The sequence below is a fragment of the Rattus norvegicus genome, chromosome X, assembly GCF_021556685.1.
Source record: "Rattus norvegicus strain SHRSP/BbbUtx chromosome X, alternate assembly SHRSP_T2T, whole genome shotgun sequence".
Classification (NCBI taxonomy): domain Eukaryota; kingdom Metazoa; phylum Chordata; class Mammalia; order Rodentia; family Muridae; genus Rattus; species Rattus norvegicus.
Window position 1 is genome coordinate 47,342,219 of NC_141554.1, and position 144,179 is coordinate 47,486,397.

Consider the following 144,179-nt stretch of genomic DNA (forward strand, 5'->3'; position numbering starts at 1 on the left):
CTTACAATTTAATGAAAATGAAGGTACAACATACCCAAACTTATGGGACACAATGAAAGCTGTGCTAAGAGGAAAACTCATAGTTCTGAGTGGCTGCAGAAAGAAACAGAAGAGAGCATATGTCAGCAGCTTGACAGCACACCAAAAAGCTCTAGAACAAAATGAAGCAAACACACGCAGGAGGAGTACAAAGCAGGAAATAATCAAACTCAGAGCTGAAATCAACCAAGTAGAAACAAAAAGGACTATACAAAGATTCAACAGAACCAAAACCTGGTTCTTTGAGAAAATCAACAAGATAGACAAACCCTTAGACAGACTAATCAGAGGACACAGAGAGGGTGTCCAAATTAACAAAATCAGAAATGAAAAGGGAGACATAACAAAAGACTCAGAGGAAATGCAAAAAATCATCAGTTCCTACTACATAAGCCTGTATTCAACAAAACTTGAAAATCTGGAGGAAATGGAAAATTTCATACACAGATACCAGGTACCAAAGTTGACTCAGAAACAGATAAACCATTTAAACATCCACATAACTCCTAAAGAAATAGAAGCAGTCATTAAAATTCTCCCAAACAAAGAGAGCCCAGGTCCAGATAGGTTCAGTGGAGAATTCTATCAGACCTTCATAGAAAACCTCATACCAATACTATCCAAACTATTCCACAAAATTGAAACAGATGAAGCACTACCGAATTCCTACTACGAAGCCACAATTACTCTTATACCTAAACCACATAAAGACCCAACAAAGAAAGAGAACTTCAGACCAATTTCCCTTATGAATATTGATACAAAAATACTCAATATAAGACTTGCAAACTGGGGGTTGGGGATTTAGCTCAGCGGTAGAGCGCTTGCCTAGCGAGCCCAAGGCCCTGGGTTCAGTCCCCAGCTCTGGAACAAAAAAAAAGAAAAAAAAAGACTTGCAAACTGAATCCAAGAGCACATCAAAACAATCATCCATCATGATAAATTAGGCTTCATTCCAGGGATGCAGGGATGGTTTCATATATGGAAAACCATCAACGTAAACCACTATATAAATAAACTGAAAGATAAAAACCACATGATCATTTCACTAGACGCTGAGAAAGCATTTGAAAAAATTCAACACCCTTTCATGATAAAAGTACTGGAAAGAACAGGGACTCAGGGCACATACCTAATCACAGTAAAGCCATATACAGCAAATTAGTAGCCAAAGTCAAACTAAATGGAGAGAAACTTGAAGCAATCCCATTATAATCACAGACTAGACAAGGCAGCCCACTCTCTCCCTACTTATTCAATATAGTTCGTGAAGTCCTAGCCAAAGCAATCAGACAACAAAATGAGATCGAAGTGAAACAGATAGGAAAATAAGAAGTCAAAATATCACTACTTGCAGATGATATGGTAGTATATTTAGGTGATCCCGAAAGTTCCACCAGACAACAACTAAACCTGATAAATACCTTCAACAAAGTGGCAGAAATAAAATTAACTCAAATAAATTAGTAGCCTTCCTCTACACAAAATCAAACAAGCTGAGAAAGAAATTAGGGAAATGACACCTTTCATAATAGTTCCAAATAATATAAAATACTTTGGTGTGATTTTTTTTCTTTTTCTTTCTTTTTTTTTTTTAATTAACTTGAGTGTTTCTTATTTACATTTCGAGTGTTATTCCCTTTCCCGGTTTCCGGGCAAACATCCCCCTAATCCCTCCCCATCCCCTTCTTTATGGGTGTTCCCCTCCCCATCCTCCCCCCATTGCCACCCTCCCCCCAACAATCACGTTCACTGTGGGTTCAGTCTTAGCAGGACCAAGGGCTTCCCCTTCCACTGGTGATCTTACTAGAATATTCATTGCTACCGATGAGGTCAGAGTCCAGTGTCAGTCCATGTATAGTCCTTAGGTAGTGGCTTAGTCCCTGGAAGCTCTGGTTGCTTGGCATGGTTGTTCATATGGGGTCTCGAGCTCCTTCAAGCTCTTCGAGTTCTTTCTCTGATTCCTTCAACGGGGGTCCCGTTCTCAGTTCAGTGGTTTCCTGCTGGCATTCGCCTCTGTATTTGCTGTATGCTGGCTGTGTCTCTCAGGAGAGATCTACATCCGGCTCCTGTTGGCCTGCACTTCTTCACTTCATCCATCTTGTCTAATTGGATGGCTGTATATGTATGGGCCATATGTGGGGCAGGCTCTGAATGGGTGTTCCTTCAGTCTCTGTTTTAATCTTTGCCTCTCCCTTCCCTGCCAAGGGTATTCTTTTTCCTCATTTAAAGAAGGAGTGAAGCATTCACATTTTGATCATCTGTCTTGAGTTTCATTTGTTCTAGGCATCTAGGGTAATTCAAGCATTTGGGCTAATAGACACTTATCAATGAGTGCATACCATGTGTGTTTTTCTGTGATTGTGTTAGCTCACTCAGGATGATATTTTCCAGTTCCAACCATTTGCCAACGAATTTCATAAAGTCATTGTTTTTGATAGCTGAGTAATATTCCATTGTGTAGATGTACCATATTTTCTGTATCCATTCCTCTGTTGAAGGGCATCTGGGTTCTTTCCAGCTTCTAGCTATTATAAATAAGGCTGCTATGAACATAGTGGAGCAAGTGTCTTTTTTATATGTTGGAGCATCTTTTGGGTATATGTCCAAGAGAGGTATAGCTGGATCCTCAGGCAGTTCAATGTCCAATTTTCTGAGGAACCTCCAGAATGATTTCCAGAATGGTTGTACCAGTCTGCAATCCCACCAACAATGGAGGAATGTTCCTCCTTCTCCGCATCCTCGCCAGCATTTGCTGTCACCTGAGTTTTTGATCTTAGCCATTCTCACTGGTGTGAGGTGAAATCTCAGGGTTGTTTTGATTTGCATTTCCCTTATGACTAAAGATGTTGAACATTTCTTTAGGTGCTCCTCAGCCATTCGGCATTCCTCAGCTGTGAATTCTTTGTTTAGCTCTGAACCCCATTTTTAATAGGGTTATTTGTCTCCCTGCGGTCTAACGTCTTGAGTTCTTTGTATATTTTGGATATAAGGCCTCTATCTGTTGTAGGATTGGTAAAGATCTTTTCCCAATCTGTTGGTTGCCATTTTGTCCTAACCACAGTGTCCTTTACCTTACAGAAGCTTTGCAGTTTTATGAGATCCCATTTGTCGATTCTTGATCTTAGAGCATAAGCCATTGGTGTTTTGTTCAGGAAATTTTTTCCAGTGCGCATGTGTTCCAGATGCTTCCCCAGTTTTTCATCTATTAGTTTGAGTGTATCTGGTTTGATGTGGAGGTCCTTGATCCACTTGGACTTAAGCTTTGTACAGGGTGATAAGTATAGATCGATCTGCATTCTTCTACATGCTGACCTCCAGTTGAACCAGCACCATTTGCTGAAAATGCTATCTTTTTTTCCATTTGATGGTTTTGGCTCCTTTGTCAAATATCAAGTGCCCATAGGTGTGTGGGTTCATTTCTGGGTCTTCAATCCTGTTCCATTGGTCTATCTGTCTGTCTCTATACCAATACCATGCAGTTTTTATCACTATTGCTCTGTAATACTGCTTGAGTTCAGGGATAGTGATTCCCCCTGAAGTCTTTTATTGTTGAGGATAGTTTTAGCTATCCTGGGTTTTTTGTTATTCCAGATGAATTTGCAAATTGTTCTGCTAACTCTTTGAAGAATTGGATTGGAATTTTGATGGGGATTGCATGGAATCTGTAGATCGCTTTTGGTAGAATGGCCATTTTTACTATATTAATCCTGCCAATCCATGAGCATGGGAGATCTTTCCATCTTCTGAGGTCTTCTTCAATTTCTTTCTTCAGAGTCTTGAAGTTCGTATTGTACAGATCTTTTACTTGCTTGGTTAAAGTCACACCGAGGTACTTTATATTATTTGGGTCTATTATGAAGGGTGTCATTTCCCTAATTTCTTGCTCGGCTTGTTTCTCTTTTGTGTAGAGGAAGGCTACTGATTTATTTGAGTTAATTTTATACCCATCCACTTTGCTGAAGTTGTTTATCAGCTTTAGTAGTTCTCTGGTGCAACTTTTGGGATCACTTAAATATACTATCGTATCATCTGCAAATAGTGATATTTCGACTTCTTTTCCGATCTGTATCCCCTTGACCTCCTTTTGTTTTCTGATTGCTCTGGCTAGAACTTCAAGAATTATATTGAATAAGTAGGGAGAGAGTGGGCAGCCTTGTGTAGTCCCTGATTTTAGTGAGATTGCTTCAAGTTTCTCTCCATTTAGTTTAATGTTAGCAACTGACTTGCTGTATATGGCTTGTACTATGTTTAGGTATGGGCTTTGAATTCCTACTTTTTCCAGGACTTTTACCATGAAGGGGTGTTGAATTTTGTCAAATGCTTTCTCACCATCTAATGAAATGATCATGTGGTTTTGTTCTTTCAGTTTGTTTATATAATGGATCACGTTGATGGTTTTCCGTATATTAAACAATCCCTGCATGCCTGGGATGAAGCCTACTTGATCATGGTGGATGATTGTTTTGATGTGCTCTTGGATTCGCTTTGCCAGAATTTTATTGAATATTTTTGTGTCGATATTCATAAGGGAAATTGGTCTGAAGTTCTCTTTCTTTGTTGAGTCTTTGTGTGGTTTAGGTATAAGAGTAATTGTGGCTTCATAGAAGGAATTCGGTAGTCCTCCATCTGTTTCAATTTTGTGGAATTGTTTGGATAATATTGGGATGAGGTCTTCTAGGAAGGTCTGATAGAATTCTGCACTAAACCCGTCTGGACCTGGGCTCTTTTTGGTTGGGAGAGCTTTACTGACTGCTTCTATTTCCTTAGGAGTTATGGGGTTGTTTAACCGGTTTATCTGTTCCTGACTTAACTTTGGTACCTGGTATCTCTCTAGGAAATTGTCCATTTCCTACAGATTTTCAAGTTTTGTTGAATATAGGCTTTTATAGTAAGATCTGATGATTTTTTGAATTTCCTCTGAATCTGTAGTTATGTCTCCCTTTTCATTTCTGATTTTGTTAATTTGGACACACTCTCTGTGTCCTCTTGTTAGTTTGGCTAAGGGTTTATCTATCTTGTTGATTTCTCAAAGAACCAACTTTTGGTTGTGTTGATTCTTTCTATGGTAATTTTTGTTTCTACTTGGTGTGATTTTAACCAAGCAAGTGAAAGATCTATATGATAAGAAGTTCAAGCCTCTGAAGAAAGAAACTGAAGATCTCAGAAGATGGAAAGATCTCCAATGCTCATGGATTGGCAGGATTAATATAGTAAAAAATGGGCATTTTACCAAAGCGATCTACAGATTCAATGTAATTCCCATCAAAATACCAATCCAATTCTTCATAGAGTTAGACAGAACAATTTTCAAATCATCTGGAAAAACCAAAAACCCAGGATAGCTAAAACTATCCTCAACAATAAAAGGACTTCCAGGGGAATCACTATCCCTGCACTCAAGCAGTATTACATAGTAATAGTGATAAAAACTGCATGGTATTGGTACAGAGAAAGGCAGATAGACCAGTAGAATAGAACTTAAGACCCAGAAATGAACCCACACACCTATGGTCATTTGATTTTGTCAAAGGAGCCAAAACCATCAAATGGAAAAAAGATAGCATTTTCAGCAAATGATGCTGGTTCAGCTGGAGGTCAGCATGTAGAAGAATGCAAATCGATCCATTCTTCTCACCCTGTGTAAAGCTTAAGTCCAAGTGGATCAAGGGCCTCCACATCAAACCAGATACACTTAAAGTAATAGAAGAAAAATTGGGGAAGGATCTCAAACACATGGGCACTTGAGAAAACTTCCTGAAGAGATCACCAATGGTTTATGCTCTAAGATCAAGAATCAACACATGGGATCTCATAAAACTATAAAGCTTCTGTAAGGCAAAGGACACTGTTAGGAGAAAACAGCAACCAACAGATGGGGAAAAGATCTTTACCAATCCTACAACTGATAGAGGGATCATCCAAAATATACAAAGAACTCACGAAGTTAGACTGCAGGGAGACAAATAACCCTATTAAAAAATGGGGTTCAGAGCTAAACAAAGAATTCACAGCTGAGGAATGCTGAATGGCTGAGAAGCACCTAAAGAAATGTTCAAAATCTTTAGTCATTAGGGAAATGCAAATCAAAACAATCCTGAGATTCTACCTCACACCAGTCAGAATGGCTAAAATCAAAAACTCCAGCGGCAGCAGATTCTCGCAAGGATGGGGAGAAAGAGGAATACTGCTCCATTGTTAGTGGGATTGCAGACTGGTACAACCATTCTGGAAGTCAGTGTGGAGGTTCCTCAGAAAATTGGACATTACACTATCTTAGGCCACAGCTATACCTCTCTTGGGCATATACCCAAAAGATGCTCCAACATATAACAAAGACATATGCTCCACTATGTTCGTAGCAGCCTTATTTATAATAGCCAGAAGCTGGAAAGAACCCGGATGCCCTTCAACAGAGGAAAGGATACAGAAAATATGGTACATCTACACAATGGAGTACTACTCAGCTATCAAAAACAATGACTTTATGAAATTCATAGGCAAATGGATGGAATTGGAACATATCATCCTGAGTGAGGTTACCCAATCACAGAAAAACACACATGGCATGCACTCCTTGATAAGTGGATATTAGTCCAAATTGACCAAAATATGAATGCTTCACTCCTTTTTTAAAGGGGAACAAAAATACCCTTGGGAGGGAATAGGGAGGCTAAGTTTAGAACAGAGTCTGAAGGAACGCCCATTCAGAGCCTGCCCCCACGTGTGGCCCATACATATACAGCCACCAAACTAGATAAGATAGATGAAGCAAAGAAATGCAGGCTGACAGGAAACAGATGTAGATCTCTCCTGAGAGACACAACCAGAATATGGCAAATACATAGGTGAAGGCCAGTAGCAAACCATGGAACTGAGAAAGGGACCCCGTTGAAGGAATCAGAGAAAGGACTGAGAGAGGTTTAAGGGGCTTGAGACCCCATATGAGCAATAATGCCAACCAACCAGAGCTTCCAGGGACTAAGCCACTACCCAAAGACTGGATTGACCCTGGGTTCCAAGTTCATAGATAGCAATGAATAGCCTAGTAAAGGCACCAGTGGAAGGGGAAGCCCTTGGTCCTGCCAAGACTGAACCCCCAGTGAAGGTGATTGTTTGGGGTAGGGCGGTAATGGGGGGAGGACAGGGAGGGGAAGCCCATATAGATGGGGATGGGGAGGAGTTAGGGCGATGTTGGCCCGGAAACCAGTTAAGGGAATAACAATCGAAATGTAAATAAAAAAATACCCAATTTAATAAAGATGGAGAAAAAAAAAGATCACCAACAAACATAATTCTACCTATAACAACAAAAATAACTGAAAGCAACAATCACTTTACCTTAACATCTCCTAACATCAGTGGACTCAATTCCCCAATAAAAAGACACAGACTAACGTTCTGGATATGTAAACAGGACCCAGCATTTTGCTGCATACAGAAAATGCACCTCAGTGACAAAGACAGGTACTACCTCAGTGTAAAAGGCTGGAAACCTATTTTCCAAGCATATGGTCCAAAAAAACAAGCTAGAGTAGCCATTATCATATTGAATAAATCAAGATTAAACCAAAAGTTATCAGAAAAAAAAAAGAGAAGGAAACGCTATACATGTAAAAGGAAAAAATCTACCAAGATAAACTCTCAATTCTAAACAACTATGCTCCAAATAAAAATAAGGGCATCACCATTCATATAAGAAACTTTGCTAAATCTCAAAACATACATTTGACATCACACAATAATAATGGACTTCAACTCTCCACTATTATTAATGGACCGATCATGGAAACAGAAACTAAACAGGGACACAGTGAAACTAACAGAAGTTATAAACCAAATGGGTTTAACAGATATCTATAGAACATTTCATCCTACAACAAAAGAATATACCTTCTTCTCAGTACCTCATGGTACCTTCTCCATGACAGTATAATTGGTTAAAAAGAGGTCTCAAGATATACAAGAAGATCAAAATAATCATGTACATACTATCATATCGCCATGGACTAATGTTGGTCTTCCGTAATGACAAAAGCAACAGAAAGCCCACATCCACATGGAAGCTGAGCAACAATCTACTCAATGATAACTTGATCAAAGAAGAAAGAAAGAAAAAAATTGAGAACTTTTTAGAATTTAACGAAAATGAAGGCACAACTAACTCAATGCACAGTGAAAGCAGTGTTAAGGAGAAAACTCATACTTCTGAGTGCCTCTAAAAAGAAACTGGAGAGAGTACACATTAGCAGCATTAATAGACACCTGAAAGCTCTAGAACAAAAAAAAAAGCAAATACATCCAAGAGGAGCACAGAGCAGGAAATAATCAAACTCGGGGCTGAAATCAACCAAGTAGAAATAAAAAGAACTATAAGAAGAATCAACAAAACCAGGAGCTGGTTCTTTGAGAAAACAACAAGCTAGATAATCCCTTAACCAGGCAAATCAGAGGGCACAGAGTCTTTATCCAAATTAACAAAATAAGAAATGAAAAGGGAGACATAACAAAATAAACTGCAGAAATTCAAAAAATCATCAGATCTTGCTATAAACGTCTATACTCAACAAAACTGGAAAATCTGCATGAAATGTACCACTCTCTAGGGAGATATCAGGTACAAATTATAAATCAGTATCAGATAAACCATCTAAACAGTTCCACAACTCCTAAAGAAATAGAAGTAATCATTAAAAGTCTGCCAACCAAAGAAACCCAGTGCCAGATGGGTTTAATAGGGTATTCTATCAGACATTCAAAGAAGAACTAATAGCAATACTCCTCAAACTATTCCACGAAATAGAAACAGAGGGAAAACCACCCAATTCATTCTACGAAGTCACAGTTACGATAATACCTAAACCACACAAACACCCAACAAAGAAAGACAACTTCATACAAATTTACCTTGTGAATATCTATGCCAAAGTACTCAATAAAATTCTTGAAAGCTTCATTGAACAACAAATCAAAACGATCATCCATCATGATCAAGTAGATTTTATCCCAGGGATACAGAAATGATACAATATATGGAAAGCTATCAATTCAATCCACTATATAAACAAACTCAAAGCAAAAAATAAACCACATGACCATCTCATTAGTTGCTGAGAAAGCATTTGACAAAATTCAACACCCCTTCATGGTAAAAGTCTTGGAAAGATCAGGAATTCAAGACAAATACCTAAACATAGTAAAAATAATAAACAGCAAACCAGTAGCCAACATCAAACTAAATGGACAGAAACTTGAAACAATCCCACTAAAATCAGGGACTAGACAGGGTAGCCCACTCTCTCCCTTCTTATTCAATATGGTGCTCCAAATCCTAATAAGAGCAATTAGACAATGAAAGGAGGTCAAAGGGATACAAATTGGAAAGGAAGCAGTCAAAATATCACTATTTGGAGATGATATGATAGTATACATAAGTGACTCCAAACGTTCCACCAGAGAACTACTAAACATGATAAACAACTTCAGCAAAGTAGCTAGATATAAAATTAACTCAGACAAATCAATAGCCTTACTCTACTCAAAGAATAAACAGGCTGAGAAAGAAATTAGCAAAATGATACCCTTCACAATAGTCACAGATAATATAAAATACCTTGGTTTGACTCTAACCAACCAAGTGAAATTCTGTATGAGAAGAACTTCAAGTCTCTGAAGAAAGAAATTGAAGATCTCAGAAGATGGAAGAATCTTCCATGCTCATAAATTGGCAGGATTAATATTGTAAAAATAGCCATCTTGTTCAAAGCAATCTATAGATTCAATGCAATCCTCATGAAAATTCCAACTCAATTCTTTATTGAGTTATAAAGAACAATTTGCAAACTCATTTGGAATAACAAAACAATGAGGATAGAAAAAACTATCCTCAACAATAAAAGAACTTCTGGGGTATGGTATTGGTATAGAGGCAGACAGGTAAGTCAATGGAATAGAATTGAAGATCCAGAAATGAACCCACACATCTATGTTCATTTGATCCTTAACAATGGAGCTAAGACCATCCAATGGTAAAAAGACAGCATTTTCAATTTTTTTCCTTTTTTATTGGATACTTTTTATTTACATTTTAAATGTTATTCCCTTTCTTGGTTTCCTGTCCATAAGCCCCCTATCCAATCCCTCTTCCCTTCTTCTATAAGGGTATTCTTCCTCCCCAACCACCCCCTTTTTAGCTTCCCCACCCTGACATTGCCCTATACTGGGAGGTCCAGTCTTGGCAGGACCAAGGGTTTCTCCTTCCATTGGTTCCCAACAAGGCCATCCTCTGCTACATATGCAGTTGGAAACATGGGTCTGTCCATGTGTACTTTCTGGGTAGTCGTTTAGTCCCTGGGAGCTCTGGTTGGTTGGTATTGTTGTTCTTATGGGGCTGCAAGCCATTTCAGCTCCTTCAATCCTTTCTCTAATTCCTCCAACAGGGACCCTGTTCTCAATTCAATGGTTTACTGCTAGCATTCACCTCTATTTTTGACATGCTCTGACTGAGCCTCTCAGGCTCCATTCAGCATGTACTTCTTGGCTTCATCAACAGTGTCTAGTTTTGGTGGCTGGATATATATGGGCTAGATCTCCTGGTAGGGCTGGCTCTGAATGACCATTCCTTAAGTCTCTGCTCTAAACTTTGTCTACAAATCCCCTCCTATGAATATTTTTGCCCCCCTTTTAAGGAGGACTGAAGCATCTGTTATTTTTGTCATCCTTCTTCTTGAGCTTCATGTGGTCTGTGGATTGTATCTTGGGTAATTACGGCTTTTGGGCTAATATCCACTTATCAGTGAGTGCAAACCATATATGGTTTTCTGTGACTAGGTTACGTCACTCAGGATAATTTCTAGTTCAATCCACGTGCCTATGAATATCATGAAGTCACTGATTTGATAGCTGAGTAGTACTCCATTGTGTAGATGTGCCACATTTTCTGTATCCATTACTCAGTTGAAGGGCATATGGGTTCTTTCCAGCTTCTGGCTATTATAAATAATGCTGCTATGAACATAGTGGAACATGTAAAAAGACAGAATTTTCAACAAATTGTGCTGTTTCAACTGGATGTCAGCATGCAGTAGTATGCAAATTGATCCATTCTTATTGCCTGATACAATGCTCAAGTCCAAGGGGATCAAGAACTTCCACATAAAACCAGATACACTGATACTAATAGAAGAAAAATTGGGAAAGAGTCTAGAACACATGGGCACTGGGGAAATTTTCCTGAAGAGAGCACCAATGGCTTTTGCTCTATGATCAAGAGTCAACAAATGGGGCCTCATTAAATTGCAAAGCTTCTGTAAGTAAAGGAAACTCTCATTAGGACATAACAGCAACCAACAGATTGGGAAAAGACCTTAACCAATCCTACATCTGATAGAGGGCTAATATCCAATATGTACAAAGAACTCAAGAAGTTAGATTCCAGAGAATCAATTAACCCTATTTTGGAAATGGGGTACAGAGCTAAACAATGAATTCTCAACTTAGGAATAGCAGATGGCTGAGAAGCACCTAAAGAAATGTTCAACATCCTTAGACATCAGGGAAATGCAAATCAAAACAACATGAGATTCCACCTCACAACAGTCAGAATGACTACGATAAAAAAGTCAGGTAACAGTAAATGCTGGCTAGGATATGGAGAAAGAGGAACACTCCTCCATTGTTGGTTGGATTGTAAACTGGTATATCCACTCTGCAAATCAGTCTGGTGGTTCTTCAGAAAATTGGACATTGCACTATCTGAGGACCCTACTATACTACTTCTGGGTATCTAACCAAAAGATGATCCAACAAATAACAAGGGCACATAATCCAGTATGTTAATAGCAGCCTTTTTATAATAGCCAGAAGCTGGAAAGAACCCAGATGTCCTTCAACAGAGGAATGGATACAGAAAATATGGTACATCTACACAATGGAATACTACTCAGCTATTAAAAACAATGGCTTCATGAAATTCCTAGGCAAATGGATGGAACTAGAAATATCATCCTGAGTGAGGTAACCCAATCACAAAATTACACACACTCACTGATAAGTGGATATTAGCCCAAAAGCTCTAATTGCCCAAGATACAATTACAGACCACTTGAAACTCAAGAAGCAAAAAGACAAAAGTGTGGATGCTTCAGTACTTCTCAGAATGGAGAACAAAATACTCACAGGAGGAAATACAGAGACAAAATGTGGTGCATATGCTGAAGGAAAGGCCATCTTGAGAGTGCCACACATGGAGATCCATCACTCGTGCAGTCACCAAACCCAGTCTCTATTGTGTTTTCCAAGACTTGCATGCTGACAGGAGCTTGATATAGCTGTCTCCTGAGAGGCTCTGTCAGAGCCTGACAAATACTGAAGTGGATGTCTACAGTCAACTATTGGACTGAGAATGGGATCCCCAATGGAAGAGTTAGAGAAAGGACTGAGGTAACTGAGGGGTTTTGCAACCCCATAGCAAGAACAACAATATTAACCAACCAGACAACCCAGAGCACTCAGGGACTAAGCCATGAACCAAGAAGCACACATGGAGTGAACTGTGGCTCCAGCTGCATATGTAGCATAGGATGGGCCTTGATGAACATCAATGGGAGGAGAGGCCCTTTGTCCTCTGAATATCCAATGCCCTAGTGTAGGTGAATGGCAGGGTGGGGAGTTGGGAGGGAGTGGATGAGTGAGTAGGGGAGCACCATCATGAGGCAGGGGCTGGGAGAATGGGATGGGGGGATTCTGGAGGGGAAACTGAGAAAGGGGATAACATTTGAAATGTAGATAAAGAAAATATTCAATAAAATCAAAGAAAAATGAAAAATAGTAAAACAATACGTTTTCAGTAAAAAGTGTCTGGATGAATGTTGTGATACAGAAGGTGAATCATTTGATATTTCATTGCATATTATTTCATATAATTTTGTATATTAGGTATACTATTTCATTAATGTTATTTTAATACTAAGGCAATATAAAACACCATTGCCTATTGTCAAATTCCAATCTCTGGTTCGGGAGATGGCTCAGCATGTAAGATTGCTTTCTCTGCAAACATCTGGGCCCAAATTCAAGTCCCTATCAACAACATTAAAGATAATGTCAGTATGATAATGTTCATATTTACTACTCCAGTGCTTTGTAGGGTAGAGATGGGTGGCTATGTGGATCTAATTGGAGAGACCCTGATCTTTCCTTTGGTAGAGAAATGATAGAGAAATACACCCAACATCCTCATTTTGCCTCCATGTATGTACATATACTTGTACATGCTACACACACACACACACACACACACACACACACACACAGACACACAATTTCCAATGTCACATTTTATTCAATCTTTGTATAAACCTAAGTGTCTAGTGTCTATTGATGGATCTAGAATGAGAGTTAAACAAAGATAATGGAAGAATGTGATCTCATATACTACAGTCTTTTCATGGATTCCTCCACCCCTACCATGAGGAGAGAAATGAAAAAGAACTTTTTTTTTGCATTCCCCTCACTTTACTTTTGAGAGATACTTAGTAATTATGATGGGGTCATTATCTTTTCTTTATCAGTGTCTCTGTTGTTTTTGTCTAAATCTACCTGACCTGAGTGTCCCTTGTGAGGTACAAATTCAAATATTGGCTCTGTGAAGTAAGAGAGTACAGATTCTTCAGAGGGTAAGGTCTTATAACAGAAAAGCCTGCTGAAATTGGCCTCTTTCCCACTCCTCCTCAGCATCTTCCCCTTGGGGACTTGATAGTGGTACTCTGTCACAAAGTTGGCAACCCTCTTTAGGGTGGTAGTGAAGTACCTTCTAGTTTTCTTTGGCACAGGAGACTCCTAAGCATTTTGCCATGGTAAAGAATGAAAATGCTAACTGCATGTGACACTTTGCCCCTCAGATAGATACATGAAAGATTATATTATTTTCTAATTGTGCTAACTCTGCTCACTGTAGACTTGTTGGAAGGATATGAGTTGAATGTGCTATGGAAAGGGGAGAAGAAAGAAAAGCTTGTCACTTTCCTATCTCTAATTCTTCCATACTGGCTTTATGCCCCATAGTCATATTTTACTTTAAGGGTAAGGCAAGAAAATAGGAAAGAAATGTTGGCACCTGATCCACTGAAACAGCGTTCTCAGTAGGCAGCCCTTAAATGCTATTCCTAGGGACTAGTAATTCTCTGAACTAAAAACACTGAGGACTTCTGCTTTTTGTTCTCACTTGTGAATTCTAGTCAAAATTCCAGGGAAAAGCCTACTTTGCACTTCACACCTTGACTCTGAAAGGATTTCTTTGTCACCTGAAGCTTTGACATTTTGGAGCACTGAATTTGATTTTTGGCTGTCTAATCTGTGGGGTATCTCCAAGGGAATGATAACAGTACCTTATCAAAAATGTGACTATTCTGTACAGATAATTCTTACCATTCAGTCTTGGAAAGTAGCTGACCTTTGAGCATACAAAGCTGAATTTAGAGCACTTTTACTTTTGATTTTTTTAATCTAAGATAAACAAAAAAATCAGGGATGTGTCATCCATGAGACACATACTTAGAAAATGTCATGGAACTGAATCAAATTATTAACAAGGAAAGAGTTTTAGTTGCAGTGATAATGAACCATCCACAGAGCACTGTGGGAAGAACTTTGGATACTGCTCAGCAGGGGAAGGATAAACAAATGAGAGTAATGGGAAGATATAATAAAATGTATTTACATGCATGATAGTGGTAAAATGAAACTGATAATTTATATCATGAGTATACACTAATAATAGAAAGATATATTTTAAAATATTTTAATATTTTACTATGGAAGCATATCTGGGGAAAATGTAAACAGGGCCAAAATCTATATTGTAAATGACTATTAATATATAAGAATTACATATATGATATGTATATTAATATACATGTTTATTTGTGCATTTTTCATATATATACCACATATAATCATATGTGCATACATTTATGTGCATGTGTGTTTATAACAGCTTTTTTACTGATAGAACTCTGTAAGTTTTAGTTCATTTTTTCTTTGTAACATTTGTGTTTTACAAATATCTACTTTATGTGTATTGATAATAAGATGAACAGTGAATAGATATGTTGATTTCATACATCTGACAAATGTTAGGGTAGACATGTGCATGCATGTGTGTGTATGTGTGTGTATGTGTGTTTGTATCACTTAACTTTTTTTAAATCAAACAATAAAGTTGAAACTATGATTTGTCTTCACTTTATAGACGAGAGTTTCCATTGTACTGCTGAAAAAGTAGAATGACTAACCGGTGGTAAAGCCCAGTCATGAGTCTGGACCTGTCTTACTCCATGTTTGCTTTCTTTCCATTGTGCCATCTAATTGCACAACTGATGTGAAAAGAAATTAGAGGAACCACAGATCACAAATGGTTCAATAATGAACCACACATTCAGGAGTTTTAGTCTTATGAAGTGGGATAAAATGGAAGGAAATATACACTCCATTTTAAGGCAGAACTAGAAACAGGAAAAAGAGATGAAGAGACAGTGACTGTAATATTGGCTTTATTACCCCTACAATATAGTAGAAATCATGGTAGAATAAATAAAGAGGAATAATCTGGATACATACTGGAGACTGTACTGAGAGAATAGCTGTCAACTGAAGGGCATTGATTTATGAAAACCTCACTTACATAGGTTAGACTTTGAAACTTCCTATATTCGTAGTAGCCAAGATCACCCCAAATTTACTTTAAAGGCCTTTTCTAAAGATACTCCAAAAATTTAAACGTTAATCATATCAGATATACAAGAAATTTCTGATATCCTTCAAATCAGAGTGTTCATAAAAAGCAGCAGTGAGTTACAAACAGCAAGACACTGACAGTTAAGAAAATTCTATCAGGAAAAGCCAAAGGTTCTTCTAACCTACACAAAAAGGTTAGCCTTCCCCAGGGAAGAACACAACAAACATATATGCAAATAGCATTATATGACCAAACTGGTTATATTTAGGCGTGTGTGTGTGTGCATGCGTGCGCGCATGTGCACATGTACAATAATGGTATGGTAAAATGGGTCCACATATTAGAAGGAAAGTAGGGAAAGTTATATGTGAGGGTTTGAAGGTGGAAATTGGAAAGGAGAAATATTGTATTTATGTTACAATATCAAAAATGAAAAACTATATAAAAAAGAAGACAGACAGAAAGAAAGAAAAGAAAAGAAAAGAAAAGAAAAGAAAAGAAAAGAGAAGAGAATCTATCAGATCTGAGGAAACAGTGATCACTTGGCAGGCAAAAGAAGTATATAGGAAGAAAAGTTGGACAAAAGATAGACCCATGTAGCTCCTTCATGTTTCAGCAGCCCCTAATAAAATAGTGTCAGTGCATTACAGAATACTACAGGACAATATGGCACAGGAGAGAATTATCACAAGAAAGAAATAGGGAGGTAATTGGTAATCACCTAATGCCTTCCTAATTCATAACTAAGTACCACAATGCAAGCAAAAAAAAAACCTATTGTTCCTCATAAACACCATTTTGAGTCACTGAGAAGAAATAATGTTGATATAAGACATTATGCTTATGAGGCTACAAAAATAAATGTAATAGCATTTATGCACACAAGCTCCTGGTTTCTGAGAAACATTTTTTTCTGAAATAATTTGCTCTTTGATGAGATCAGATATATGAGTCATTGTGATAAAACCTGAGAATGATATTATTGGGTGACGTTCAACTGTTTCAAAATCTACTATCTCTTTTCAACTTCACACTTCTTACAAAATTTTCAGGATGCATAATTCATACTATCTTATTGCTTTATTTGCCTCAGCAGCAGTTGAGTTTAACAGAACTATCATTAATATTGGGGTCTCCAAATGAATGACTCTAGCTATTTTCTTCTGTGCTTTACCATTTGACAGTGTCTTTTGAGAAAGCAGCTAATAATGGAAGTGAACTTGGTAACTAAGAATAGCTGGTTATGTGACATCATTTATGCACATATTCAACAAATATTCATTAAGAATTTGAAGCAGACTCACTCCTTCTTTAAAAGGGGAACAAGAATACCCTTGGCAGGGAATAGGGAGGCAAAGTTTAGAACAGAGGCAGAAGGAATACCCATTCAGGGCCTGCCCCACATGTGACCCATACATATACAGCCACCAAACTAGATAAGATGTATGAAGCAAAGAAGTGCAGGCTGACAGGAACCGGATGTAGATCTCTCCTGAGAGACACAGCCAGAATACAGCAAATACATAAGCGAATCCCAGCAGCAAACCACTGAACTGAGAACGGGACCCCCCATTGAAGGAATCTTAGAAAGGACTGAAAGAGCTTGAAGGGGCTCAAGACCCCATATGAACAACAATGCCAACCAACCAGAGCTTCCAGGGACTAAGCCACTACCCAAAGACATGGACTGACACTGGACTCCAACTGCATAGGTAGCAATGAATAGCCTAGTTAGAGCACCAGTGGAAGGGGAAGCCCTTGGTCCTGCCAAGACTGACCCTCCAGTGAATGTGATTGTTGGGGAGAGGGTGGTAATAGGGGGAGGATGGGGAGGGGAAGCCTATATAGATGGGGAGTGGGAGGGGTTAGGGGGATGTTGGCTCAGAAACCTGGAAGGGGAATACCAATCGAAATGTAAATAAGAAATACTCAAGTTAATAAAGATAATAATAATAAAAAAGAATAGTCATAGCAACCTGTAATCTGTGCAGAGAGAAATCTTAACATTCACACAATTTCTCTTGGCTGCCTTCTCCTTGCTCAGGCTTCCTCTGCCTCTCTAAAACATTTATTTTACCCAGCATTTCTTCTCATCCAATGACAGCCTCTTTCTATCCTGTGCCTGCCTTCACCTGCATAATGACATCAACCTACAACTCTCAACTGAAGAATATTGAATGGTCAAGAAGCACCTAAAGAAATGTTCGATATCTTTAGTCATCAGGAAAATACAAATCAAAACAACCCCGTGATTCCACCTCACACCAGTCAGAATGTATAAGATCCCAAACTCTGGTGACAGTAGATGCTGGCCAGGATGTGGAGAAAGAGGAGCACTCCTTCATTGCTGTTGGGATTGCAAGCTGTTACAAACACTTTGGAAATCAGTCCAGTGGTTCCTCAGAAAATTAGACATAATTTTCTGAAGACCTAGTTATACCACCCCTGAGCATATACCCAAAGTATTACAATATATAACATGGACACATGCTCCAATATGTTTATAGCAGCCTTATTTTGTAATATCCAGAAGCTTGAAACAACCCAGATCTCCCTCAAGAGAAATAAAAGAATTTGAAGCAGATATTGCTATAAAAGTGCTGTATGAAACACATGAAGTCACATTCATTGTACCCTCAAATGTCCATGTTAAATAAGGTAATTAGTAATTAATAAAGACTCGGCTATGCAACTCTGCTGATTCCACAGGAGGTAGTCCAATCTGCCCTGCCTTAGTTCTGTTCCTAATGTCTCTCATTCTCATTTTAGGATTAGCGTGTATACCAGAAACACAAAGATAGCTATCATTTGTTTTCTAATATATGTGGACTTTAGACTTTATGTACGCATGTGTGTATGTTGGCACGTGTACACATGTGCACACATGTGTGACATAAAATTGAGAAACACAATATGAAAGAAGTGGCCTAATGCTAAAGGGATAGGGAACAGGAAATAAGAGAATTCAACATTAAAGCAGACTGCTTGGGGAGAGAAGAAACTAGTAGAAGCAGGGACTGGAGAAATGGGGAAAACAAAGATGAAGGAAGTATAATAATAAATGCATGACTTTTTGTAATAGAACCATTACCAAAATATGTGACTAGTAATGTATCTCTCTCATAGCCATAGCTGAGGCACAAGGTAACAAGTTCTTCTTACAAGCACCTTTTGATCTTCTGTTCTCCCCTTCAAACTACTGACCTACTGACACCACCTTTGCCAAAGCACAGACAATTTAAAAACAAGGAAAAGAAACATAGACTCTCTTTTTCTTATAGTACAAACTTTAGATTCAGTTGTCAAAGGATGTGAACAAAGAATGGGGCCTATTAATGTAACTTACTACAACTGTCACAATTTCCCAAGTAATGTGCCAAACACCTTAGGCATATTAGGCACACTAGGGAGACACTGTCAAATATGGCAGATGCTAAACTCCTGGAGCCTACAATGAAAATAGATAACTAGACATATGAATTTCACTAAAGCCTGGTACAACTGCTATCAAAAGGTATTAATGGAGGTAAATCAATGGTTCTTACCATACATTTGTGTGAGGAATATGTTCTTTGAGTGATCATTTTGGACTCCCAAGCCTCAACATATAACAAAGACACATGCTCCACTATGTTCATAGCAGCCTTATTTATAATAGCCAGAAGCTGGAAAGAACCCAGATGCCCTTCAACAGAGGAATGGATACAGAAAATGTGGTACATCTTCACAATGGAATATTACTCAGCTATCAAAAACAATGACTTTATGAAATTCATAGGCAAATGGATGGAACTGGAAAATATCATCCTGAGTGAGGTAACCCAATCACAGAAAAACACATTGTACTCATTGATAAGTGGCTATTAGCCCAAATGCTTGAATTACCCTAGATGCACAGAACACATGAAATTCAAGAGGGATGACCAAAATGTGAATGTTTCACTCCTTCTTTAAAAGGGGAACAAATAGGGAGGGAATAGAGAGGCAAAGTTTAGAACAGAGGCAGAAGGAACACCCATTCAGAGCCTGGCCCACATGTAACCCATACATATACAGCCACCAAACTAGATAAGATAGATGAAGCAAAGAAGTGCAGACTGACAGGAACCGGATGTAAATCTCTCCTGAGAGACACAGCCAGAATACAGCAAATACATAGGCGAATGCCAGCAGCAAATCACTCAACTGAGAACGGGACCCCCATTGAACATTGAAGGAATCTTAGAAAGGACTGAAAGAGCTTGAAAGGGCTTGAGACCCCATATGAACAACAATGCCAACCAACCAGAGCTTCCAGGGACTAAGCACTACCCAAAGACTATACATGGACTGACCCTGGACTCCAACTGCATAGGTAGCAATGAATAGCCTAGTAAGAGCACCAGTGGAAGAGGAAGCCCTTAGTTCTACCAAGACTAAACCCCCAGTGAACGTGATTGTTGTGGGAACGGTGTTAATGGGGGGAGGATGGGGAGGGGAACACCCATAGAGAAAGGGAGGGGGGGTTAGGGAGATGTTGGCCCGGAAACCGGGAAGGGGAATAACAATCGAAATGTAAATAAGAAATACTCAAGTTAATAAAGATGAAAAAAATTCACAAAAAAGAAAGATCAACTGATACGATTTCGTAGTACGAGAAAATCATTAAACAAAAACCAAAAGAATTGTACCCCTTGCTTTTTTCACTATTTCTCAGTGTAAGTATCAGAAAGAAATTCACATCTAAGTAGCAAAGGTCTTCAATCTATTGCTCTGTCCCTTACAAACATCTTGTTATCACTTCTATTGGTATTGTAAGACACTACCTAACTCAAAAAATTTCATAGAGACACACCTATGTATCAGGCTTTTGAAGTGATTCGTTATCTAAGACACATCTACTCATGATAATCTTTGAGAAAAACTAATAAAAGATTTAGCCCATATTCAAGAAGCAATTATTTTAAAAGTAGTAAATATGCTAGGCACTGGGGCTGCCAGAAAGGAAATACACACATTTCTGGCTCTCCAATGCTTACAATCTATTATGAGAGACAAACTTGTAAACAATACAATTAAAATATAATGAGGTAAGTGCCTTTACAGAAGACAGTATACTTTAAAATATTATGCAAATGTAAGGTATTATAATTAGGCAGAACTGTAGGTCTCAAAGAACTCATCCTGTTTTCAGAAGTGCCTAATTTATCTAGAAGAAAATCTGTAGTGCTGAGATAATTTGAAGTGGAGGGAGGAATACCGATTCCAAAACCATATGCCATCACTGTTTCCACTTTCTGAGAAAAAATATGATTCAAAGGGAGAAAAACATGATTTTGTTTGTCAGCCCAGCAGATAAATTACAAACTTTGAAGATTCAAGGGAAGACGGAAAGAGTATATGGGCCCAGTACAGTGATAAGAAGATAAGGAAAAAAACAGAAAACCAATATATTGAAGGGACCTAGAGCATCACCTAAAAAATTGGACATGAAGCACAGAGTGACCTTCCCTGGGCATCACCTCTAACTTGTTTGATAGGAAATCAATGCCTGTGAATTCTAGTTACAAACAGGAGTTTGTTTATCAACTTTGGTCCTTTTGAATAATTGTTTAAACAAACGACCCACCTAAATGTTTTTGCTCTTCTCCATTCAAAATTTTCTGTTCCTTTATTTTTGTTTCATTCATAAACATCTCCTTAAATAAAGCATGTTGGTTGTCAGAAGGTACATGATGATATCAGCTACTAAATCTGCTTGTCATATCCAAAACTTTCACTGAGAGATATAAAATGGTTTTAATAAAGCACATACCCTCAGACATGAAAGGAGTTATTTATCACAAATTATAAACACCTAGAAGCCCAACCCTGGTGATTAGAGATGCTACTGGGAATATCATTGCCACAATCTCAGTATTGCTTTCATTAAATGGCATTGCCAAAATTATAAAACTTTCTTAATCCCAAGAAAAATGGATGTCTCTCACAATAACATGTATAATGAAGCAAATATTGCTATGCAGCTGGAAAATTCATTTTCATCTGCACCAGCTTCAAAGATAAATTTATATGTGTGGATCATACAAAGCCTTCCAGCATGTTAATTAATTTTAAAGTGAACTAAGGGTTTAAGACCTAATTAAATTTCTCGAATTAATCAGAATAAAAATGTTTTGACTACTAACAGTCAAGTATTTTATAAGGGATTATGAGGGGAAAGTAGTCATCTGTTGCTTGAACTGAAGTTTTCCCTTATGTTCATATTAACTCTTTGTCTCTGTCAAACCATTATATTCCAGAACCCTGTTACAATTAATGGTATATTTAAAGACAAATCAAAATTATATGAGTCCATTTAATTTAACATGCAAAATGTCTTCCAGAAATGCAAGATAGAAACATTGTCCCTGACATTAAGTACTTCCTATAGCCTTCTTTTTTTTTTTATTTATAGGCAAACATGAATTTATTCAACAACATCTTAAAATGGGGAGTCAATGAGTTCAATGTATATAGCCTTAGGAATATAGCATATTAATTAAAAAAACTAAAGTTAACAAATAAATAACAAAATTTCAAATGTATACAAAGAAAACCAAATGCAAAAAACAACCACACTTTAAACAAAAAACCAAATAGAGGAGGTAAATTAGTCAGCATTCAATTGCTGCAGATTTTTCAACATGTAACTCCAGCCTGTTGCTGGCCTTGTAAACATTGTAAAACGGCAGGTAAGATGGTAAAAATCTCTTCAAGAGGAATGTAGACATGCCTCATTCGGGGTGGTTGTTTGTTGACAAGTCATCAAAAGGTTAAACATGAGGCATGTTCCATGCGATATCTCAAAGTCTTTCAAATGCAGCCCAAGATTGGTATGGTTACAAGGACTGAGATGTGAAAGGTGGTGTCAATCTTTGCACCCTCAGTGCTCCTGGTGGACAGTTCTGTCTCTGAGAGCTGCAGGGGGGGAGGGTGGTAATGGGGGGAGGGTGGGGAGGGGAAGCCCATATAGAAGGGGAGGGAGAGGGGTTAGGGGGATGTTTGCCCTGAAACCAGGAAGGGGAATAATAATCGAAATGTAAATAAGAAATACTCAAGTTAATAAAGATAAAAAAAAGTTAAAAAAAACTGAGAAAATATGCAAGCCTGTGGGCCTTTGGAATCTCTTACCCTTCTCTCTTGGGCATGAGAGAATGACCTCAGATGAAAGATCATCCTGGATTATCCTGCTGAATTGTGCTGCTGTGTATGGGATAAGTGACATGGCAGGTCCTCACCAGGCCTTTTCTACCCCTAGGTCTGAAACACTCCAGCAGAAGCTTGCACAGGGCCCAGACCAGGACTACAGCTCTCAGAGACAGAACTGTCCTATAGCCTTCTTATTGGCATTTTATACAAAACTCTTTTCCCATACAGAAGACAAACAAGGAATCCACAAGGTTGTCAGAATGTACAGCTCCCTTCTGAACTACTTCCAAGTAACTCACCCACTCAAACTTCCCATGTCCATAGCAAAGGTCTAATTTGGTGAATCTCCCTGACCTTTCCACCCTGACCTTCTGCTAACCTGACAGATCTTGTGTTGATCCTATATTCAGTGCCCTGACATAGTCTGGCCTCCCCGACTGTACCTCAAAAAATCTCTAAGAATTCTATTAGACTATCTGCAGCCCAAAGGACTCTCCCATGACATATTCAACCATTCCACCCAGCCATATCTATCACAATACTCAAGACTTGAGCAAGGAATTACATACTGTGTATCATCTCAGCCTCTAATGTTCACCTGATTTCATTCCACTCAAGCCATTTTTAATTCTAGGACTAACCTGGTTGAAAGTCTCTCTTCTTCCCCAACCTGCTCTGGCTATAAAAATTCATAACTAACAAAAGAAACTCACATGCCCAGATCTCAGTCAAAAATAAAAATAATTTCAAAATTCAAGCCAATATATACTCTCTAAAACTTACCAGTACAAAAAGCACACAGAACACCAAATGGACAATAATGAAAAATAAAATCCCCACAATACAGTATAGTTAATATACTATGTATATGAAACAAAGGCACTGTATTGAAAGAGAAAAATACAAGATACATATAAAGGGACACCCATCAGAATAACATGATTTTTCAAATGACACCTTGAAAACCAGAAGAGCACAGAGCAATGAGTTTCAAATCCTAAAAGACTATTAAGGCCAACCTAGACTAAAATACTCAGTAGAGTTATCTTCCATAATAAAAGGAGGATTTTTCCAAAAACATAGTAGCAACCCCCCAAAATATGTTCAATTAAACAATATCTAAAAAATTACAGGAAACATTATTTCAGGCTGAGTGAAAATAAGGGCAATCAAGAAAATACGGGAAGAAATACAAAGCCATAATTATTGAAACAAAATTACCACTGGGAACAAAAATAATAACACCCAATTCAACAAAATGATGACCACAATTAACATACACACTTCAATAATAACTTTAACCATTAGTGATCTCAATTATCTAATCGAAAGACACGAACGGTCAGTGGATCAAGAAACAAAAACCATCTATCTGTTGTCTACAAGAAGCACATTTCAATTTTAAAGTTAGGTGCCACTTTATAGTAAAGGAATAGACAAAAGTATGATAATCAAATAGGACTGGGAAGCAAGTAGATATCAGTATTCCAATATTTAATAAAATAAAGTTAAAACTAAAACTAATCAGAAGAGATAAATAGGGTCACTTTATTCTAATCAATGGAACATTTAAGCAAGAAGACATTACTATTCTAAACATATAAGCACCAAATTCTGGGGCACCTTCAGACTTCATAAAATTTCTACTACTATATTTAAATATACAGATAAATATCAATCCAATAAGAGTAAGTAATTTCAGTACCCCACTTAATCTAATCATCAGGTTAACTAGACAAAATGTAAGCATAGAAATAATCAGAATTAATTGACATCATATATCTAAATAATTCTCTACAAAAAAAGCCAAAAAATGCATATTCTTCTCAACAGCATAAGGAAGTTTTTCTAAAATGAGCTACATACCAAAACACAAACCACATATTCATGATTCAAAAAGACTAGAATCACTTCTTGTATTTTATCTAAAAACAATGTTAAAAAGAATTTAAGAGAAATAAAGAGAAAGAGGAACACTCCTCCATTGTTGGTGGGATTGCAAACTGATACAACCACTCTGGAAATCATTCTGGAAGTTCCTCAGAAAATTAGGCATTCCACTACCTGAGGACCCAGCTATACCTCTCTTGGACATATACCGAAAAGATGCTCCAACATACAACAAAGACACATGCTCCACTGTGTTCATAGCAGCCTTATTTTTAATAGCCAGAAGCTGGAAAGAACCCAGATGCCCTTCAACAGAGGAATGGATACAGAAAATGTGGTAGTTCTACTCAGCTATCAAAAACAATAACTTCATGAAATTCATAGACAAATGGAATGAACTAGAAAATATCATCCTGAGTGAGGTAATCCAAACACAGAAAAACACACTTGGTATGCACTCATTGATCAGTGGATATTATCCCACAAGCTCGAATTACCCAAGATGAAATCCACAGATCATAGGAAGCTCAGAAAGAATGATGACCAAAATACAGATGCTCCCACTCCTTCTCGAAAGGGGAAAAAATATCCACAGGAGGAGATATGGAAGCAAAGTTTAGAGCAGCGACTGAAGGAACGGCCATTCAGAGCCTGTCCCACATGTGGCCCATACATATACAACCACCAAAACTAGATAAAATTGATGAAGCTAAAAAGTGCATGCTGAAAGGGACCGGATATAGATGTCTCCTGAGAGATACATCCAGAGCATGTCCAATACAGAGGTCAATGCTAGCAGCAAATCACTGAACTGAGAACAGGATCCTGTTTAGGGGAATTAGAGGAAGGATTGAAAGAACTGAAGGGGCTTGCAACCCCATAAAAACAACAATGCCAACCAACCAGAGCTTCCAGGACTAAACCACTACCGAAGGACTATACATGGACTGACTTGGGGCTCCAACTGCTTATGTAGCAGAGAATAGCCTTGTTGGGGCACCAGTGGAAGGAGAAGCCCTTGGTCCTGCCAAGGTTGGACCCCCAGTGCAGGGGAATGTCGGGGGTAGGAGGCGGTAAGTGAGGAGAATAGGGGGAACACCCGTATGCGGAACGGGGTGGGGATGTGGGCTTACGAACAGGAAACCGGGAAAGGGAATATCATTTGAAATGTAAATAAATGTATCTAATAAAATAATTCTTTAAAAAAACCTTAAATTCAACAGCAAACAAATCTCTAGTAAATGTACAAATTGATGGAAAAATACTCACTACAATACTCACAAACCAAATCCAGAACACATCAAAAACAAAAATCCAACACTGCTTCATGTTAAAGTCTTAGAAAGATAAGAAATACAAGGCACATACCTAAACATAATAAAAGCAATATATAGCAAGACAATAGCCAATGTTAAACTAAAGCAATTCCACTAAAATTAAGGACAGACTGCCCTCTCTATCTCTTCAATATAGTACTTGAAGTTCTAGGTAGAACAATAAGACAACTAAAGGTGGTCAAGGGGATAAAAATTGGAAAAGAAAAAGTCAAAGTATCACTATTTTTGTATGACATGATAGTATACATAAATGATCCCAACAATTAAGCTGGAGAACTCTTACAGCTGATAAAGAACTTCAGCAAAGTGGATATAAAATTAACTCAAATAAGTTGCCCTCCTTTATACAAATGATACATAGGCTGAAAAAGAAATTAAGAAATCAACACCCTTTACAATAACCATGGATAATATAAAATATCTTGATGTAACTCTGATCAATCAAATAAAAGTACTACATGATGAGAACTTCAAGTAAAGCTAGATTTTGGATGCTCCCTCCAAAAATTGAAGCTGAGGAATCATGGTAACTTTAGTGTATTTAAAGCCTATTTATAAAAATTGTTCTTAAAGTCTTTAACATCCTTTTTACCTCACCACCCACTAGAGGTAGGTGAAAAGAAAAGATGTGGAAGTGGGGGGACCTGTTTAAAAAGTTTCTTTAGAGCAACTCCCGTCTGTCTTGTCTAGAAATCAGCACTTCAGTTCACAGGAGTCAGCAGTGGCAGCCTGATCCACTTGCAAATATTTCATGGATATACAAGCAGTTCGGTTCAGCAGTCAGATGGCAAGCATGAATCAACTGTGGTGGCACTACCTAGCAGAAGCAAGTCAGTAGTAGGGACCCTGGAGAACAGAAAAGCCTTGTAAAGTTCTTGGCTGTACCTCCCTCAGTGAAGTGAAAATCTATTAAGCCTTGAGACCAACAAACTTTGCACCGCTAGCTCTATAAGCAAGCCTATCTCAAACTCAATTACTATCTGTATAGTTCTATTTATATCCCTCCAAACATCACATGTCCTCAACAGGTCTTGAACAGTACATACATCTGTATGTACTGACATTACTCTGCCAATCACCTCAAGTACACTGAAGCAACAAGAAACTTTAACATACCACCAGAAGTTTATTGGTGTGTTTTTCTTTATGGAGTCCTGACAAATGACAAATGCAGCTCAACTATGCAATGTAAGGCAGACCAATACATGTATGTCATTAGCAAAGAACCCCTCATCATCTCTCCTTTCATGCACTTGCTTTAGGAGAACATCCTTTCTCCTGTGTCTGCTTCAGTGAAATATTCCTTCACAAGACTACTTTAGTGCCTGTTTCCACTTCAGGGAAACACTCCTTCATACTTTTGCCCCAGCAAAACTCCATCCAACACAACTGAGTTTCCAAAGAACCCTTAAATTTCAACTACCAGGCTAAGGAGATGGCTCCTATGCATGAGTTGAGAGCTCCAACTTCCAAGTAAAAAGAGTGTACATGGCAACATACCTTCTAATAACCTCAGCACTGGGTAACTAAGAAAGGCTTGTCTAAATAGATCATCAGCTATTCAATTTAGCCCATCAGAAAGCTGCAAATTCATTGTAATTTGGTCAAGCAAGCTACCTTTAGGTTCTCCATGTGTGCGTGCGCGCGCGCGCGCACATACACACACACACACACACACACACACACACACGTGCATGCATATAACACATATGAAAAAAGACGTTTTAAAATAATAAGAAAGCAATTCTAGACACAACTCATTCCAACATAGATCATTGTCCAGAAATTAATTTAAGTGTCTTTTAAAAGTCATTTAGAAAACTGGAAAACACATTCATATTGGCTTTTACACAGGAATTCCATAATTATGTTGTTATATCTGTAGGGTATCTTTATTTCTCTAGTGTGTTGGTTATACTGTATTTTGATTAAATATTAACCAATGAATATTTCAAGAAATGTACGGAGATGATCCCCTAAGTAAATATTTTTAGTTTTTTTTAAGTTCCCTTATAAAATTATTAATGAAATGAATCAAGGTGAGCACTGGAAAACTAAGCTTGGGCAGGTATGGAGTGTAGCATTTAGCTCCCTTTTCTGAGCATCTCTAAGCCCCTCATGCCCAGAGCTAATATGACCTCGAGAAAATGAAGGCAGTTTTTAGTTCAGTGATTTCCGGGCAGTAAGGAAAGTTGGGAATAAATGCTAATAATGGTGTTCAGTCAAAACCAAAGCAAAATACAAGCCAGCCAAAGCAAATATTTCCTTCCTTATGCTTCCAGTTGACATTTGTGTGGCAGGATAAGGCCTACCATGATAAATAATATTTTTAAGTTAACAGCCCCTGCATTAGTTTACCTTTTAGTGGGGGGAAAAGCATGAAATCATATAAAGGAAATGGAGCATAAGACAAATGTTTCACAGTGGTTCTTTTTTATTTACCAATTCTACAAGCAGGCTGTTGGCTTATTTTAAATGCTGCTCTCTCCCACCCAGCCTGGCCTCTACTGCACACAGTGCACAACCTTGCCCACATCTACAACTCTGTACTTTCGTACTTGTTCCATTATTTACCACTATTTTAAACTCTAATTTGTCATAAGACTTTTAAGTAGGTTTGACCCCATAACCCCTAATTTATAGGGCAACTTACATTTATTATAGCCACTCTTCAATTATATCTAAAAAATTAGAGATTGGGGAATATATTATTGGGTGTGAATGTGAGTGCATGTATGGGGGGATTACTGATAATTGAACTCAGGGCTTCATATGTGCTAGACAAACACTCTACTGCTACACAGTCAAAACTTTTAATTTAAATATTTTCATATTTGTGTTGTCAATGGTTGTGTGGTGACATCTTTAACATGTTTTAAACCTGCCCCATACATACTGAAGGTTTTAAAGTAGACTAGAAAAGGGACTAGTGTTGATCTATATAAACTAACAATTTGCATAGAGAGTGAATTCCTTTATCTACTTGTTTGTACTTGAATATAGGCATATCCTGGAAGTTTATTATGTAAGTTCTGTAGATCTGTCTTAATTATCCTAAAATTATAATCTTCAACCATTAGAGGTTGTTCCCAAAGTTCTCTCTCTCTCTCTCTCTCTCTCTCTCTCTCTCTCTCTCTCTCTCTTTCACACACACACATACACACACACACACACAAACATGTACACACCTACAGAGACAGAGACCACAGATACACATGTGCACATGTACACAACCACAGAGAGAAACAGTAAGAGAGAAACAGAGACAGAGAGAGGGACGAAGGGGGGGAAGGAAGGAGGGAGAGAGGGAAAGAGGTAGCGGGGAGAGAGACCTTTGGTAAAATAGTTGTTGGCACTCAACCCACATGATTTAGTTCATTACTAAACAACAGGTCAGTCTGTCACCAAGCCAGGCTGTAACATGAACTATAAGAGGTGAAGTGAACCTGACATGAGGGTGGGATCAGCATGAGCTCTGTGTAGTCATTTCTACTTCATTTTGTTCTTTGATCTGTAATATCTCGAGATAAATCCTCCCATCTCATCTCAAAGTTAAAAAGCAATCCCTACGTAGAGTAGCACGTTTCAGAAATCATACAAATAGAATCAGGACTCAAGCACCAGTTCTGTGTGTGCCAAAGTCTACCTTCATCATACTCTCGGACTGCTTCCTAAGGAAGAGATTTAGGTCTTAAGTAATTAAAAGGAAATTTTGACAGTAGAAAGACAATGGAATAGAGAAATGTCATACAGAGAAAGTATTAGAGTTCACAGACAGGTCCACATAACTCACCATCTTTCCAAGATCAGTGCCACCAAACACAGCAGACTCCAGTAGCCGTCCTTCACTTAAAACCTTCTGCCTGCCCATTTTGTAAAGAAATGTTAATGTTTTTTCCTTCTCATATCCCACATCTAATTCATTTAAACATATTATTGGATGTGCATGCAAATTATCTCTAGGCTCTATCCACAACATCTACCTGAGCAATTATATCCTGTCTCATGGATTAAAGCTTATTCATGCTTCCCTCAAAAATTCCTATGTGGAAGCTCTGACTTCCCATGTGATAGTATTTGGAGACAGGACCTTTTGGAATTGATTAGGTTTTTATGAGCTCATGAAAGTAGAAATCACAGTGTTAGAATAGTGTCCTTATAAAAAGTAAAGAGGCTCCAGAAGTTCATCTTCTTTCTTCCAGGTGAGGGCACAGCAAGGACACCTTGAACTGAACTTGCCATTATCTTGCTTTTGGATTTATGGTCTTTAGACCTATGCAAAGTGTGTGTTCTTTAACCCACCCATGTTTTGGTATTCCATTATGGAAATCAAGACTACGATAGTCCAAGTCTCCACAGCCCACCCAAAGCAGCCTACTTCAAGCTTTTCATACTCTACAGACTTTCTTCACACAGCAGCCAGAGGGAACAGTAGGTCGGGATGGCAGTCACTGCTGATGAGGTAGCTTGCCCCTTTATTAAACTCTGAAGTAACTTTCAACTTCATCCAGACTAAATATTTCACTCCTTACTACAGCTCCCAATCTCCTGAGATTTGAGTCCACCTATTCTTCCAGTCCTATTTCCTGCTCTGTTCCATGCTGATCTTGCCTTCTTCCTCATTATTTGCTGCCAGTTCGGGGCAACTTTATTTTTCAGTCCTTCTTTCTGGAGTGTATTTACCCAGATTTTTGCCCAGCAACCTGTTTCTTATTTAGCTCTCAAGTCTAACTTCCCTTCCACAGAAAGACTTTACCTAACTGTCACAACTAAGGAATGCCCTTGTCCCCACCTTGCTGATCATTGGCTACACATTCAGTAATTATTTGGTGACAAGTAGATATGCTTTCAGGAAGTCAAACTAAGCCTAAAGCCAGAAAGATTGTGATTCTTCAATTGGAAATTTTATTCACCATATTGCTTGACATGCTCTTCAGCCATAAACTCTCCACCAGTTCTCATTCCTTGGTTCTCAAAACAAGAATAATGATTCAAAATCGACCAGTAATTGGATACCAGGTGCCATTTCCAGAAAGACAGAGGACTCAGAGCCAAGATCTTCCCTTGTACCTTTTCCTTTACATTTGATGCTAGCTTTTCATTTGCATTTAGCACATTGAGGTAAGAAACAAATACATATTACACTTCCTGACATTCTGTAAATAGTCACTAGATGTTGATCAAGAATTGTTGAAGCAAATTAGCATGATTAAGTGTCACAGGTTCAGACTAGACTATAAGTCATGTCATCTCCTGCAAGATAGTAATGTCTATTGCAATAAAAAGTTGCTAACACTGGGGGCTTTGGGAGATGCCTCAGTCAGTAAATTGTCTGCTGTGCAAGCATAAGGAGCTAAGAATAGGATCAAAAACACATGCAAAAATCTTGATGTGGTGACATTTACCTGTAGCCTCAGCATTGGGAGTGTAGAGGGAGGAAATAGAGACAAGCAGGTCCCTGGAATTCATTGGACAGCTAGCCAACATATATCAATGAACTTCAGTTAGAAGGAAAGACAACCTATGTCAATCTCAGATCCTACACATACACAATGCAAGCAATGAAACTTAGACCTAGAAAATGTGACGTAAGTCTAGCTGCTTATGTCATATTCTCTATGAAATGGCAGATATTTCCTGGGACCAAGGACAGAGCTGACCCCATATTTGATGTTTAGTGTTTTGCTCATCTTCCTTGATTGCACCATAGCATGGCTCTATTTACCCCTCTATCATAAAGATTTATGGGTAGAATTCAAGGACTGTATAACTTGAATGGGACATTTTTAGGTTTCTATTTGTTCAGTCTCTATCGACAATTTGGTGTTTGCTTTGATTCAGCATGGGTGTCAGGCTATATAGCAATGTCTGTGACTTTGTAACCAACAAAATCCCGTTATTTCCCTATCATACTTCAGCTATTAGAGATCACAAAATGAAATCCTGTTAAAAGTCATCACTCCTTCCAAGTTATAACATTTATTAGACTCATCGCTAGATCTTGTTCCATAGTACGTTAATAAAGAAGTATTCGTATTACTCTACCCCAAGCATAGCTTTTACAAATATATGTTGATAGTTGTATTTCAATATAATGTATTTCATATCTTCTCCTATGTATTTTATTTTGTACATTTAAAACGTTTTCTGGGAAAGAATTTACAGACTTTAATGGTCTGGCAAAACTGTCCATGGCAGGAGATCATACATTAAAATAGAAAAACTTACTGGAAAATCAGAGAAGTTTCTAGCCTACGTAACTTTACAAACAGATGATACTTGACGATCTTCCATTTGTTATCTATAGCTATCTTCCATTTGATATCCCATCTGCCATTTGTTATCATAGCTACCAGTGTTTGTCATCTTTTAGGAGTCAACGCTACCATCTCTCTAATAAGCACTCATACACACCTTTAATACTTTCTCATATGCAAAATAAATACTGGTATAAAACTGCTCCCTAGGACAAAATAATTCTTTACGTTATAGTATCCACTTGTCAGCTTTTTGTGCCCCTCTCTTCAGTCTCACCAGCAGCTGAGGCAAAGAATACATGCCCTAGCAGAAGAAACTAGAAATTGTCCTTGATCTTGGCTCTTCTTCCACTCCACATCCTCACCATATATTTCACCATTTCACTTGCTAATCTCCTGTTCCTAGGAGAATCTCAAACTTAGTCATATTGGCTTCTCCTTGTGTTAGAGGTAAAGAAGAAGGTCTCATTGATATGGTATAGACAAGATCTTTTTTTCTACTTTAGCACTGAGGTTTTTGGAAAACAAGTTTCACCAGGGCACTAAAGGGAAAGGCAGAAAATATGTAGAAATGCAGAAGTCCAGCATCGTTTGCCTTCAAAGATATATTTTTAATATTTTAATTAAAATATAATTACATCATCCTCCCCTTCCCTGTCCTCCTTTCAATTCCTTCCATGGCTCCTCCTGTTGCTCCCTCCTCAAGCTCCTTGCCAAAAAATACAGTTTTTATCCTAGAACTACTCCTGTCTGGTTTTGCACTGGCTGGTCTGGGACTGATCACCTGATACTATTGTTGCATTTCTCCTCTTTGTCTGGCAAGGGCATGAGACTGGTAACTCTTAACCCTACCCAGAGAAAGCTAATGGTTACCGCAGAGGTGGGATCTGGTAGGCGTTTAAGGTTCTATCAATGTCAGCTTGCTGAGTTTCTTCCAGGTGTGAGCAAAATGAGGAGAGGCCAATGGCAGAATCCCAGAGAAGGCATTGATTTCGAGAGGCAGGAAAAGGATATAGAGTGGGCAGTAGTGGACAGAAAAGAAATGGTGGAAAGGAATTATTCCAACAGTCAGAAAATGAGTATTTGTGTATCTCCCAGCTGTGTGGCCTTCTCTTTGCTTCCCCCTTGAGGCTATATTTGGTACTGCATCTATCCCTAAAACTTGACCACAACTAATCCCAACATTTCCAACAGATAGACAACCTAGCTCCTTCCTGGTCCTCCCTACTCTTACTTCTACCCTCCTCCGAGCTCTTCTTGCATTCACCCCTCAAAAAATAATGAAAGGAGAGTTGGGGAGATAGCTATGTCAGTAAAATGCTAGCAGTGCAAGTACCAGGATGTGAATTCTGATCCCCAGTACCAATATAAAAAAGTAATATGTGGTAATGTGTTCTAGTAATCCTTGCAAGAACAGATGTCTGGAGCTCCATGGCCAGCCTCTCTAGCTGAATTGATAAACTATTAGGTCAATAAGAGACCCTGTATCAAAAAGCAAGTTAGAGCACACAGTTGAAGACACTTGATATCAATCTCTGGCCTTCATTCTCTTCTGATTAACAGTATCTAGTTCTGCTAATACTGGATCATAGGTTTGTTTCCTCACTCTTACTCATTACAAAAAGCTTGCATGATGCAAATCATCTGATCTGCACAGCTTTGAACATAAACTTTCCAAATTACAATCTCCTTCTTTTAACCAACACTAAGTGGCTCTTCCCTCCATCCATGAATTTCACTTCTGCTGTACTTCTGTGTTAGTGTTGAACACTTATGGCATTGACAGTCATTGCCATTAGTAGTCTTCTATCACCAGGATGACTCTCTGACTCTCAGTCTTGGCTTGATACATTTAATATCAGTTGTTAAAATGCCAGTGAAGACCTCATCATATTTTAATCATGTGCTGGCAATTGCTGTTCTTTTTGATGAACCTTCTTGGGATAGCAAAGATGGTTTATGTGTCACTTATTCAGGTATCGAACTGGGTCAAACACATATTAGTTGCTTGAATATCTGTTGATTGAACAAACTCCAAACTAACTCTCTCTCTCTCTCTCTCTCTCTCTCTCTCTCTCTCTCAAGTTCAAGAAAATGATTTGCATATATATATGATATATATATATCATGTATATACCAAATCATAAGATGGAATACCCATGTATAAATACATACAATATTAAACCAAGTGACGTTAAATAACAGCTTACCCTGACAAAATTTTCTCATCAAACTGCCAGGTAGAAATTCAGACCTCTGATTGTTCCTGAATCATGCAGATATACTTTTAATTATTTTTCAACTAACATTCTCTAGAAAGAGATTATTCGCAATTAAAAGTGGGTCAGAAGAGATGACTCAGCAGTTAAAAAACTGTCTGCTCTAATAGAGTCTGGACCTGGGTTCTTTTCCAGCACCCACATGGCAGTTCACAATGATTCTTATCTTCAGTACCAGAGTATCTAATTCCCTCTTCTAGCTTCCACAGATACTGCATAGACATGGTGCACAGACGTACATACAGATAAAATATCCATACACACAGAATTAAAATTAATCAACTTAAGAAATAAACTAAGAAAAGAAGTTAGGCTGGCAAGATGGCTCAGCATGTAAGATTATTTTCCCTGCAAGATAGGTGACCTGAATTTACTTCCTGAACCCTAATAAAAGCAAAAATAGATAACCAACTTCATAAAGTTGTCCTTTGACTTCCATTCATGTGCCAAGGTTAGTGCATGTGCATGCACATGTGAGCGCACATGCACACACACATACACACACACACACACACACACACACGCGCGCGCGCGCGTGTGCGTGGTGGGGGAATATTTTTGAAAGAAGCCACTTCTAAAGAAACTATCAGTTAAATCACAGAAAAAATGGCAAGACCTCTTAGGCCAGGTACATTCAGACAAACAGATCTTAGAGCATTGTGCACAAAAAGCTTATGGCCAGCAAGACATTACTAGCACTGATGCTCAAGACAGGTGTAAGGGGACTAAAGAGATCGCTCAGTGATTAGGAGCACTGGCTACTCCTGCAGAGGACTTAACTCCAGTTCTCAGCATCCATAAGGTAGCTAACAACTCTTTGTATCTCCATGTGTGGAAAATCTGTTTCCCTCTTCTGGCCCTTATGGGAACTGCATGAATGAATATACATACATACATACATACATACATACATACATACATACATACATGCAGTCAAAATATCCATATACATCAAGTAAAAATATTTTTAAAAGAGATGGAATAAGTTTGTAAAGAACAGTTCATTATTTACAACAAGAGGATGGTTTTAACCCAAGTATTGAAAATATCATTAAAATGAGGACATCAATTTTCTTTCATTCAGGTAAAATATGGTAGCCACATAAAACTGTCAATTCCAAGCAGGAAGTCATATACTGTTAAAGCTATGGCACAGATGACTGTAGCTATACAGAAAATAAGCCAGACAACTAAAGCATGTACTTCAAGCAAATCAGAAAGGATGATCTGTAGAGAATATCTTGTGTATTATATGGATGCATCACCTGTCAATTAAAAAAATTATTGCCTATGGCTTAAGCAGAAAATAGGAGATTGGACTTCTAGAGGAAAAGAGATTTCTGGGATAGAGCCAGGCTCAGGAAGATCTGCCTGGGAAGCTGTAAGGAGACAGTACATGTACAGTACCTGAGTAGAGGTAGACAGTCATGTGGCAAAATGTAGATTGAAATAGATGGGTTATCTTAAGTTATGATTCCCAGTCAAAGAAGAGTCTAGCTATATGGCCAACATATTTGTAAATAAATTTTAATCTGTATCTTATTTCTGGATGCACAGGGTTGGGAGGAGGAACTAGATATGACATATCATCTACAATGATCCTGAAAGGGCTTCTGTAAAGTTCTAGAAGTGATTGGCATACTGCATGTAGAAAAGCATTGTGGTGTTGGTGGTGGTGATGGTGGTGGTGGTGGCGGCAGCGGCAGCAGAAGTGATGGTAGTAGTAGAAGAAGAGGGGGCCAAGGAGGAGAGGGAAGAGGAAGAGGACAGGAGGTAGAGGAGGAGGACAAGAAAAAAGAAGAGAGAGAGAACAAGCAAGTGGATATTCTACCACAAAAGTCCAAGTTGGACTAGGAATCATATGAAACATCTAAAGAAGGACATTACAATCTTTAAGCCTAGAACAGACCCAAGCATCTTGTGTGTGTGTGTGTGTGTGTGTGTGTGTGTGTGTGTGTGTGTGTGTGTGTGTGTGTGTGTGTTCATCCAGGAATGGGGGATGCAGGTGCACACTTGTAACTCAAGCACTCTGGAGGCTGCAAATATGACAACAGTGACTGAAAGATGCCTACTTGGGCTTCATATTAAGACCCCATACCTGAGAGAGATTTTGCAACAACTCGAGTTCCTCTTTGACTCTTCAAGTTCCTAATTGTAAAGCAATTTTTAATATCTGTCCTCCAAAATGTTAATGCAAAAGAAGCATGAATCAAAAAGTATTAACTTTAAAAAAATAGGATTATATGTTTCTAGCATCCAGTTGGCAGCAAATTTATGAAAACTGGATTACTCTTTCCCTTTGATGTACCTCCACCCACAAACACCCAGTCCAAAATGCTTTTGTCACAGCTTCCAGACTGTTTGACTTCTATCTAGGTCATAGAGGTCTCTTAATAGATTTCATAGGTTGAATTGTATCCCCATAACATTCGTATGTTAAAGACTTAATGTATATTTCAGAATTTGGAAATAGGCTCATCTTTGACACAACTAGCTAAGGTCATAGAGTTGTTCTGCAGGCCCTAAAAACAGTATGACTGTTGTCTTTAAATGGAAAATTTGAACATTGATATACACACATATGTGCACATTTGGAAACAAAACATAATGTAAACATCAAAGCTGAGTTCAGCATGACATACCTATAAGTCAAAGAAAGTCAAAGATTGTAGTTCAAAGCCCAGAAAGAGATACCCTTTGAGAGCCCTTACAGGAAGCTACTGACCCTTCCCATGGTCCCCCTCACATTTCAGACCTATCAAGCTGGGGATTTTTAAGCTGCCTGGTTTTGAGCCTTTTTATATAAGCCCTAGATTTTAGCACACTAGATGAATAAGCAAAACCTCTGATCCATATATTTTCAAGTGCATTCTCTTCCCTGGATAGTTTTAACACCACAAATGAATTACCACTGTCTTTCAGTTTTCAGCGTTTCTTATATAGGTTGCCTTTTGCCATTGGATACTTCTTATGTATTTACTTCCTTCCCACAGTTAGAAAAATCTGTGTTTACTAATTTCTAAGATGGTATTGATGCAAAGCCATCTGTTCAATGAAAAATATTCCCGCATATATGAGATAATCAGCAAACATGGTTCCAATTAATGACTTCTTAAATTACTGTTTACATGTTGACTTGGATGATGACCACATAATGTCAAAATAACTGATTTGGATGTGAATGTTTCTAACAACTCTCTGTTTTGTTGATGTGATAATAATTAGTGTGGTTTATTATTGTTCTATTTGCTGACTGACTAGATTGACCACTGAAATTTGGTGTCATAAAGCAAGGCTTAGATTCCTTTACGATTATCAGGAGAGCAAGCCAGAGAAATAAAAAGGTCTTTCTTTTCTTTAAGCTCTCATGGCTTATTAATAATAAAATATTATAATGCCGGAAATGTTCCATTTAGGAAGTATCACTTAATAATATTAGTTAATAGTCCTTCCTGTGGGATTTTGGCACCACCTTATTTTATCTTTATTGTTCTATTGGGAAGGTCATTACTGTGGCTTAGGTGATGCTGTTTTAAAGAGATCAAAGTGTTACTATTTTAGGTGAATCACACTAAAAATAAGCCTATGGGACTGAAAAGAAGTAGGGGAGAACAAGCAAAAAATAGGGGAAGGGGAATGAAGATATGTGTATAATCTTACTTTCCACTTTTTCCCATTTCCTAATTTTGTTTACAGATATCACTCACTAATGGTGGTGACTAAATGGAGAGACTTAGGGTAGAAATAGATGAAAGAAAATGAAGAGGATAGTTTGAACTGGAGAAAAAGGAGGATGTAAATTTGGTCTGTTTATTAGCTGTCTTTATAATGAAATATGTGAAGTGATTAAGTTACAAGAGAAAAAGCTTATCTGGGCTCACCACTTAGGAGGTTGCATTACAACTTTTCTTAAATCTACTGCTTTGGAGCCTCTAGTATGTGTGCTAGATAGTAACAACATGGAATTTAGAGAAGACCATCCTGCCCACCTCATGAAAAGATAGCAAAAGCTAGTAATAGAGGATAGGGTGCCTTAGGTCAGACCTCTTACAGGTACACCATCTTCTAGAGATCCATGTTGAGGACCAAATATTTTTCTTTGTAATTTTAATTATATTTTGTGTTCATGGGTGTTTTGACTGCTTGTGTGCCTGGCTTCCCAAGGAAGCCAGAAAAGGCTGTGGTGATTTAAATAAGAATGTCCCCCATAGGTTCACATATTTAAACATTTTAGTCATCAAGAAATTGCACTCTTTCAGAAGTATTAGGTGATATGGCCTTGTTTGAGGAACTGTGTTACCAGCAGTGGGTTTCAACCTTTCCAAAACCCATACTAGGCTCAGTTTTCTCTTTTCCTGCCACCAGCCAATTAGGATATAGCTCTCAGCTCCTGCTCCAGCACCAGCATCTCTGCCATGTTGATAATGGACTAAGCCTCTAAAACTGTAAGCCAGCTCCCAATTAAATGCTTTCTTTCATGAGAGTTGCCTTAGTCATGGTGCCTCTTCATAGCAATAGACCAGTGACTAATAAAGAGTATCTGATCCTTCTGGAACTAAAGTTAGAGATGGTTGTGAGTCAGGGTGTAGGTGCTGGGGATCAAACTCAGGTCCTATGGAAAACCAGCCAGTGCTCCTAACTGCTAAGCCATCTCTCCAGTCCCAGGACCAAATCTTTAATGCATAGATTTTTAAGGGCATTCATCATCCAAAATACAGCACTGGGCAGGCTTCAAACTGAGTACAAATCAAACACTGCTGTTACTAAAGCACTGGATTTGGGGATCCCATCAAACTTTGTAAGTAATGGTTTCAGCCTTCTCACAGATTTCTCTGATTCTTTCATTTTCTTCTGGCCATTTTTTCCTTTTTGGTGTAAAATGAGAGATTATCATCACGGTCTCTACATTCCATCACTGATGCCCTGTGGCCTAAAAGAATCTTTCCAAATTGGAGGTTTTGTAGAAGGTTTGTGCTGCCACAGTCTGATATGGACACAGCAATTGAAATTCAGGATTCCTAGACAATGGTCTTCATATATCTATATAGGTAATAGATTAGTAAAAAAATTAATGCCATCATCTCATTTATATTGTGAGATTTTCAGGTAATATTTTAAGATACTAAAAAACACCTTTTCATCACTAAAGAGAATTTTTTTAAAAAGGACAAATCAAGAATCAGACTGTTAGCTAGGCATGGTGCTCATGCCCGAAATCTCAGTACTTGGAAGGCTGAGAGATGCAGATTTCTCTTATGATTTCCAGCTCAGCCTGAACTACATAGAAATACTTCATCTTGGGGAAAAACTAAAGGAGCCAACAACAGCCAGGCCTGGTACCATGTTCCTGTAATCCCAGTACCTAGGAAGTTAAGGGAAGATGATCATACATTCTGTGACATCCTAGATTGTATCATTAGTTACAGAATGTCCTAGGCTACAAAACCAGTATGAAAAAAAGTAACAGTGGGACTTTCTAACAGGAATAAAAGTACTTCATTAATATGCCTTAATTTTACAAGTCCCCATACAGGTGTCAATGAAACTGCTCACACTGTAAATTGTTGCTTTTATTTTCATCAACTTCATTGATGGGTAAATTGAAGAGTGTGTGTGTGTGTGTGTGTGTGTGTGTGTGTGTGTGTGTGTGTGTGTGTGTGTGTGTGTTTGTGTGTCCCAACAGAAATAAGAGCTGCCACTGAGGTATGTAGCTTTGTGGGTTTTGAATAGAGTATATAGTCTTTATTCATTTTAGGACTAGATCCTTTTAAGTCAACGAATGAATATTACCAGGTACAAAGGAAGATGAAATTAATCAAAAAGATGTTTTCCAGAAAATCTTGCCCACTAAAATCATACGCAAATCCCCATTCTCCCACTTTTTTTGCTTTGTCTTCTTCATCTGTTTACATTATGTATTTAAATGAAGTTGACTCACCCAGGCAACTAGACATAAAATCTAATGAAATTCTTTTCAGAGAAAAGACATGTATTAATCCATACAAATCTCCTCATTATTGATTTGACCTGAATAATGGTAGCAGCACCTCTGTGTGTGATCCATCAAGCCACTAGCCCTTATGACTAGCTCTCATACCCATATCATTTCATTGAAATCCCATGTGTCATATAGGTTGACACAAGTCTTGCATCCTCATCTTGACAAGAAACTCTAGAGAAACATTGTAAGAATAAACTATTACCTCTGAGGTTGGGTATCGTGTGACATACATGTCTGAAATAGTAATGTGTCTTCGAAAAGTGCAACGTATTTCTTTGCTTTCATTTTGCAATCATGGAAGTCCTACCATCTAAGTCCATGTTCCTAAAAAACATATGTATTTAACCTTTCTCCCCATCCTACTACCTTGATATAATTAAGATCTCTTCTTGTCATAATTAATTTGGTTTATTTTTTATCATAATTATTCTCATGAGTATACAATGGAATCTCACGGTTTTTTTAAATTTGCATTTCCATGATGGCTACATATATTGAACATTTTTTAGTGTTTTTCAGACATTTTTATTTCTTCGTTTGAAAAACACTGTTTAACTATGTGCACCATTTTTTATCTTTATTAACTTGAGTATTTCTCATTTACATTTTGATTGTTATTCCCCTTCCCGGTTTCCGGGCCAACATCCCCCTACACCCTACCCCTCCCCTTGTATATAGGTGTTCCCCTCCCCATCCTCCCTCCATTACCGCCCTCCTCCCAACAATCACGTTCACTGGGGGTTCAGTCTTGGCAGGACCAAGGGCTTCCCCTTCCACTGGTGATCTTACTAGGATATTTATTGCTACCTATGAGGTTGGAGCCCAGGGTCAGTCCATGTATAGTCTTTGGGTAGTGGCTTAGTCCCTGGAATTAATTTGTTTTATAAACTAGTTTACTTAGGTATAACTTACATTTTATTAACTTCACTAGTGTTGACTAACCACTAACATTTGAAACTCTATTTTGATGTCATCTCCTATTTTTAGTTGTGTATTCCCAAAACAGGTCACAAAACAGAGATGAGGATGCAGGTGTGTTTTTCTCCTTTTTTCTTTTTCTTTTTTTCTTTGAGATATAGTGTAGTTCCCAGAAAAAAGAATGATAAAGAAAACAGAAAAGCCAATAAAGGGATGGTGTGATAAACATTAGTGTCTGAATGATGTGGGAAACTAGAGAGAGATTCACTCAACTGAGAATTCTTTGAAGACATACATGAAATGCATCTTTAGGTTTTTGCACAGAGAGGTGATGAATCCTGAGTGTTTATCTGACTTTTCCCATCTTTCACTGAGAATTAGCCCTAGGGATGATAGGTGTCTGGCATTTTCTGCCTGTGAGAGAGGCAGGAATCCATTAACGTATATGGGTTACCTCAAGTGAACTTCCAATGGTAGTCAAAGAAAATAATATAGGAAACTAGAAAGCATCTGTGTACACCCTCTTTAAAGTTTTCTCAATGCCCATCTCTTGTTTTCCAGGTAGGATTAAAAGAATGCTTTCATGAGCACCAAAGCACACCGAAGTCAAAGCTTTCTATGCCCAAAATTTTTCTTGTTTCATTTGGCTTCACTTCAGTAGTGAATGGACAACTGAAGGGCAAAATCCTTGCATCTCTTTCATTTTTCATATGTAACATACTAACTTGTACGTATAAGACCTACAAATAGCATTATCAATTTAATATCACAAGTCTAAAATATTGTCATGAGACTACTAGAAGAACCAAATATAAGGGTAGAGCAGTACTCAGTCTAATATATTTACTGCAGATTGGTACACTATAGGGTGTGAATATAATGGCATTCACCTGAGGATAAACCTTTCAATTTATAGAAGGTCAAAATTTTCCACATCTAGAATAATCCCCTTCACAATGTTCAGAGGGTGCCTGAAGATAGAAGCAAAGTAGAATCAGAGTGCCGAGAGTCTTGTTCTTTGTCAGAAATAGGAAACTTTCATCTATTTTTTTTCTTCCCTAACTTCACCACTCCTTGTGGCTGCTTCCTAATTTAACTTTTCTACACTTATATTTGTAATATGCAAATAAGATTTTACCATTAATTAATTCACTGTTACAAGGCTACTCACTATAAGGACGTGAACAGCCACTGGTAACAGGATGCATGGTAACTTTTTCATTTTTTTTTAAGTTAAAGCAAGAAATAACATAACACTATTCTGTAACAGAAGGGATGAAGTGCTTTGTTCTTAGGTTATGCTCTAGAGTACAATTTTTGAAAGGATTAAATATATAAACATCAAAGAAAGACTGCCCTGAAGCTAAGAGTTGTATTAGAAAACCCCATGCTCTTTTATGCCCCTTATGTTGAAACCTAAAACAATGGATTTGGTGATTGGAATGATCTCTGTTTACTTTGTGCAATAAAGCAAAGGAAAAGAATTAAAGAAACAATATAGTGAATCTCCAAGAAAAAGGAAGCACTTCGATATGCATAAGGTCAAAGTTGATTTGGTTGCTTTTCTGTTATGCATTTTAGAACTTCTTAACAGTTTTCCATTTTGCCATTTTACTGGATTTTTCTTGGTAAAAGACAGACAAGAACTACAGAAGTTTGGCCATCTGCAACAGTTTAAGATCCACAACAATATTTTTGTTGGCCCACAAATCTCCTCTATGAAATAGCAACATCATAAATGAATCCAAATACTGAAAAATTAATGGAAAGGTCACAATGCGGCCACTCTACAATGGCTAAACTGATTACTAAATACAGAAATAACATTAAATTCTTTATGATATTTATAGCACATTATGTTATCTAACTAAGATATTTTTGACACATTACGATAGCCAATTAAAGCATTTTAGAAAAGAAGTCAAAAATTACCCTTATAAACACAAAACTACTGAACAGAGAAAGATATATGAACTTTAATATCTATATAGTCCTCGGTTCTGTTAAATTATTGCATAACCCTGGACAAAATAGTTAATCTTTTTAACCCTCAATTTCCTCCTTAAAATGCATTTTAAAATTATTAATAATCCATAGAATGTTTTTGAAAATTATATGGGCTAAGAAGATGCTTGAAAGCATGTAGGCTAAACTTAGTTCATAAAATATCCCTTTGGCCCATTTCTATTGCTCTCATAAATTTTCAGCACAATTATTCACAAAACACAAACGGAGATTAGTTGGTTCAAAAGTTCCTCTTTAAATATTTTCTTTCTAAGCCAAATGCATCCCCAAAGGATAAAGTATAAGGCATAATTTGAAATCAGGTATAAGATTTGTGGTGTATTAATTTAAATTCATTTTCAATTTAATTGACCTAGTTTACAAAAGATTACCAACTCCTGAATTCCAGTAGTTTACAAGATACCTTCAAAGCTAAAACCTGGAAATGATGAAAGCTGACAGAGGTAGAGGGTAGTCAGATCTGTCCCTGTTCCTGAAAGTGAGATGTTCCTCACTTAGGTTTAATGAAAGGAAACAAGGTTGACTTAATAAAAAGCCTGAATTCAATTTTGTCTGCTACTAAGAAAGTGATGTGGGTGGGGAATGAGATGCAATGTTGGGTGAAATTTGATACCCAGAGGAAGGCTTCACCTCCTCTAAAGGGAAGGTGGAATCAGGGGAGAACTTATATGAGGTGGTACTGAGAAGAGAGAAAGGGCAGATGTTAGGTTGTAAAGGGAATAAATAAATAAATTTAATTTAAAAATCGATGTTATTCAGGTACCCCCAAAATAAGAAATGGTCTTCCTTTGACCAGGCTCAAAAGTCTAGAATTATTGTAAAAATGAGAACAGAGCAGACCTCAAATAGCTCAATCTTATGACCAAAAGGCTATCAAAAGCAGATGTGCACTAAAATTCAATTTTCTGCCCACTCACATGAGTTCAAGAAGAGTTTTGAAATGCATGTAAACTTTTCTGCTTTCAATGTACTCATTACTTCAAACTTTTCTTTGTAAAATATGTCATTGTCTCACTCACCGTAGTTTAATGGAAAGATTCTCAATGATTACTTGCACCATTTATTTGCATATTAAAGTATGCTCACCCGATTTAAGAGGGTTTGTTAGAATGAGCACCCTATTCATGTTGTAGCCCAAGCTTCTCATGCAGATTAACACATGTTTTAAACATGTAAAGTTAGAATTGTTAAATTCTCCCTTTTAAAACTCATCTATTACTGAATCAAGTGAAGAAACTTCAGAGATCTTTTGTCTAAATGTATCAATATGCACAAATAACATGGCCAATTCATATAGTTTACTTTAATATACCATCAACGTGTATTTACTTAAGACTTCTCTGTTACAAGTCCTGCCACTGAGGATATGAATGTAGAATTTTAAATTTCAAGGTAAGGTCCTAGGCTATAAGGAAATTAAAACTATGTTAAGAGAATAGAAATATTATGTTAAAATATTATGTCACATTAGGTATGCAAGAAACACAAAATAATGAAGAAGATGCTAACTCTGTGTTAAGGGTACTCTAATGCCAGAAACAACCCAAATATTATATATGCCTCTGTGTGTGCAATTGTTCTGGGCTATATCTTGGTCCCATCTATGCCTGTTTTGAGTCCATACACACTAGTGTCATGGAACTTATCCTCTGTCATTATTTTATAGTAATTTATATTTTAATTATTTATATTCATTTAACCTAATTAGACTACAAATTTGCCAAGAGAAAAGTTCTGTCTGTTCTCCTAATTGCCAACCATAGCACTGCCTTTCTTACAGACATAATTTACATAAAATTATTCAAGAGTTAAACTATTTGATCTTGGTGTGGTGCTCTGAGAAGGCTTATTAGAGATATGAGCCTTGATATTAGGAGAACCTTGAAGAAATGAAGGAGTTTGAAATGTGGGGATCATGTAAAGCTACTCATTCTATTAGGAGATAAAAGCTAAAAGGTTTTAGCCTAGTCATCTGAAACCACTAATCACATTTTAAGCACAGATACACAAATGATGTGTATCAAAATATTCTTATCAATAAACTGATACTGGAAGGAGCTCCCTCTTAACTCAGAGTCCTGTGTTTATCAAGGAAAATTATATTGTATAAATTTTTTTCTTATGTCATAATGGATCACTCTAAAGGACTCATGATGACACTGAGATCCTGCTAAGCAGGCAGAACATCTTTAAAAACCTAGATGTTTAATCAGCAAACATTTGCACAAAGATCATATACATATAAGAATGTGTCACTTCTGCTATACCCTTACATCAATGCTCCACTCAGTCATCATTAAAAAACTTCCTTTTACAGTACACCCATAACTGGAAAGTGGGCAAAGCGAGAGACTTTGAAGTTCTCAGCCCTAAATGGGATGTCTCCATCAAATTCCTTCTCTGAGGGGTCAGAGATGTATGTGAAATGGGAGGCAGTAAGATTATAGGAAACAGAGGTGATGTCAAGGAAACAGTATCTTCCAGACACAACAGGCCTGATGTGATATCAATTCACAGAAATTGCGGCAGCATGTACATGAGCTGTATAGGTTCAAGCCCAACAAAGACCCAACACTGAGATGGAGGTAGGCATAAGCTACCTTTCCTAAATAAGTAGTTAACTCAAATTGACAACCTCTTGCAAAGGAAATAAGTTTTCTCCAAAGTTGTCTCACTGGGTTTATTAACCACACTTAAGGGCAGACCCCATGCCCAGCAAGACCAAATGAAGTCTATGATGTTTTTGGAGATTCTTTGTCTCTTACTGGTTCTTTTGGTCATTTTTTTTCTTATTTGTCGTCTGCTTATGTATTATGGTCTCTCATTTTGGATTTTTATGGGTTTTACATTTGTGCGCAACTTTGTGTGTGTTTATTGTGCTTTTTCTTTGTTTTTGTTTCATTGTTTTTGCTGCTGTTTGCCTGTTGTTTTCCAAAGAGAGAGGGAAGGGAAGAGAAAGACAGGTGTGGGGAATAGAAGTAGATCTAGGAGAAGATGGGGGAAGGGAAATCATCAGGAGATATTCATGAAAAATTATTCCCAACTAAAATATATATTTTGTTATATATTTAATATATTATATATTTAATAAACAGTAAAAACAAAAATGGAAATCCTGAAGTTCTGTCTCACTAATGGTAGATGTGATCTAAGAATCCCTGAGGAAATATGAATCATGGATACTACCAAACCTTTTTTTTTCCTATGCATAGATAACCATGGTAGAGTTTAAATTACAAGTTAGGATCAATAAAAAATGTGAAAATAATGAATGATGAATTAAAACAATAAGAACAATATTCTATAATAAAATGTACATAAATATGGCTAAAAAATTATATGTGTTTTCATCTTAAATAGACAGAGTTTCCATGCTCTCCTTTCATTTACAAGTTTAAATTGTCCTTAGAAGTTATGCTCTTTAGTTTTCTGTCAACTTGTGTAAAGAGAAGAAGAGAACATCAATTGAGAAAATGTCCCCCAAATAGATTGGCCTATTGGCAAGCATGTGTCTACAGTTCATTTTCTTGACTGATGCCTAATGTGGGAGGACCTAGCTTACTGTGGGTGGTGCCACCTTTGGGCTTATTGTTCTGGGTGCTATAAAAAGCAAGCTGTATAAGCCATGAGGAGGAAGCCAACAAGCAGCACACATCCATGGCTTCTATGTCTGGCCCTGCCTCCAGGTCTCTGACCTGTTGAGTTGCCCCCCTAATTTCATTTGATGATTTTGATATTTCGTATATACTTGGCTCAGGGAGTGGCACTGTTGGGAGGTATGGCCTTGTTGGAGTAGGTGTGGCCTTGTGGGTTTGGGCTTTAATACCCTTGTCCTAGCTGCTTGGGAGCCAGTCTTCTGCTAACAACCTTCGGATGAAGATGTAGAACTCTCAGCTTTTCCTGCACCATGCCTGCCTGGATGCTGCCATGATAATGGACTGAACCTCTGTACCTGTAAGCCAGCCAAATTAAAGGAAAGGAAAGGAAAGGAAAGGAAAGGAAAGGAAAGGAAAGGAAAGGAAAGGAAAGGAAAGGACAGACAAGCAGAAAGACAGATATTTCTTAGAAACATTCTACTTAAAATGTAGTGGTGGATATTTGATCTTAAAAATAAATAGAAAAGCTCTTCCTGGGATGGTGCTTAGAGATTCTCAGGATGGTCCAGCATTTAACATACCATAGGCTTTCCTACAATACAGCCTCTGACAAAACTAGGCTATCTCGAACCCCTGACAAAAGAATTGTCTACCTTTATACCAAGAAGGTTGGGAAAGCACCTAAATCTGCATGTGCCATGTGCCCAGGCAGACTGTGAGGGGTTCACGCTGTGAAACTAAAAGTCCTTATGAGATTGTCTAAGACAAAGAAGCAGGCCAGCAGGGCCTTTGGTGGCTCCATGTGTGCCAAGTGTGTTCTTGACAGGATCAAATGAGCTTTCCTTATTGAGGAGCAGAAAATCAAATCATTGTGAAAGTGTTGAAGGCACAAGCACAGAGTCAGAAAGCAAAATAAATATGCAGATTTTTTAAGTAATAAAAATCAAGACTTGGAAAAAATAAAGGAACAGTCATAGATTATAAATTATGTGCATGATCTTCAGATCTTCAGTTCAGTGTTATTTATAATAGAATTGTTTTAAACTTATCTGATAAAGTTTAGTCACATGAAGGGATTCTATAGCATTATTCAGATCTTCTTTAGCAATATTAATTGACATGAGAAAATGTTCATGCTTTTAGTGAAAAAAAATAGTGACTCATACTTGCTAGCCTCAATTTTGAAAGGAACACATAAACAATATGCATATATTTCAATGCCAAACACTACCAAAACTACACTACAACAAGCTGCATTTTATTATGGAGATCTAAGGGGACATTTCAATAAGAAATTTTTGCATAGAAAATAAATGTGTATTCTATGGTTTGACAGTTTGGGTCAGTCAGCACACAGTAATAGCTTTTTGAGTGGGTGTTTTAATTAGCCTTTATTTGGAGGGGGTTTAGGATAATAGTTTAACTGATTTGTTTTTAAAAGACCACAATAGTCCATTTGATTACCTAGAATAATGTCCTTTTTGGTCACTTATTGTGAGCTGAACAAGATTTGTGTTTTGTCTATGTTCAGACATGATTATGGAGCTGTCCTCATTTGGTCTTAATCCATTACAGTTACACAATGCTCTTATTTGACATTAGTGTTTTGGGAAATGGTTTATGTTCACAAAGAGAACACAAAAGTTTAAATGATAGTACCAGGCCAGGCCATCTCCTGGCAATGTCAAGGCCAGATCACAGCACTAGGACAGTTCTTGGAATCAGAGACTGATTTTCTTTTCATGCACATATGTACATACATAGCCACATAGCCAGACACACACACACACACACACACACACACACACACACACACAGAGAGAGAGAGAGAGAGAGAGAGAGAGAGAGAGAGAATAATTATAATTGTCATTTTGTGGGTGTTTGTGAGATTTTAAGTACTATTTTAAATGTTTTCTATCCTTCTAAACTAGTAAAATCATTGCAGCAACTCCATGGAGTATATTCTATTATTCCCATTTCCCAGAAAAGAGAACTTAAATAAAAAGATTAGTTTAGTCACACAATAAATGGTCAGTAGTAAGGAGTGGAGCAGGGTTCAGATCCATAGCTAAAAATGCTACAGACATACTTCACTGTTGTGTTTATGTGTGCAAGTAATTTCTAACAGAGGTTACATTTCAAAGGCAGTTGGGAAAAAGATGTCTTCCTTCTTTTCTTATTTTCTAAATTGTACAATATTAATATGCGTTAATACTTAATCAGATAGAGAAACCACCTATGAATAGACTGATGGAAGCTCTGTTCCCAGTGTTACTGTCCAAAATGCAAATCAAAATCTTTAGAATGGCAATGCTTCCCTAGAAGTCTAAATGTAGATAAATAATGGGCAACACATGAGCGCGCACGCGCGCGCGTGCGCACACACACACACACACACACACGCGCGCGCGCGCGCGCGCGCGGAGAGGCACACTTTTCTCCTCTCCTTCTCTCCCTTCCCTCTTTCCCTCATGCATCTCTTTTAGCTTGATTTAGTCAATACTGACTGTATTGTATATAATAAAAGATTGCTGAAGATTTAGTATCAGAAGGTTTTGTCTCTGCATCAAAGCAGGTAAGGTAGAAATTCCCCTTGAGATAGACAAGGATAAGAGTTGGAAGAATGAGAAGGCGATGCTTTGGTCTCAAAGAAACTGATCTACCCACCCAGGACAGCTGGGCAATGTAGTGTCTCCTGCTCTAATATTCAGCCTAGGCACCGGAAAGAGAGCATACATTCTTTACTCTGCATAAAGGCTGACATTAAAAAAAATAACAAAGACCAATGACATGAGAGCTAAGCAAGGTTGTGAGGGAACTATTTAGAAAGAAAAAGATTTCAAAATGAGAAGAGCTTCTCCCAAATGTTAAAGGTTCCCAAGTAGAACTGTGTGTTGATTTCTGTTCTCTTACTTTTGTCCCAGTGCTGTATGGCAGCTGGGTATATGAAACAGATGTTAGGTCTCTTGACAGGTGCCCACCCACCAACTGGGATTAGCTTAGTGGAGATGAGCTGGGTTCCTAATATTCCTGCTGCCACCCCCACCTAGTGCACCCTTCTCTCATTTTCGAAGGACTAAGAGCTACTCAAGACAGCCATCTGACCTTTTAGCAGCTCAGCAGTGTGAGGGGGTTGGGGGGCTTCCCAACACCCATGCCCTTGCAGCAACTTGTGCTACCTCAGCGCTTGCAGGGGCACAAGTCAGTGAGGCTTTTCCCTCCGCGATCATCGTGAATCAGCAAAGCGCTGCAGAGCAGCAGCATTTCAGCGAGCTGAAATTAAGATGCTGGGGGAAGGGCACAAATAGAATGTGGCAGGGGAATTTCTAGCCAGCTCCATAAATCCTTCCTAAGAAGGGCAATATAGAGTGAAAGGGGATGTAGGCTGGAAGCTTTTGGGGCTTGGGTGTTCCGAGGAGCCTTGGGAAAGAGAACTGAGTGGCAAAAAGCGGGGATGAGCAGAAAGAAAATCAGCAAGAGACAGGTGGAAGGACCTAGGAAGCAATCTCGGGATAAACTGGACAAGTGTGTCCCAAAGGTGGACAGATCAGCAGTTGTAGGAATTGCTGAAGGAACGTAGATGTGACATAGGAAAAGGAGCAAGGGAGAAAAGGGATTTCAAGGTCCACGACTTTTTATCTCCAATGCGCAAGTTCTCAAGTTCAGTTTGAGAAGTAGAGGGTGTTGGGGAGTCTAGAAGGACGGGAATTTTAGGAAAATGCCTCTTTCAGTCGCCTTTTCCCACTCCTGCTGAGCTCTCAAGGTTCTGTCTCTGGCTCTCAGGCTCTCTCTGGCTTTGGCTCAGTCTGAATCTCTCCTCCTCCTCCTCCTCCTCCTCCTCCTCCTCCTCCTCCTCCTCCTCCTCCTCCTCCTCCTCCACCTTCTCCTCCTCCTCCTCCTCTTCCTCCACCTCTTCCTCCTCCTCCTCCTACTTCTCCTCCTCCCCTTCCCCCTCCACTATTCCCTCTTCTTTCTGCTTTGATTATTATGCATGTCCATGCTCAGTTGTGTGGGCCACTCGAGGGACAGCTCCTCCTGTCACAGCCACTTCCCATTTGACCCTTGGTACTTAGAGGTCAAGCAGACCGGCCAGAGGTGTGGAGTGGACTAACTAAGCTGTTGGGGCTGGGAACCTGAGGACCCTTCTTTGTGCTCTGGTTCCCACCCAAGCCTGGAAAGACAGGGAGCGTCAGTGACCCAGACTCCGTGGATCCCACTCTGTCTGAATTCCAATGGACGGACCCGGGGGCTCAGAGCGCGCAAAGAAACGCGCTAAATTGTACCTGTGCGTGGCCGTTCCCGCCGCCGCCGCAGGTCTGTCCCAGGCCGAAGCCAGCGTCCGCCTTCTCGGGAAATCTCCCGAGGGGAAGTGCGAGGGGAACCACAGTGGCTGCCTGCTAGCTATGGCTGGCGCACACACGCACAAGCCCAACTTTGTCAAGCCTTCAGAGCCCCTCTGGCTCCCCCGCGCCCCCTGCGGCTCAACATACTCAGAGACCAGTACATCTCTTGTTCTGATATAAGGGTCCCCCTACCCGCACACTGTCGCGCGTGGAGGAGAACCAGGTGGAGTGAGAGAAGGGGGTTAAGTACTGAATCCCGAGCCAGCCTTTCCCAGTTTACACCCGCAGGGGTGCCCGCACCAGCTCGGCCGCACCAGACCCCCCAGACCTGCCAATGACGACAGAGAGAGGAGGAGGAGAAGGAGGATGGAAAAAAGGCAGGGTGGAGAAAGAGAAGCCTGGAGACAGACAGTTCCATGGACTGACCGAGTGTCATTATCAGCACTTTTATTATTGAGGAACAGGGTGGCTAGAGTGATAGAGGGATTGCACAACTGCCCAGTTCAATCCACTCTGGAGCGACCCTAAAATTGGGACTCAAGAGAAAGATTGTCCTAGGACACTTGGGGTAGACGGGCTCCAGATGCACACAGGTCCCCTGGGGTGCCCCTTGAGCTGCAGTGTTGGGGAGATCTTAAATGGCTCTTACTTGGGAGGAGGCGTGATTTCCACGCTCGAGCGTCTCGGTTCCCCACCCCCTCTCGGCAACAGCCAGTGCGCGCCACCACCTGAGCCTGGCAAGAGCTGGGGCGCACGCAGTCCTCAGCCTGCTTCTTTCCGCGTCTGAAGAGACTTGGCCCAAAGCGGGTCTCCGGACGCCCCCACCCAACCCCTTAACGGGAGAACTCCTATACTTTATTTTGTTTGAAAATCCGGGCCATCTCTTTATTTATCTCTGAGTCTCCCCAGAGGAGGCCAGGGGTAGGGTAAGGTGGAGAGCCCGCTTGGCCCGCCAAGCTGAGGGAGGGGGAGTACGCTGAGAGGAGGGGACTGGGTGTAGCCTGGAATTATCCGTCCTCGTGTTCCAGGCTGGCGCGCAGAGTCTCCTGGCACTAGCGCCACCACCACCACCGCTCCCCGCGCCATCCCGTCGTTGGCTTCGGGGATCCGGTGAGTGGGGTCATGACGCGCCGCGGGGGCCGCTCCCAGCCCCGCCTGCGCTGAGCGGGAACGCGGCAGTGTCGCTTGTCGCCCCCTGGGCCCGGAGGCGGCGGGGGGTGGGGAGGTCGTCCCGGGTAGGGCGGGGTGGGGGCGGCGCGGAGGCCGCCAAGCTGGGGGGCTCTCCGGGCAGGCGCGGCAGCGGGCAGGAGGGCGTGTCTCCAGCCGGAGGGGTCCCTCCCGAGGCGCGGCGCGGGACTCCCCGATGGTGGTGCCGCGGCTCCAGGAGAGCTCAGGGTCTTGCCTCCGCCGCCGCCGCCGTCGCCGCCGCTGCGGGCGCCACCACCACCACCGCCGCCGCCGCCGCCGCCGTCGCCCGAGCCCGCGCCGAGCGTGCGCCTCGCCCTCCTCCCGCGCCCGCTCTGCTCTAGGATGCTGCGGCAGGTTCTGCACAGGGGCTTGAGGACGTGTTTCTCCCGGCTTGGCCACTTCATTGCCAGTCACCCGGTCTTCTTCGCTTCGGCGCCGGTGCTCATCTCCATCCTGCTCGGCGCCAGCTTCAGCCGCTACCAGGTGGAAGAGAGCGTGGAGCACCTGCTGGCGCCCCAGCACAGCCTAGCCAAGATCGAGCGCAACCTAGTCAACAGCCTATTCCCGGTCAACCGCTCCAAGCACCGGCTCTACTCGGACCTGCAGACCCCTGGGCGCTACGGCCGGGTCATTGTCACCTCCTACCAGAAAGCCAACATGCTAGACCAGCATCACACGGACCTGATCTTAAAGGTGAGACCAGGGCGGGTTCTGGCAGCCCCTGGAGGCTCGGCTGCTTTGGCTGGGCTGGTTCCGCGCGGGGTCCCGGCTAAGAAAGCCACCTCTGCTGTCCCAGGCAGTGGCTCTGGCGGGGCTCCTCTGTACTGCGCGCCCCCTGGGCAGCAGCCTGGAGTCTCAGAGGCTCCGAGGCAGGAAATGTTCGGGTCCGGGTCCTGGCTCAGCCCTGCCCTCCCCGCCTCTGCTGTACCCCCGCAGCTGCTGCAACAGTTGGGGCGGCGGCGGCGGCCACCGTGCTTTAGTGCGCTTGTTTTGGTCGCAGTGGGCTTGGGGGCAGGGAGGCTTTGGGTTAACTGGGCCAAGAAGAAGCGGAACAAGAGAATACATTTAAGAAAGTCCCGCTACTTAAGAATAAAATAGTGTTCCGGAGGAGGGAGGTGAGGTTCAAAGAAACCATTCTCTGTCCTCGTTTTTCTTCTCTCTTCCTCTAGTCGCTGCACCCGAACTGTTTTTGGATAGGTTGCTGTGGGTAGTAGGTAAGGGACAGAGGAGTGTGAGTTGGCATGGTGAAGAAATTAACACCCACCCACACCCAACCAAAGTGCGGTTCCTGGTGAGGACCAGGGCAGCCACCAGCCTACTCTTCCCGGAGCAAGGTGGCCATGTCTGTATTTGAGAGTAGGAAATGGTGCTTGTAAGTCACAGTTATTTCATCTTTCACAATACTTTTAATCCACGTAAACGCAACTTCTTTGGGGGAAAGACAGAACAGGTTGATAGACTTTCATTTGGTTTATTTGAACGCGTGGGTGAGGGGCAGATACAAAGCCCGGAGATTGGGAGCCAGGATGTGACCCCGAGAAGATCACAGGAACACAGAACAGAAACCGCTTGCGCCATCAGCTTGAGGTGGGAATTTGCTGTGAAAAGTGAGGTTAACGGTGATAACTTTCAAGAAGTTCCTAAGAAAAGCCAAGGAGTGAGGACTAGAAATGGAAAAGTAGAGATCATAGGAGATTGAAAAAAAAATAAATTAAAAGCGAGAGTGTTCTGTCTGAATCTAGATGGAGACTATGGGGTTTGTTTACTTCAGCTTCTGCCTGGGAGGGGGGAGGCGGGGCAGGACACAGTCCCAGCTGAGATGCTGAAGAAATGGAAAGTGCTGATTTCCTGTGGGGTCTCTGGGTCTAGTGGAAGGTTAGATTCCTCCTTTTCCCAAAGGGAGTATACTAGTGAATCTAGGGAACTCTGTCTCTTCCTCTCCAGGTAACCCCGTGTCCCTAGACAGAAGCTCATTTTCCTCTATTGTTTCCCTCTCTGTTTGTTGACATGCTATCCACCAGCAATTAGTAAAGAGGGAATCTGGCTGGGCACTGACTGGAATTAAAACATTCTCACATTGAGTGACTTGTGGTATTTTTTAACGGCACACAAATCACTAGACATATTCACTTATTGTAGAGCCTTATCAACATTAGTCTCAAGATGCCGCAACCCCCCACCACCACCACAGATTGTTTTTCAACATCAAGGTCGGTATTCCCCACAATATTTTAGAGCATCTATTGAGAAACAGATAAATATTGTTAGGGATGCTTTATCAAGAATGTGGGTAGTTGAACTGTCACAGGCTTTTGGAAATGCTTCATGCTTTGTAGATGATCTACTAAGTTGTTTCTCCTTGGATTTTTTTTCCCTCTGAGATGTTTCCATTGGCTTTTTTTCTCCCTCTCTAACAAACCATCATGCCACTGTGACAGGCAGTCACTAGTTACATTCACTGTCAAGGTTAATGAGACATCAACAGGCAAATCAGATATTTTTGCAATTATGTTCTTTCTGCTTGGTTTTAATCAGTTCAAGACCAAAAAAAAAAAAAAAAAGCATATTAGAAAAGGACTGGGACTGGAGAGAAAGAAGCTGGCTTTGCCTACATGTCAAAGGACAGTCGAAGTCAGTGGACTGTTTCAAATAAAAATGGGATGATTTTTCATGGTTTAGGTATATGGGTAAAAACAAAGCAAAGTCAAATAGTGGTCAGAAACTCATTTCCAGATGACAGCTCTCTAGTCAATCAGTGTGTATAGTTTATAGCAACAAATACTTATGAAACATAGGGAATGCTTTTGGTCTTTAGATTGGATATCCATTTTATTATTTATACACTCAACTCACCCCCTAGTTTTGTTAGATAAGGAGCAGGGGGATAGAAAAAAAATGGTTCTTCTGTAGTCATGGCAATGCAAAGTGTGGGAGTGAGCATTCCCCCCCCCCCTTTTTTTTCCATTTAGAGACATGGTGACTTGTCTTTCGCAAAAAATATTGGGAATAAACGTGTTATGGTCACTGCCACTACTAGTGTGATTCCAATACTTTGTTATTAGCATCAAGGACAACACCACAGATATTTAACATTGCACACTCTACCTAACAGCCCCTGGGTATTTTATAGCATCTCATTTGAAGCTAAATGAGTGGGCAGAGCTTAAGCAGGGCTTTGAGTTTTCTGGGTGCTGCCAAACTGGAGGATGCAACTTGTAGGATAGCATAAGCACTTTAAGTGTAATGCTTTTCTTCATATAATACTATTCAATGAAGGATACTGTTCTTCATATATTAGGACAGCTACTTCCTGACAAAAAAATACAGACTAAAGGTAATTATGACAAAAAGATTGACTTTTTAAAATGTAGTTAAAAGAATAACAGGGAAATGCCTGCTTGAAAATCATTGATCCTGGTTCAAAGGTGCTTTCTCAAATTTGTGAAAGTGATGTGGTTCTTTCACTCGGACCCTGTAGTAAATAATTTGACCTCATACTGTGTGGGAGGTGACATTCTCCAGCAATAAGTTTCCTCTGAAGGCTGCAAAGAAAGGTTGTGATTTTTAGGCAGAAGTAGATGCACTTTAATGATGCTAAGAAGACCTCAACAGTTTTGAACCCCTTTAAGTAAATACTGATCTCCAAGTTTTTATTTCACTACAAAATTAAACTTAGTTTCATATATTGTCAATATAAAAACAATGATGTTCATCATGGCAACTTTCAAAGAAGGGCCTATATTGATAAATATTTTCATGATTATATAAGAAGACAATTAAGAAATTCCCACTGTTAATTATTCCAGGCTATGGCCAAGAAAATACTGGATTTATCATGCAACCATCCATGTGGAGAGAACAATTGGCATTGGAGAGACCTCAGGGTATTCTGATCATCTTTGGGCTACTTACAAGTTAAAAGCATATCCTATGTCTATATTTATTGAAAAAGAGTACTGTTACCCCATCTAACAGGTGGACATGATACTCTTTAGACGTTAACTGACATATTCCATGAAAAAGTACAGAGGTAGAACTAGAACACAGATTTGGATTCATATCCTAGTGTGATTTTTCACAATATTGCTTTACCTTCAACTGTCTTTCATATTATAAATTACTTGAATGATTTTAAATGAGCCTTTTAAAATATTGAAATGAGGTATATTTGATCAAAGTCTTATTTATATGCCCTCTTATACTGTTGGTTTAATTGGATAATAAGGTTATTTTCTTGGCCAATTTTCTCTCATATCAATGAACATATACATATATTACATAATTTATATATTTATATTTATACACATATATTTATTAACTTAACCATGTATATATGTGCATATATAGATATATGTACATATGGATATAGTCCAAATACCCAAAGCAAAACATTATTTTTAATTATGAATATATAAAAAACTGAAGGCAAAACTCTAAACTGAAATTTACTGGTTAACTGAACATGGCTGTTTTCCTGGTGAAGTTCCTGTTCTCTGGCAGAGTCCAGGTATAGTCTAGCCTAGGTCACCTACAGTGCTTGGCAGATATTTGATAGTCAATAAATACTTGAATAGATATTTTTTTCACCTTCTAAAGTATTCATGCAATAGGTAAAGAAAAATCCATAGAAGCTACGTTGAAAGGTATCTTCTAAATTATGTTTCATTTTTTATAACTTTACTGGCAGTTCTCAAGCAAACAGCATGCTTCCTTCCTTGATAACCTCTGGAGTCAAATCAAAATGTGTTTTGGCTTTCAAATTGATTATGACAAGTTCCTTTGTATTATGTAGTATGTCTGCATCTTCAAAGAAACTCCCACAGAATATTTAGTTCCATACCAGAGAAAGGACATAGTCTCACTAAAGATTTTTTTTTCATTTACTAGGGAGATTCACTTGGTTCAAATATTGAATTTCTATTTTATTTAAGTTGTTCATGTCTAACTACTTTTGATAGAAATAAATTGTGAAAAAGATTAATAGAATTTAATTTAGAATTATTTGATTCAGACATTCCAAGAAGACAGCTAAACAACTAGCTGAACATCTGCTAGCTTAGGGTAATAGAGACCCTGATCACTAGATGAAAATTCTAGCTTATGGAAATTGCCATAAGAAATTATAATCTATTTTTTAGCCAAATAGTTTTTATATTTAAAAATGTTTTAAACAAAACAAACAAAAAAACATATGCCACAAAATGTGTGCAAGCCAGGAACTGTGTGGAGCACATTATGCCTAAAATATTTTTATTTTCCTGTTACTATACACATAAAGTTCCTACACTGTATTCTAAAAGTCTAGTACTGAGGTCATTTCAGGATGCCAATGCTATTAAAATAAAGTTTACCCATAAAGCAATAAATCTGAATTGAGAATGACTGTGCCTGTACCCAGAGAATAGCAAAATCTAGTGATATCATCACCATTTTTGTTGTTGTTATTGTTGCTGCTGCTGCTGCTGTCACTGTTGTTCTTTTTCTTCTTATTCTTCTCATAATCATGGTGAAGAAATTGTGCTAATGATAATTTAGTGAGTAAAGAACAGAGACACTGTTGAGAATTCTACCATATATCATGTAATAGGCCTCTAAACAAGGCATTATTTGGCTCCAGATGACAATCATGTCAACTTAGAGAAACTCTCTCTTTTGTGTTTATTGGGATTGTATTTGTTGGGATTTTTTTTTCAGCTCTACTAATTAATGGGGAAAATGTGAAAGAAAAGTTCACACCCAAACGTCTGATTGAACTTCAGGGGCAAATGTTCTAAACCGTGAGATGGTGCTAGCTTTGGCAATTGAGCGCACACCAGATTTCTCAGTCTAATCTTCCTAAGACGTGGTTATCCTGCCCTCTCCATAACTTTATCCATTACAGTGTAAAGGTATCTGCTGAAGAGGAACCTGAGAAACTGAATGTAGTCTAACTTCTTGAATGACAAAGCTGCTAACCCTATACTAGCCTTTGAGACTCGGCAGACATTAAAGTGCCCATTATCGGTGTGCCTGAAGCTTCAATCTATAGCACTTGCCCACTTAGAACAGGATTTTTCTGACTGTGTATAAGACCCCACTGTGAGTGTTAATCTGTCAAGAAGAAGCAGGCAGCGCTTTGCTGCCTATTCCAGCTGTTCTGCAAAAAACTACAAAAGCAGAGCTTCAGCTAAAGAACATAGAATCAAAGACCTTGAGTTTGGAAAGCACTGTAAAGGTCATCTCAATAGACTCTGATGCAGGGATCTGCTCTTAAACATCTCTGGGTATCTTGTTTGGTGACAGGTGCTATGACACCCTGAGCAGTGCAGTTGCTTGTGTGATTTATCCAGATGGCACATACTCTAAGAAAAGATTGATCCCAAGCCCGAAAGAGTAGCATTTTTGCATTTACCAAGTCAGTAAATGGCCTTCTACGTGTTAAATTGTACTAGGGAAAATTAAGAGACTGAAGACACTTGACTCTCATATCATGGAGGTAAACTCAAATAATTTCAGTAAAATCTCTTTCTGTGTTAACTGATTTTTTAGTATACAGCATTTGAATAGTTAGTATCTCAAGTACCCACCCAACTTTTCTCATTTAAATTTGAGGAACATTAGAAGACATGGAACTGCATGCCTTTTATTCTAATACTTTTGAGGTGCGGACTGGAGGTTAAGGAAGTCACGTTCATTCTTAGCCTCACAGTGAGTTAGTCTGAGGCCAGTTCATTGTACATGATATTCTGTTTCAAGAAAACAAGAGAACAATCATTTACTCTCTTCATGCTGGTAAGAATTTTGAACAAACTTCAGTTATTATATGAACCTAAATTGATATTTTGATATAAATCCGTAAGAGAAACCTAGTTTTTGATGAATTCTAGGTCTTAGTACATTCCATAAGGAAAGGTAAATATATTTTTTAATAAACCCCAAACTGAAGCTCTAAGGATTCACCAGAGAGAACTATTAAGCATTTAACTGGTAAGCCTTTAGAATAATAAGGGAGTCAAAAGAAGCAATATTCTCCTCTTGAGGTTGCAGCATCCCTTAGAACAGAAGCTAGGAAAGTCTGAGCTGATAACTTTGACTTGGTGGGATGTGCCATCTGGTACCTGATTTAGGGGCTATATATGAGCCCCAACTGATACCTGAGATAGGCTTAAAGCAGACCTTTAGTGTCACCTGCTTGGTAGTGTATCACAGCAAACAGGCCTGTCTGTAGCACAGTCTGTGTCTCTGCCACATACGGAGAAGGCCACAGAATCATGAGGTATCCTGCCAGACTGATTTAATGACCAGCAGGGGAGGTGAGTAATCTCTAACCTTTAAAATGTGGGGAAAAATGGAAAACAACACCAGTTGTTATTTCATATTGGATGCACTAAATAATATATCATAATATATTGTACCTTTGAGTTCACAATTCATATTTTGAACAAAAGGGGACAATGAGGGACTAGAGAAACTAATTTGTGTATACGTGTTCTCCAAGAAATCTTCCAGAGAAGGTTGTTTCTGGTATTTTAGAAGATCTAATTGTTCATCTGGACATGGTGACCTAAACCTTTAACCCCAACACTTGGAGGCAGAAGCAAGTGCATCTCTGAGATTTCAAGGCCAGTCAGGTCTATATAAAGAGAACCTGTCTCAAAACAAAACAAAATAAAATTCTAATTGTTTGGTCTTCCATTTTAGGTTGAAACCATGGACTCTAAGAACAGTCCAGATGAGGATTATTTTAATTTAAAGTTATTTGGGAAATGAAAATAACACAGATGATTTTACTAAGTACCTTTGACTTGTAGAGGCACATGTAATTTGAGAGACTATGGGTGGGGTCCTAAGAGCATCTTTCCTGAGGTTTTAGACTTAACCAGGGTTATGCATTTCTAGGCTTAGGGTCCAGTTTCTAGATGATACTCATCCTTTCATTCAACTAGATGATAATGACCTCATCCTCGAGAAGCTTAAAATTGTGATACAGCATATCTGTTTATTCTTCTGTTTTTCAAGAACCACCAGATTCTGAATAGATTATTCCAAACAGGTCTTAGACAAAACAAGATAATGTGTTAGTTGATGAAACTCCACATCTAAATGGCTCATGTCTAGCCACTCATTATGAACTCAAAATCTGAGGTCCCCATGTCATATCCATAATCTTAACATATTTACTATTGTTCTCACTAGAAAGGTCCCTTTTCCTTTAAGATCCAATTCTCATGACTTCTCATTGTAGGCTTTCTCAGATCGTGGCTCTTTCTTGTCCTTAAATCCAAATGACTTAGACCAGCATCCACATTTCATCAATGCTAAGTAAAGAGCATTAGCTAATTTTCTATATTTTCCTGATACTTTCTCTAGAATAGGAACAATGCTGGATGCTGTTAAATACCTCCTAGATCCTAGCAAAAATATACAATGTGAAGCAGACACTTAATAATTAAATTATTGGCAGTTGTTGATTTAGAGGTTGGAAAATGTACTCTTCTTCCCTTTTGATTAAGTCAGGTCAAATAATTTTTTTCACATGATTTCTTTAGGCGTCTCTTTGTTTTTCATCTTTGACATAATTCCTTGATAAGCATCCATAAGGGAAATCCTTAGAAAACCAAACAATTAACCAACTCCTTCCCACCATCCCCACCCCAGTTTGTGTACAGTTTGGGAATATATAAACTTTCACGGTGAAGAGTTCATTTCTATGGAGAAGATAGAATGCTCTGCAATTCTCAGCAAGTATCCTGGAAGTAACTCTTGCCTCTACACATGTCCTCTTTTTGCTTGGAGTAAGCCTCAAAATATTGACCACACCCATACTTAAATGCAAAGATGAACTACTTTTTTTTTCAAAATCTGGGACAAGTTATAACATCATTTTATAGAGATCTATATTCCTATGTTATTTTTTCCTACACCTTATAAGAGAGAAATCATAACTAAAAATGCTAATCACAGAAATGAATGTGAAAGAAATGATACCAGTACAAAATCATATTTCTGTGGATTTAATAAAATCTGTAGAACTTTCAATTTTTCAGCTTTGAAAGTTAATACATTTTGCCTGTCCCATGATGTTTTCTTGCCATCACTACTGCAAAACTTTGTGAAATCTTTCTGAATGTCTCAGGAAAAAAGGTCCTTTACTAGTCTACAATTATCAATTTAAGTGCTCAAACACACTGACATTTAATACCTTAATTTTGCAAGGTTTTAGCTGTTGGCTTTGGTTTTGTTATTGTGATTTTATTGTATAAAACTAAGTAATCCACTGAGTAGTGTTTACTTGATCACACTTAGACTTTTTAACTGGCCTATACACATCATATAAAACTATCGCTTAACTATAGGTCTAAACTATTGATTCTGAGTCAGTGACTTCCAGAGTAGGACCTACTAATCTGTAGGTTATTTTCTTTCTCCTGGGGGATTCTTTAGACATTCTCTGGGCTCTCATTTTAGCCCAGGTTACTTTAAACCCTATGCAGTGATTCTACCTTAGGCTCACAACTACTGCTATTAGAAGTCTGAGCCACTGTATCCAGCTTGGTCTGCATCTCCATCAAGTTCTCAGGAAATGCTGGTACTGTTGGTCAGCAGATGACATTTTGAGAAAAAAGGCTTAGATTCCATTGTAAATAGAATGATTTTGAGTCAAGAAGGCCAACTTCGAGCTCCCATTCTTCCAAGGAGCCACTGAACTCTCTCTGGATTGCACTGGGTGCAGTGACATCATCAGTTTTTGCCCATTTGAAGTAAAGCTATAATGAGATACATATGTGAAAGCATTGTGACCCGTGTTTCTGTCTGTAGGTTGTGTGATTTTATTACTATTTGCTTTGAAAATAAGCGGTATTTAGGCATATGTGCCAGTTCATTGACACATGATTATTGTCTGTTGACTAAATACACGTTGCATAGTTTATCTTGGATACAACAGGCAGCAATCGGTGCTCCACCTACATCCTCAATACTCAGACTGGCAGTGTGTTGGTTTTTGATGACTTCACCTAGGTCACTACAGATGGTTGGATTCATCCTATTTCTGAGGAGGCCGCAACTTTTGCACAAAGCTTTTAAGCAGACAGAGAGGTAGATGGGGTTAAGTGCTTGGAATTCCAGTTCATTAAGATATTTTCTCTGGGCCTGGAACTCCTCCTCTACGTGTTTGGAAGGAGATTTGCATACAAAAGAAACATTCAGTTCCTAACCAGGGAGGTGCCACGGAAGTAACTCTAGGGGCAGTGGAGCTGCTCTTTCCAGTTCTGAGTAGCCTGCCAGGAAAAGGGATCCCTTAGTACTTTTTAGTAAACTCTTCTCTCTTACTTAATTTACATGACTATAGTGTTTCCCTGGGAAATCTTGTCCACAAAAGTAGGTCTGCAAACACTTTAAAAGAATGTTGTCAGAATCGCCCTAGATCAAGAAAGTCAGGCAAATGATAATTGAAAATTCTTTTGAAACTGAAATGTTGGAAATTTTTGCTGACTGGATTTTTCTATCATTTAGGTCAGTCCTTTTAATATTTTGTTTTTAAACATTTTTTAAAAAAGCAATAATTAGGTTCAAACAAATTCACCAGGGAAGATTCCTCTGTTTACCTTTTTTTCTGTCTATTGTCCTCAAACAAAACCATCTTCACAGTGTAAAGGTTAATGGTACTCTTCACATTTCAATGTGCATCTAAAGTCCTTGGGAATCTGTACTTTTGTAAACTCCACTAGATACTGGTCCTGATGTGTTGAGTACACTTAGTTGAGAATAGTGGATATGTGGCTCAGAGGCACCTTGCTGCTGTGTCTTCTTTTGTGTGTGTGTGTGTGTGTGTGTGTGAGAGAGAGAGAGAGAGAGAGAGAGAGAGAGAGAGAGAGAGAGAGGGAGCAAATGTTCAGTGGTGAATTCTGAATGAAATTTTAATTATTGTACAAAGTACTGCCTAAATCTAAACATTTGATATTTTCAGCATAAAGTAATACATTTTCCCAGGTCCATGTGGTGTAGTTGACTCAAGATTCTGAACTACATAAGGAAAAGACCAAGATAGCAAGAAATTACACACACACACACACACACACACACACACACACACAGAGAGAGAGAGAGAGAGAGAGAGAGAGAGAGAGAGAGAGAAATATTACTACCTGCATCAGATTTACAATTAATAAAAGCTTGCTAGACCTTTCTTTGACTTTATAGAAAGTTCAATCAAAGCAAATCAGGTCACAAATAATAATACCTGCATGCTATATTTCTGAGATCGGACCCCAGCTCTGTAGCTGTGTTAAAGCTATAATACTCATGTTAAAGAATATTAATGCAGATAAATACAAAGGAAATTATGTCACTTGCAGCAAAGTGGATAGAAGTGGAAATAATCATGTTAAATAAAATAAAACAAACTTGAAAAGATAACATTCCATATTTTCACTCATATACTGACTCTAGACTTTATATATAAATGACTTGAACCTAGACTGGTGACTATCATTTGATGGAAAGAAAGGAGATAGTGAGAAGATGGGAGTAACATGAGGGTTATGCAGAATATGACTAAAATTCATTTGTATATCATATATATATATATGAAAATGTCATAATAAAACTACTCATTTTATGCAAACCAAAAGAAGACATTTGCAAATTTAAATGAATGATAAGAAAGAACTTACTCAGTCAGAACCATTGAAATAGGTAGGATTAGATATATTCTATGAGAGGGGAGAGAGATCATGATCCATTATTAATTCAAGGAAGTGTGGTAATTTACAGTCAAGAAGCAGTATGGGAAAAATTTAAAAAAAATAAAAGAAAGAAGTGGTGTGGGAATTGGTTGGAACATTATTAAGAAACATTAGGGATGAAGAGGGAGATTTTGGCTTCATCAACTTGACATGATTCTACATGGAGGCAGACCAGAGTGATTAGATATTACCTGGGGAATTCAGAAAATAAAAATTTTGGTCATGTGCCTAGTGTAATACATAGGAGTTTAGTGCTTAAAACATAGAGTTTAGTAAGCTCCAAATTGGGTCTAATGAAATAGGAAATGCTTCAGAACCCAACAGTTCTGTGTTGTAAGACTGTGACCTGTTTAAGGGTTCATGGTCAATCTTTCTAGGAGTTTCCATTTTGTTTCCTATAAAATTGGATAGAGACAAACATTTATTCTTGGCCATAGCAAAAACCTCCTATCCATGGTGAATATTGAGAATGCACATATCTGAAACTTTATCCTAGGTTCTTAGAGCCCCCTCAAAGTCTTCTGCTAGCCTGCTTAACAGAGTGGCGAAAATCAACATGAGTCAAGGATTCATACAGTAGAGTATACCACTGAACAGATACTTGTTATGGCCACAGGCACAAGTACACTCAAAAACTGAGATGTCCTTAGAAGAATATAAATTGTTTCCCCTTCTCATGTTTTACCAGTATAACAGGGCCCCAGGATAATAGCAATATATTGTAATTAAAATATCAACAAGATACAAATGGAATTGGGACATGTATGTAAGGGAGATAGTAGTCAACAACAAGACAGAAACAATCAGGGAATTTGAAATGTTGGGGACCCAAACAACAGTGAACAGTAAAAACAAATCCCAGCAACTAGTTTAATATAGTCTCACTATATAGGCCTTTATATCAAATCATAGTAATTGACAATGTCCAGCAGTGCAAAAATTTTTTTACTCTCAGGAAAGAAAGGAAACATCAAAACTGAACTGATAATGACATATGTTAGATTTATCAGACAAAAAGTTTAAAATAACTACAATTAATATTTAAGGACTTTAATGGGAAAGGTAGGCAAACTCAAGAACATATAGGTAATATTATCAGAAAATCAAAAGTACGTGAGTGAATCAAAAAAAATGCTAGTTTGGAACTCTCTGGGTCAATTAAAAGGAAATGCTAGAAGTAATATATATATTAATTATATATTATAATTATATAATTATATAATTATATAATATATATTAATGAGAGCAGAATCGCAGACATGAAATCCTCAATAGATATAACAGCAAAGAATCAATTAGCTATAATGTAGCTCAGTAGAAATATCACAAACAGAAACATAAAGAGTTAAATATCCCATGCAGAATATCTATTGCAGAACAGTAGCAAAATGAAGCAGTAACCATAATGAAGTAGCCATGACCAAAAACCCCTCCAAAATTTAAGTCATACAGCAAACCACTGATCCATATAGCTCAGAGAATACCAAAAGGAATAAGTTTTCATCAAAATGCACTTACGCAAAACATATTCAAATTACAGAAAACAAAAGAGAAAGAAGAACCTTGTAAGATACTTGGGTAGAGGTGGCTTATTTACAAAGAAACAAAAATAATGTCAGTAGTTATCAGAAAAAAAAAACAAGCAAGGGGAAAATAGAATAAAACATTTAAGTACTCAAGGGAAAAATAAAAGCCTGACTGTTTAAAATTCCTTATCTGCCTACTTAAAATTATATGTCTATCAAAATCATGCTTCAAGGTGAAAGAAATATAGAAACTTTCTCAGAGAAAACATGAGATATTTCATTTTCTGAAGATCTGACCTACAAGAAGTTAAAGGTTACTCATATTGAAAGAAAATAATGTAGTTCAGAAACTCAGATTTACGTATAGAAAAATATTAAGGAGTAAGTGAGATTAATCAAAATATTTCAGTCTTTGCTATTATGAATTGTTTAAAAACTCTTCATTTAAAGCAATAACAAGGTTTGAGTGATTATAACAGAGAAGTGCAATGAATGGCAACTGTGCCACAAGACAGTTAGAGGAAAGAGGAACACTCTATTTTAACTGCAAGACATGTAAGTATAGTATTTAAAGGTGAGCATAAGTCAGGTGTAAATGTGTATTGTAATTTTTAGAGCAACCACTAATTTTTAAAAGGAAGTATAGTTTACAAACCAAGAGAAAAGATAATATGCTCAGTTAACACCAAATAAGGTAGAAAAGAGGGAAGTGAAATGTAATAGAAAAATTGAAATTACAGTAGATATTAATACAACTGTATCAATAATAAGCACAAACATATATGTATAATATAAATAAATAATATATATAATTTATATAAATATAAATAAATCAAGCAGAAGAGAGTAATTATCAGTGAATTACAAAAAAAAAAAAGAACCAGTTCTTTGTTGTCTACATACAGTATACCTGCCTTAAACATAAAGGTTCATAGAGGGTAAAAAGAAAGAGATGGAAAAACATTTTTCATGCTTGTACTAAACTAAAGGCAGCTCAAGTAGATATATGAATTTCAAACAAAATTAACTTCAGAACTAGAAAAATTTTCAAGAATAAAGAGATATATAACATAATGATCATGGAATCAGTTCTTCAAGAAAGATACAAGAAGGATACAAAAATCCTGCACACCTAACAGCAGGGCAGAAAAATATATAAAGCAAAAACTGGTAGATTTGGGAGTAAAGTAGAAAATTTCACTGTTATACTTAAAAACCACAACTTTGTTCTCTCAGTGATAGATAAAATAAGCAAATAGAAAATATGGATATAAATGACCTGAGCAAAAGTAAGGGACAGCATGCCTACAGCTGTGGGAAGAAAAATCATCAGACTTTTATAGAGACAGCCTTTATATAGGGATGCAGGTTATACTGGATAATCAAGATAATTGGAAATAAGGTGAGATCCATTCTCCACCCAGAGAACCATTGTAAATCTATAAACCAAGAGGCTTAGACTAAGAGAGTTATAGAAGGAAAGAATAAGCTTAAACCAGCATTTTCTAAAGTGTCGTCTAGGAAAATTTTCTTTGCTATTGTAATAAAATCAAGTTCTATCTCAGTCACTTTGGAAAATAACAAGAGGAATCCCCATAATGAATACACAGGGCCATATCAAAGACTCTAGAAAGTTCTTCTGTTAAATAAATCAAAACAACAGTTTTAAAAAATGATTTTATAATGTACTAAATTTGTTTTAATAATCACAAAATAAAATTTTAAATTTTTCATCTATTTCTACACCTTATAAGTTCTGATTTATAACAATAGATATATTAAAGTTGTCATGATTTAATAAAAAATTCGACCATAACAGCAACAAAGCCATTTAAATCTGCCTGGTTGAACATTCCTAAAAATTGTTTAATGTGGACAGTCTCTATTGTTGTTTTGGTTTGGTTTGGGTTTTTGGTTTTTTTTGTTTTGTTTTGTTTTATTTTCTTATTTTTGTGACCCCCATTGACATCACTGGGAACTGACAAACTTCAAGACAGACACTAAATATACTAGGCCCATAATATTCATATAGAATCTTTGAGGCTTGCAGACCACTGAACCTTGGAATACATCAAGAGAAAAGGGTTGACTTGGGTTTACAAATATCCTGCTTGGGTGAATAGAAAGTGGGAAATAGGGTTGTATTACTAACAGCAACGGAAGAGTTGCCACAATTGTTTGGTAGGAAATATCCAGCTGTTGGGTAAGTTCCAGTTAAAATAACCCCATAACCTGTCTCTACAAATCTTCAGAAGATTGATACTAATTTAGGTCTGGATTTGGCAGACAAGTGAAGTGAACTGGAGGTTGGTCAGCCTGAAGTGAGAAGTCAAAATAAGGAAATCAAATTTATTATCATGAAGGATTTAGTGGATCATAATAAGATCAGAAGTTATAGAAACATTGATTTTAAATAAAATCAAATTTGTAAATAAAAAAATTAGAAAATTTACTTAGTGGGAAACAAGCAAACAAAAACCCTAGGTAGATAGGTAAGAGGACAGAAAAGTATTGACTCAAAATTCATTATAGAAGTAAGGGATGGCTTCAGTGATGTCACAGACAGTCTGCTGGTTATATTTGTTGGCCAAGGTCATAGGAGGATATATACAATGAATAAATCAAACTGAGACATTGGCACAACTTATTGAAACTCCATATAAATCTCTATATGCTAAACCATTTCAGATGATTGAAGTCCTCCGTTCACTTGGAATTAATAATATTCAACTATGGATACCTGCCAAGCTTAAGAATAAGAGAAGACGAACATTAGCTATGAATTGTGTCCTTAAAAGTCATTGTTGAGGTTTGGATCAGTACATGTGTAGAGTCTACCTTGGAGTGGCTCTATAAGGGAATGGTAAGGGCAGAAGGGAAGGTAGCATGCATTAACAGTAAATAGGATCCCACTTTCTTTGTAGTGCAGACTGGCTTCAAACTCATAGTCCTCCTGCCTCAACTTCCTCAAGGCTAGTATTACAAACTTGTGCTACCAGGTCCAACATGGGTTACTTTTCCAACTGTTACTTTAGGACAAGAAATATAAAGGGCTATTTATAAATGGCAGAAGTAGGAAAGAAGATTGGGTAACTGAGGACTGTTTCTCTACATGGGAAAAACATTAGCCCATTTCAAAGATCACAAGAAGGAATTTATAGAGTTTGAGAATTTACCAGAATAGAGACTAAATTACACTAAAAAAGGAAAAAAAAAAGAAGCAATGGTGTAAACTAGTGAACAAAATTGCCCTTATAGAGAGAGAAGGTCATGGCTTTAATTTTCACAAATGAAAATTATGGGTGCAAATATAGATATCATTATGTATTTGATAGCAGCAAATTGAAGGTAATTTGATGGTTTGCATTTTATTTTGTTTTTGTTTTTGTCTTTTTAAGATAAAAAGGAACAGGAGCTGAAGTGAACCTTGTCAAATGTTAAAGATAAAACATTCTAGTATTTGCGGTCTTGGCAACCTAATTACAAAGGACTGAGAAGAGACTAAATAGTAGAGCAGAAGCAATCTCTTTCATAGAGTTTATGCATGAAAACAATAGTACAGTGTCTCTTTGTTTAGTTTCAAGATGGGCTTTTACATGTAGAGAAGAAATTGAAGTGGGAGCTGGGCAACTTAAGAAACTTCACACAAGATATGTTTAGTTGTCAAGAAAATACAATATACACAATAGAGAAGGATTTCTTCAAGATTTATTTTGTAGTTGAATTGCTTACCAGAAGAGACTGCAATGACACAGAATGATGTAAATAATAGGTTGAATGGTGACCTTCCAATTCTTTCACATGTCTAACTAGCTGCTAAGTGTGGATGTATGTTAGAATCATAAGAGTAATTCAAATATATTGTGCAAGACCCACACCCACTTATTTTCATCTCAGTGACCTAAAGGTATGGTGGCCTACTCCAAATGTGATTCACAGACTGGCAGCATATCCATCCAGTGGGACCTTATTAGTAATGACAACATTTGGGCCCAGCTTCCACTATTAAATCAGAGTGGGCATTTTAACAAGCTCAGTACACATTGATTTGTGCATACACTAAAGTCTGAAAAGTGCCGGACTGAACCATAGTCACATGACTACTATTTTGATGCATACTATGACGTTATAATGTGCAATCAGTGTTGAGACCATCCCCGAAAAAGAGGAAAGGTCACTTTAAAGTTTCCTTAAACTCGTGATTAAAGTTCATATCATTCCATATGTGTGTGTGTGTGTGTGTGTGTGTGTGTGTGTGTGTGTGTGTGTGTATGTGTATCAAAAATAAATAGTACATGTAAAAACTGTTAGCATTAAAATAAGGCTGAATAACTTATTTTTTGAAGTTAATACCATCATACCAAAGTGACCTTGATGGTTTTGGTATTATACCTTAGTTATACAAAATATTATCCTTACAGGAAGCTGGATGGGGAATATGTGAGAACGCTGAACTCTTGTTTGTGAATCCTTGTCAGTTGTTCGAAAGTAAAAATAAAAGCATTTTAAGTGATGAGAGATCATGTCTAGCATGAGAAAAACTGTTGTTCATCATTATCTAAGAACCGAACAGTCACTATCATTCATTGAGAGGGAGCCATTGGAGGACTCCAAGCTCTCAGCACTTCCAAGAACCTACCCAATAAGGTACAAACAAGAAAAGTTAGGAAGACTGCCCTTGCATTTTTCTATCAAATAAGTAAAACTTTTTTTGTAGTGATTATTCAGTGTCCTCCAGCTTTCTCTTCAGTTTTTATTTTGAGATATGGTCTCATTATGTTGTCCCAGGTTGGCCTTGAAACTGCTTTGTAGCCCAGGTTGTCCTTGAATTTCTGATCCTCCTGCATAAGTTTTCCTACTAGTTTTTATTGCAGTTCTGCACAACCAGTCCCAGAAAAAAAAAATTAAACTTTGAACTAGTCTGAGAAGGTGGCTCAGTGGGTAGCAAACAGGACTTGCTGTATAAGCATGAATACCTGAGGTTAAGTCCCCAGCACCCTTGTAAAATGTTTACTATGGCCACATACACACACCTAAAACTGTAGTACTGTAAGGGGAAGGGACAGGAGGATCACTGGGTCTTCTGTATGCCATTCTAGTTCCAGGTTCAGTAAGAAACCCTCTCTCAAAGGAATAAGGCAGAGAAATGATAGAGCAGGACCCCTGACATTCTCCTTTAGCCTCACATGCATACATATACACATATGTACAAAAATTCCAACACCATGCAACAAATACACACAAAAAAATCAAAATTTAAAATGAATAGTCAAAATCCTTGCAACTTCTTCTCATCACTTTTTGAAACTCTATGTAGACAAAGACAGAGATGAAGCATAGTGGATGGCTAGTGGATTCTTTTGCAGGGTGATCTGTCAAAGCTACCAGATGATACCGTGAGCTTCCCACATTGAGCTACTTGCTTCCCATTGGAAGCATTACTTATTTACTTATTTCTAAAGTAATAATTGAAACATGTGAAAAAGTTTACATTTCAGAATGGTCTGCCCTTTAGCATGTCAGGTTTCCTAGCTTGTTATTTAAAAAGAAATCTGCAAAGTCTGCTACTACTTGCAGTAACAAGACAGAAGCACTCTGTAATATGTACTAAACACATTTCAGAGCTTCACTATTGTTTTAAGTGGTTAACTTGACATGGAAAACAATTTTTAGGGATATTTTGCTATATTCTCAGTTCTTTTATTACACAATGTCTCAGCACTAACCAGAGTAACACCTAAGCTCATGCACTTCTTAAATGAGTTGAAAGCTTGTTTGAGGTCTATAGGCTGCTTTATATAGATTCCGAGAAAATTATTTCTACAATAAAAGGAAAAAATGACAATGTTTAAACTCCTTTATTCTTTGTTCCAGTGTGCTATTACTTCTACAAATGCGTATATTAATATCTTCTTGTATATACTCTTGAGCACTGTGCTAGAAAAGTATTAGTACCCCTGTTTATTTATTTTTAAACTGCCATAGTATCTTGTACAGACATACAAGAACATATACTTAATTTTATTCATGTTTTAGTTCTTGTTTGCTTGGTTTTGTTTTTGTTTTCTTTTGTTTTTTGCCTTGGTCTATGAGAATGAGGCAGAACTTTTTATTTAGTAACCTTTCAGTATTTGAGTAGATTTTAATAGAGGCTGCTTAATGGATGCTGATGATGCCAAGGAGACCATATAAGACTGTCTATTTACCTGGAATACTAGTCTTAAATATCATATGCTTTCTCTTGTACACAGTGTGGTGAGAGCATGAATAAAATAGACTGAAACTCAGCGCTTTCTTGGACAGATAAGAGAGTGCCATTAAAATACGGCAACTGAATTAATAGACATTCCTACATGCAAGGTATTCAAGAAGGTCCTAATCTTAATTTTCAATGCAACCTTCCTGGAGGAGATGGTATCTAAGCAGAGGCTATTCCTTCTCACAAATCCAGACAAGAAAGACAAGGAGAAGACTACAGCTTTTCTATTTACAGAGCCATCCTTCTAGAATATTCCCAGATTCTTCATAATGCTGACTCATGGAAGTATCTTCCCCTAAGTGGAAGATGCGGAACTCTTTTAAAAAATTCTATATGGACACTTTCTGAACCATATCAAAGATGTTCCTGTAGAATCTCATGTTTCAAACTCTGCCACAAAAGAACATTTCTTTTCCTCACAAATATATAACCCTCCCACCATGAGAAAGCAGTAGTAGGTAGCTCTATGACAATAACATCACTAGACAGCCAAAAATATGAGATTTCTGGGAATTCGATTAGGCCATCATCTGCCTCATGCATAGCACTCCTGGGCAGAGGTGCCAGTGCCCATTTTCTGATTGAGATCAAGGAAGGTTTCTCTACACAAAAGAATAACTGGCCACCCCTAATGGATACTTCTGATGGGAACCAACAACACTGTATTATAGTAATCCTGTTTTGACAGTAAGGAAGCTGAGGGCTGAGGATGATCATTTGCTCAAGGTCATCAGGAAGTTATTTAGTTGGCTATGAACAGAAGTCTGTGTGAATCCTATGTAGGGTCATTGTTTCCAGAAGGTCATGCTGCCTCTGGAGCTTTCCTTTCTTTCAGTGTATCTGATAATACGCACCACTCTTTAACTTCTTCTCCTACAAATGAGTAAAAGAAAAAACTGAACAGCCCAACTACTAAAAGAGCAAAAGTGTTGAATAGAATAGGAACTTTGTACTATAAAATAGCTGCATAGAGGGTGAGCATGTGGAGAGGTGTCAAGTCAGCTTTCGACACCATGGTTATGCAAGTTAAAACCAAAAATAAAATATGAGTGGACATCCACTAGAATGGTAAAAGTTAAAATGATAAATATTGCACAGGATATTAAGTAACTCTAACATATTGCTGGTGCTGGCATGAAAGGGTCTAAACGTTTTAGAAAACTTAATTTAAATATTTGTTCACTCTCTGATTTTAATATTTTACCTGAAATTTATATACCCAGTACTATGCAGACATTGGTCCCTGAATTCTCGTTGGAAATATCTTTTTCTACTTTCCATGCTATGAAAACTTGAAACTGGTGATTGTAGAGATGTTTACAAAACTATGGCAGAGCTATTTTTATTAGGGAATTACCAATACATCACCATATTCCTGAAAGTAATACTTATGTAAGTTCTTCAGAGGCTAAGAGCATGGAATTTTATTTAGAAAAACACCAAAAAAAAAAAAAAAGAAATTACCTAAAAGCTACACCAAAATAAAGTGGTACAATAAAATGCAGTATGTTCATTCAATGGACTACTAACATGTTAATATAAACAAAAACTACCTAAAAGCATAAGATAAATGGAATGTGAAGGATATTTAATGAGTTACAGACACACTACACAGGCATGTAAATACTACACAATTTTATTTATGGAAAGCTCAAGACAAACAAAACTAATCAATACTAATAGATTTCAGAACAATTTTTCTCTAGAACTGGTAGTAGTATTAACTGGAAAGGTACATAAAATGTCATTTTGGTGCTACAGATACTTTATATCTTGATCTGAAAGATACTTTTATGGGTATCTGTGTAGATAATACATAAGCTGTACTTTCAAGACATGTATACCTTACCATATACAAGCTATACCTCAGTAATAAAGAGTATAAGCATGTACATGCCCTCACTCAGTGACTCTGTCAATTGGGTGGAAGAGTACAAAGCATCCAACAATGGTGAATACCAACAAGAAGAAAGGTAGCTCAAATTTTGGCAGACAAATCCACTCAGTTTTACTGAACTCCAACACACTGCCACCATAGAGACTTTCAACACCTGTACTGGCAGCACAAATGATGCATGGAGAATTTGTCTTCACCAGCATATACTCCCCAGACTCATCACTGCCTGGGAAAGAATCCAGTGAACACATAGCTGTCTCTCCCACACACCTACTGCCATAACAGCAGAAATACAGAAATGTAAAGATAGGGACTCTTATCCAACTTAGGCAACCCGCCAGCACTTGCTGTCAACGGAGAACACTGAAGCCTGAGACCTACTGAGATGTTCCAGAAGGAGTCCAAGAAACTTCTAAGTATATTGCTAAGCTTGGGGGGGAGGGGATTGTTGCTTTTCATTTCTGTTTTTAATAAGTAAAAGATAAAGATATAGCTGCAATTATCATCAGCAAGAGAAAGATGTGTGATCATATCATTCTATAGTTTTCACTTCCTGGTAGGATGCAGACCTAAGTCCTTCTTGAGAAGTTACAATACAGCCTTGCCATCTACACTAGAACTACCATATTCTTAACTTTGATCTTTCAAGAAATATAGTAGAGCTATTCCCCTAAAGAGGAATAAGACATGTAATTAGTAGCAATGTGATACACACACACACACACACACACACACACATATATATATATACACATATATATATACATATATATATTTCTCAAGACTACCTGAAGAAATATGAATTGCATACTTACTATGTGTATCATCATGGGGAAATGTGGAAAGATTGGGCATGAAGAGACTCTCATGATTATTCTCAGTGATGAGTATCTTTACTACATAACCATATTTGAATATCCAAGACATGGGGGCGGTGGTTTTGAAATCGTTTAGTGTATTCAGGACACTGAAAAGCACATTCCAAAGGCATTATGCATTAGTGAACATTGTTTGAGTTTATATTTCCCTACAAACCAATCCTAAAACAAGAAATCAGATAGACACTTTATTTGAAGGATAACTAGATGTGGAACAAAGAAGTAAGCCAGAAAAGAGGCAAAGCCTAAAAGGGTGGGTAATTCAGCAGGTGAGTGAAGTGCTGCAGGCATCTGGATCATATCACTAGGAAAGCTCTGGGAAGCAAATTTAAAGCCTACCACAGCATGATCCTACCCATGGAAAGGGAGCTAGATTTTACATCAACTCCCATCTGCCATTGGTTGAAGACTGCTCCCAAAGAATGTTAATTTCCCAGCACTTCTGGCTTGCCAAGCAGATGGCAATGTTGGCTCTTTTACAAAGAAGAGTGTATGTGCTGGCATCTGAAGTTGGGCAGGTGTGCTCTCAAGTGATAAGGACTAGAAGATTTAAACATGGTGCCAAATACATCTGATACCAAATAAATATAACAATTTGCCAGGGATTTCTGTGCTTGTGTGATCTATGTCTTTCTGCCTTTTGGGAGTGTGCATACAGAAAACTTAAGGACCACACCAAATAAATATGCACAGTTGTAAATCTCTGATTGGTGGCCCTATTAAGACATAAACTGAAGAAATGGAGCCAAAATAGTTCATCAATACGTTGGGCCTGAAAGGTATTTTCCATTTTTATTACCTAGATTAGTTCCTGGCATAAGCTATCTAGGTTGTAAAATCACATGGACATTCCTCCACCATCTTCAAGCCAGTATGATCATTTGGGTTCCAACCTTTCAGTAGTGCAGTAGATCCTGCACTAGAGTTTCACACTTTGTCTCAAGGTTCCAGCTTTTCACAATCCAAATACCATGTTTTGGGCATAGTAATCTGCCAGGAAACTTTTCTGATCAGCTAGTCCCTATTTAGGACCTTTCCTTGACATCCAGTTGTCTTCGGTAAAAGTTTATCTTTCAACTTCAACAGATAAGATCCCATGGTCATTTCTTGGCTTTTTAATTTTCCACTATGGTTTAACCAATAGTTTGATTTTCTTTAATTCTCTGCTACTCTTTAATACAAAATAGGAAGAACAAAGTAAAAAAACAAGAAACCATTTTTATGCAAACTTTATGATCACAATTCCCACCTGCTATGCTCCTCTCAAAAGTTCTAAATCTCTGGCCAAGCCTCTGATGAACTCTATCACATACTGTACTGTAATTTTCATTTTACTTCCTCCAAGAATTCTTACCTTAATACCTCAGACGTCTGTTTTCTTAGAAATCCACACATATCTTGTGAGTATGTCATGCATCTTTTTTTTTCCTGAATGTTCTGGGAAGGTAGAACTGTACACTATGCTCACATTATCGAAGTTAAGATTTACTCAAAGTTGCTAAGACTTTTTTTTACTTCATAAATGGAAATATCTGTCCTATTTCTTGTCCAATTCTGTATTGTATGGCAACACAGGCAACACACTACCATATGCTTGTTTGTACACATGCACACTTATATGTCCTTCGCCCTTCCCTACATACCAATGCAGTAGATCTATTCTTTGTATTCCACTTTACCGTTTTAGATTCTCCTGCCATAGCAACATGGCACTTCACTTTGTGGTTTACCCAGGTCAACAAATTCAAGAATAAAGTTACGCTATAATGTCCTTTATCTCCCCAGGGTTTATCTAGAGCCCAACATAGTATAGTCACATAATACCTGTTGAATAAATGACTCTTAGAAATAACTGACAAAGTACGAGATACATTATCTGCATGACCTCTACTTCTCAAGAAAGCAAAAGGATTCTTCCTGACCACCTGTCTAGTATCAGTAAACCCATCACAGAAGGCACATCTGTGAGCCTGAAAATCAGCAAACATTGTCAGCATCAAAGAATAATTTAAAGTGATGTCTATGGCTGTTAAAGCAACTTTTCTTTCCTGGCTAGGTAAACAACCTCAAAAGGCCTTCCATCAGTGAGATAGCTCAATGATAGTCACTTGTCAATTACAGCAGTGCTGGTATGCTCAAGGAAAGGAGCTTAGTATTCTATGGATGCCTACCACCTCTGAAGTAGCAAGGAAAACAGACCTGTTGAATCTCCCACATCACAGCATTCTGCAGAAAGGGAGTACCAATAGAAAAAAGGATGAATATGGTTAGAGATGGAAGGATTTTTTTCTCCTAATTGCCTTCCTTAAGGCCTTTGTTGCATGTAGCATAGTATCACATGCATTATTTTAGGTTTCTGACAATGCTGTGGCTATAAACAATTAAAGTGGTGAAGCAAACAAATGAACATCTAAGGAGACCAACCTTTGTCTCCAGAATGTAAACAATAGGATCAATTTTAATTTTATCTGTTTATTGAAGATATAAATGATATGGCACAGTAAGAGCCTATGGGCACAAATGAGGTGTTATACACCGTCACCAAAGGAAATTTCAATCGGCAAAAAAGAACAAACTCTGAAGGTTGAATAAGTGCATCTTTGCTGGGCTTTTGTAAGTACAGCACTATTCTAAGTGCCGAGAATATACAGGACTAAATAAACCAAAATCCCTGCCTCAGAGAGCACATATATCCTAGTGGTATATCCTTTGATTTTGATAATTGAGTTCCCAAATACCTATGTCTTCCATCTCATGTTTTCCAGAAAATCTAAAGCTGCTATCTTTTGTTACCAATAAAAATTTTCTTCTTTGTTTATCTGCCCTCTTACCCCCGACCAGATGTTGGTAACAGTGTTAATCACATAGATGTGAGGATTAGAGTAGCTTTATTTATGTACTTACCCGAAGTTAGAGTTCAAATGGTCTGCACTGAACATAAAAAGGATAGGATTTTTACATTCCATGAGTAGTGGGCTTCCAATGGGGGAGGGGGATATGGCAGGCAAATAAGTAGGGGTCAAAAAAGCAAAACAAATATAAAACAAATTGGTCATAATATCCTTCCCAAACAAAGGCATGGTTGCAAGGTGCTTATAACAAGGTGATCATAACTTTTTGAAACAAAGGCATGGCTGCTGTTTCCAGGAACAGGCAATGTAGAACCATTTGCAATTAATGTTATATGTGAGGAGAGCTTAATCTTAAATAAGAGTAAACCTACTTTGTCTTTACTATTAGATGACATTCATGCCTAAGATGGAGGCAAGCTGGTTTATCAGTAAAAAACAAGCATGATGCAAAGGATGCTTCTTAGAATATGGGAAGTATGCACTTTTCCCACACGTTTTCTTCTGTCTGGTTGGTTGAACATGCTTGTCACTGGTAATGGAGTTATGTCTTCTCTCTATTGGGATATTTAGGGTTTACAGGCTTTGGGATTCAAAGCAGGACAAAACGGGACTGGATTTCATGGGCTGTTTTGTCATATTTGACCCTTTGACTTTGCTATGCCTGTGCCCTCTATTCTCTGCTGAACTATAATTCAGTCCAATGCAGAAGCAAAATTAATCAATATCCAAATGTCCAAAGCTGAGACAGAGATAGTTTACTTGACCAAAGACACTCCCATTAGGGGTCAATCTTCTGAGCCTAAGATTTAAATCTGGGCTGGTCTACTTACTAAATTCGTGACCTGGAGCAAGTTGCTTACATTCCTTGAAACATAGTTTCCTTGCCTGCAAATGGAGATTATAGTCTCTACTTCTTCAGTATGGTAATTAAATGAGGTAATACATGTAACAACATTCTTTATACTCTCACAATAGGAAATTGGTATCCTTTGCATTGCCTCCTTTACATCAACTACTTTCTCATGACTGATCTATATTTCTTTAGTTTATGTGCCCAGTTATCTCAGTAAAGAGCTATTATAAAGTATATGGGTCATTTTAGGCTGTAAGCCTGTGCTGCAATTAGCAAGTACCAATTTCATTTTTCTTTAACGGTTTATGCATATGAGTAATTTGCACACATAGACATCTGTGCACTATGTACATACTCAGTGCCCACAGAGGCCAAAAGAGGATATCAGATTCCCTGGGACCAGTATTACAAGCTTCCATAAGGGTGCTGTGACTGGAACCTCTAAAAGAGTAGCCAGTGCTCTGAATTGCTAAGCCACCTCACCAGCCCGAAGTGCCAGCTTTCAAACATATGCTGTCCAATTATTCTCTTTTTATATTGATACATGTCAATAATTCCACTTGCCCCAAAATCTGCTGACAGAAATTTCATCTCATTGAACATTCTTTTCAAGAGCAACTGAAGGTTTTTCCCTTTCATTTAAAGGGAAAAACGGTAGCAGCAAGGTAAAATACAAGATACAGATGGACTATTCTGCTTGTTCATTTTGCTTTTGCTCTCAGACATTTTCTGAATCACTCTCATGTTTCAGCAACTGTTGAAAATGACATTTAATTTTTAATTTATTCTCTAAAATACTAATGAAACAGGTTTATCACCATCATCATCCTCCATTTTACAGATGAAGAACCGAGGCATATATGCACCAATGCCAATACTGAAATTTGAAGCCAGGTAGCATGTTTCCACCAAGACACTACGCTACCAATATCAACACACCTCAGAAGAGCTAAGTCCTTTGCAGGCTGAGTCACAGAAATAATATTAGCCTTGGCCATTTGCTGCCAGGTCAAAATATAAAAGCAACAGCTAAGATAATCTTTTAAGTTTTAAGAATATTAGCTTTATGTGAGGACCTTGAGAGAAGGATTATTTCTAGAAGAAAATGTATTATCTCGTATAATTATCTGTTATGCTTTGCATCAGATATTCATCCTAACCCTCAAGGTCCATGACCCTGGAGAGGGGTTTGCATGTCATCTGGTAGTAGAGCATTCTGTTGTCAGAGTTGGTTAAGTCATCAGCCATATTTTCCTTGTTTGCATCCTTAATGCCCATTCAAGGATAAATGGAACATGACAAAGAACTTATCTGATATAGGCACTTTTTTTCACAAACTTTAATTTTAGTTTGTTACTCGCAATTTTAAATAGTTTATGGTTGTGGGTTATATAGTGGTTTGATCTTTTTCCATAAGCCAAAACTACCAAAAGTATGAATGTTGCTGCAATGCAGAGGCTCATGCTCAGAATGTATTCATCTTTGCTTTTTTGGGGGGGGAGAAAAGGAACAATTACATGAATGTGTGTGTAAAATCATTCCTAATATAGCTGCCTTTTCCCTAAATCCTGACTTAGTACCACTATACTGTCTCCTACAAACAAATTATCATAAACTTGATAGATAGAGAGGAAAAGACAGGAGAGAGGAATAACAAGTATTCATTGCTGCTTAAGCCCAGCTTCACGTTTTAATCCTTTCCCTAGTGCCATCCAGGATCATCTTCCAAATGTCTTACAGGCATAGTGCTTTGACCTCCAAACAAGCTTCACTGGGAACCCAAAGACAATAATGTTAGGTATCTAATTTAATTCAGCTCCATTATTTGAAACAGAGATAATCCTTCCCTTAAAGGGTCATTGTAATAATATATAAAAGGTGCTTGGCCTAGAATATAGTACTAATATCCTTGTTAGAAATTGTATTTTCTGTGCTGGAGAGATGGTTAAGAGCAGAGACAGTTTCTCCTATGGACTCAGGTTCTATTCTTTGAGCCAGTCTAGATTACTCAGTGTGCTACAGATCAATGAGAGACATGTTCTTTTGTTTGTTTGTTTGTTTGTGGGAGTTTTGTTTTGTTTTAGGACATAGTATTTCTATATACCTCTGGGTATATTGGAACTTACTGTGTAGAGGAGACTGGCCTCATACTAATTAACAGAGATCTGCCTGACTGCCTCCTGAGTGAATGCTAGAATTAAAGCTATACCACAGGACATCGAGCAATAGATTTTGTTTGAAAAGAAAAGATGACCTTTAATCCTAGTACTTAAGAGGAAGAGTCAGGCAGATCTTTGAGTTCCAGGCCAGTCAAAGGTATACAGTGAGACCCTATCTCAAAAAATAGGCAGAAGACTGCTGAGGAATAACACCTGAGCTTAACCTCTGGCTTCCACACAAGCCATTATATATGCGTGTGCATGCCCCCCCCCACACACACACATACACACAACACATGCACACACACATGCACGCACACAAGTTTATTCATATATTTTTTCAAATCTATGCAGTACATGTTCCAGGCACCATTCTGAGAAAAGACAGTGTAGTAGTAAACCAAACATACAGGTACTCTAGCATGCCAGAATTTGTATTCCCTTGGGGATAGCAGAATATTGAAAGAAAGAGACAATGGCATAATGTAATTGGTGCCAGAATGAAGTTAAAATAAGGTGTTGATGGTGATTTTTTTTTAACTGAATGTGTTATCAGGGCTTATGATTAAAGGGAAGTGAAGGAAATAAAATAAGCCCACACACCTAGTAAGTCCCAGAAGTTCATCCCAGTGAGACCCAAGAATAAGCAGTAGGAGAACAGCAAAATACAAATCTAGGAAAGTCAGCAAGGGTAAAGCTCCATGTAGTTCTTCCCAGTCAGAACTTGGGGTTTTGTTCTGAAAATGACAGAAAACCCTACAGAAGTTGGCATATTTTAGGTTCAATTTTCTTCATTTTAAATAGCCAGAAAAATCAGGAACAGGGTCCAATTTTCTTCATTTTAAATAGCCAGAAAAAGCAGGAACAGAAGACATCTGACTGCTAATGCACTGTTCTTCTTACTCGGATCAACATTCTCTAGACCTAAATGTCCTTGGCTTCTTGATTTTATTTCTCTTGCATGATTGGCTGTGATCTTCTTTCTAAATCTAAAAACAATCATCACCAGTACTGTACATTTGACTTCTTTGCCATTTGACCAACCAGGTTCAGCAATCTCCTATTTCTATGAGTATTGCTCCTGTTTAAGCTATTAAACAAGATTCATTACCTACGAACTTGCTCAGCAAGCGTATAAGCTTGGCCGTGAAAGTGAAGTGAGGTCATCAGGGAGGGAATAGCTCTGATTAGAAAGTTTAACTTCACATATTTCTAGGAATTTTCAGATATCAGGATTCTTTTTTAATTAACTAAGTGAAAATTTCCCCCAGATTATGGAAATAATTACGTTATGTTATCTTTCTTATCCAGATCAATGTGAAATCAGGCAAAAGCTGCAACAGTATACTGCAATTGTTTTTCCCCTTCAACAAGACAATTTTTGTTTGCTTTGTTTCTCAAATCGCAGCTTCAGTAACTTCACATTGAAAGCAGATCTGTTTTTCCAGCCAAGTCATGGAAGACAAATAGCTTATTTGGGAAATTACAAAACGGGGTTGTTCGGGTTTTCAGTACAACACCCAAGGTCTGGTAATTTACCCATGTGAAGTAAGGATCAAAACAGGAATGATGCACTCTTCCAGACCTATATAGCCATGGCAGTAGATAGAGGCAATAAACAGTTTGATATGCATGATTCCAGGCATGCATGTGCAAAAGGAAATGTGTGACTAGATAGTTACTTGTTTGCCTTCATCCACAGCTTAAATTTGGTGTCCTCTGAAAAATGTAATGCTTCAAAGGCAGATGATTATTTCTGTTCACTTATTAAGGGATGACTAACTTGCTTTTGGCTGCTCTACAAATGAATCACGGTAACAGTCCCCAACTTTGGACTTCTGGTGTTCTGATGTAATGTGTGGCTATTAAAAGAAGAGGAAAGAGAGTGGGTGAGAGTGAGATCATGCAACGACAGAACGTAACACAAAGTAAGTTAGTGTAATTTATGAACTGCTGAGACCTTATCTATCCACTTAAAGGTGTTTTTATGGGACCTAGATAAGGATATCTTACCAGTTATTATCTGTTCACCTACAGAAGCATAATATTGAACCTAATTAGGACCTAAATTTTGAGGGTTTCAGTACAGAGGACATGGGGTGGGGAGTTGGTAATGATTATTGTTTAATAGCTGTAACAGGAACAATACTTGTAGAAATATGAGATCTGAAATTTAGAGGGATTCAGTGCAGAAGTCATATAGGGGGTAAAAAGCAACCTATCCCTTGAAAGTATTTCTAAGCAAATGTGATTTAGTGTAATGTGGAAGGCAATATTTGAGGGCAAGGAAAAAAACCCAAATATCTCTCTTCATCTTTTTTAAGAGTGCTTACTCTTCTATAGCAGCAAAAAATGGAGTGGGGACAAGGAAAAGAAGGAAGCTAAGAAAGGGATGCTGTGCAAAGTCCCAATGAAGAGGTAACTTGAACCACATCCTGCCAGAGACCAGAGAATACACATATCCTCCAGGTCTTTCCTCATAGTTGAGATGCTGTGTTTGAAGGTGTTCCCAAAGCACATAAAGGCTCTGTGTGGTCAGTGTCAACATCCTGTCCTCTTCCCTAACCCCGTTTACACCGTCACCCCCCCAAATAAACTAAAGAGATAAAATATATTGCATCAGATATTGTATTGCACAGGTATTTTTCCTATGTTAACCAGCAGTTAGGAGCAGACAGTACGTTCCTTCCACATCCCTTCTCTACCCTCCTCTACAAGGTGTCCCTGCTGTCTTCTGAGGAAAATGCAAGTGTGCCAAGGAAAAGCGGAAAGGAAATTAGACACTGGCCTGTGGTGACCGGCAGTCCATCCTGGCCTTGTCCCAGGCTCTGGCAGAAGGGGATTAGAAAGGCCACTGCTTCCTTGGAATGAAAAATCACTCAGAGAAGAGAACCTTTAAGCATATCCATTTTCTTTCCCTGTTTTCTTTCTGCATTGCATCTAGTTTCAGATCTGTCATTACCTTAAAAGGAACAACAAAGTGTTGGAAATAGTGCCTCAAGAAGCTCTAATAAATCTAAAATTGTCATGTATAATGATAACCTTCTCTCACCTAATATCTGATTGTACAGTTTACAGATACCATTTACCTTAGAATAATATAACATTATAAATACAATGGTGGGTTCTACACCAGATCCTCTGCGTATGTTATGACTATTGGCTTCATGTTTTGTGAGACTCCTAACAGTGGGAACAGGTCTATCTCTGACTCTTTTGCTTGCTCTTGGGACTCTTTCCTCTTATTGGGTTGATTTGTCCTTGTCCAGGCAAGAAGGCTTTTGCCTTGTCTTATTGGATATTGTTTTGTTGTGTTCCGTTATTGTCTCCAGGAGGCAGGCACAGAGGGAGTGGGTCTGAGGAGAGGATACAAGGGTGGGAGCTTGAAGCAGTGGAAAGAGGAAAACTGTGGTCAGGATGTATTGTATGAGAGAAGAATTTATGTTCAATAACAATAATAATGACAACAAAAATAGAATCCTCTAGGTCAACACCCTTTTTATTACTGAAACTGTGCTATCTGAAGTCTTGTATTTAAAGAAGTAGAATGACATTCCTAGGCTCTCCAGCATACCTATGGTAAGCAGTGAAGCCACGCTGAAAGCCCATACGTCTTCTAACTAGATAAGCAGAAATTGTAAGTAAGCCTGCAAACCTTTATCTGGCCACTTCAGACACTATAGGAAGACTAGAAAAGGTATGAACTCTGAACCCACCTCTTTATTATTTGTTCATAATTTCATGTGATATTGACGTCTAAATATGAAGTTCAACTTCCTGTTAAGATTTATAGAGGCTTGGGCCTTACTAGTACAAAGCACATGGTATGTTTATTGTTAAAATCTTCTCATTGCTTTGTGCGCTGTATTCCATGTGATTTTGCATATGCACTAAATTCATGACAATTATATTACTAATAACACAGTATATTTGATGAGTACTTTTTATGAGTACTTACTGAGTATGTGTTGGCTTAATGGCATCTATACTTAGGTATATGATGGTCATACAAACACAGATTTTCCACTAACCTATGTGACAGATCCAGACTATATTAAGGGTCAAGGCTACTAATTTGTCTTGATTTTTCTCTCCCTTTCCTTCTTTGAAAGCATCTAAACTAATTTATTACCACACTCATGTGGATTTCTCAGGGAGACAGGACTCTGGAGTTGACTGCACTTGCCCCATGTAGTCAGCAAATAGGTGTTGGGCTGAAGAGAAGCCCCAGGACACTGCTCCAGGGGTGGAGAAGCACAGTCCGAGTCTTGGGACAGCTGGAGATGGCTTGGGGATCCCCAGGCCTGTGACAAGGCCAGAGCTGGCTGGTTCTCAGTCTCTTGGACATCCAGGAGCCTCTGGAAGCTGCAGAAGAGCTGAGAACGGACTGGGGCCTGTGGGCTGGATCAAGCCCAGGGCCTATGGTGAAAAAGAGGAGCTCTAGCTGGTCCCTCAGGGAGAGTCTTTGGTTTGACTGCTATAGGCTTGATGGTTGGTTTGGCTGCAGTCATGGCTGGGAGTGGAGAGAGGCCTTCTACTGGAGATTAGGTGGTGGCTTTGTAGGTGAAATCCTTCTCTATGGCTTCCCACGGCGGATCCCTATGAAAAGACATGGTTTTAAGACATTTATTGCCATGACAGAAAATGGATGTGTAGAACCATACCCCACTTCTCATGGTAGGCCTAAGATTAAATACATTTTCAGGGAGGAGTGTCCGGGAAGGGAAGCTTACTAATAGCTAAGCCCTCCAGGCCTTTACTACCTTGATAAAATGGAGATCTGTCTTGGGCCTAAGTGACCACAAGTCACATCCTCTAACTGTGGAGGGGATTGGGGTGTTGACTTTATGAGATTGATAGCCACAAATCTATTGGAGGCTGCAGCTAGTGACAGGGGCCTGGTGCCCAGGAACAGGTGAAGCGCCTACCATCCCTTCAGGCTTCTAGCCTTAGCTCAACCAGGAACCAGGCTACCTGTCATGATCCCACAGCTGTTTGTAAAGAAGAGCTGAGTCATGGCTTCAATTCTTTAGCTTTTTCTTTGACTTTTTCTCTTTCACAAAACCCTGCAAATATACATTCTACCACAACTTAGAAGGTCAGGGTTCTACTTCTCACATTGAGGCTCCTTCAGGAAAGTAAATCAAAACGTCCTAAGGCTACATATATATGTATATATCTCAGTATTATTTACAAGATATCTGATCATGACTCTGTGAGTGTCCAAGAGTGATATGTGTTTATAATTGGTATGTACTTATTAGAAACAATGATAAGACTTGAGTTGTTTTAAAAGTCACAAAGAGGAGTTTTAACTTTCAGTTTCCATTCTGTCTTCTCATCTTTTATTCCAAATTACAATTCTCCATACCAGGTGGGTGGCCTGGCACCCTACTACTGTTATCACCTCTGTATCACCCTACTACTAAGAAACAAGAGTGACACATGTGCTATCCACCACCTCATCAGAAATTCAAGGCAACTATGTCTTACAGCATCTCTACTGCTAAATTAAGAAATCTTACATTTCAAACTTCAGTAAGGTTCCTTCCCATTTTCTAAGACTTTCAGCAATTGTCTGATAGAACAATGGTTAATATGTTGTCTGACTCCTTCCATGTGTAGTCCAAAATGTCTTAGCAATAGAACTGCAAAGTTGGCAGATTGCTAAATGGTTTATACCTCCTTAATAAGCAAGGCTGGTCATTGTAAAGAATGGATGGAAAAACATCCCCTGCTGTAAATGGGTTCAATCATGTGGCTTAATACCACCTTTTTTTGCAATCTTTTACTCCTGACATTTTTACTAATCATTCTGAGAGAGGCTTTTTACACTGCATATGGGAACAATGCATGAAATATTACATATATAAATGCTTTCAATATCACTCCCCTAGTCTATTCTGACTCTTTCCCCTAAAGTCTTTACCTCTTATCAAAATTCTCTCATCGTTACATTCTTTATTTTTTCTTCTTCCAAAATCACCTTTTAAATTTGGAAACTTTTGGTGTCTAGGAATGATACTAATCAAGACTTGCTAGCTTGTGCTTAGACAAGAGTGGAAAGAGAGATACTAGCAAGCTTAAAACCACTGAAACACGTAGCCTCGTAAGAGCACCAGTGGAAGGGGAAGCCCTTGGTCCTGCCAAGACTGAACCTCCAGTGAACGGGATTGTTGGGGGAGGAGGGCGGTAATGGGGGGAGGATGGGGAGGGGAACACCCATAGAGAAGGGAAGGGGGAGGGGCTAGGGGGATGTTGGCCTGGAAACTGGGAAATAACAATCGAAATGTAAATAAGAAATACCCAAGTTAATAAAGATGGGAAAAAAAAAGACTGAAAGACATTTTCTTCTGGCAACTAATTTCAAAATGCTAAGACAAAAATTTACCATATGGTTTAAATTATAAAAAAGCCTCCTAGGTATATCTGAAAGACTGTATGTGTATGTGAAAATAATGAAAATATTTTAGCTAGACATAATACAGCAACATATTTTCTGAACCTAAAGGCTGGTGTTCATGAAAAGATGTAGGGGAAGAGGACACTGGAAGTTAGGATGAACAGCTCCATCTCTGGGCTAAGTAAAGTACTTTAACAGCTGGTGCTTCTCAGACATTTTCAGAAAAGCCTACTATCCCACTCACTTAGACACACGCATGCACAGCAAAACGTCTTAACCAATAACCCAATTAGAACAGATTGAGAGAAGATATAGCAGGATCATACCAACACTCGTGGGAGAGTTCATTCTTTGTTAGGCACAGCTGTAGATACACTTGTTTATTTAACACCCCAACACATGTCTCCTACTGGCCTCATTTTGCAGACCAGCCACATTTATAGAGGTAAGACAAAGCTACCATGATAATAACTGGCTGTGGATTTGAAACAGTTAACTAGAGGCCTATATAGCTATAGTTAAAACAATAAGATGATACCCTTCTAAGATACCGATTAGCCCTATTTTCAAGCCTTTAATGAGCTTTGGTATTCTCATTATAAATGGAATTGTTGGGAGGAGGTAAAGTGTGATCCCCTGGTACATGGTAGTAGTTCTTTTAAACCTCTTACCCCCCTTTACAAACATACTACCTATTTTTTCACTTCAGATACTGGAGTCTATAAACACTTACATGTGAGTTTTAGCAGCAGGGTAATAAAAGCAGCAAACCAGAAATCACTTGGCAGGAACCCTCATTGGAGTTCTGGCACCTAGAGGAATATATGATAAAAGCCTAAATGTACAGGCCCTGTTCAGATTGCTAGGCATAACACAATTCCTCCTTTTATGATGCATGTGATCTTGGACAAATGTTTTAAGTTCTCAGTGTCTCAGCTGCCACACCTGGATAAAGGTAGTGTTCATATGGACTTTGGGATCTGTTGTAAGTTCTAGATCAGCTAATCTATGCCAATGCATAGAACTCTACTTAGTATGGAGAAGTAGGTATTATCTTCTCATGTGCACTTTGATGGCAAGTGTAAATTTTGCTGACCCAATTACAATCTGACGATAGCCAAGGTGTGTAGAATAATTCTTGTAGTACTGGGGTTAGAGACGAGCATTTTGCACAAAGTAGGAAAGTACTCTACCACTGAGAACTCTCTGGTCCTTAAAGTGTATAGGAGTTCCACTGTTATCCCTTAGTACAATTTCAATTTCTATCAGCTAGAGTCTTAACCATTTAGTGAACTTCCCATCTATGCAAAGAACAGCAGAGAAGACAAAGGTTAGTGTTCACTATTGCAGGGATGAAACATCATGACTAAAGCAACTTGGTGTAACGAAGGTTTATTTAATTTATACTTCAATTTCACTGTTCATCAAGAGAAAAGGATAGTAACTCAAGTAGGCCTGGAATCTTGAGCTGGAGCTGTTGCAGACTTTGGAGAGATACTGCTTACTAGCTTGCTCCTTATGGCCTGCTCAGCCTGCTTTCTTATAGAACCCTGGGCCACCAACCCAGGGATGGTACCACCTACATTGTGCTGTGAGCCCCAACATCAGTCACTAATTAAGAAAATGCCCTACAGACTTGCCTACAGTACCATCTTATGGAGTCAGTCTCCCAGTTGAGGACTCTTCCCTCACTAGTAACCCTTATTTATGTCAAGTTGACATAAAACTATCCAGCACAGCTATCAGGGTAAACTCCTTGGCTTTTACAGTAGAGAGTAATTAGATAAGATTATTAAGCTGTTAGCACCATTGAACCCCCCGCCAAGAAGGTCTATATAGGTTGCACTACAGAGAGTCTGATTTCTCGGGTCTGAAATGGGGCCTAAGTGTTTGCATTTCTCACAAGCTGTTGCTTTAATGCTGCTTAGCCTAGGTGCCACACACTGTGAAAATAACTGATCCAATGTATGTCTTACATCCCTCCTACTCATTTGTGGACTATGGGCAAAACATTTTATTTAAACTCTCTGCCTTAAAAATGGAATCAGTGACTTTCCCTTTCCCCAAAAAGAATTTTTTTTCATTTCAAGCAAAAATATTACTTATTAATATCTACTTGTCCAGTTTTTTAAAAAAATTAACTGTTGTTTTTCTTCCCCATAGTTGCACACTGCTGTAACCAAGATCCAGGTTCCAAGGCCTGGCTTTAACTATACATTTGCCCACATATGTGTCCTGAATAATGATAAGACTTGCATTGTGGATGACATAGTACACGTCCTGGAAGAGCTAAAGAATGCTCGGGCCACCAATCGGACCAATTTTGCTATCACATATCCGATCACTCACTTAAAGGATGGAAGGGCTGTCTATAATGGGCACCAACTTGGAGGTGTCACTGTGCACAGCAAGGATCGGGTGAAATCTGCGGAGGCCATTCAGCTCACCTACTATCTGCAATCAATCAACAGTCTCAATGACATGGTAGCTGAGAGGTGGGAGTCCAGCTTCTGCGACACTGTCAAATTATTCCAGAAATCCAACAGCAAAGTCAAAATATACCCGTACACATCCTCATCACTGAGGGAAGATTTCCAGAAGACCAGCCGTGTGTCAGAACGTTACCTGGTCACCAGTCTGATCCTTGTAGTCACCATGGCCATTCTGTGCTGCTCTATGCAGGACTGTGTCCGCAGCAAACCCTGGTTAGGCCTACTTGGGTTGGTGACCATAAGCCTAGCCACTCTCACTGCAGCTGGAATCATCAATCTTACTGGTGGAAAATACAATTCCACCTTCCTGGGAGTCCCTTTCGTCATGCTAGGTAAGTACTGCCTTCCATTTTCCTTGGTTTGATTATTTGTTTGGTTTTTGTTGATGATAGCAACTATTTTTCTCAAAAAGCCATTTGAAATTTTGTTTCACTATAGTGAGAAAGTGTGGAACCAGTTCTATCCAATACTGGTTTTACCAAGGATCAACCTAACCTGGTACATAAGTCAGAAAGCCAAAGCCTTTGGCTCCAGTTGTATTTCCACATTTAGTAGCTCTGTAGTGATATTGGCAGACATTAATTTAGTCTGTCTCCCACTGTCTTAGGATATATTCCCTCAAAAGTAGACCTAAGTAGGGGATCTATATCCAAGTAGTTTATTTAGGAGAACTCTAGTAGTACCTGTATGGGATTGTAGAGGAGAAACAGGAAAGCAGACAGCTCAGAGTATGTTAGGGTATTGCTAGTTGGTTCTCCACTTCCCCTGGAGACTTTTAGAAGACTGGGTAGATCACTCAGAAGGGTCCTGTGTGAAGGGTGAAGAAACTGTGATATTTACACTCAAGACCTGTGTAAATTCACTGAGAGCTGCTCCCCTGTGTAGCTAACTCCTCAGCACTTTCCTTCTGCAGTTGGAAAAACCTGGGGAGTTTTGGAATTGCAAATGAAGGGCAAGTGGGTTAGGCTACCTTACTTGGTTTCACTATTAATGACTAAAGTAGATGTGAGCTCCACACAAAAGGGTGTGATAAGTAAACAAAAACTTGGAGAGTCTCCCATGAAATATCAGTAGGAAAGTATTTTATGTTAATCTCAGTGGCCATGGGGTTCTTCCCAAGTTTTTAACTAGGGAAGAACAGCAGTGATTCCTCAGGAGAGATGATGCTTAAAAAAAAGTCACAATATTCATAGCATTAGCTGCTCTCCCTGCCTACTATTGAAGATAACATGTCTAGGCCACTAGGTGGTAAATGTTCTGTGAGCCAACCATTCAATGAAGTTAGGTAGTTTTCCATCCACCCTACTTTCTGCCACAACTTCTCATCAATTTCTCTAGGGAAATTAAAAGGTCACTTGGAACCAGATACCAATGTTACAAGACAGTTGTGAGGTGGTTGTTGTTGCTGTTGACTGGGACATCGTCATGGTTTATTTTATTAGTATGCTGTGTGCCATGTTTTAGATTATCAGTTAAAGAAAGCCAGAATTTTCTTAGGATATCTCAGCTGAATTACACAGTTAAATGCTAAGCAGGGATGGTGGAGCTACATTCTGCCTTCAATGCTTTGTGAGTTGTGGGACTTGAGACCCAGTCAATAAACATATGCCAGTAGCTTTTATGCAAAGCAGGGCACTAAGCAGTCTAAGAATCTGCTGGATCAATTTAGTTGTCAGTGTTGGAAACAATAGAGAAGGAAGCTGCTGTACTAACCTTTTGCATCCAGTCTGATGAGAAGGCAACACGATATCTCCCTTTAAGCTGACTCCAAGATACTGTAGGTCAATTGTGGAATCCAAGGCAGTTCCTCAAAGAGTGGGGACAGCTGAGTATTAGTAACTTCCTCGGAGAGTTGAGTCAAAGTTTAAATTAAGATGTGTTGCTCATGATTAGTCATATGCTTGACTGCTTGGATTCTTTTTTTTTAACTTCTCATTTTAAAAATAGTGTCTCTGTTGTTGTTTTTGCAAGAAGAAGATAAACAAGAATAATAAATTGTTTGGGAACTGAATTGAGATAGAAAGATTCTTAAGGTGAGGATAAAAGAGATGTGAGAGCTTGGAAAAAACAACTGAAAGTATGGCTTTCCGGTACTGCAGCTTAATACCAATGATCACAAAGAGATCACACACAATACTCAAAGCTTCTTAAAATTAATGATAAATAAGGAACATAAAATTAGAGATTTAAAGCTGCTTAGAATTAATCTTCAGGGAACAATATGCAAACCTGATTTTACTAAGTACAATGAACTGAAAATATTCAAAACGTCTTGAAACAGATTGTACCTCATAAAATTAATTAAAATCTTTAATTGTTTCATCAAACCTACCTTGTATTTTTAAAGGTAGTTTAAATGTAGTTTAAATGTGCATTCTAAGTAAATATAATATATATATATGTAAAAACACCAAAAAGTAATATGTCAGACAGTATTGGAACAGGATGGATGTGACTGATGTTACGGTAGGACAGTGCCATTCAAGAGGACTGTGTTTAAAAAGTGAGTCCAGAAACTATTATGTAGCTCCACAACTCAACAGAGACTAAATGTCACTGAAATTTACCTCAGTATTTAATTCAGAAAACAAAACAATAACCACACAAGTAAACAAGCAGGTACTTGCACACCAGGCAGGTACTCTCAGACTTCTTTGGGATTTGTAAGGCATATTATATGCATTGGTTTGGTTGAGGCTTTTCCTGCTTACAGTCAGCATGTGATCTTTCTATATACATCATCAGCCTCTACGGTTCTCACATTACTTAATCACAACATGACCAGAAGCTAAATATTTTAGTGGCTAAGGTTCATTTGCAATAAAGACTTTGCATGATGTAATTGGTGTTTAACATGCTCATAAAACTAACAATGCTTGGATTTAGGATGCTTGTCCTTCTGGATTTCTCAGAAAATACTTAGAGTAGGACTGTAAAAAGAAATATAAGCAAGAGTAGATTCATGAATGTATTCAAAATCAACGTTTAGTTCTGTTACGAGTAAATATTTCAAAAGACCAATAGGAAATGCAGTGCTGAGGCTTTATGCTACATATCAATTAGGTGTCTGATAATTTGTTGTCCATAATATAAAATGCTCATTTAAGCTTAACCTAATCAGGTTACTTTATTTTATTTTTTTATATATTTTTACTTATTTTTACACTCCAAATTTTATTCCCTTCCTGGTCCATAACACCCCCCCTGACAGTTCCACATCCTAGACCGCCTCCCTGCCCCCACCCCCACCCCAACCCAGGTCTCCACAAAAATGTCTTCACCATACCCACCCCACTAGACCTCTAAACTTCCTGGGGCCTCCAGTCTCTTGAGGGTTAGGTGCATCTTCTCTGATTGAACCCAGACCTGGAAGTTCTCTGCTGTTTATGTGTTGGGGGGTCTCATCTCAGCTGGTGTATGCTGCCGGGTTGGTGATCCAGTGTCTGAGAAATCTCAGGGTTCAAGGTTAATTGAGATTGCTGGTCCTTCTATAAGGTTGCCCTCCTCCTTAGCTTCCTACAGCTTTTCCTTAATTCAATCAGAGGGGTCAGCAGCTTCTGTTCATTGGTTGGGTGCACATATTGCATCTGACTCTTTCAGCTGCTTGTTGGGTTTTCTGGAGGGCAGTAATAATAGGTCCCTTTTTGTGAATGCCCCATAGCCTCAGTAATGGTGTCAGGTCTTGGGGCCTCCTCTTGAGCTGGGCCTGTTGGTGGACCTTCTTTTCCGCAGGCTCTTCTCCATTTCCATTCCTACAGTTCTTTCAGTCCAGAACAATTCTGGATCAGAGCTTTGATTGAAGGATAGCAACCCCATCCCTCACTTGATGCCCTGTCTTTCTGTTGGAGGTGGGCTCTACAAGCTCCCTCTCCCCACTGTTGGGTATTTCATCTACCACCCCACTCCTTTGAGTCCTGAGACTATCTCACTTCTCAGGTCTCTGGAACATTCTAGAGGGTCCTCTCAACCTCCTTCCTCCTGAGGTCACCTGTTTCCATTCTTTCTGCTGACCCTCAGGGCTTCAGTCCTTTTCCCCTAGCCAATACCAGATCATGCTCCCCTCCCCACACATCCATCCCCTTTCCCTTCCCTATCCCTCCCTACCCCCTTGTGGTTGCTTTCTTCTCCTTCCCTAGTATGACTGAGGTGTGCTCAGTTTGTTGACCTTTTTGAGTTCTGTGGACTGTATCTTGGGTATTCTGCCCCCCCCTTTTTTTGTCTATATCCACTTATTAGTGAGAACGTACCATGTATGTCTTTAAGGGTCTGAGTTGCCTCCCTCAGGATGATATTTTCTAGTTCCATCCATTGGCCTGCAAAACTCAGGATGTCCTTGTTCTTAGTCGTTGAGTAGTATTCCATTGTGTAAATGAATCACATTTTTTGTATCCATTCTTCTGTTGTGGGACATCTGGGTTGTTTCCAGCTTCTGGCTATCATAAATAAGGCCACTATGAACACAGTGGAAAATGTGCTTCATGATTTAGTTTGCCATGTAAAACTATATCAAATTGAGTTATATATATATATATATATATATATATATATATATAGTTTTATAAAATGTATAAATGTATAAATGTATATATATATAGTTTTATAAAATGTATAAATCTCTTTGGTTATCAATAATAATCATATTCATAATGTGACAAGTATTTTAAACCTCAAATTCAACATTCTTAGTGTGACCCTAGTCACTTAAGTCCAGATACAGCAAGATGCCAAAATGAGAATTGATTACAATGAAAAAATTTTAGGACTGCACGTGGTAAGCACTATTAACTTGATGGAATTCCACAGGAGGAAAGTATTTGAATAAACCCTGAGAAGTCATCATAATGGAATTTGATTTTGTGTTTCTAGCTAAGATTATACATGATATCTCTGGCAAAAAGAATATATCGTACACAGATGAATCAGCTTGGCAATGATGTAAGCATAAATACCTCATGATTTAGAATGTTTTTCATCAGTGCTTGCATATTAGACACTTTCAATTCTGCCAAAACCTCTATCCAGATGAGTCAGAGTAGTTTATCTAGAGCTGAAATCCTCAAAGGTCTACAGTATTATAAATGTTTATTGTCATTTTTAGTTGCCAGAATTTAGAGAAGAATTTACTTGCCTATATTAATGTCAGGTAGTGACGTATTGATGATTATAAGCATCTTTTTTATTTATTATAGCATGTCATCTAAAGAATGAGGGCTTGTATCATTTTTGTCTAGTTGAGTATGATTTAAGAAATTAGCATCTGTTTTTTATGTGGAAAGTCTCCTTACAGCTGTTTTATTTATTTATATAGCTCTGCTTATCACACATAAGTCAAAAAAGCAATAGAACATTGCAAAACATAGAAAGAGCAGAAGGAATGTTTTATTCCTTGTGTATGTGGGAAGCTTGATTCCCATATATATTTCATACACATAAAAGGGACACGAAGTCATTGTGAAAGATAGTTTGGATATCAGGTTCTGTGTGGTGTTTTAACTTACAAGAATCACTTTGCCTTTGTTGATATTCCACAGCACTGGGGATAAAATGAGATGAAAAATACTCTTCAATTTTGAAGAGATCAAATGTCAAGTTCAGGGTGCCCTCTTCTGAACAATCTAACCAGTGGAGCACGCAACTGTTATATGACTCATCTAATCAGACCTTGTAGTTTCACAGTCCTTGTGAAAGAAATCTTGTGGTTTACTAACCGTTTACTACATTATTAATGAACATCAAATTGTAGCTAGCTTTTTAGGATCTTTTCTGTGACCAATGCAGTAGCACTAACATTTCTCTGTATCATTTGTAAATAAATTCCTCATCAGCCTCCTGTTTATCTATATATGTATGAATGTTTAATTTGTGTGCATAATATATTATAGACAGCATTAGCTATAACAGATATCATATATAGTATAAAATTATTTCATTTTATATATATTAGAACTAACATTAATTCATATTATTTAAAAGTGCATATTTTAATGTGAAATGAAGATCTAGCTCTTTATATTAAAATATTTTACATATAATTATATAGAATATGCCTGAATATGATATCCTGTTAATATATATACATATATATATATATATTCATGTGAAAAGATATCACACAATGGCCATACAATATATTTTGAACCCTATGTATATATACTAGTTTTATGAAATGAATTTATATATACTATCTAAACATTCTTTTTTTCTTTTTTTTTCGGAGCTGGGGACCGAACTCAGGGCCTTGCGCTTGCTAGGCAAATGCTCTACCACTGAGCTAAATTCCCAACCCCTTAAACATTCTAATATACTTACATGTAAAACTTAGATATCTTTCAATAAAACTTTATTAGCAAAGTAAATCATTGGATTTTTAAATGCAATTGTCTAGCAAAGAAAAACCATTTCTCAGTTTCAAACCCTATGTTATTAGAATATGTATGTGTATTTAGCGTATGTAAAGTCTATAGTAGAATGTGTATGTGTATTTAGTATATGTAAAGTCTATAGTAGAAAGACTAAGATGTGCATATCCTTCCCAGATATAAGCATCTGTCTTTACTTAAGTAGAGTATATTTTTATTCTTAACTGTAAGACACAAGAGTCTGGGATAAGCCAAACAATTCATATTTCAAAATAAATGTTTATAACTGACAAAGATTAAATGTAACCCCATTAATGAACTTCTTCCTAATAATAGATGTTACTCAATCCAGAAATATCTCTTCTTGTCATCTCTTTCCTTGTGCAACAAACATCATGAATTTATGCAGATGTTATTGAGGAAAAGCATTTTATAAACAGAGGCTACATCATGAAACTCATATCAGAGTAAATTATGTTATAAGTAGAGTTTGTAATCTAATCTATAGAGTTTCTTAGATGAATATACTTGTTTGTTTCCACATATAAAACTTGTTATAAGTGTGCTATAGGTGACTTAAATTTCTCTTCATATTACACATTTTCATAGTAAAACAAAGATGATCCACCAATAAGCCATCTTACTATAACTTTCCTCAACAATTTCTCACAAAACCCAAGCTGAGGAAATCCTGCTAATAGGGAAGGCATTAAAACCTGAAGAAAACCTGAGGAGCAGCCAAAGGCAGAAGTCAGTTTCCATGCTGTGTCTGTGAACTTTAGGGAAGATAAGGAAATCTGCAACCAAGGAAAACCTAAGCACAAAATTCCAGAAGTACAGACTAGGTTAATTCTTAAAATTAGCCATTGACACGGACAAGCAAACAAAAACAAATCTCCTAGAAGTTCTCATAAAAAAAAACATTAAATAAATTTAAAACATGAGTCACTTTATGAGCAGATTTCTAGAAGCATATCTACTGGTTAGAGTTAACTCTCAACTATTTGCTAGTGAATTCCTGCCTTGGTAGATTATAAACAACCTGAAAGCTTTGGCTATACCCCAGAAAAGAGCTTGGGTGAAAGTGAGATTTAATCTGTTGAGTATGCCTGAAAGTCATCCTAAGTGACTGTAGGATTAGGCAGCTGAGTTTCTTCTACCATTAGTGTTATTTATCATCTCTACTGCTTTTTCTCTTCATTAGTTCTAAACAGTAGAAGTTCACTACGTATACATATCCCAAAAATAATGTTTGGAAAAGATGAAAAATTATTAGTTCAAATCCTTTAGTATTTTACTTTACTAGAGAACAGATAGTCCCATAGTCCATTGCTAATACAATTAATAAAAGCAGATTCCCTTTCAGATTCACACACCTGGCACAAATTGTATGTGTGAGTGCTCAAGAGTGTTACTTTCCTTAGCCCAGGGCTTAACTAAAATCCTATGCCACCTCAAAGTAATTGCTTATGAATAATTACAGTTTGGAAGTGTGTGTGTGTGTGTGTGTGTGTGTGTGTGTGTGTGTGTGTGTGTAACAGTAGACATGCAATGTAACAGAAATGTACCTTGAATATGCTTTGAAAAGAAAATGCTTCAAAAGCTTTGTTTTTTCAAAATTTGATAGAATAAGTTGCACCATTTAATAGTTCCCTTTGGTGAGTCTTTTGATTTCTGCTAGGACTATATGAAATGGATCCTTTCATATAGGATCCTTGACATCCTTTCAGTGAAAGATACAGTAAAAGTCTGAGATTATAACCTGTCACTTTAGTTATAAGCCATGACTCCCATTACCTCTATAAACCCCTGGTCACCAAAGTCATGATGCACTATGAACCTCATGTTTAGATAGCATTCTAGTGGTTATCCAAGTGAATTTTTCTACCAGAGTCTTCACTATAGAGCTCCTACTTCAGAGACCTTTAAGACCACATGTATTTGACACATACACACACACACACACACACACACACACACACACACACACACACCTCTCCCAGGTGACTTTGAGGCATACTCACAAATTAAATCTCACTTCTACCAAAGCTCTTTTCTGGGATATAGCCAAAGCCTTCAGGGTTGTTTATAGTCTACCTAGGCAGCTATAGCAAGCGTGTTGAAGTCTGAAAATGACTTGTGCCAGTCAGTTCTCTCTGCCACATGAGTTTTGAAATTGGGTTATCAGGCACCTTTTCCAACTAGCTATCTTGCCAGCTCCAAATAATGATTTAAATTAAACACAAAGCAAACAACAATACATTTAAAGTACCGCTTTTTTAATGAAGAAAATAATATTCAAACCTCAGAAAAATGTCTTCAGTCTACAGGCAGTACATTAGATTACACCCTATGGGGTTGGGGATTTAGCTCAGTGGTAGAGCGCTTGCCTAGCAAGTGGAAGGCCCTGGGTTCGGTCCCCAGCTCCGAAAAAAAGAAAAAAAAAAAAAACTACTGCATAGATTACACCCTATAAGATTTGGCCTCCAAATCCTGCCTGCTGTATTCCAATTGTAAATTGAGAGCTAAAGAAGTGACACACACCCACCTATCCCTGTGCATGAGGTGGTTCTAAGAGTCCCCTGTGTGACTCTAACTTGCCCAGTTTCTAGAGTAGCAGGAGAAGATAAGTCAGGGCTGGCTGGCGAGGGAACGAAAAGATGTTACTGTGTCCTGAAATGTTCCTAATTACTCTTCAGGCAGCCCCATTTTCTGTCCCAGTTTCCCCCCAATAAGGAAAGCTGCTTTGGTACACCATTCTCCCAAAGCAGTTTTCAATTAAAACTATACCTTTATAGGCCAAAACTAAAGGAAATTTGACAGTAATTCTGGACAGAGGAGGAATTTGATGGAGGCAGGGACATTTATGGGTTCTTAGAGTGTTTTTACTCTTGAGTCCAAGCCAGGAAACAGGGTTTCCACAATTTATCTTTCCTTTAAGATAATAGGAGGCCAACCTCTTAAGCATAAACATGCAACTGTAACCTGAAACTAGTGCCAGGCAGGCACTCCAGGCTGCTAACAAATCCCTAAGAGGCATCTGAAACTCTCTTGGCATTCATTTCCCCCTTGACTGACTGAGGTGTAGAAGGGAGGGAAGAGGAGGGCAGGGGAAGGAAGATAAGGGGTTGTTTCCAAGAGCCCCCGAAAATAAAATTCAAAGTTTCTTTGGAAGTACCCTTTGAACCAAAAACATGCAAAAAGACTCAGGACTCAATGAAAATGATCAAGCTATATACAATTGGCATTTAAATGATAGCAACAGAAATAGAGACAAGCTAACAATATTTATTTTATCTTTCCTTGAGTGTAATTATTTTTATCCTGGAAACTTATTACCCTTTTGTTCTATTAAATCAAGTGTTTTTCTCATTCAGCTCCTAAGATTATCAACAGTACATTAAGAAATGGAGTCCTATTATATTGTCCAGAAAGTATCAGTGTCAGATAATACCACTATAAATTATCACATTAATTTTATTTTTAATTTATATTTAATTTTATCTAAAATTCTACCAGAGGATTAACTAATTCTGCTATATGATCTTTATTTTCTTACCATATTTAAATACTCAGTATCAGTGCCTCGGTTTGAAGTATTTTTTTTTTCTAACAAGTAAATACTCTGAAAGCTATTTGGACTTTTTAGCGACTTCTTCAAGTGTATTTACCTTCCAAAGTTTTATTGTTACTCATGTTCCCAGATTAAATGGTCAGTATTATTTGCCAAGGGCACTGCTGTTTTAGAGGTATTAGTTTTCTTACTCATTGACAAAAATTGGTTTTTCTTTTAATCAAAGGTTATTCTATCCATTCAGAGAAAACTGGAAACAAATTTAATAACTAGTTTTTCCTTTTGAAACTGGGCATTCTTAAGTACCTAAAACATAATTGTAGAATACCAGTCAACAAATACACTTTTTACTTCATAGCTGGGGAATTTAGGTGCTCCAATTTAATAGAGGCCATGGTACCAGTAATCAAATCTACAGTCTTGGCCTGACCTCTAAAAGTAGCTGTAAAATGATGTTTAATAAATTAAGATGAATGATGAATCCGTCTGAGGAAACAGGCCTGTGTTATTATTACTTTGTAAATGGATACTCAGGTTTGAGCTCAGTACTTTACAAATAAGGATACAAATACCAGCCAGGGTGTAAGGTCAGACATATGCTCAGTTATTTTGCATAGAAGATAATTGTCACTCACTCCACTCACATTATATGTGGCTGAATATATTAAATTACTTTTTTTCAAAACAAGACTATCATACCGGAGTACAGAATTATCCTTAATAATAGAACTGAATTTGCAAAGGTGTAGAAGCAGACAGATCTTCTTTTTTTTTCATTTTTATTAACTTGAGTATTTCTTATTTACATTTCAGTTGTTATTCCCCTTCCTGGTTTCCAGGCCAACATCCCCCTAACCCCTCCCACTCCCCTTCTCTATGGTTGTTCCCCTCCCCATCCTCCCCCCATTACCACCCTCCCCCCAACAATCACTTTCACTGGGGGTTCAGTCTTGGCAGGATCAAGGGCTTCCCCTTCCACTGGTGCTCTTACTAGGCTATTCATTGCTACCTATGAAGTTGGAGTCCAGGGTCAGTCCATGTATAGTCTTCGGGTAGTGGCTTAGTCCCTGGAAGCTCTGGTTGGTTGGCATTGTTGTTCATATGGGGTCTCAAGCCCCTTCAAGCTCTTTCAGTCCTTTCTAAGAGTCCTTCAGCGAGGGTCCCGTTCTCAGTTCAGCGGTTTGCTGCTGGCATTCGCCTCTATATTTGCTGTATTCTGGCTGTGTCTCTCAGGAGAGATCTACATCCGGTTCCTGTCAGCCTGCACTTCTTTGCTTCATCCATCTTATCTAGTTTGGTGGCTGTATATGTATGGGCCACATGTGGGCCAGGCTCTGAATGGGTGTTCCTTCAGCCTCTGTTCTAAACTTTGCCTCTCTCTTCCCTCCCAAGGGTATTCTTGTTCCCCTTTTAAAGAAGGAGTGAACCATTCACATTGTGGTCATCCTTCTTGAGTTTCATGTGTTCTGTGCATCTAGGGTAATTCAAGCATTTGGGCTAATAGCCACTTATCAATGAGTGCATACCATGTGTGTTTTTCTGTGATTGGGTTACCTCACTCAGGATGATATTTTCCAGTTCCATCCATTTGCCTATGAATTTCATAAAGTCATTGTTTTTGATAGCTGGGTAATATTCTATTGTGTAGATGTACCACATTTTCTTTATCCATTCCTCTGTTGAAGGGCATCTGGGTTCTTTCCAGCCTCTGGCTATTATAAATGAGGCTGCAATGAACATAGTGGAGCATTTCAGACAGATTTTCTAATCACAGTGCCACGACGGGGGTTATCAGAAACAATGATAGGTCATTTTGATGGGGTTTTCAATGACAGAATAGCTTTGACATTCAGGAATGTGCTGCAAGGAAGTGCCTTATTCTAACCATGAGTGGTACAGAAGGCATGCTCAAATTTCCAAGAAGTGGAATGCAGTTACAGCTTGGGTAGCCACCGTATCTGTGTCACCCCAATTTTGCTGGAATCCTAAACAGAGAGCCAAGAGCCCTAAGCAGTTAAAAAAATGTTCCTAACTTGGTCTTCTCTCAGAAAGGCCACTGACAAATAGAATCAAGGAGTTGGCAGAGTCACTGTATACTTGACATGTTATCTTTGAACAACTAGGACTGGTGAAATAAATTCCTCAAGACAAGTACAAGTCATAAACCTTGAATATCTGATTGTCATTTTTAATAATAGCAATGCAGGTTCACATCAATCTTCTTTGTTGTTCTATATTTTACTTCTTGTTTTATTCTACACTCAAAGTTGTTCCTAGTTATTTTGATTTCCTGTTTCTCAGATTTATTGCTTCAGGCCCTTATGCTTAGTGAAGAAAAGAGAGGCTTTGATTTAATTTTCTATTAATACTCAAACTAAAGTGTCTCTTTACCACTGAAACCCACACTACATGACCAATTTTGTTGTCGTTGTTGTATATAGGATTTATTTATTTACTTTATACCCTATTAGCAACCCCCTTCCTCCTCTCCTCCCAGTCCCACCTCACATATCCTTCTCCTCACCCTCTCCCCTTCTCTATAAGCTCCCCATGGGTACCAACATACCCTGGTACACATCAAGTCACTACAGAACAAAGAGCATCCTCCCACTGAAACCAGACAAGACAAGCCCAGGGAAGGATGCTGACACTTGATTTTTGACAATGAAGCCAAAATCATACAATGGAAAAAAGAAAGCATCTTCAATAAATGTTATAGGTCTACGTGACCAATTTTAACAGAAGGTGTCCACATTGATTGAGAATACTCTGCTCTCCTCTATGCTGACCCCTTCCATCATACCTGTGAAATATAAAACAAAATGATCAGTATCTGCAATATTCTCTGGAGCCAAAGTGTATTAACATTCCTAAGCTATTGATGTTTATAACTCCTAAAGAGTATAGGTCCAGATCTACGCAGATTTCTGCTCACAAAAGTTCACTTAGCTTTCTCAGGCTAGTAGGGACTGTGAAGACTTATGCTCCTCTATCTATCCTAGAAGATACTATCGATGGGCATTTATGATTCTCCAAAACACAGGTCTACTTTCCAACAGGAAAAATCCCTGGCATTTCTAAACTTGCTACCACTAAAGCTGGTTATGTTTACCAAGATCCATTAAGTCTCCATGATCAAATCAATACCCCTCTTTATAAAGATTAGTTCCTTAAAACTTTTGCTCTCATCTTTTTTTCTGCCTTTTCAGGTCATGGATTATACGGGACTTTTGAAATGTTATCCTCGTGGAGAAAAACTAGAGAGGACCAACATGTTAAAGAGCGAACTGCAGAAGTCTATGCAGACTCCATGCTCTCCTTCTCTCTCACCACTGCCATGTACTTGGTCACCTTTGGCATAGGGGCCAGCCCTTTCACGAACATTGAGGCAGCCAGGATTTTCTGCTGCAATTCCTGTATTGCAATCCTCTTCAACTACCTCTATGTACTCTCATTTTACGGTTCCAGCCTTGTGTTCACTGGCTACATAGAAAACAATTACCAGCATAGTATATTCTGTAGAAAAGTTCCAAAGCCTGAGGTATTACAGGAGAAGCCAGCATGGTATAGGTTTCTTCTGACAGCTAGATTCAGTGAGGACACAGCTGAAGGTGAGGAAGCAAACACTTATGAGAGTCATTTATTGGTATGTTTCCTCAAACGTTATTACTGTGACTGGATAACCAACACCTATGTCAAGCCTTTTGTAGTCCTCTTTTACCTTATTTATATTTCCTTTGCCTTAATGGGCTATCTGCAGGTCAGTGAAGGGTCAGACCTTAGTAACATCGTAGCAACTGCAACACAAACCATTGAGTACACTACTGCCCACCAAAAGTACTTTAACAACTACAGTCCTGTTATTGGGTTTTACATATATGAGTCCATAGAATATTGGAACTCTAGTGTCCAAGAAGATGTTCTAGAGTACACTAAGGGTTTTGTGCGGATATCCTGGTTTGAAAGCTATTTAAATTATCTTCGGAAACTCAATGTGTCCACTGACTTGCCTAAGAAAAATTTCACAGACATGTTGAGAAATTCCTTCCTGAAAGCTCCTCAATTTTCACATTTTCAAGAGGACATCATCTTCTCTAAAAAATACAATGATGAGGTTGACGTAGTGGCCTCTAGAATGTTTTTGGTGGCCAAGACTATGGAAACAAACAGAGAAGAACTTTATGATCTCTTGGAGACCCTGAGGAGGCTTTCAGTCACCTCCAAGGTGAAGTTCATTGTCTTTAATCCGTCTTTTGTGTACATGGATCGATATGCCTCCTCTCTGGGAGCCCCCCTGCACAACTCCTGCATCAGTGCTTTGTTCCTGCTCTTCTTCTCGGCATTCCTGGTAGCAGATTCGCTGATTAATGTCTGGATCACTCTAACGGTTGTGTCTGTGGAGTTTGGAGTGATAGGCTTCATGACATTATGGAAGGTCGAACTGGATTGTATTTCTGTGCTATGCTTAATTTATGGAATTAACTACACAATTGATAACTGTGCTCCACTGTTATCCACATTTGTCCTAGGCAAGGATTTTACAAGAACTAAATGGGTAAAAAATGCCCTGGAAGTGCATGGGGTAGCTATTTTACAGAGTTACCTCTGTTATATTGTTGGTCTATTTCCTCTCGCAGCTGTGCCTTCAAATCTGACCTGTACACTGTTCAGGTGCTTGTTTTTAATAGCATTTGTCACCTTCTTTCACTGCTTTGCCATTTTACCTGTGATACTGACTTTCCTGCCACCCTCTAAGAAAAAAAGGAAAGAGAAGAAAAATCCTGAAAACCGGGAGGAAATTGAGTGTGTAGAAATGTTGGATATTGACAGTACTCGAGTGGTTGACCAAATTACCACAGTGTGATAGTATCTGCTTCATATATTTTCACCCTAGGTCTTACCAAGAACTAAAAGCTTATGTTGCTGAAACAAATAAAGTCAAAGTTGCTCTGTTTAAAAAAAAAGATAAGAAACAGACATAAGAAATAGTAAAAGGTGAGGATAATAGGTGTGGCATCTTTAAAATTATTAAAGCAAAAGGGTTTCTGTGATAATTTACTTACACACATACACACAAATGCACACATGACTTGTAGTATTTTAAGTAAGATCAAACAAAGGAATGCTTATTAATAAGCAGCATCCTATTTTGCCTACACTGCACAAGTTACTGTTATTGTAATGAAACACAACTGATTGCAAGGTCAGCTGTGATTACAAAAATAGGTTTAAGCATTGTTCAAACAAGGTTTCCTAAACTTCCGCAGAGAAGTATCTCTAATTAGGTTCTGTCATCTGAGGTCTTCATTGTTTGATTTAGCACCTCAGCACTCAAGGAGATTTTGTGGAAATTCTTATAAGCAAGAGGAAGCCAGAACCTTTGAAGTAGATATGGTAGACTGAATACCATCCACAAATTGAAATTGTCACCCAAATTCTCTTAGCTGAGCCAAGTTTTTTTTTTTCTTGAATGAACTTGTCATATTCCTCCAATGATGCACCTTTTAACACCTGTATGGTTTAGTTAATGCACCCAGAAATCCACGACAGCTCCAGCATTACAGAATTGGGGCAATTTTATTTCAGAATATCTTGTCACCTGTCATGAAAAGGGTCTACTTTATTAGTTACAGTTTTTGGCAGAAACCTCTGAGGGTGCAAAGCCACAGAGTCAAGCCTAAATATCTGGCATGTTGGAAGAAAAGCAGGTATCTATTTGAACCTAAAGAATATTTTTGCATTAACAAAAAAAGAAAAGCCAGCTGGTATAGATGTTTGTGGTTTGGCCCTATATGCACTTTTGCATGGATGCCCAGAAACAACATATGTCCACAAACAACATGTGCCCACATATATGATGAAAAGAAAATAAAAACAAAAATGGTTATTGGCCAACAAGTGCCAGAATGTTTGGCTACGTGGTGAGTTCTTCTTGACTTAGTGGAGAAAAGGAAGACCTTTGATAAGACTAAGATTTGGCAATGAACAACTTTATAAAAGTGCTTGGAGAAAAAGGGCTCAAAGGAAAATTGATGGCATTTCCTGAACAAGAGTAATTACCAGTACAAACCAATCCATAACAGCAGCCAAACTTCCCTGCTAAACTGGCTGTACCTCCCCTCCCCTAAAATGCCTTTTTGCTATATCTCTACTTCATTATAAGGCCCTCTGTACATTAACATGCACAGATATTTATGCAGTTGAACAGTTGTACCTACAAGGGCAATGATGCATCAATCTAAACAAGGACAGTTTGATCTGGAGGGGATATGTATGCTGCCCTCAGACCCCTGTATTTCTTTAAATCCATAAAAGTGAAGCCAAACCCTGAGTTACATTTGAGACAAACAACTATAATGGCTTTCCATTTTAAAGATGTAGCTTCTTTAGTCACCTATAGTGGTAAGCATTTCCAAAATGTACATTACCTTTCAGGACTTTAGCAGACATATTGTACTACTTCCTCATTCTCTACAAAGGGAGAAACAAGCCTTGAAGAATGAAATAACTGACACGGTTTACACTTCTAGAGGAGTTCCATCATTTCAACATGGCAAAGACACAGCAGGACGATCGCATATTTTCCTGTAGGTAGCTACTACCACTTAAAATTCATACATAAGCTGGGAACAAAAGGCTTCATTGGCCGTGGAACAAATATGTTTTTAATGTCTGAAATGAAAACACTTTGGACTTAGGCTGGCTACTATCCTTTTAAACAGCAAAAATGCCCAAATGATTGTGATGTAATCACAGCAAGTGATAATCTGTGCTTTTGCTCTCATGTGCTTTTGTCCAAAAAGTTCTAACAAATATGCTACTTGCTCAGTTTCCCCTGCAGACACACTAAGCAGTCATCCTGTGTTGTTCACTGAACAAGAAGAGGAGGAGTTTTGAATCTAAAGACAAGTATATTCTTCACAAAAGGGCAAGTTTGCATACTAGATGTTCAATCAGTTCTCTCTCTCTCTCTTATGGGCCTGCAACCAGGCTATTATTTATAAAAGACAGGTGAAGAAGGGATTGGTTTTATTCTTAAATTATATGCTGCTAAACCATTTTTCTAACAGTCTGTTCTAAATCTGCCATTGATTTAGTGTCAGCCACGTGAACCACCTCGGCTTAGTGAATTCACAAAACTGATGCAACACATGCACCAATTAAATGGATTTTGTTGAGAATTTAATCATCAATTTGATCAACCGGAATGACTTACTGTGGAACTTTGTTTTATGACAAATAGTAGTTTTCCAACTTGATTGTCTCTGTGTATCTTAAGATGTTGTATTTTTAAATGGAGGGTATTTTCAAACTTGTCACCTTCTCCAAACTTGTCACCTTCTTTTTTCAGCACTTGAAATTAAGGTTTATGAAATTCTGACTGTGAAATGAATTTTTCTATTGGAAGACTGCATGCCAAAAGTTATTTATTGTTGAGCAATTATTATGTATTTGTTCATATTTATTTATTGATTATTGATTGTGATCTGACAGCATCAGTCTAACTTCACCATGGAGATGACACTGTAGAAATATCTCAAAAAATTTTAAGTCTTCATAAAATTTTGCTTTTTAAATTGCTGAAAGGGAATGAATGATCTCAGCAAAATTAATTATTTTCTTTTAATTAATTCCAACCAAGACATTAATGTCCACTTTACCAAAGAAACTTATTTGGTTGGTTTCAAGTTAGTGTTTGGTGTCCATTTACCAAAGAAAATGTTCCATCATCAAAATGATTTTTCCTGGTCAATTAAAATACTGTGATGCTTGGGCCTTCCGAAGGAAAGTAAGAAAAACCAAGGTAAGAGGAATAATATTCTCTCATAAGAGGAATGATATTCTGTCCTTTGGTGGAATTCAGCAGACGATGTAAATTCACAAGGGAATTGGTGTTTACAAGAAAGAAAATGATAATTGAAATTGGATGTTGTTATTCTGACATGCAGTAATGTTCCAACAAGTACCATGAGGGATACACAGGCTAAAAGTACATTTCGTTCCAGAGAAAATGGAAAACAAACCTTCATGAAAATATCTGTCCATTGTTCCTGCTAATAACTATGGTGTGTGTGTGTGTGTGTGTGTGTGTGTGTGTGTGTGTGTGTGGTGTTTGTTTTGGGTCAGGTTCATTTTGCTTGTTTGTTTAATGGATTGGCTGGGTTTAATTTTTATTGGGGAAGGGGTTGTCTTCAATTTGCTTTTATTTAGTTCGTGATTTTTGTTCATGTGGCTTCTGCTTCTGTTCCCACTCTCACCTCTATATTTTCAGTTAGAAGTGAAATAATTAGAGGTCTCCTCCATGGATGCAGCTACTAATGCCATCTATTGCTCTAAAAAGACCCTTGAGAAACTGTTTATTTTGAATAACCACTGCCCAATTGTCTGTGGCATTCTAAGACTATGACACTACCTTCCTCCAACCCCAGCAACAGACCTTGGCTGTGTCCCTCATGAGAAAAGGTCAAATGGAGAGCCATCTTCGGGGTGTTGTACGCTATGAGGCAAAGCCTCTTGAACACAAATGGTACCCTCTTCATAATGGCTTTATTCCTTTGGATCCTATTAAAGTTTCCCTGCAGCTTGTACCAGTGTTTGACCTCTGTGAATCTCTGTTTCTTCATCTGTACATTGGGGATTAAAAAAATCAGTAAATATCTTTAAATTCAGCCAATTTTGAGTGCCTAATATTACCTATACATTGTTCTAAAGACTGGGAACACACAAGAAAAAAATGAGATACAGCATTATTTTGTCTTGGAGACTTAAGTTTGAGTGATGTTGAGGGTTGGCTGTGGGGAGTTAGATGGTGTTTGGGAAGCATTTGGGTCAAAAAAAAGAGAGAATTCAAGAAGTTATTATCTTTAATTTGCCGACTTTCCCCAATAGCAGTAGGGCTCAGGATACAAACTTAAAAACTATATCTAGTCCTCAGACTATATCTATGTAAAATGCAATGGGTCACCACAGAAGGCTGTTGATTCTTGATTTTATGAGCTCACATTAAAAGTAATATGGATCACCATGTGGTGGGAATGAGTGTAAAGAAGGTGCAAACCTGGATGTTAGGGTTGGACTACAAACCTTAAAATGGGATATAGATATCTGATGAGTATCTGGAGAGCATCACTTCTTACTGGTTATTTCTGGTTTGTCTGGTGACATTTGAACATTCCTTTGGGGAGATTTGTTTTTAAGTTTGTGCTAAATAAAAAGCACCAGGTGTTAGAAAATCAAGTTCCTCTTCTTTTACAAGCATGTGGAAGGTAAAGGAAAATATTATATTGGTACTACAATGGCAAAAAAAAAAAACCTGTGAATGATAGAGTCAACACATGGCCGAGGCCCTCCCTGTGGAGACTACAACTGTTTATTTTTGTTCCATGCCAGTCTAGGAGAAAACAAAAAGGGAACCATATGAACTAGAATCAGCTCACCTGAACAGGCAGCATCAATATGTTCTCCCCAGCCTGCCTCTCATGTGCCCTGTCCCGTTGCCCAGGTGATCTATTTGAAATTTTCTTTGATATCTTATGAGTATGCCATGCAAGAAAAAGGAAATGAGAGGCCAGAAAGCTGTAGCCTCCACATAGAGTTTTGAGTTAGAATAAAATTAGTACCACAAGGCTTCCAAGAAGCCTACTTAATAGAGAACAGGGGTTTCTTTTCAGACTACAAAGAAAGCCTGTATACATGAAAAAAAAAAAAAACCCTGAGACTTAGCGAAGGTATTCACAGATTTGGAATAGTTGGAAGCTGACACAGGACTATAATTGAAATATAGTTTCTAGCGTCAATTTATTTTTCATTCTGCCACTTTACTGCCAAATACCAGGTATCTAACTTATGGGTTCTCAACACAGGGACCATGAATGAACTGGGGAAGAGAAGAACTCTCGACTTCCCTAATATTAAATTACAAGCAGAAAAACATGTGTATGTTCAGAATATACATTTTACTTAGGAAAGGATTCATAATTGTCATCAGATTCTAAAAGAGTTCTCTATGACCTACTGCACTGTCCTAAAGTAATAAAGACCTCAGTGGGAGAGTTATTCTGCTGTCCTTATTTTGGCTACTGGCCAGTCAAGGACTTCTCATTTTTCTCAAAGGAGTTCATGATGCTTCCAAATATTGGTGTCTTAATGTCAAGCCTAGTACCTACTTCTATTCATTTATTCTTCATTCACTTTTTCATTTATTTTTTATCCTGTAAACATTTCCACTGTTAATTTATGTAAAAACATAGCTCATGATGAAGGACCAAGAGAGAATTTCTCTACATTGTGCCCTTGTTGCCAAAAGGAACACCAAGGTACTAGAATACTTTCACTGCTATGCCAAAGTCTATATAAGCGGGTCTCAACCTTGCTAATGCTGTGACCCTTTAATAAAGTTCCTCATGTCCTGGTGATCCCTAACCATAAAATTATTTTTGTTGCTATTCACAACAGCAGTTTTGCTACCATTATGAATTGTAATGTACAAATCTGTGTTTTCTGATAGACCTAAGCAACCCCTTCCTTGTAGAAGTGTGGTTAGATAGCCACAAGAATTGCAACCCACAAGTTGAGAACTACTTGTCTATGTAGCCTCAAAATTATAAAAAACATAATCCATTGATATACACAGACTAGGAAACTGATAAAGCCTACAGAAAGAAATGTACCCTGTCAAATAACTAGAAAAAGAACACCATATTTCCAGGTTATTTGGTTACATACTCCTTGGCAACAACATATTACATCTCTGGAATATCTTGCTTCCAAGTGATCCTTATCTCAAACTGTGTACACCAAGCTCTTTTGTACATACTTGTGGTGGCTGACCTGACAACAATAATGGGAAAAAGAATCTTGATCATCTTGATAACAATGATGATGGAAAATAAATTATTACCATGGACAGATGAGGACATTCAGAGAGAGTGTTCTTGCATACATAAGCAAATAAGTCTAATTCTTTTGACTACTAAGCAGAAGCTAGGCATTGTATAGTTTGACTGAGGAAGCACCTGATGGTTGTACTTACTTTAGCATAAATGTTAAGCACATGGAAACCTTCTGTGTTTACCTAAGGTAAGGTTGAGAGAATCAGAGGTTCACCTTCTTTGAACATAAATCACCAAAAACCCATCTCTGTCACTTATAACATTCTTTGCCAAGCCATTGTAAGGTAAGTCTTCTGAGGTGAAGGAATACTAGTTCCACTTTGTAGCATCTAATATGAAGCCCAAGGGCTATATAGTTGTTGGGATCTAGAAACAACTTTGTCTAAGAGTGCTATCACAAACTGAATTGGCTGACTATTCCAAGTCTATTTCAGGCTCACTCCTAAGAAAAACTCATAACATTTTCTTTGACAAAACAATATCCTAGTATTGTTTTCTGCTGACATGTATTTGCCTCACTTTTTCAAATACTCTTTTAATTAATGTAATTTTATTAAATTATTTTTGCCTGCTGTACCAGAGTCACCAAATCAATTGCCATGATGCTTCCATGATGCCTCCAAAAACTATGGATGACTAGGCAAAACTGGCAATAACTCTTTGGCTCTGCTCCACATACACACAGTTAGGCATTATACACACACACACACACACACACACACACACACACACACACATATATATATATATGCATATATATATGAGCCTATATTACACAGAAGTACATGTACGTGTATAAAACACCTAAACAAGTCTTTAAGTATACATGATATATGTGTGCACATTTAATGTATGTATGTACATACATTTGCATGCTACTTTTTGCAGTATTCTTAGCAAATGTAAGGATGTTAAAATACCTTCCTTGGCAGGTGGCCCTTTATGTTTTATGAAGGCAGGCCAAGAGCTTCCACCATACATAGAAAATGCTACAGAACAATATTTTCACCTTCTATATGCTCCCCATGTATTAACATATCTGAGATCAGTCAAACAATGTGCTTTAAGGAGAAGAAATATGAACATGTAATTTACAAATTGCTAATGAATAGTTCCATGGTTGAAATGTGCATTTGATGAAAAATTCTAAGTCATGAATAATAGCAAAACCACGAAATGAAAGAAAATTCTCCCAAAGTCTAGAGTTGTGAAATTTTATCTAGAATCACTGATTCTATTGAAAGGAAAAGTCCATTGAATGGAAAGGGGTGCAGGAAATAAAATAAGGACATAAGGCATGATCACTCTATCTTGCTAAATTATCATCTTGGAAAAGAGTGATTATTGTTTATTCATCCACAACATCAATTTGGTAAAACGTCAGTGACTGTCATATGCAACAAGAAAAGAAGACATAATCCATAGAAACCTTTTTATCTAAAAACCAAAACCAAAACCAAAACCAAAACAAACAAAGAAAACACTTAGATGTCTATAACACAACCTTTACACCCAATGCTCAGGGAATATCATGGAAAAGAGGGTGGAGAGATTGTTTGAGCCTGAGGACCTGAAGAACTGCTGCAAGATCATGTCTTCTGGACATGACTAAAATGCTGTACCCATGAACTTTCAGTATGGTTCCCTGCATAAAACTACATAATCCATACCAACCAATATCCCAAACATGAATGGAAGAACATTTCTCAAGGTGCTTCCCGTAGATAAAGAGCTAAAGGCAGTGAATGAGTGAATGGCAGCTGAGGAAGGATGATACAGTTTCATTTTGGGTCACTCACTCCTAAGTGGCCAACCTTAAACACATGCACAAATAGGAAGCAATAATTGAGCACAGTAGGGTGTGTGTGTGTGTGTGTGTGTGTGTGTGTGTGTGTGTGTGTGTTTTAAGAAATAATTCACAAAGATCTAAGAGAAGTTGAGATGGGAAAGAGATGTGAAGAAATCATGCAAATACAGAGAATTTATGTATAAAATTCTCAAAACTATAGAAATAAATCTAAAGACTAAATAAAAACCATTAATTCAATGAAGTTATGTATTTCTAGAAAATTCTAGCTAACTTACAAATGCAGTTGGGGAACTCCCTCCCAAAACACATACACAGACAACATTTTGAAATACACCTGTACTATGCAGTTTAGGCGAATCCAAAATTCACATCAATCTTCCCACTTCAAATTTTTCAGTTATAGACTTACAATGAGGGAGGGTGTGTATCACTATTTTTATTTCCTTGATTGTGGGAGGAGCCAGGAGTTTGCAATAGGGTTCTTTGTGTAGCCACAGCTGTCCTGGAGCAAGCTCTGAAGACCAGGCTGGCCTCAAACTCACAGAGAACCTCCTGCATCTACTAAAACTTTACATGGGGAAAAAAGCAAATACTGGGAAGGTGAAGCCAACTAGATCTAGTTGATTCTAGTCTACTAGATGTGAAAATTATAGAAATTCCCTACAGGATAGCTAGAAATATGCAAACTTGTCAGATACCTCAAAGGATAAAGGTTTTCACTGTAAGACTGAAGAACTAAATTTGATCCTCAGGACTTACATAGTGTAAGGAGATGACCAACTCCATAAAGTTGTCCTCTGACCTTCACACATGTATCATGGCATGTGTGTTCCTCCAATATAAAATAAATAAATGAACAACAAACCTTAAATTTAAAAATTTAAGGATATTAAATCCTCAATCTATAGTTTTAAATTTTTGTTTTTTGAAAATAGATTTTTCTCATAAATTATATTCTCATTATGGTTTTGTCTCTCCTTTATCCTGCAAATTTCCACTTACATCCAGATCCGTATCCTTTCTATCTCTTCTTAGAAAATAGACAGGCACGTCCTAAGGAATCAAAAAATGAATACAATAAAATAAACAAAGTAAATTAATCTGTACCTTTTTAATGAACTTAGAGGACCCTACACTTTATTATTTATTGACCTATAATTCCTCTTCAACAACTTACTCAGAACACAGTAAGATTCTTTTCTTATGGCTACTGATATTATAATTTACCCACGCTTCTCGATCCATTTCCCAGTTTAAAATATATGAGCTGAATTACTTAATGATAGGTCAAATAAGAAAAAAAAGTCAGCTCAGTTTTAGTTCATATTTCATCAAATTACCTTAAATGTACCAGTGCTTGGAAGCTGTAGAAAATTATTTTTACACTGTACATTTATTTTTTACCATTAAAAGAAATATTGGTTGATAAATATTAACAACAAAATATCAACAAAGGTTAAATGTTTATCAGTATTATTGATTTTGTTTTTGTCTAGCAAAATTTCATTATACTTTTATCATTTAAAACAATTTTAAATTGTCATATATTTTGATCATATTCTTCTATCCTCCAAGTTTTTCTTGGTCCTCTCCCCTTTCCTAAACACCCAACTTATTTTTTTTCTCAAAAATCAAATAAAAACCAAATACAATTTGAACAGATGAATAGCAAAACAGAAAAATTCATATCAAATATTTTGTTATTTTTTTAAAGATTTCCACCATAGACAGAAAATTATCTAAATATAAAAATGTGTTTCTTCTTTTACTCCTCCTAAAATTTCATATTTATTTTATAAATTTTGTGACTAAAACATACTTTTTAACTTGTATCCATTGAATAACATACTATATTTCTCACAGTACCATTTATACATTTCAGAAAACTTTTTGTTTTTTCTTGAAACACCAGTTATGCTGAAACCAGTTGGGTTTCTTTACACTAGGCAAATAGATGATTCTATTAACAATAAATTATTCTTTAATTAGAAAAATGTATCCAAACACTGGAAAACATAATTAGTTATCAGTTCTGAGAAGGATAAGCAAAAAAAAATGCTGGAACTAACAGTACAGTTGCCCCTCCAGCTTGACAAAATGTGAGTCACATCACTTTCATCTATGACAGACAACACTTGGTTAGGTAAGATTTAATGGAAAACTTTCCCAAGAGAATTTCTCAAAGGAAATGGAAACTATTTCTAGAAAGGAACTTTAATAAACCCCTTACTAAGGAACTAGTTATTGAAAATTAATAGCTAATGGGGAGAAGAATGTTTCTTTGTTGAGAAAGTAATCATTGACGAGATTAAAAGTGTTCCAGGGGATGCCTGAAATTCATTCATATATGGGTAGAACTAATTGAATTTAGTGACTTAATAAAAGAAATTACAAGATGTTAGGAGATAGGTATTTGTCTTAGTTGGGGTTTTACTGCTGTGAAGAGGCACCATGACCAAGGCAAGTCTTATAAAGGACAACATTTAATTGCAACTGGCTTACAGGTTCAGAAGTTCAGTCTATGTTATCAAGGCAGGAACATGGCAGCATGTAGGTAGGCATGATGCAGGAGAAGCTGAGTGTTCTACATCTTCATCTGAAAGCTGCTAGCAGAATACTAGCTTCCAGGCAACCAGGGTAAGAGTCTTAGAGCCCATATTCATAGTGACACACCTACTCTAACAGGAACACACCTTCTAATCAAGCTACTGCCTGAAACAAGAACATACAAACCACCATTACATTCCACTTCCTGGCCCCTATAGACTTGTTCAAACATATAAGTCTATGGGGGCCATACCTAAACATGGCATAATGCAAAATACATGTATTCCAACTTTAAAAGTCTCCATAGTCTATAGCTGTCTCAACAATGTTAGAAGTTCAAAGTCTCTTCTGAGATTTATCAAGTCACTTAACTGTAATTCCCAAAGAAAGACAGAAAACCAGCTGGGCAAACTCCAAACTCTGCATCTCCAAGGCTTTCAGATCTCCAACTCCTTTTTTATCTTTGTTGACTGCAACAAACTTTTTCCTGGGCTGGTTCCACTCCCTATTAGCATCTTTCCTCAGCAGATATCCTATAGCTCTAGCATCTGGAATATCTTGGGGTCTCCAAGGCAACTTCAATGTTACAACTTTTAGTTCTAATGTCTGTGATCCACACTTGATCTTCTGGGCTCCTCCAAAGGACTGGCATCACTTCTTCAGCTCCTCCCTCTGTAGCACCCTGAGCTCATGTTGATCCACTCCATTCCTGCTGTTATTCTTGATGATCATCCCATGGTACTGGCATCACCAAAACATTGGGTCTTCCATTGGAACTAGGCCTCTCATAGACACCCTTCACGGTGCCGATCCTAAAATTCTTTGCATGACCCCTTCAGTCCAGGGCTGTCAACTACACCTGTGGCTGCACCTTCACCAATGGCCTTCCATGACCTCTCACAGGGGTGCTTTTTATGACCCCTTCATGCCTTCAAAACCAGTAACACCTGGGTGTTTCTTACACATTATCAAGTACAGCAGCAACATAAGGTACAACCTTGGCTATTTCTGGAACACAGCTTCTTTGTGCTCTCAGAAGATTTCACTTCAGTGATTCTAGTCACCACTAATTCCTTAGCTCCAGCTAACCAGCATCAACTGTCCCAGTAAGCTCTTCTCCTCTTTATTATAAAGTCAGAGATACATGGGCCAAACTGCCGAGTTCTGCTCCTTGCAGGAGCTGGAACATGATCCCCTCATCACTAGATTACTCTTTTCCAACTCCTTCACTGCCTAAGCTTGGCTGTCCTGGATCTTGCTCTGTAGTTTGATCTTGAACTCAGATATCTGCATGCCTGACTCCTGGGATTAAAAGTGTGTCCTACCATTCATAGATTTAAGCTTTTCTTCACCTAGAATTTGCTCTGTCTCAGGCTGGCCTTGAACTCAGATATCTGCTCGGCTTTATCTCCTGGGATTAATGGTATGTACCACCATTACGGGACCTAAACTTAGTCAGGTAGGGTCTTGCCCCAAAGATCCATTCCCTTAATTCAATTTAATATCCTTGAATACAGAATTCAGCTCCATTTCACTTCCTGGTGCACCTTTAATTCTCTGACCATATCTTTTATATTTTTCCTTTCTATGCTTGCAATGCTTGTTCAAAATGCTCTTTATAAGTCTTAACCAGAGAACAAAGTCTCTGTCTGGCCTTTTAAAAACTGCTTTTGTCAATGCAGTTAATATAATTCTCTTTAACTTAGACTCAAGTAGACTCTTCAGACAAGGGTAAAGAGCAGCCACATTCTTAACCAGAATCTCACAGAAACAGTCTCTAGGCCACATACTGAAATTCCCCACTGAAACCTCTTGGGCCACGTCTGCATAATTCAAGCCACTCCCAGGAACAAAGTCTTCCATATTCCTACTAAGATTGCCCATTATGCTCCATTTAAAGCATTCCACTGCTTTCCAAATCCAAAGTACCAAAATCCACGATGCATGGTCAGGCCTATCATAGCAGTACCCCACTCTTGGTACCAACTTCTGTCTTAGTTAGAACTTTACTGCTTTAACAGACACTTTGACCAAGGCAAGTCTTAAAAAGGACAGCATACATTTGGGGCTGGCTGACAGGTTCAGAGGTTCAGTCCAATATCATCAAGATGGGAGCATGGCAGCATTCAAGCAGGCATGGTACAAGAGGAGTTGAGAGTTCTACATCTTTATCAGAAGGCTGCAAACAGAAGACTGACTTCCAAGTAGGGTCAGGGTCTTATAGCCCATACCCACAGTGACACAATTACTCCAACGGGACCACACCTCCTAATAGTGACACTGCCTGGATCAAATGTATAAAAACTATCACAGTATTTGTGCAATAGGGAGGAGATGGAAAGGAAAGTAGGGATAGATATGATTGTATTTCATTGTGTGCATGTATTCAATCTCAAGAACAAGGAAAATTCAAGATAAATAGATGGATAATACATGAAAAAGCCCTATCATTTTTACCTAGGTATAGTGGCACTCACCCATAATCTCAGCATTAGGTAGATTGAGGATGACTGTGAGTTCAAGGCTAGCCTGGGTTATATAGATAAATTCTGATTTGAAAAACAGAACAAAATAAAATAAATTCTCATTTTGGTAAAACATGTGTGTGTGTGTGTGTGTGTGTGTGTGTGTGTGTGTGTGTGTGTGTGTTCCATTTCATGGTGGCTAATGTCTTTTCTATATCAACAAGCCTAGATATTTCTGCTGTTCATACAGGTCAACAACTCCTAGACAGGTCTGAGGAAACCATGCACTTAAACCAGTGAGGCTAAAAAAAAGAAAGGGCAATTTGTTTAGTATTTTTCTTTTTAAAGTAGTTCAAAAAAATCAGTGCACATGGGCTGGTCTGAGGCCCTCCTGACACTTATAGCAAAGGACTGCCTGGTCTGCCTTCAGTAGAAGTGCCTAACTCTCAAGAGACTTGAGGCCCCAGGGAATGGGGAGGTTTGTAGGGAGACATCCCTTTGGGGACAGCAGGGAGAAGAAATTGGGTGAGGAAATGTAGGAAGGCAGACTGGGAAGGGGCAATGACTGGACTGCAAAAAGTAAAAGTAATTTAAAAAAATCAGTGTAATAAAGAAGGGCCCGCTTTTCAGAAACAATTTCTCATATGTTTTTCTACATGAATTTCTTGATACCCAAATATATGTATTTATATTATTCCATACCTATGTACACAGAAACAAAATCAGCACAGAAAATCATCCCACTGATGACTGGCAATCTTACAATTCCCCTCTACCTGACTAGCTTTCAGCAAATAGTGATATTTTATGCTTGCATATAGCATTTATAGACTGTAGAAAACTTCAAGCCATTTAGTACACAAACCCCAGGAAAGGTACATGTAAAATACAGTGACTCCTTCACATATTTTCATAATAAAATTATATCTTCCAATGAACCCTTACATTTCAATTTAGGTATCAAATACCAAACATAGGGTATATTGGGATAGTTCAGTGGATAAAGCACTTGCTAAAAAAGGATGTGGCTGTTAGCTTGGTGATCATAACAGTGGGAATGAATGGATCTCTGACTATTGCCTGCTCTTGGGACTCTTTTATTGAGTTGACTTGTTTAGCCTCAACATGAGGGCATTTTCCTTGTCTTATTATATCCTGCTTTATCCTATTTGGCTGTTGTCACTGAGAACCTGCTCTCTTCTGAACAGAAACAAATGGAAAGTAGATCTGAGGGAAATAGGAAGTGGTGAAGAGTTAGAGAATTGGAGGTAGTGAAAACTTTGGTCAGAATGTATTGCATGAGAGAAGAATCCATTTTCTTTTTTTAATTGGATATTTTTTTATTTATATTTTAAATGTTACTCCCTTTCTAGGTTTCCCATCCATAATCTCCCTATCCAATACCCCCATCCTCTTCTTCTATAAGGGTGTTTGCCCTCCCCAACCACTCCATTTCCTGCTCTTCACCCTGTTACTCCCCTACACTGGGGGGTCCATCCTTGGCAGGAACAAAGGCTTCTCCTCCCATTGGTGCCAAACATGGCCATCCTCTGCTACATATACAGCTGGAGCCATGGGTCTGTCCATGTGTACTCTTTGGATAGTGGTTTAGTCCCTAGGAGCTCTGGTTGGTTGGTATTGTTGTTCTTATGGGGTTGCAAGTCCCTTCACCTCCTTCAATTCTTTCTCTAACTCCTCCAGTGGGGACCCTATTCTCAGTCCAATGGTTTGCTGATAGCATTTGCCTCTGTATTTGGCACGCTCTGGCTGAGCCTCTCAGGAGACAGCCATATAAGGCTCCTGTCAGCATGGACTTCTTGGCTTCATCAATGTTGTCTAGGATTGGTGGCTGTATATATATCGGCTGGATCCTCGGATGGGGCAGGCTCTGAATGGCCATTCCTTTATTCTCTGCTCCAAACTTTGTCTCCATATCTCCTCCTATGAATATGTTTGTCCCTCTTTTAAGAAGGACTGAAGTGGAAGTCCAAACACGGCCCAGACCAGAAGGGAACCGGTCAACAGTTCTCTGCACCCAAATCCTGTGGGAGGGAGAGCTAAGCCTTCAGAGGGTCAGACACGCCTGTGAAGCCAGAAGACACTACACTCTGCCCACATTTCTGACTCCAGAGGAAAACACCTAAAACCATCTGGGACCCCAGTGCACGGGGACCCTGGAAAACAGGCCCTCCTGTTTACCGCACTCACAGACAGCTCAAAAGCAGCCCACCATGAGCAACGTGAGCCGACGGACCACAGGTAAGACCAACTTTTATGCTCCAAGTGACCTGCCTGGTGGACTCAGGACACAGGCCCACAGAAACAGCTGAAGACCAGTAGACAGGAAAGACTACACGCACGAAAGCAGAACACTCTGTTCCCATAACTGACTGAAAGAAAACAGGAAAACAGGTCTACAGCACTCCTGACACACAGTCCTATAGGACAGTCTAGACACTGTCAGAAATAGCAGAAGAAGGTAACACCAGAGATAATCTGATGGCGAGAGTCAAGCACAGGAACCCAAGCAACAGAAACCAAGATTACATGGCATCATCGGAGCCCAATTCTCCCACCAAAGCAAACACTGAATATCCAAACACACCAGAAAAGCAAGATCTAGATTTAAAATCACATTTGATCATGATGCTGGAGGACTTCAAGAAAGACATGAAGAACTCCCTGAGAGAAACACAGAAAAACATAAACAAGTACAAGCCTATAGAGAGGAATCACAAAAATCCCTGAAAGAATTCCAGGAAAACACAATCAAACAGGTGAAGGAATTAAAAATGGAAACAGAAGCAAAAAAGAAAGAACACATGGAAACAATCCTGGATATAGAAAACCAAAGGAAGAGACAAGGAGCCATAGATACAAGCATCACCAACAGAACACAAGAGATAGAAGACAGAATCTCAGGAGCAAAAGATTCCATAGAAATCGTCGACACAACTGTCAAAGATAATGTAAAACGGAAAAAGCTACTGGCCCAAAACATACAGGAAATCCAGGACTCAATGAGAAGATCAAACCTAAGGATAATAGGTATAGAAGAGAGTGAAGACCCCGATCTCAAAGGACGAGTAAATATCTTCAACAAAATGATAGAAGAAAACTTCCCTAATCTAAAGAAAGAGATGCCATAAACCTACAAGAAGCCTACAGAACTCCAAATAGATTGGACCAGAAAAGTAACTCTTCCCGTCACATAATAGTCAAAAAACCAAATGCACAAAATAAAGAAAGAATATTAAAAGCAGTAAGGGAAAAAGGTCAAGTAACGTATACAGGCAGACTTATCAGAATCACACTAGACTTCTCACCAGAGGCAATGAAAGCCAGAAGATCCTGGACAGATGTCATGCAGACCCTAAGAGAACACAAATGCCAGCCCAGGTTACTGTATCCTGCAAAACTCTCAATTAAAATAGGTGGAGAAACCAAGATATTCCATGAAAAAACAAATTTACACAATATCTTTCTACATATCCAGTGCTAAAAAGGATAATAGATGGTAAAGCCCAACATAAGGAAGCAAGTTACACCCTAGAAAAAGAAAGAAACTAATCATCTTGGCACCAAAACAAAGAGAAGAAAAGCACACAAACATAATCTCACATTCAAATACGAATATAACAGGAAGCAATAATCACTATTCCTTAATATCTCTCAATATCAATGGCCTCAACTCCCCAATAAAAAGACATCGATTAACAAACTGATTATGCAACGAGGACCCTGCATTCTGCTGCCTTCAGGAAAGACACCTCAGAGGCAAAAACACACACTACCTCAGAGTGAAAAGCTGGATAACAACTTCCCAAGCAAATGGTCTGAAGAAGCAAGCTGGAGTAGCCATTCTAATATCAAATAAAGTCAAATTTCAACTAAAAGCCATCAAAAAAGATAAGGAAGGACACTTCATATTCATCAAAGAAAAAATCCACCAAGGTGGACTCTCAATCCATAAGATCTATGCTCCAAATACAAGGGCACCTACATACAAAAAAGAAACCTTACTAAAAAGCTCAAAGCACACATTGTACCTCACACAATAATAGTAAGAGATTTCGACCCCCCACTCTCATCAATGGACAGGTCAAGGAAACAGAAATTAAACAGAGAAATAGACAGAATAAGAGAAATCATGAACCAAATGGACTCAAAAGATATTTAAACAACATTCTATCCTAAAACAAAAGGATATACCTTCTTCTCACCACCTCATGGTACTTTCTCCAAAATTGACCATATAATTGGTCATAAAACAGGACTCAAGAGATACAGAAAGATAGAAATAATCCCATGCGTCATATCAGACCACCACGGGCTAAAGCTGGTCTTCAATAACAATAAGGGAAGAATGCCAACATATACATGGAAGTTAAACAATGCTCTACTCAATGAAAACCTGGTCAAGGAAGAAATAAAAAAAGAAATTAAAGACTTCTTAGAAATTAATGAAAATGAAGGTATAACATACCCAAACTTATGGGACACAATGAAAACTGTGCTAAGAGGAAAACTCATAGTGCTGAGTGCCTGCAGAAAGAAACAGGAGAGAGCATATGTCAGCAGCTTGACAGCACACCTAAAAGCTCTAGAACAAAAAGAAGCAAATACACCCAGGAGGAGTAGAAGACAGGAAATAATCAAACTGAGAGCTGAAATCAACCAAGTAGAAACAAAAAGGACCATAGAAAGAATCAACAGAACCAAAAGTTGGTTCTTTGAGAAAATCAACAAGATAGATAAACCCTTAGCCAGACTAACGAGAGGACACAAAGAGTGTGTCCAAATTAAAAAAATCAGAAATGAAGAGGGAGACATAACTACAGATTCAGAGGAAATTCAAAAAATCATCAGATCCTACTACAAAAGCCTATATTCTCCAAAACTTGAAAATCTGAAAAAAATGGACAATTTCCTAGAGAGATACCAGGTTCCAAAGTTAAATCAGGAACAGATAAACCATTTAAACAACCCCATAACCCCTAAAGAAATACAAGCAGTCATTAAAGGTCTCCCAACCAAAACCAGCCCAGGTCCAGAAGGGTTCAGTGCAGAATTCTATCAGACCTTCATAGAAGACCTCATACCAAGACTATCCAAACTATTCCACAAAATTGAGACAGATGGAGCACTACCGAATTCCTTCTATGAAGCCACAATTACTCTTATACCTAAACCACACTAAGACCCAACAAAGAAAGAGAACTTCAGACCAATTTCCCCTATGAATATCAATGCAAAAATACTCAATACAATTCTGGCAAACCGAATCCAAGAGCACATCAAAACAGTCATCCACCATGGTCAAGTAGGCTTCATCCAAGCCATGAAGGAGTGATTTAATATACGGAAAACCATCAACGCAATCCATTATATAAACAAACTGAAAGAACAAAACCACATGACCATTTCATTAGATGCTGAGAAAGCATTTGACAAAATTCAACACCACTTCATGATAAAAGTCCTGGAAAGAATAGGAATTCAAGGCCCATACCTAAACATATACAGCCATAAAGCCATATACAGCAAACCAGTAGCTAACATTAAACTAAATGGAGAGAAACTTGAAGCAATCCTACTAAAATCAGGGACTAGAAAAGGCTGCCCACTCACTCCTACTTATTCAATATAATTCTTAATGTTCTAGCCAGAACAATCAAACAAATGGAGATCAAGGGAATACAGATTGGAAAAGAAGAAGTCAAAATATCACTATTTGCAGGTGATATGATAGTACATTTAAGTGATCACAAAAGTTCCACCAGAGAACAATTAAACCTGATAAACACCTTCCGCAAAGTGACTGGGTATAAAATTAACTCAAATAAATCAGTAGCCTACCTCTACGCAAAAGAGAAACAGGCCTAGAAAGAAATTAGGGAAACGGCACCCTTCATAATAGTCCCAAATAATATAAAAAACCTCGATGTGACTGTAACCAAGCAAGTAAAAGATCTGTATGATAAGAACTTCAAGCGTCTGAAGAAAGAAATTGAAGAAGACCTCACAAGATGGAAAGATCTCCCATGCTCATGGATTGGCAGGATTAACATAGTAAAAACGGCCATTTTACCAAAAGCGACCTACAGATTCAATGCAATCCCCACCAAAATACCAATCCAATTCTTCAGAGAGTTAGACAGAACAATTTTCAAATTCATCTGCAATAACAAAAAGCCCAGGATAGCTAAAACTATACTCAACAATAAAAGGAGTTCTGTGGGAATCACTATCCCTGAACTCAAGCCGTATTACAGAGCAATAGTGATAAAAACTGCACGGTATTGGTACACAAAGAGACAGATAGACCAGTGGAATAGAATTGAAGACTCAGAAATAAACCCACACACCTATGGTCACTTGATTTTTCACAAAGGAGCCAAAACCATCCAATGGAAAAAAATAGCATTTTCAGCAAATGGTGCTGAACTGGAGGTCAACATGGAGAAAAATGCAGATCGATCCTTGCTTATCACTCTGAACAAACTTAAGTCCAAGTGGATCAAGGATCTCCACATCAAGCCAGATACACTCAAACTGATAGAAGAAAAAGTGAGGAAGCATCTCGAACACATGAGCACTGGAGAAAATTTCCTGAACAAAACACCAATGCTTATGCTCTACAATCAAGAATCGACAAATGCGATCTCATAAAACTGCAAACCTTCTGTAAGGCAAAGGACACTTTTGTTAGGACAAAATGACAATGAACAGATTGGGAAAAGATCTTTACCAATCCTACAACAGATAGAGGCCTTATATCCAAAATATACAAAGAACTCAAGAAGTTAGACCACAGGGAGACAAATAACCCTATTAAAAAATGGGGTTCAGAGCTAAACAAAGAATTCACAGCTGAGGAATGCCGAATGGCTGAGAAACACCTAAAGAAATGTTCAACTTCTTTAGTCATAAGGGAAATTCAAATCAAAACCACTCTGAGAGTTCACCTCATACCAGTGAGTATGGCTAAGATCAAAAACTCAGGTGACACCAAATGCTGGCGAGGATGTGGAGAAAGAGGAACACTCCACCATTGTTGGGATTGCAGACTGGTACAACCATTCTGGAAATCAGTCTGGAGTTTTCTCAGAAAATTGGACATTGAACTACCTGAGGACCCAGCTATAACTCTCTTGGGCATATACCCAAAATATGACCCAACATATAACAAAGACACGTGCTCCACTATGTTCATAGCAGCCTTATTTATAATAGCCAGAAGGTGGAAAGAACCCAGATGCTCTTCAACAGAGGAATGGATACAGAAAATGTGGTACATCTACAAAATGGAATATTACTCAGCTACCAAAAACAATGACTTTATGAAATTCATAGGCAAATGGATGGAACTGGAAAATATCATCCTGAGTGAGGTAACCCAATCACAGAAAAACACACATGGTATGCACTCATTGATAAGTGGCTATTAGCCCAAATGCTTGAATTACCCTAGATGCACAGACCACATGAAACTCAAGAAGGGTGACCAAAATGTGAATGCTTCACTCCGGAACAAGAATACCCTTGGCAGGGAATAGGGAGGCAAAGTTTAGAACAGAGGCAGAAGGAACACCCATTTACAGTCTGCCCCACATGTGGCCCATACATCTACAGCCACCCAATTAGATAAGATGGATGAAGCAAAGAAGTGCAGGCTGACAGGTACCGGATGTAAATCTCTCCTGAGAGACACAGCCAGAATACAGCAAATACATAAGTGAATGCCAGCAGCAAACCACTGAACTGAGAATCGGACCCCCATTGAAGGAATCAGAGAAAGGACTGGAAGAGCTTGAAGGGGCTTGAGACCCCATATGAACAACAATGCCAACCAACCAGAGCTCCTAGGGACTAAGCCACTACCGAAAGACTATACATGCACTAACTCTGGGCTCCAACTTCATAGGTACCAATGAATAGCCTAGTAAGAGCTCCAGTGGAAGGGGAAGCCCTTGGTCCTGCCAATACTGATCCCCCAGTGAACGTGATTGTTGGGGGGAGGGTGGTAATTCGGGGAGGATGGGGAGGGGAAACCCATATGGAAGAAGAGGGGGAGGGGTTAGGGGGATGTTGGCCTGGAAACCGGGAAAGGGAATAACAATAGAAATGTAAATAAGAAATACTCAAGTTAATAAAGATTAAAAAAAAAGGACTAAAGCATCCTCATTTTCATGGTCCATCTTCTTGAACTTCATGTGGTCTGTGGTCTATTGGGTAACTCCAGCTTTTAGTCTAAAATCCACTTATCAGTGCGTGCATACCATGTGTGGCTATTGTGATTGGGTTACCTCACTCAGGATGATATTTTCTAGTTCCATCCATTTGCTTATGAATTTCATGAAGTCATTGCATTGGCTAGATGAGTAGTACTCTATTGTGTATATGTACCATTTTTTCTGTAGCCATTCCTCTGTTGAAGGGCATCTGGGTTATTTCCAGCTTCTGGCTATTATAAATAAGGCTGCTATGAACATAATGGAGCATGTGTCTTTGTTATACGTTGGAGCATCATTTGGGTATATGCCCATGAGTGGTGTAGCTAGGTCCTCAAACAAAAACAAAAAGAAGTTGAGTTCAGATCACCAGAACCCATGCAACACTGTACAAAGTGCCATGCCTTTGTACTACCTCGACTAGATGGAAGGCAGTAACCAACAAACAAATAAACAAACAAACAAAATCCCTAGAGGCTCACTTGTCAGCTTGTCTGGTATATCCTAGTCTGGTATAACAAAAGACTGTCTCAAACAAGGTAGAAGAGATGAAAAGTAAGAACCAATACCTTTGGTCGTTTTTTATCTTCCACATGCATACACAACCAAAACACACTTTTTCTGTCTCCAATAAACACAAATGCATTCCTGCACACATCTGTGCGTATGCATGTACATACATACACACACATGTAATTTTTAAATTCCAACTATAAATATTTTAAACTTTTGCTTTTACCTTTCTTCATATCTATTTTATTGACATAACAAAGTAATATACGCTTGTGAGATTCAATGTGATGCTTCAATATCTGTATTCATTGTGGAATGATGAAATCAAACAAAATTTTATATCCAAATCTCACTGACTTATTTTTTTTATTTCTTCTGCTTTCACATTTTTATGCACTTGTCAAATCTCATAATTCACACCAAAGACTGAAATGGCAGCAGGCCAGGAAAATGAGTTGGAATCTTTCCTTTTAGTTCTTTCTTGTGTCTGGATATTTAAATACTCTTTAACAGATATTAGTATACATTTTTGCAACTGCTGCTGCTGCTGCAGTGGTGGTGGTGGTGGTGGTGGTGGTGGTGGTGGTGGTGGTGGTGGTGGTGGTGGTGGTGGTGGGGTCTGTGTGTGTGTGTGTGTGTGTGTGTGTGTGTGTGTGTGTGTGTGTGTGTGTTTTCCAGATGAGGCACCAAAATTGTGTATGATTCAACATCCTACATATTGCAGTTTGGGTTTTTTGTTTGTTTAACGGCCAATAACTTTTTACAAAAATAAATCATGCCTTTTTTAGCTTAATGGCCACAATATCATACCCCTATCTTTATAGGAGGACAAATAACTCTATTCTCAACTTTATTTTGCCAGTAAAATTTGAGCAGCAAGCATCTAAAAACACAGACCCTTTATACAGTCAACAGAATTCTAAGAAGTTTCATCTCTCTTTTCTATAGACTTTTCCATTGGCATTTAGATATCTGTATGGGGCATTTTGAGTATATTTGTTTATAGATTAAAATCTATAAAAAGTAGAAAAACTCTACAAAAGTAGTAACAGAGCAATGTATGCATGGGGTAATGAAACAATTGTGTTGGGTGAGTTTTCTGTTTGAATTCTTTTCATGGGGCTACCTGAATGGATGGGTGATTATCACTGTCACAAAGAAAGTTTGCATCAAATATCAATGTTCCAGCTACCCAAGCTATATAATATTGATCAAGTAATATAAAGGATTAGGATGCATTCAGATTTTGTCCCAATAGTACTGTGCTAAAACTTAGCAGCTGGGAACTGCTATACTCCTGTCTGTTAAAGTCCTTATTTAGCCTATTTCCATGGAAACTGAAATCAGATTTCCCTCTCTCCCTTTTCTGTTCTCCCTCTCCAGTCTCCCCTTCCCTCTCTCCCAACCCTCCCTCCCTCCCTCTCCCCCAACCCTGAGGAAAACTGCCTAAAACCTGAGGTTGAACTTACATGTGTAAATGTTCACAAGATAATTTCTGCACGAGCATTCACTCACCCGTAATAATGCTCCAGCAAATGGATCTTTTTAAAGAAGCCAAACTTGTAATACAAATTTTTAAAAATCCAAATTAGAAAACTATAGCACACCAGGCCTCTACTACCAAATCCTTTGGGGCATTACATAGTTGCATACTCAATTAACTGAGCTAACATGGAAATAATTTATGGTGGGAAGACATTCACAAAAACTAAATTTAACTTCTTGGATTTTTGCCCATTTTGTTTTACTCTGAAGAATTGACATTTCCCTAAATAGTCTGGAAAATACTTAAGGGAAAAAAGAGAAAGTGAATGAATTCACTTTAAAATTTCAACATATACTTGGCTGGATTTCCATCCCAAATGGAAAAATACTGCACATGTTACAAATTTAGGAGGGAGGCTGATAATCAGATTGCTATCTAAAAAGATGATACATTAAAAACATAATAATTGCAGAAAAGGAATGAATACTACACTTTGTATTCATGAGTTCATCAGGCAAACTGGATGCCTTCTGCATATGAAAATTCTTGGTAATGGCTAATACTTCATTTCTCATTTTTGACCCCCATTTTCCATGAGTAAAGATGAATCTTCAGCCTCAGAATGAACAGTAGAGTATTGAATAAGGTTCTTTTAAATCACATCTCTTTATGGAATTGTGCATGTTATAACTCATGAAATATTTTTCTCTGGCTGGAATTCAGACCACAATGAAGGGCTGAAAAAAGTGGGCATTGATCAACAAGACAATAGGGCCTGATCTTAAGTACAAAACAGTTTTTAAAACTCATTGTAGGATGTTTTTGTTTGGCCTTTACACATAAATGATAGTTTCATAAAGGGATAACCATGCTAATCATACATATTCAATCAGAAAATTGAGAAAGGATACAGCCTTGAGTCATTGATTTTACTTGGAAAAATTAAAAAGTCACTTCTTAGGATCAAAAAATAATAATAATAATAGCAATTTGTGAAGGGTAAGAAAACTAAAATTTCTCAAGTTAATGCTTGAGTCAAGATACCAACTGTACCCATTTGGCAGCAAGTTTTATCTCCCCATCAGGAGTTCAATTAAGATAGCTTTCCATAGTGGATAGGAATATCCTCATTTCTGTAACAAGATTCACATATTTTAAATTTTTAAAAAATATTGAATCACAGAATTCAGATAACCTAATCCAAAAGAACTGCAAAATAGTTATTTCTAAAGGAAAAGCAGGAATACAGATGTTGAATCAATAAAATGGCTGATTTTCATGCACTATGGATCATCAAATAAAAAATACCAAGTGGTTGTATTTGTTTGTATTCATATGAATTAACAAATACAAGGTTTTTAGCAAAGATGTCCACTTAATTTTTCACTCAATCTCATGTTACGATCAAATTATAGAAAATCTCAAGAACTCTCAAAATGTGGAATGGTACAAAGTATGATTAATAAATATTCACAATCAATGTTCTATGATTTAAATAGTAAAACTTAAAAAGATCTGACTGCACTAATTGATTACTTTCAATTTATAGTCTAATGATTGAAAATCTGTAGATGTAATACTATGAGGTTTGAAGTCCAACACAGTTTTAATCTAGAAAATCACCATTATACACTACAAATTCATATCTTTATTTTTAATCATTTTAGGGTCTAAAATTACCCTTTGCTTTATCAAAAGAAATAGTAAACAAATTATAAGTGAAAATGTTTAGATCATATTATATGGTTGATTTTTTGGCTGGTTGCTACCAATTCCCAATGTTTTCACTTTTTCTGAGGGTAGGGATGCCCACAGACTGCAGTAAAAATGACTCATATGATCTTGATTAAAAATATTTGTGTTTGTAAATTTTCCAGGGTCAAACCAAGTAATGGTTGATCCATTTTCCAAGTGACTTACATCCCCCAAATTGTAAAAGTATGTGTTTACAACTATAAAATGAAATGTTGAGGTACATTATGTAAATAACATAATTAAGAATATTGTCATTTTTTATTTGAGAGATGGTTTTTGTATTGGATATTTTTTATTTACATTTCAAATGTTATTCCCTTTTCCAGTTTCCCAGACATGAGCCCCCTATCCCAACCCTCTCCCCTTCATCTATAAGGGTGTTCCCCTCCCCATCCACCACCAACCCCCATTATCCTACACTGGGGGGTCCAATCTTGGCAGGACCAAGAGTTTCTCCTCCCATTGGTGCCCAACAAGGCCATCCTCTGCTACATATGCAAGTGGAGCCATGGGTCAATCCATATATAGCCTTTGGGTAGTGGTTTAGTCCCTGGGAGTCCAGGTTGGTTGGCATTGTTATTCTTATGGGGCTGCAAGTCCCTTCAGCTCCTGGAATCCTTTCTCTAATTTCTCTAATGGAGACCCCATTCTCAGTTCAATGGTTTGCTGCTAGCATTCACCTCTGTATTTGATATGCTCTGGCTGTGTCTCTCAGGAGACATCTGTATCCGGCTCTTCACATCAATCTTATCAAGTTTTGGTGGAGATATATATGGGCTGTGCTGTATACCTATGTGGGGAAGGCCGAGAATGGCTGTTCCTTTAGTCTCTGCTCCAAACTTTGCCTCCATATCCCTCTTATGAAAATTTTTGCTCCCCCTTTTAAGAAGGAGTGAAGCATCCACACTTTGGTCATCCTTCTTGTTGAGCTTCATGTGGTCTGCGGATTGTATTTTGGGTAATTTGACCTTTTGACCTAATATCCACTCATCAGTGAGTGCATACCATGAGTGTTTTTCTGAGATTGATATTATCACTCAGGATAATATTTTCTAGTTTCATCCATTTGCCTATGAATTTCATGAAGTCATTGTTTTTGATAGCTGAGTAGTGTATATGTACCACATTTTCTGTATGCCTTTCTTTGTTGAAGGGCATCTAGAAGATATCAAGCTTCTGGCTACTATAAATTAGGCTGCTATCAACATAATGGAGCATGTGTCTTTGTTGTATGTTGGAGTAGCTCTTGGGTATATGCCAAGGAGAGGTATAGCAGGGTCCTCAGGTAGTGCAATGTCCAATTTTCTGAGAAAACTCCAGACTGATTTGCAGAGTGGTTGTAACAGTTTGCAATCCCACCATAAATGGAGGAGTGTTCCACTTTCTCCACATATTCAGGAGCATCTGTTGTCACCTGAGTTTTTGAACTTAGTCATTTTACTGGTGTGAGGTGGAATCTCAGAGTTGTTTGATTTGCATTTCCCTGATGAGTAAGGATGTTGAACATTTCTTTGGATACTTCTCTGCCATTCAATATTCCTCAGTGGATAATTCTTTGTTTATCTCTGTACCCCATTATTAATAGCCTTTTTTGGCTCTCGGGAGTCTAACTTCTTCAGCTCTTTGTATATTTTGGATATTAGCCCTCTAACAGATGTGGGATTGGTAAAGATATTTTCCCAATCTGCTGGATGCCATTTTGTCCTAATGACAGTGTTCCTTGCCTTACAGAAGCTTTGCAGTATTATGAGATCCCATTCATCAATTCTTGATCTTAGAGCATAAGCCATTGGTGTTTTGTTCAGAAAATTTTCCACAGTGCACATATGATCAAGACTTTTCCCCACTTTTTCTTCTATTACTTTGAGTGTACCTGGTTTGACGTAGAGGTCCTTGATACACTTGGACTTAAACTTTATACAAGGCAATAAGAATAGATCGATTTGCATTCTTCTACATGCTGACCTCCAGTTGAACCAGCACCATTTGTTGAAAATGATATCTTTTATCCATTGGAAGGTTTAGCTCCTTTGTCAAAGATCAAATGACCATAGGTGTTTGGGTCCATTTCTGGGTATTTAATTCTATTCATTTGATCTACCTGCCTGTCTCTGTAGTAATACCATACAGTTTTTATCACTATTGCACTGTAATACAGCATGAGGTCAGAGATGGTGATTCCACCAGAAGTTCTGTTACTGTTGAAGATAGTTTTGGCTATCCTGGGTTTTTTGTTATTCCAAATGAATTTGCAAATTGCTCTTTCTAACCCTAGGAAGAATTGAGTTGGAATTTTGATGGGGATTACATTGAATCTGGAGAATGCTTTTGGCAAAATGGCCATTTTTACTATATTAATCCTGCCCATCCATGAGCATGAAAGGTCTTTATATCTTCTGAGATTTTCTTCAATTTCTTTCTTCAGAGACTTGAAGTTCTTGTCATACACATTTTTTATTTGCTTGGTTAGTATCACACCAAGATATTTTATGTTATTGGGACTATTGTAAATGGTGTCATTTCCATAGTTTCTTTGTCAGCCTGCTTATCCTTTGAGTAGAGGAAGGCTACTGATTTGTTTGAGCTAATTTTATTCCCCGACACTTTGCTGAAGTTGTTTATCAGGTTTAGTAGCTCTCTGGTGGAACTTTTGGGGTCACTTAATTATATTGTCATATCATCTGCATATAGTGATATTTTGACTTCTTCCTTTCCAATTTGTATCCCCTTGACCTCCTTTTGTTGTCTGATTGCTCTGGATAGGACTTTGAGTACTACATTGAATAAGTAGGGAGAGAGTCGGCAGCCTCGTCTAGTCCCTGATTTTAGTGGGATTACTTCAAGTTTCACTCCATTTAGTTTAATGTTGGCTACTGGTTTGTTGCATAATGCTTCAACTATGTTTTGTTTAGGCCTTGAATTCCTGATCTTTCCAGGACTTTTATCATGAAGAGGTGTTGAATTTTGTCAAATGCTTTCTCAGCATCTAATGAAATGATCATGTGGTTTTTATCTTTGAGTTTGTTTATATAGTGGATTAGGTTGTTGGATATCCATATATTAAACCAACCCTGCATTCATGGGATGAATCCTACTTGATCATTATCAATGACCATTCTGATCTGTTCTTGGATTCAGTTTGCAAGAATTTTATTGAGTATTTTTGCATCAATATTTATAAGGTAAATTGGTCTGAAGTTCTCTTTCTTTGTTGGTTCTTTGTGTGGTTTAGGTATAAGCATAATAGTGGCTTCATAGAAGAAATTGGGTACTGCTCCTTCTGTTTCTATTTTATAGAATCATTTGGACAGTATTGGTATTATGTCCTCTATGAAGGCCTGATAGAATACTGCACTAAACACATCTCGTCCTATACTCTTTTTGGTTAGGAGAATTTTAATGACTGCTTCTATTTCTTTAGCAGTTATGGAGTTGTTTTTATGATTTGTCTGATCCTAATTTAACTTCAGTACCTGGTGTCTGTCTAGAAAATTGTCCAATACCTCCAGATTTTCAAGTTTTGTTGAATATATGCTTTTGTAGTAGGATCTGATGATTTTTTGAATTTCTTCAGATTCTGTTGTTATGTCTCCCTTTTCATTTCTGATTTTCTTAATTTGGAGACACTCTCTGTGACCTCTGGTTAATCTAAGGGTTTATCTATCTTGTTGATTTTCTCAAAGAACCAGCTCCTGGTTTTGTTGATTTTTTGTATAGTCCTTTTTGTTTCTACTTGGTTGATTTCAGCCCTGAGTTTGATTATTTCCTGCCTTCTACTCCTCTTGGGTTTATTTATTTCTTTTTGTTCTAGAACTTTTAGGTGTGCTGTCAAGCTGCTGATATATGCTCTTTCCTGTTTCTTTTTGCAGGCACTCAGAGCTATGAGTTTTCCTCTTAGCACAGCTTTCATTGTGTCCCATAAGTTTAGGAATGTTGTATCTTCATTTTCATTAAATTGCTGTCCTGTATTTATTTAAGGGAGTTATTTAAGTCCTTCTTAAAAATCCTCCGTCATCATAACATGTGATTTTTTAAATCCAATCTTGCTTTCCCAATGTGCTTGGAAATACAGTATTTGCTTTTGTGGGAGAACTGGACTCTGATGATGCCAAATATTCTTGGTTTCTGTTGTCTCTGGTGTTAGCTTGTCTTTCGTTTTCTGGCAGTGGCTTGGCCCTCCTGTAGGCCTGTGTCTCAGCACTCCTGTAGACCTGTTTTCTTTCAACCAGATTTGGGAACAGACAGCTGCTCCTGGGTTTGTGTGACCTGAACCCTCCAGGTGGGTCGTTTGTAGCAGAAGAGTTGGCCTTACCTCTGCTCTCAAGTGTGTAGGCACTCCTGGTGACTGACTTTCAGCTCTCAGTGCAGGTAGAAACCTGATGTTTCCTGCCTCTGACTGCTCCTAGGTCCCTGTGCTCAGAGAGCACAGATGGAACTAGGCAATTTCCTCTTGGGTCAGGAATGTGAGCAGAAAGTAGTTGTCTCCTCTGTGTACTCAGGACTGTCTGCACTTCTGAGGGTCCTGCGCTCTCCCCCATAGGATTTGGGTGCAGGGAGCTGTGGAACCTGTTCAGTTCATTTCCAGGCACAGGCAGAAACCAGCAGGTTACGGTTGCTGACTGCTCCTTTATTCCTGTATCCAAAGGCACTATGCAGTTTCCTTTTGGCCAGGAATGTGAGCAGAAGCAGGCTGAAGTGGAGGTCTCTCCTGAGGTCTCAGGATTTCTGAAAGTTCAGTTCTCTCTCCTGAGAGATATAAATATAAAAAATTCATCTCAAATCAAGGACACATGAGTCACTTATACCTTACCATGTCATAACAAACAAAAACCACAAGAAGAACTACTGCAAAATATTTGGCCACCATACAGCATTAAAAATAAAGCAGACACTGAGCTGAATGCTGAGTTAAACAATTTCACATGTGTGATCTTATAGTCAAGAATCTCCCTACCTGGGTCTGATAACTCAAGTGGTTTACAAAGTTTAGCTCCTAAACACTTTACAATCTGTTATTGACATATTAATGAGAGAAGGAATGTCTCAGGTTGAGTTCCAAAATCAGAATCATAGGCAAGATGTGTCAGTAGTTTACTTAAAAGAGGATTTCCAGAAGTACCTAATTAACAGATGAAATGTGATCCAACAAAGGAAGTGAGAACAATATAATGCTATGTTCTTGGCTAGGTCCTTCTTTTATATAAAAGCCCACTGGCAACTTTTTATAAATAGTTGTAAACATCCTTCAGAGTTGTTTTGCCTGAGGACAAAACGAAGTAAGGTTATTTAACTTCAGCTGCTCTCATACATTATATGAAAACATTCCTTATTACCTCATTATTATTCAATCATTAAGTCACCTACATTTTCAGCTTGCTCCACCTGGAGAAGAGTTGTCAGGAGAATGCAGGTGATTGCACAGAAGTCATACTAAAATGACATAGCAGAAGGGCATTGAGCAAACACCAATGGTGTCACTGAGAATTAGAAATATTCTTGGAGAACCATACTGATACTGAATAAATCCTTGGTTATCTCTCTGGATCCAAAAGTATGGATGTTGAGGCCAGAAAAGTCATAGATCAGTAATAAGAGTTGATAAGTTCATCCTAGTTAAGCTTTCCATTAGCATCAGACCACCAAAAGAAAAAGAAATCATCAAAGATACCAAATAGCTAAGACTATAGGCATGATCAACACAGAGAAAGATTTTGATCCATCTGGCAGTCAGTAATGTATGGAATTTTGAGATAAGAACAAGACTAAGAAACTTGATGACTGAAGAAAAAATCAGAATAATGTGTGAGGATCAAGAACCCTAATTGCAAGTTTATCTTTACATGTACAAAAATGTCATGCCTTGTGGTATGGTGATAAATTATATCAAATTTCTCTCTGGGAAGTGGGGTGGGGAGGGGTGGGAGGTATGATAAACTGTTTCATGTCACTCAGACTTCAATGACTGATTTTGAAATTCCTAAAAATTCAACAGTTAGCTTTCACATATGTGAGTTGGCCATCTGTCCACTCAATGTCTAGCTATTGTTTTAAGTTTAAAAAGCTAATGACAAACCACTAAAATATATTTAAACCATGAGCTTTTAGGTTATGCCTACAAATAACTCACATTATGGATTGATGGGGGACATGCTGCTGTGGATCTCAGGATGCAATTCAGTGAAGTCTGGTCCCTTTATAGCTTCCGATCTCACTTCAGTCTTCACAGCCTTTCATGTGTCTTGAATATGGAATTACAATTCTAACAGAAGTTCCTCTGGGTCAGATTTTAGCAGTTATTAACCTCACTTCCATGTTGTCATCTATAATGTGTGCATTCCAATGACTTATCCACTAGTATTTGTTCAAGGTATTTATAAAGGAAAACAAACTATATTCAAATCCTAAATAAAAAAAAAGCCAATAGCTGTCATGAATTTAGCAGCTAACATATTTGTTGCAGTATAGCCCCATAGTAAACCTTAAAATATTATACATAATGCACATTATGTCTGTCCTGAACCATGAATAAAATGCAGGTGCAATTAAGCAAACACCTTTGTTCAATTTACACATCTAAATTCCTCCTCATCAGGGGAAAGCCTGTATTTCTTCCAATGAATCATAAGAGTGGTCCATGTTGACCAAAGATACAAAAAGCCAATCTGTGACACCAACAAGCATGCCAAAGTAAATAGAGAACACCCTATGGGGCCTCAAAGAACCACAGACAACCGAGGAAAATGGGAACAGGAGATACAGTCTTCACCATGGAGGACTACACCAACCTGTTGTCAAGTTCCAGTCAACCTTCAAAATCATACACACTGGTAGCAATTGTGAGTGAGTGTGTGTGTGTGTGTGTGTGTGCGTGTGTGTGTGTGTGTGTGTAATTTGTTTTTTTAGGCCATGAATTTGGAGGGGAGTGAGGATAGTTATATAGGAGGGTTTAGAAGGAAGAAATGGGTAGGGGAGAAATGATGTAATCAAACTATAATCTCAAAAAGAAACCTTTGAAGATTAAAAAAAAAAAAGTCATTCTGTTTCCATAAGCGTGAGCTCAAACCATGAGTTGGCATTTGACCTTCACATTTTAAAAGTATTATTGCTTCCCAGTAAGAGGAATTTAAATCACCTAAAACTTTAATCCTTGAGTACCACATTTGTATAATCTGCCTGATAGCCACACACAAGTTCTACTCTGAATTTATGACAATGAATTATGTCCTGATCTTTTGGGAGTTTCTTCTGTATGCAGAAACAAAAATCCAAGTTTGAAGTAAACATTCCATTTGCCCCAACCTTTTTTAAGTCTTCCATAAAGTTAAAGATCGTAAGGTATTGGGACAGTTAGATGGCTCAGCAAATTAACAGGTTTGCTGCCAAGTCTCGCAACCTGAGCTCCTTTCCTGGGATGTACACAGTAAAAGGAGAGAACCACCTCCTGCAAGTTGTACTCTGCTCTCCACTTGTGTGTTGTACTGTGTGTGTGTGTGTGTGTGTGTGTGTGTACAAACAATAAATATAATAAATATCTTAATTTTAAAGTTAATAAAGCAAATTTTATGAACTCGTCAGATTTCATTTCATACCTATTTTACTGCCCTCTTTGCTGCTAAGGCGGCAAATTTAAAATTACCTTTTCTGTACCTATATTTTATGACAAAATTTTTCTTAATTATGTTGACTCAAGAATTCAAGTGAAAAAATATAAGGTTCTAATTATTTGTTCGTGTATAAAATTTCTAGTATTCAAAATCATTTCAAGGAAGGCTTTTCAACAGAACCTATCTAGTGGCTTGCAATCTACTCCCCTTCTAGGACTTCTTTCCATAATTACCACCTTTGTCTCTGATAAAGGATATGATTTCAAACTGCTTTGTACAACTTCGTGCTCTCATCTGAAGACTAGTAGCAGAATATAACATCATGGCTAACAAGAACTTTTCCATTCAAATTCAAGGTTTCTTTAACAGCTATTCAAATGGAAGCATTACTTTGCCATTTCCTGACACGTTTTCCTATGAAGAAAAGTGTAGCCTATGCAGTATTTGGATTTATATTATGGCCTACCTTCTATCCTCAGTATTGAAACAGTACGTTTACTAACCGAAGAAATAATCAGTCAGGTAAATCTAACTAGCCGTAGTACAATCTAGAATTACCACCTGATGTATGTTTTCAGTTACACAGTTTTTTCTGAGTAGCAAGAATGTCAACTTGAATGTAGCCCGGGATCTTAAGCCCTAAGTATATCTTTTATTACATTTGTTTATTTATTTATTATTTGTTTGTTTATCTGTTTATCATCCTTACTGACATTTTCCTCCCTCCTCTTCTCCCATCTTCCCCTCATCCACTCTACTCCTGCAAATATCTTCAGAGAAGAGGCAGCCTCCCAGTGATATCAACCAGACCTGGCAAATCAAGTTGCAGTTGGACTAGGCCCATCCTCCCCTATTAAGGTTAGAGGAGGCTTCCCAATAGGAGGAAAGGGTACCAAATGCAGGCAACAGAGTCACAGTTACTGTTCCTGCTGTTAAAGGTCCCACATGTAGACCGAGATGAAAAATGGTAACATATATGCAAAGGGCCTACGTCAGTCCTATGCAGGTTCTCTGGTTGGCTGTTCAGTCTTTGTGAATGCCTATGGTTCTGGGTTAGTTGATTCTTTATGTTTTCTTGTTGTGTCCTTGACCTCTCTGGCTTCTATAATCTTTCCTTCCCCTCTTTTGTAAGATTCCCCTAGCACTGCTTAGTGTTTGGCTAATTCTGCATCTCTTTCCCTCATTAGCTCGGTGAAGCCTCTCTGATGACAGTTATGGAAGGTTCCTGTCTGCAAGTATAGCAGAATATCATTATTGATGTCAGGAATGGTTTCCCTCTTGTGACATGGTTCTCAAACTGGACCAGTCATTAGTGGGCCACTCCTTCAATGTTTGCTCAACCTTTTCCCCTGTATATTTTGTAGGAAGGACAATTTGTAGGTTAAAAGTATTGAGTCTGGGTTAGTTTCTCAATCCCTCCATTGGAGATCATGCCTGGTTATAGGAGCCCATTGAGGCTCCATATACCTGTTTCTAGGAGTCTTAGCTTGCTATAGCCACTCTTCCAGATTACTGGGAATTTCCATTGCCCTCATTTCCTAGCTCATCTCAGAGATGCCCCCATTCAAGTGGTCTTTCCAAGTACTCTTTCCCGCCATCCTTCCCCTACCTGACCCCTCCAGTTTCCATCTTAACCTCTGTCCCCGTCCAATCCCCTCCCCGCATTCACCCACAATATCTATTCTATTTTGCCCTTCTCAGTCATATTCATACATCCCCTCAAAGGGTATATTTCTAAGCACCATTATTCATTCAATTCTAATCTCTGCTACATGGACAGTTTTTATGTGGTAACCTACTACTTAGTCGTCACTGTGGGATTCAGGCACTGCTAAGAGAGGGGTGGGGAAAGGAAGCAAAAAGTGAAATTCCTAATATGTCTCCCAACCAAAAACTAACCAGATCCAACCCTGCCTTGCTTCTAAAATCAGAACAGATCAGTTACATTCAAGATAGAATGATCAGAAACTAGAATGTTTAATCTGTATTTAATTAAACTTACTTTCTTTAACATAGTAATGTTTTTGTCTTAGAAGAAATTGGCAGCTGGGAGTGGTCATTTATAGCTACCCCAGGATCTGTAAATGCTGAAATATATCTCTTTCTAAAAATATCAGATATATTTTTCTGTTGAAACTTCACTGATTTCTGTTGTCTTCCCAGAAAATTTTTCTTGGTTTCTAATCAATTTCCAATTAAGTTACACTTCAGGTTCAAATACTCTGTCCATGAATCTTTGAACTAATAATTGTCAAATAGATTTCTTTATGTACAAAAGGAGAAAAACAATTTCAAAATAACTCTTGGTTAAATGGTATCTCACCATATATCACCACTTAATATACAATATTATTTCTTTAGTTAGAAGAAAATAAAAAGCAGTGATTTGTTTATTTTATTACAGACTAGATTTTATATACTGCATTGGCTCATGTGAAAATTCCATTTCTAATAAAATAGTGCTCTATAAAGAACAAAGGTTTGTATAAGTTATTTTATGCAACATGTATATTTCTGTTTTCTGTTATCAATCCACTGCATCCTGTAGTGCCCACCTCATCCGGCAAGGAAGATGCAACACGGTCGGATTCTTCTCAACAGCCTTTATTGCAGGACCACCTCTGCTGATACGGGGACTTCGAGCAGCAAAAGTGCTCGCCTTATATACACAGCAGGCTGAGGCTATGCTAATTGTCCCAGAGCACGAATCACCTCATTATCGTGGTACTGCCCCTCATTAGCATATTACCAGCCAACTGATGCCAGGTGCAAAACTCGTGCATGCACAGTACCGTTGTTCACCACAGGAGGGCGCCCTACATCTCCCCCTTTTTTGTTTAATAAAATGACTGGTCTAGATCTGGGTGTCATGTCAATCTTGTCATTGCTCCTGTCTTAGGTCGTTCTCATCCAAACTCGGCCTTACCCATCATAGGGTTACCCTATCACCACCGGGCCCCATGTCTTAGGTTGGTCCAAGCTCGAGGAAAGTTGCCCGTCTCTGGATACAATGACTCCACATGACAGTGACAAAAATGATCTAGGGTGAACTCTTAATCTTTCAAAGAGGCCAGCCATATGTTGGGAGAAGCACCCTTTTTAATGGCGGTCATAGCCTGGTAAACAACCACTTTGTGTCTGGCATGTTCTCTTTTTAAACGGCCAATAAGCCAGAGACCTACTCCGCATCCCAGGAACACAATAGCTCCCCAGGAAAACATGCCTGCCCACTTCTTAAAAAGGGAGAAAGCGTTGGTAATCCATGAGGTAAAATCTTCAACTGTGATGGGGTCCAACCTAGTCCTGTTGAGGACAGCAATCTGCATCAGCATTGTCTTGATAGTTGCTCTGCTTTCATGGACCAGTTCCCTTTCAGATAATTCGAGATTTCTTTGCTCTGTTGAAAATGCTGAGAAAAGTTAGTTTGCAAAGGAGTAATGCATAAACTTCTAAGGGAGGAAATGCAAGACAACTGTGTCATATGATACAGTGCATCAATTTGTTCTTGAACTAAATCTATCCTTTGATTAGCTAATAGAAAGCCAGATGCCAAATGGGTACATTGCTCAAGACAGGATAGGCCAGATGTAGTTCTGTGCGGACTGCCTTCCACACTTCAGGGCAGAATGTACTACCCGAAATTCTACTTCCTCCATCTACAACATTGCAGGGAGGAGGAGCTGAGGGGAACCACCCAGGAGGTTCCTCCGCCATTTTAGGCTTTTTTCCTTTTCTTCTTCTGTCTATTCCTTAGAGACTGTTTCCGCATTTGATCTATCAACTCTTGTAACTCTTCTTCTGAATCTGTTTCATCTGTTTCCTCCTCTGTATCTGTCTTTTCTGAATCTGTCTCCTTTGCGCTTCCCTGCTTTTCCAACCTCTCCTCTTGAAGCATTTCTAGGGCAGCTTGCCCCTTTCTATAGCTCCCTGACAACGTTTTTGATCCTCAAGGCAACTATGCACTAAGCGCCATACTGGACGGACCCCAGGTCTTAGAGTCCCCTGTTCCCAGGCAAAGTCAAGGTCTTTCCCTAAATTTTCCCAACTTGCCACAGTAAGATTACCAGATGCTGCAAACCAGGGTGCAATGGCATCGGATTCGCTCAAAATTCTCTCTATGGTGCTCCTTTTTATTTTTAGTTTCTTCCGCTCAAACAACTCTTGAAGAGCCAGAAAAATTGGATGAGACTGTGAGGTCCCCATGACAAAAACTTTCTACGCTGCTACGGCTAAATTCACTGCGCTTCTTGCTACTTTCGGTTCGCTGCTACCGCAAACTTACATTCGGTTTGCTGTTACTGCGAACTTTGCTTTCCGTTCCCTGCTATCACGAACTTTACTTTTGGTTCGCTGCTCCTGAATAAATTTTTCAGGCGGTCTACCTCTATCAAATCTGATCAGTATGACTCTGTGAGGTTTCCAGAGCCTAATCACACATTTTACAAGCACAAAAACAAAATCTTTCTCCCAAAATACTGTGTTCCTTAGTCTGAAACCGGAAAAGCTTGTATCTTGTACTCTCTCCCAGAGTAATAATATAACCATAAAACTCAAAGTCACACCCATCATAATATCCGCTTTTTCCTAGAGCAAATCAACCCTTTGATACAGCAGCAAAATTCCCACTTTCCACTGACTATTAATATTACCCTGAACATCTAAAGCTTCTGTAACACCTGTGGATAAATTACTTACAGCTGCTGCAGTCTGTACTACAGAGGTAAGGGATATGGCCGCAGCAATGGCTGCGGCGGAAGAAACTGCTATTAACAGTAACAATGGCTGCAGTAATGCAAAAAACTCTCCAGATTTCCAGGTGTAAGCTTTAAGCTTTCCCTCTGTGGCTTTTCTATCCCACACAAATTAAAAAAGAAACAAAATTACAAGCCCTACCCACAAAGGATCCATTGGGAACAACATTGCCGTAGTTCACAAACCTTTCGGCCTCTATACCAAGGCTTTCATCTTCACAAACCTTTCGGCCTCTATACCAAGGATTTCATCTTCACAAACCTTTCGGCCTCTTTACCAATGCTTTCATCTTCTCTGCTTACCTCCAGAGAAACTTATCATCCCTTATCCGGGACCTTACCGACGTCACTGTCCTGAAACTGAAAAGTTCTGAATCCACGAGAATGTCCTCGGTTTTCCGTATAGGCCACCAGTTGTAGTGCCTACCTCGTCCAGCAAGGAAGACGCAACACGGTAAGATTCTTCTCAACAGCCTTTATTGCAGGACCACCTCTGCTGATACGGGGACTTCGAGCGACAAAAGTGCTCGCCTTATATACACAGCAGGCTGAGACTATGCTAATTGTCCTTCAGGGATTGGCAGAGCACGAATCACCTCATTAGCATGGTACCGCCCCCTCATTAGCATATTACCAGCCAACTGATGCCAGGTGCAAAACTCGTGCATGCGCAGTACTGTTGTTCACCACAGGAGGGCGCCCTACAGCACCCATTTACCTATAAAATACTCTGAATGCAGAAATATCCTATAATTTTCTTAAGTGTTTTGCTATGGAAGCTAAGAACTTACAGGACATGTGAAAGAAAGTATGTGATACTGGGTAAGATTTTGATATTTACTCTGCCCAGACTGGCTTCTACTTCACAATCAAGATAGTATATTCCTTCTGATGATAAAAAATATGAGAAACAATTCTTGATATTGAGGAAATTTTGAAATCTTATATAAAAGGATGTCTTCAAAATATGGCCACTATTTGAAAATATCTTGGCTTTTAGTTGATTGTTCCTGTTTGACAACATTTCCAGCAAATTGATATGGAACTACTGAGAAATAGCAATTTAAGAAATAAAAATAAATAAAACATAAAATTTTCATTCAAATCTTCTGATAATGCTTTCTTTATTTGTTACATCCCACATATGATTTAGCTTGTGAACAATTATAAATTTATCAAAATTTTGAGGCACACAGATTTTATGAAAGCCCTAAAATTTAAATCTCACCTGATGGTTTCACAAAATAATTTATCTTCACTGCAGTATTCACTGAGATGCCTACTGCAAAATTAGTTCTGAATCCATAGCCTACATTCCATTGTGGGAGCCATGAAATATGATAGGACCCACTGTAGTGCCAAGGATGTGCCAAGGGTAGTGTAAGGATTTATTCCCCAAGAGAAATAAATCTCTGCCATCACTTACCAGCAAATATGTGTGCTATCAGCTTCTTATTTTTGTTTGTTCTTGAAGAGTTTGGTTCTCTCTCTCTCTCTCTCTCTCTCTCTCTCTCTCTCACACACACACACACACACACACACACACACACACACCAGGTCTGGCATGGATGCATAAGGGGAAGTGTGACACAGTTGCTGCCCCTTAAACATAGTCAGGCCATTTATCCCCATGATCCCCAATGTGTTGCTGGTTGCTGTTGCCCTGAAGCTGATCTGTTGTCTTTACTACTTTACTTTCAATCTTTCTTTCTGGGGAATATACTTCCCCTATTACTTAGAGCTAATCCAACCATAATAAATGAAACTGATGTTGTTCTCAGGAATGAGAAATGGAGGTGGTCATGATGCTCTGAAGGATGAGGAACAGGCCTTCTGCTTGGCCTTTAGGAATATGGGAAAGGATCTAGATAGAGAACATAAGCACAGAGGCCGTAAAAGCCTACATAGTACTTTGTAGAAATAGTTCATTGCCAGCCTTGGCCTTGCATTTGGAATCATGAGGAGATGTACCCTCTGCTGCATTAACCCGGGTGAACTTGGAGACATCAAAGATAGAGAGTTAATGTGGTCTCAAGAAGAAAAGTTATAAATAGAAAAAAATAAGAATTTATATATGATTTAGTAATAAAAAGTATTAGAAGGAGAGTACACGAGGCTATGGAATTGCTAGGATGAGAAAATGAAGATTAAGGAATTAAAAGATGATGTAGAAGCATATAAAAAGTTAATACTTTGTTTTGGTTATTTGAAGAATTGGAGATGGTAACAACTGAAATGATTTTAGAGAGAGCTAACTGCTTTACTTACATAAATTCATAGTTATTGAAGACTGCTGTCTGCTGTGCCAGGCAACCACAAGAGGTGTACCCAGATACCTCTGAAGAACAGGCTGTGTAAACTTATA

The 144,179-nt window shown here is 38.3% G+C and overlaps 1 protein-coding gene and 1 pseudogene across 2 annotated transcripts; both read left to right on the plus strand.

Annotated features, from left to right (window-relative positions):
• The first annotated feature begins 47,808 nt into the window (after nucleotides 1-47,808).
• LOC134484090 (large ribosomal subunit protein eL34-like) lies at nucleotides 47,809-48,164 on the plus strand (annotated as a pseudogene).
• A 4,164-nt stretch (nucleotides 48,165-52,328) lies between these two features.
• Ptchd1 (patched domain containing 1) lies at nucleotides 52,329-108,345 on the plus strand. Of its 2 annotated transcripts, none has more exons than XM_087600188.1 (3): nucleotides 52,329-52,701; nucleotides 89,496-90,156; nucleotides 102,967-108,345. In XM_087600188.1, exons 2-3 carry the CDS (start codon nucleotides 89,814-89,816, stop codon nucleotides 104,619-104,621), a joined length of 1,998 nt encoding a protein of 665 aa, XP_087456314.1. In that variant the 5' UTR covers nucleotides 52,329-52,701; nucleotides 89,496-89,813; the 3' UTR covers nucleotides 104,622-108,345. The 2 variants fall into 2 exon arrangements, with proteins under 2 accessions (XP_087456314.1, NP_001178663.1); NM_001191734.1 differs by lacking the exon at nucleotides 52,329-52,701 and adding an exon at nucleotides 53,113-53,472 and having other exon boundaries at nucleotides 102,967-104,621.
• The last annotated feature ends 35,834 nt before the right edge of the window (nucleotides 108,346-144,179 follow it).

Bases quoted from the DNA above. Each gene is read 5' to 3' on its own strand.
- Ptchd1 (NM_001191734.1), top strand. From the start codon at position 53,122: ATGCTGCGGCAGGTTCTGCACAGGGGCTTGAGGACGTGTTTCTCCCGG. The intron at 53,473-89,495 runs GTGAGACCAGGG...TCTTCCCCATAG, and splicing joins ACACGGACCTGATCTTAAAG to TTGCACACTGCTGTAACCAA. The intron at 90,157-102,966 runs GTAAGTACTGCC...CTGCCTTTTCAG, and splicing joins AGTCCCTTTCGTCATGCTAG to GTCATGGATTATACGGGACT.